The sequence below is a fragment of the Crocodylus siamensis genome, chromosome 8 (genome assembly GCF_052110815.1).
Source record: "Crocodylus siamensis isolate JL-2025a chromosome 8, ASM5211081v1, whole genome shotgun sequence".
In the NCBI taxonomy this organism is placed as follows: Eukaryota; Metazoa; Chordata; order Crocodylia; family Crocodylidae; genus Crocodylus; species Crocodylus siamensis.
Window position 1 is genome coordinate 24,749,495 of NC_143402.1, and position 144,179 is coordinate 24,893,673.

Here is a 144,179-nt window from a genome sequence, read left to right on the forward strand (position 1 = left end):
TCACACAGTCATGCAATACAACCTTCATTTTTGAAATGCAACTTGTTGCAACTTAAGGTGACATACATTTGGGGGCTGAAATCCTGGTGAAATGAAATGAAAGGTAAATTTTTCTGTGGCTTCTGTGGGGCCAAGATTTTACCTAATGGCCTTTTTAGATTTAGTAATTTAAAAAAAAAAGTATTCTTGCTTTTAAAAGATACCTGTTTAGATATAGAGATGAAGGATTGTATATGATGCATACATTCTATTAACAGCATTCTCCTTTTCTTTCTTCAGCTCCAGGCAGTACAAGCAGTTGCTAATGTGATACTTGAATAAAAGAAATATATCTTAACTAAAAATATCAGTTGAACACTTAACACAACAGAAGAAGGTATTTCCTAGATTGACCTAAATTGCATTATCTTTGTTCACCACATGAGATATATAAAAGCTAACCTAGAAAAAAACTCAAAGCTACCAGAACCATAAGCACTACTTGAAAAATTGTTCAAAAGCCATGACAATTTTCTTGAAGTGTTATAAATAAATGCATATAATAGATTATTGCCATGGAAAATGCATGTTCAAATATTAAGTGCTTGAATGACAAATAACTATTTGAATTGTAATGCCTTTTGCAAAACACTACGCAAGATTACTTAAGTACCTGGGGAAATCATGTCATGACATTTCAGGCTAATAGGCTATTAGTGTTGACAGCAAAGGATAAATGAATCCGTATTAAATTCACATATTATTTTAAATGCTTTCCTTTGGCATCTAAACCTGGCCTAGAGGGAAAAAAAGCCAAGTATACAAACATATATGCTCAGCTTATGCATAATTATTCTAATCATGTATAAGATAAATATATTATACATGAAAGGATTTCATCATAACAGATATTCCAAATGCCATCATAAATGAAAAAATATATCACTGCTGATATTATGAATCAGTATTACACAGCAACAATTCTTAATGGTATTAACCAAGTAAATTTGCTGTCCTGCCCATTTACTTCAAAATCTTTCCTGCTTCTTTGTTTCTATGCAGATAGTGCAAAGGAGCCAGATCAAGCTATAATGAGCAGATACAATTTCCCACCACAGCAGAGTCAACTGATAAAAGTGGGTTCCTTCAGCAACAGCCACCCCACTCCAGTGAAGGGCATTGTGGTGGCTTTCCAGGGGTTGAATAGAGAACAGCCCTGCCATGCCTCTCAGACCATGGACAAGCGTTCATTTCTAGTTACAAAACAGCCCGGGAGCCGAAGCGTGCTTGTGTTCCAGCACCCAGGCTGGAGAACTTCACAGGCAACTCCCCTGCCAGTGAGCACTAGAGGGCTGCTTCCTGGGCCATCCCTACCTTATCCTACCAAGCCTAGGAGATCCCATTAATTGACAACCTGTCCTCTTCCCTGCCTGGGACAGGGGCAGGCTGTCAACAGACAGTTGGCAGCTGCTGAAAAGCAGCGACTGCCACAGACAGCCCTGGGAGGCATTGTGGGGGAATGCCACTCCCCCTCCATCCCACCAATCAGAAAATAGGGAGAATAGGTTGGGGGGTGTAGATTTTCCTGCAACCCCCCATGGGCTCTGGAAGGGGTCCCACCACAGGAGAACACACCCTTTCCTGCTAATCAGCTGATTGGGGACAAGAAATTATCCAGGGTGAGGTCCCAACAGGGCACCCTGATCCCCCCTTGAGGTGAAGAGGGAGGGAAAGCAGAAAAAGCACAAATATAATGCCTGTCTATGGCTTTAGAGACCCAAGGTTGATCGAATGCCTTGGGATGGGTGCTGGAGCCACTGTGACTCGAGAACGGATGAGCTGTGAAAGTGCTCCAAGCAGATCTAAGTGCACGAAGCAGTCTAAGCCCTTAGCTTTGGACGGTTCATTGACTAAAATTCCTCAACCATGAAACTCCAACAAGCCAGCATGAAGAAATAAAGCTTTCTCTTTTTGTGACTAGACTTCCTACTTGCAATCATTCTTGAGTCATCCTCCAGGAGAGGTAACACCCTGGCTGACCCAGGTCCGATACAATTTATGAAGAGATGAACCCAGCATTCCTAACTGGTAGCAGAAGGCAGCAATGTGAAAGAAAAAGACCAGAATGGGAGGGAGATAGAGCAGCACCCTATTACCATATTGTATAATTAACATTAAAGAGTCTCCCAGGGAAGGAAATCAACAATAATGTTTTAATGCCAGAGACTATTTCTGTAAGGTACCCAGCACATTTTGCGAATGCTGCAGAGGTAAAAGATTACCAGAGCAATAGTAACATTTCGGTGCAGTTGGCGATCCATAGAAGGCAGTGCAGACACTGTAGCATCCATTGAACTGAATTATCCATGACAAGGATACTTTGCTCCCTTACAGAGAGTGACAAGAGAAAATTGTCCGGAGATGCTCCTTTGTGTCCTGACCTCTTAACATCCTGTTAAATTACATCAGCTCGGGTATGAGTTCCTTGGAATGCACGGCATGAGACAAATGGAAAAATATCTGCCCATTTTGGTTGGTTTTTTTAATAGGAACTTTTATAAAAATGACCCCACACTACTACTAACCAGCAAGTAAGTTCTGAAAAAAAACCCAATTAAATTGTAGTGAAGAAACTGGAGGCTTGGGAATGAAGTCACAGGGGAAAACATGGATAAATGAGGGCTCTGGAGTCTCAACAGCTTCAGATGTTCTGCTCTATGAGCATCAGTACTGCCTCAGATAGCAGCTGTAATGCTTTGAGTACCTGCCAGTAGGAACCAAGACAGTAACATTTACAGACATGATGACTGAGGCCATTTCAGCCTTAGACAACAAGCTTGTCACATCAAGAAGATGCAGCAGGACCAGCTTGCCAGGCGTCCTCATCTCCAACTGACAACTATGGCAGCTGAGGGAGTTCAACAGCTCTTCACAGAGACACCAATTATACCTCATGTTCCTATTTAATGTTAAATAACAGTTAAGATTTGAGGATTTATTTTTCCCTCAGTGGCCACTCAGAATTCATGCTGTACTCTTGCCATAGGAATGGAAACCATTTGGAAAACCAGAGTCTTATTTATTGCACCAAATCTGCAACACTTCAGGACTAATAAGTTAGCACTGCCCCACCCAATACATTTGAAAAGGTGAAGCCAAAGGTACATGGCCCAAAAGTAAAATGGCAATGAAAAGTATACTTATGGACACCCCTGAGGAAGTTGGTATTGAAGTGCTGAAAGAAAATTACTGTTAAGTGGTAGAAGGTGGGAGAGAGGGGGAAATGCTATTTAGAGGACAAGGCAGAAAGTCAAGCTCTGGAATAATTCCTGAGAACTTCAAATCTAGGAACATGGAAGGACGTCAGAACAGATTTTTAGAATGTTTGACATGAATGAAATGATTTTTACAAGGAAGCAGAGACCTGGTTTGGGAATATGAACTGCTTTACTTGAAGCTGTAGTCTGTTTGATCAACACATGGATGTAATGTTAGTCCGAATTACTTGGATATAAATTTGGACCTCATCCACTGAAGAAAATTGATTTATACTAGGACAAAACCAGTGTGGAAGGAGTCTCAGGCTCATATATGTGATACTCCAAGTTAGGCAGAACTTTTAATTATATCAAAAAGAAAAATGTCAATCAGCTCAAGAACCACCCCCCTCCCCCCCCCGGAAGCGTCAAGCTCTCAACTAATAGGCTTTGTAGTTCATAGGACATAGCATCTCTGTTTTGGTGTTAAAGTGAGATCTGAGGAAGGGTACTGTGATACCCAAAAGCTTGTCTAAGTCTATCCCAACCACGCAATTGGTCCAATAAAAGATATCACCCACAAAAATTCTTGCCTGTATCTTACATACTTATTAGTCTTCCATTACCATAGTTTCTGGGCATCTCACAAACCTAAATTTATTGTATTACTGGTACACATTTTACACACACACGCACAATATTTTTAAGTCAGCAATAAAGAGACTTGATATAGATTTTCTTTCTTGTCTTCCTCCATTACACTGTTCAAGCCTATATGCAAAAGACTAGGCTGGGAATCCCTGTGCATATTACTTATCTTAATGGTTTATTACAGGATCTCCCTGGAAATCCAGTGCCAGGAGAAAAGCATTCCACTTTGCCTGGGGGGACGTTCAAATTTCTGGTTCTTGTACATTATACTGTAATTGGCTCTGTCCTTGCCTTGGCTAATGTGCGTGCACACGCGGGGGACTGCATCCTTAGGGGCAACCAACACGGGTTCATCAGTGACAGGTCCTGTCAGACCAACCTGGTGGCCTTTTATGATCAGATCACCAGATCATTAGATGCAGGGGTAGCAGTGGACATAGTCTTCCTGGACTCCCAGAAGGCTTTTGACACTGTCTCTCACCCTGTTCTCATTAAGAAACTGGGGGGCTGTGGTGTAGACACCCACACAGTCAAATGGGTCGCCAACTGGCTGGAGGGCCGCACCCAGAGGGTGGTAGTGGATGGGTCCTTCTCAACCTGGAAAAACGTGGGCAGAGGGGTTCCGCAGGGCTCGGTCCTCGGGCCCGCGCTGTTCAACATCTTCATCAGCGATTTGGATGAGGGGGTAAAAAGCACCCTGTTCAAATTTGCTGATGACACTAAGATGTGGGGGGATGTGGGCACACTAGAAGGAAGCAACAGGCTGCAATCAGACCTAGACAGGTTACAGGGGTGGGCGGATGAGAATAGGATGGGATTCAACACTGACAAGTACAAGGTGATGCACCTGGGGAGGCACAACCGGCACCAGACCTACAGGTTGGGGAACCTCCCCTCTTGTCAGCACAGAGGCGGAAAAGGATCTGGGGGTCATCACTGACTCCAAGATGAACATGGGCCAGCAGTGTGGGGAGGCAGTCAGGAAGGCCAACTGCACCTTGTCATGCATCCACAGATGCATCTCGAGCAGGCCAGGGAGGTGATCCTCCCCCTCTATGTGGCACTGGTCAGGCCACAGCTGGAGTACTGCGTCCAGTTCTGGGCGCCACACTTCGAGAGGGATGTGGACAGCATGGAGAGGATCCAGAGGAGGCCACTCGCATGATCAGGGGACAGCAGGGCAGGCCCTATGAGGAAAGGCTACGGGACCTGAACCTGTTCAGCCTCCACAAGAGAAGGTTGAGGGGGGATCTAGTGGCCTGTTATAAACTAGTCAGAGGGGACCAGCAGGCACTGGGGGAGTCACTGTTCCCCCAAGCACTGCCAGGAGTGACCAGGAATAACGGTCACAAGCTGGCAGAGGGTAGGTTTAGATTAGATATCTGGAGGCGCTACTTCACGGTCAGGGTGGCTAGGATCTGGAACCAACTTCCAAGAGAAGTGGTGCAGGCTCCTACCCTGGGGGTGTTTAAGAGGAGGCTAGATGAACACCTAGCCGGGGTCGTTTGACCCCAGCATCCTTTCCTGCCATGGCGGGGGGTCGGACTAGATGATCTGCTCAGGTCCCTTCCGACCCTAGAAACTATGAAACTATGAATATTCAATGCATTGAAATGCACTGAAAAGAGTAAAAAATAAAAGAAAATATGAATGATCTAGAGAGTTGCTGTGTTTCACTCCATTCAGGGCTATATTTCAGTGGCCATTTATTTGTTTCACACAAATAATTACATATAGCCTGAAAAGCACTTCTTCATGATGGAAACTAATCCATAAGTGTAAGTCATTAGAAATAGCACTTTTGGAATGCAGAGCCTTTGTGACTAACTCTTCTTAAGTGCTGCCCTTTCTTCTCAATCCAAACAGTTAGAATTCTGGAAGTGCAACTTCTCTTAGGACCAAATGCATTCATTCAGACAGCTGCATTTAGGAAGGAAAACTTGAAAAAAACATTCTTTAAAAAGTTAAAATAATTTAAACATGGCAATAGAAATACTTTAAGCAATTCCTGTTAACAGACAGGCTATAATGAGGATTCAGTTCTCCTCTTGCTCTAGGATGCTTCCACGAGAAAGGAGAGAACAAAATTTCCAATTTTACTAATTGTGCTCCATGCCTCAAATCCTCAGCATCTTTGACATTATTTACAGCGTTGTTTCCACACTCCACCTTGACCGCAGATAGATCATTCCATGATTTTTAGTATTTTCTTGCTATATTCCCTTAACCCTTTCCACATTCTTCAAATTCATCACGTACATGCCCAGGTAGAAAACAACTCAGTGTAAAATGCACTTCCATTGGGTGGCATAAATTTAAGAAGATAAAGATTTTCTAACTTATTTCTAGAAAAATCAGCACAGCCATTATGAGTGCCAAAGCTCAAAGGGGCAATATGTTGGTCAATGGATTACCCTATTTCTGCTACAGTTCTGCCTGTAGTCAAAGCTGAGAAAAAAATACTATCATGGTAGGTGTTTAATAAGCATAAGAGACAGCTCCTCCCTCAAGTCCTTTGTCTGCTTAGACTAAGATAAGTAAAAGAAACAGTTGCTGAGAGATGAAGCGAATTGTCCAAGATCATATCCCAGGTAGTGGCATAGGATAGACAAAATCCCAGAAGACATTGCTTCTCATGACTATCAACAGCCATAATACCAGAGAGTAGAAATATTTCACTTACAATTGCATTTCCCAGAGATTAATACAATTGTATGGGTGTATGGCATCATCCAGAGATTCATATAATTGTATCCAGAGATTCATACAAACAGCCAGAAAGTGAGTCAGGTAGGCCCATAAATCTAGTTTCTTGAAGACAGAGAACAAATGATTCCCAGAACCTACATCTCCAGCATATTACACAACTTTGAATTTCTCTCAGTTACCCATATATGGGTTCCAATACCTTGTGTTTGGGTAATGCATTATTTTTCAGAAATGCACCCAGCCTTAATCTGAAGACACTAAAAGATAGATAATTCACCACTTCCCCTGGTAGCTCTACCAACAGTTAATCACCTCCCTGTTAAAAATGTTGCATCTAATTTCTAATATATTTTATCTGTCTTCAGCTTCCAGCCGCTGGTTTTCATCATGCCTTTTTCTGCTAGATTAAAGAGCCCTTTCATAACTGGCATTTTCTCCCTGTGAAGTTACTTATATACCATAATCAAGCCTCCTCTCAGTTTGCTTTTTGATTAGCTAAGCAGAGTGAGCTTTTTAAATTGCTTACTGTAAGGCACTTGACAAATGGAATTTTGTTAAATATAGTTTTGTTCCTACACAGTGGTTTTAAGACTCATTTTTGGTCAGCTGGACTTCTAATCCATGAAGTAATTTATTAAGATTAATACATTTTATTGGGGTGACACTACAGCCAGAGCAAGACTCCAGTGGGCTTGGCATGGTACTGACATATGGTAAAGGAAACTCTGACTCATACTGTGATTAAATATGTATGCAGACATATAAGATATTAGTTCTCATACTGTAGACACAAAGCACTTGCAGGTGGCTTATGGATAGCTGGCTAGTCACATGGTGCTTTCTCTTCCTTTGTTTTCCAGCAGCCAAATTGCATTAAAATATAGGTAAAATTATATTGACTGTATGAATATTATTAAACTTAATTTATGTGAATGCAGCAGCTGGCCTAGGGACTCTATATGAACAGGAATGGGAAAGGATGTAGTACAGGAGAATCCCTGTTGTGTCGTGGTCCATGATATAAAACAAATTTGAGGATATGATTGCAATGTTCGCCACTCATTGTTCACAGCTGAGGCACTTAGCCTGAATTTAAACAACAACAGCCTGTTGGTAGGGTGCACCATGAATGCCTCTTGGCTCTGAAATCACTTGTTCTCCATCTCAAGAGATTAGATTTATTATCCTCCCTAAGTCACGTCCAGGCTTGCCTGTTTTTGTTTCAGTCATTTGGGAAGTTGTCTGGTGGAGGGGCTCCATCATTGTCTGCATGAACACTGTGTGCCCCTGGCGGCTGGGGGGCATGGCAAGCTCCCATAGGTGGCGGTGGGGCTGTCAGTAGTGGGACTGTGACAGCAGCAAGTGGCGAGCTCCTGCAGGTGGCTATGGCACTGTTGGCAGCAGGAGAAGCGGGGTGGCGAGCACCAACCAGGGTTGGCAACCACCTGCAGACACTGCCAGCAGCTTCAGTGTCAGCCAATGGTGATGGGGGACCACCCGCAGATGCCATCGGTGGTGTCAGTGGCGAGGCAGGGGGGTGAGCAACGACCACCTGCAGGCACCACCGGCAGTGTTGGCGGTACCTTTTTGCAGGAGGTGCACTGCCAAGCTCAAGGGGTGTATGTGCACCCCCTATGCATCACCAATGATTGTTTGTTGGCAGGTAATTTTATTCAGACTCCCAAGGGCAGGCTGCACACTACCTCATGCCTGACTGACTGCATTGCTGAAGCTGTGACAGGATCCTAAGCCATGACCAGGACTCTCAGAGCTAGATGCTGTACACGCAGAGAACATAGAGATTGCCACTGCCCCACAGAACTCAGAGGAAGTCTCTTATTTTTTTTCCTCCTAATGTGACTTTTGACATGGAGAAGCACAGAACCTTCAGCCGGTGCAGCACTCCAGTATGTAGGAATTGGATACCCCCAAAGTATTTCTCTACATAGTATCTATATTGTTACTTAAACTGAAAGCAACAAACAAACTTCATCATCGAGTCTGGACACCAAAGGAGACACATGAGCCCACAGGCAGCACGTATGAGCCCTTGGCTGCTGTTGACCACAGCACACAAGTGGTGGATCTCCGATGAATGAAGGGGAAGTGGCATCTGGTAAGTGGGGTAAATAGCAGCGAGCAGGGGAGGGATGAAGAGCGGGACCAGCTGTAGGGGATTGGGAAGGGCTTTTCTACACTTCTGTCCCTATACAGCGGCGCTGGCATGGAGCCTTGCTTCCAAGCCACGCAAACAGGCGTGCTCTTCAGGGGTGGACTTTGTGTGGGAATTTGCACAGGAGAGGCCTGAACCCTAAGAGGTGGCAGCTTCAGCTGGAGACCTCAGGTGAGTGAAAGAGGAGTCATCTTTCAATGGGGGTTATGACAAAGAGCACAGTCAGGGACCTTGCCCCAGAATCACCTTCTACACAGGGCTCTGCTGAGGCCTCCACCCAGACAGGGACCTTGGATGGATCGGCAGCACCCTGTCCCCTGCCTGCGGGGGTTGTCTGGTAGGGCCTCTGGAGCCTGGGAGTGACAGGAGGGCCATGAGTCCCCTCACCTGTCCCATGTGTCCTGCTTGAGGCCCTGGAGGAGCAGGTAAGGGAACTCCAGGCAGAGGTTAGCAGGCTGGAAGGGAATCAGGGCTGCAGACGATGAGATTGATGGGTACTTTCATTCTCTACAAGATCAGTCATCTGGTGGAAAGCCAACACAGGAGGGACCTGATGCAACAGAATGGAAGATGGTCACTCCATGACCAGACAATGTGCTGTTGAAACATCTGTTCCCCAGTTACACTGGGGAAGCTGTGAGGCCCTGGCAGCACTGGAGGAGAGTACAGTGAAGGAAGCCCCAGCCATCACCAAGCAGGATGAAGGTCAGCTGGGCAGCTGAAGGAAGAGATACTGAGTCATTGTAGTGGGTGACTCCCTCCTAAGAGGAACAGAGGGTCCTGTCAGACCAACCTGGTGGCCTTTTATGATCAGATCACCAGATCATTAGATGCAGGGGTAGCAGTGGACATAGTCTTCCTGGACTCCCAGAAGGCTTTTGACACTGTCTCTCACCCTGTTCTCATTAAGAAACTGGGGGGCTGTGGTGTAGACACCCACACAGTCAAGTGGGTCGCCAACTGGCTGGAAGGCCACACCCAAAGAGTGGTGGTGGATGGGTCATTTTCGACCTGGAGGGATGTGGGCAGTGGGGTTCCGCAGGGCTCGGTCCTTGGGCTCGCGCTGTTCAACATCTTCATCAGTGACTTGGACTAGGGGGTAAAAAGCACCCTGTTCAAATTTGCTGATGACACTAAGATGTGGGAGGATGTGGGCATGCTAGAAGGAAGGAATAGACTACAATCAGACCTAGACAGGTTACAGGGGTGGGCAGACGAGAATAGGATGGGATTCAACACTGACAAGTGCCAGGTGATGTACCTAGGGAGGAAGAACCAGCAGCATACCTACAGGCTGGGGAACTCCCTTCTCATCAGGGCAGAGGCAGAAAAGGATCTTGGAGTTGTCATTGATGCCAAGATGAACATGGGCCAGCAGTGGGGGGATGTGGTCAGGAAGGCCAACCGTACCTTGTCATGCATCCACAGATGCATCTCAAGCAGGTCCAAGGAGGTGATCCTCCCCCTCTGTGAGACACTGGTCAGGCCGCAGCTGGAGTACTGCATCCAGTTCTGGGTGCCGCACTTCAAGAGGGATGTGGACAACATGGAGAGGGTCCAGAGGAGGCCACTCACATGATCAGGCGGCAGCAGGGCAGGCCCTACAAGAAGAGGCTGCAGGACCTGAACCTGTTCAGCCTCCACAAGAGAAGGCTGAGGGGGGATCTAGTGGCCTGTTACAAACTAGTCAGAGGGGACCAGCAGGCACTGGGGGAGTCCCTGGTCCCCCCAAGCACTACCAGGAGTGATCAGGAATAACGGTCACAAGCTGGCAGAGGGTAGATTCAGATTAGACATCAGGAGGCACTACTTCACTGTCAGGGCGGCTACGATATGGAACCAACTTCCAAGCAAAGTGGTGCTGGCCCCTACCCTGGGGGTCTTTAAGACAAGGCTAGACAATCACCTTGCTGGGGTCATTTGACCCCAGTACTCTTTCCTGCCATGGCAGGGGGTCAGACTCGATGATCTGCTCAGGTCCCTTCCAACCCTACCAACTATGAAACTATCTGTTGCCCAGATCCCATGGCACGGGAGGTGTTCTGCCTGCCTGGAGCCTGGATCTGGGTCATCACTGAAAGGATTCCCGACCTCATCTGACCCTCCAACTACTATCTCATGATCCTCATCCTTGTGGGCATGGATGATGCAACCAGGAGTAGTCCTAACTGTATCATGAGTGACTACAGAGCTCTGGGGCCCAGGCTTAGGAAGACCGGGGCACAGGTAATCTTTTCATTGATCCTCCCGGTCAGCGGTCATGGTCAGAATCACAACACCTGCATCAAAGAAGTCAATCTGTAGCTCCACAGTAGGTGTCATCACGTGGGCTTTGGCTTCTTCAAACAAGATCCTCACTTCCACAAAAGGGGCCTCCTGGGACATGATGGTCTTCATCTCTCTTTGAAAGGCAAGAGTTTGTTCTATTACAGGTTGGCTGATCTCCTATGCAGGGCTTTAAACTAGGTTTGCTGGAGGATGGGGATGCAGATGACAGACAGAACATAAGATCAACAAACCATGAACCATATGCTGGAACAGCCCATGTAAATACTAAGGGCATCAGGACTAGGGGGTACCAAGGGGTACAAATGTCTCTATACTTATTCTAGGAGTATGGGGAATAAGCAGGGGGAACTTGCACTCCTGCTTGCAAACAAGAACTTTGATTTAGCGGGGCTAACTGAAACTTGGTGGGACCCTACCCACAATTGGGCAGTGAGCATTGAGGGTTATAGGCTGTACAGACGTGATAGAGTAGGGAGAAAAGCGGGGGGGGGGTGCTCTCTTTGTGAAGGAGAAATATACATATTCCATAATCAAGATGGGACCAGAGGAGGGCAAACTGAGGTATTGTGGGTCAGATTGCAAGGGAGTCAGGGGGAAAGGGACTTGGTAGTGGGGGTCTACTACATGCAGGAGGATGAGTTGTACCTGGAATTCTCCATACAGCTCTCAGAAGCCATATGATCAAGGGACATGGCTGTCATGGGTGACTTAAACTACCCTGGCATCTGCTGGGAGGAGCAGTCAACCAGATCTAACCATTCACATAGGTTCTTTAACCTGCATACAGGACCTTCACCTAACACAGGAGGTATACAATCCTGTAACATGGGGCAAGCTCGGGGACAGACCTCATGCTGGCCCGCTCACCTGTCTCTATGGACAATCTGCCCAATCTCACCTGACACAACTTTGTTGTTTCCATAACTGTTGGTATAATGTAGGAAACTGCCCATTAATGCCTTGATGCCAGGGGGCACTATCTGTGGCTCTGACCTCCCCTACACTGCAGCTCATGCCTCGCAGATGGCATCACAGTTCTTAACAACCAAAGCCCCACAATGGGCCCCATAATCTTCCAGTCAGGACCCCAACTGGATCCTTCCAATCAGGCAGCCTACGCTGCCCAGCTCCCTGAACTCTTCCCCCACTCGAGTGTGGTCCTCCTGGGACCTTTGGCCACACAGACCCTGGGCTCACCTCCAATGCCAGTTAGAACCCCAGGCACTCAGCCCTCATGGTGGGCCCCTGGCCCTTTTAACCCTTCTGATCTTAGCCCCAGCATTGACCAGTTGAGGGTGCCTCAGGACAGGCTTCTGAGCATTGAGCCCACTCTCTCTAACACAGGTCTACCTTCTTGGCCCTACTATGGGGTTACCCACCCGGTTGTGGGAGCTAGGGTTATTAAAGTGCCTGGACCCACCTTTCACCGGGGTGGTAACTAACAGGTATTTTCTGGGGACTCCCATGCCATGAGAAGCCCCCACGAGGCCACCCATCCCCGGCAGGGTGCAGTTTTAAGTCATGCCCAGGACCAAGAGCCTCCTATCCATCCCTGTAAGCTCAATGCTAAAGAGCAACCAGCATGCATTTATAGCAGGTAGATCCTATAAACATGTTTGTTTTTTTTATGACCAGGTCACAAAATGCTTAGATGCAAGAATTGAGGTAGATGTCTTCTACTTGGATTTTAAGAAGGCCTTTGATACAATGTCTCATTTTATTCTCACACATAAACTGAGCGACTGTGACATAGATGATTACATGGTCAGGTGGGTGGCAAATTGGTATGGGGGTTGCCCCCAGACAGTGGTGGTGTATGGGTCAGTATGGGCCTGGAAAGATATGGGCAGTGGAGTCTCACAAAGCTCAGCCCTTGGACCGGTGCTGTTCAATGTCTTCATCAGTGACTTGGATGAGGGTGTGGAAAGCACTTTGTCTAAATTCACAGAGGATACCAAACTATGGGGTAAAGTTAACACACTAGAGAGTAAGGAATTAATTCAGACAGATCCTGTACAGGTTGGAAAAGCAGGTGAAACAGAATAGCATGCAGTTCAATAAGGACAAGTGCAAGGTGCTGCACCCAGGGAGAAGGAATTACCAGCATGCTTACAGGCTGAGGGAGGATCTTCTCAGCACCACAGCAGCAGAAAGGGATGTCAGAGTCATTGCTGACACCAAGATGAAAATGACCTGTCAATGTGATGAAGCGATCAGTAAAGCTAACCACACTTTATCATGCATTAGCAGGTGCATAATGAACAGGTCCAGGGAGGCAATACTTCCCCTTTATGCAGCATTGGTCAAGCCACAGTTGGAGTACTGAATCCAGTTTTGAGCACCACACTTCAGAAGGGATGTGGACAACCTCAAGAGTGTTTAGAGGAGAGCCACTTTTAAGGCTAGGGGCCTGCAGGCTAAGCCCTATGAGGAGAGATTGAGGGCCTTGGATCTCTTCAGCCTCCGCAAAAGAAGACTGAGAGGTGATCTTGTGGCTGCCTACAAATTCACCAGGGGGCAGCAAGGAATAGGAGATGCTTTGTTTACCAGGCACCCCTTGGAGTAACTAGGAACAAAGACCAAACTGACAAAGAGCAGATTTAGGGAAGACATCAAGAGGAACCTCTTTACGGTAAGGGTTGCCAGAATCTGGAATGGGCTTCCAAGAGAGGTGGTGCTCTCCCCTAACTTGGGGGTCTTTAAGAGGAGGCTAGACATGCACCTGGCTGGGGCTGTCTGACCCCAGCACTCTTTTCTGCCCAGGGCAGGGGGTCAGACTTGATGGTCTGCTAAGGTCCTTTCCAACCTAAACATCTATGAATCTATGACAACATTGTGAAACAAGAGACTAGAAAGACCCCGTCTGCAGGCAATCTTTTATCCAGAGTCCTAAATCCTTCCCTCTCCTCACAATAGCCACAGAGCACATTGCAAAACCAGACATTTCACAAAATGGTATGAAAAAAAAGCAGAGGGGAAAAGTACGTCACCCGTGTTCTACCACTGCAATGGCAGAGGAGTATTTGGTCCATGTATGTTCAAAGGATCCCAGGAAGAGGGCCTGGTCCCATACAGCAAAGGAAGACAAAGATCCTCAGAATGCTTACCAATCTGCCAATTCCCTCCTGAGACGAAACCTGGTGATCAGTTTGGCCCTGGAATAGAAGAACAAGACCCTCCAGCTAGATGCCTCAGAAGCCTTTAAGTAGCTGCAAAAGTGCCTACACTTCCCTATCAAAACTCCTTCTCTGCACCAAATTAGCAGCAGTCAATGTCCAGTACTTCAAAAGAAGGTGAAAAAAGCCCTCAAAGCTGATAAAACATTCACGAGGGAAACATTACATTATATCATGCATAAGTAAAATTTAAGCCTTCATAATGAATGACAGAAGCACATTTGATAATAATGCACCATTTTGGAAAAGAAAGTATCATGTCTCTTTAATTACTTGCTAATTCACAAAGATTTTGGCCCTGCTTAGACTGAAGTTAGTGGGAGACTCCCACTGGTTTCAAAGGTGCAGTATCAGACCGCCAAAGCTTGGGCTTTCCAATAACTGGTGTTAATTAGCAATGTGCAGCAGAATCTGTATTTAACGCATCACCTGACCTCTTCTTATGCTGTATTTTCTATTTGATTGATACCTGATACATTTTTAAGAGAGAATATTGCTGGTTTAAAGCTGTGAGGCACATCGGATATAAAATGCAAAGATGAACATGATAAAGAAAAAAAGACTGATTAATTTAGGGGTTACCAAAATACCAGCCCCTTTGCATTTCTTGCCTAGTTTAATGATTCCTCTGTGCCTTCCCTCCCCCATACGTACACATACAAACACACACACACACACACACACACGCACACCACAAGGGTTCACACAAACCATAAAAACGTTTAATTAAATGTGCCTATCAAACATTACTTTCCCCCTACTTTTATTACATCTGAAAAGTTTTACTGGGGGGGGTTGTTATTTACAGGAAAATACTTTTGATTTTGCATATTTCTGGTGTAAGTGAATTATGGAAATAAGTCAGAGTACAAACATTCATCCATTGGAAAGTAATAAGTCAGATGTGTCTGTTTGGGGATTACCTCTAATATTCTCATCAGAGGATTTGTCTAATGTTTGCTGGTAACGTTGGTACATGTTGACTCTAAAGCTGATCTGAATTTCTAATCATTAGTGGGGGGGTCAGATATTCTAAGCAGAAGCAGTTCATTTTTCTGTAAGTAGGACCAGATTTCAGAAGCTGTATCTCTCAGTGCTGCAAAACCACATCATGAATGGGAAGGTTGCAGTAAGGAGTGTGTAAAGATTTTATTGTTGTTTTGAAATAATAAAGTGCAGGGCTAAAAATAAGCTGCAAGATTCATCTTGACTAAATAGACATGGGGTGCGTCCACATGAGTGTGCACGTGCTCCTTGCCCCACCTCAAATCCCTTTGAGGCGGGCAACGGGCACATGCGAGAACAAAAAATGTGACCCCTGGATATCCAGGGATCTAAAAAAAGCAAAGTATAAAAATGTGTGGGGCTGAACCACTTGCTGGGGGGCTGAACCCTCTGTTGGGGGCCCATACCCGACACCCTGTTGGGGGTCTGTACCCCTTGTTTTGGGGTTGGGCATACCCCTCATGTGGGGGCTGAACCCTCTCTTGGGGGCCCATACCCCTTGTTTGGAGGTTGAACCCCCTGTTGGTGGGACCTAAACCCTCTGTTCAGGTTGAACCCCCTGTTGGGGGCCCATACCCCTTGTGAGAGGGCCAAACCCCTTGTTGGGGGGGGCCAAACCCTTTGTGAGGGGGTCAGCACCCTGTGGGAGTGCAGCAAAACATGTATTCATGAAACATGTATTTAGAGTTCCCGGACATCTGCTGGGAGGAACAGTCAGCCAGGACGAACCGTTCCAGGAGGTTCCTGGCCGAGATACAGGACCTCCACTTAATTCAGGAGGTGCACGGTCCCATCAGAGGAAATGCCCTGTTGGACCTGGTCCTGGCCACAGGCGATGACCTGGTAAGGGGCCTCCAGGTTCTTGACCACCTAGGCGATAACGATGATCGCTTGCTGGAATTTACCATCCAGTGCAGGGCGTCAAGTGCCTGCAGCAAGATGGTAGCCCTAGACTTTAGGAGGGCTGACCTCAACAAGTTGAGGAGACTAGTGGGGGAGGTGCTGGGGTCCTTGAGGGCAGGGGAACTCAGTGTCCAGGACGAGTGGTCATTCCTTAAGGAAATGATACTCAGGGCCCAAGGGGTGTCCATCCCAACAAGAAGCAAAGGGGGGCAAGAGTGCCCGAAAGTCCCCCTGGCTCACCAAGGGTGTCCGGAAATGCCTGATTGCCAAAAAGGTGGCGTATAACCAGTGGAAGTGGGGTGCTATCTCCAAAGAGGAGTATACCTCCTCTGCTCGGGCCTGTAGGGGGGCTGTCAGGAAAGCTAAGGTGGACATAGAGCTAGGACTAGCATCCAAAATCAAGGATAATAAAAAGTCCTTTTTCAAATATATATAGGGAGGATGAAGAAGGCACCGGGTAATGTGGGGCCCCTGTAAAATACGCTGGGCAATCTGGTGGTTGCGCCAGAGGAGAAAGCGGACCTCTTTAACCAATTCTTCACCTCCATTTTCTTGTGCAGGGACCGGGGCTGCCCTGCTGTGATGCAAGACGGACTTGAGGGGAATGCTTCCAGACCTCAGGATGGGGAGGATTGGGTTAGAGAGTTCTGGAGGGGCAGGACATGTTCAAATCAGTGGATCCAGACGCTTTCCACCCCAGGGTGTTGAGGGAGCTAGCTGGGGTTATTGCAGGGCCCTTGGCACAGCTTTATGAGTGCGAGTGGTGCTCCGGCCAGGTGCCAGATGATTGGAAGATAGTTAACATGGTCCCCATCTTCAAAAAAGGGAAGAGAGAGGACCCAGGCAACTATAGGCCCATCAGTCTTACTTCTATCCTAGGGAAACTCTTTGAGAAGATCCTCAAGGAGCACATCTGTGATGGGCCGGCTTCAGGGATGAAGCTCAAGGGCAACCAGCACGGTTTCATTAGAGGCAGGTCATGTCAGACCAACCTGATTGCCTTTTATGATCAGGTCACAAAAGCATTGGATGCAGGTGTTGCTGTGGACATAGTCTTTTTAGACTTCAGCAAGGCCTTTGACACTGTCTCCCACCCCATCCTCATTAAAAAACTAGGCGACTGTGGCATTGATGCCTACACAGTCAGATGGATTGCAGATTGGCTTGAGGGTTGTACTCAGAGGGTGGTGGTGGACGGGTCATATTCAACCTGGGGGGAAGCGGGCAGCGGAGTCCCCCAGGGCTCGGTCCTTGGGCCCACGCTGTTCAATTTCTTCATCAGCAATTTGGACGACTGGGTGAAAAGCAACCTGTTTAAATTTGCTGATGAAAATTTGGGGTGAGGTGAACACGCTAGTAGGGAGGGAAAGATTGCAGCAAGATCTGGATAGGTTACAGGAGTGGGCTAACGTAAACAGGATGCATTTCAATACTGATAAGTGCAGGGTGCTGCACTTAGGCAGTAGAAACCAGCAGCACACTTATAAGATGGGAAACTCCCTTCTTGAGAGCATGGAGGCAGAAAGGGATCTTGGAGTCATGATTGACTCCAAGATGAACATGGGCCAGCAATGTGGAGTCACGGTTGGCAGGGCTAACCGGACCTTGTCGTGCATCCACAGGTGCATCTCCAGCAGGGCCAAGGAGGTGATACTCCCCCTCTATGTGACGCTGGTCAGGCCACAGCTGGAGTACTGCATCCAGTTCTGTGCGCCCCACTTCAGGAGGGGTGTGGACAACATTGAAAGGGTCCACAGGAAGGCCACCCGCATGATCCGGGGACAACAGGGCAGAACCTATTATGAAGGGCTGCGGGACCTAAACCTGTTCAGCCTTCACAAGAGAAGGCTGAGGGGGGACCTGGTAATTGTCTATAAGCTCACTAAGGGGGACCAGAAGGGTTTGGGGGAGACCGTTTCCCCTAGCGCCCCCTGGCATAACAAGGAATAATGGACACAAGTTATTGGAGAGTAGGTTTAGATTAGACATCTGTAAGAACTACTCCAGTCGGCAAGGAAAGTGGTGCTGGCTCCTACCCTGGGGATTTTTAAGAAGAGGCTTGATGTCTACCTGGCTGGACTCATTTGAGTCCAGTTTTTCTCCTGCCCAGGCAGGGGGTCGGACTTAAAGATCTAGAAGGACCCTTCCCACCCTACTTCTATGATACTTTATTATTATGATAAGAGACTTGCTTTAACACTGTAAGATATATCAATAAAACACTGTCCAACTGATCACTGTCTCTGTCTTGCTTTCTGTCTTTACAGTGATCTTTTGTTTTACTTGTGGAGGAACATGGATCTGGGGTTATTTTACTGAGTGACTTTGGGATTTTTTTTTAAATCAGGGATTTTTCAGTTTTCCAATAGGGAACACCAGAATTCCTGCTAGGAAGGCCAGGGGCAGGACCCTGCCTGCTCAGAGCTGGCACTTTGGACCCATCTGGCTGTGGCTGACCTCCTGGACAAATGGAGCCAGGAGAACACGCTTGGACAGTTCAAAGCAGGCCACCACACCAGGAACATCTTCCGGGCAATAGCTTCCCAGATGGCCAGGCACAAATGGTAGTAGTGCCACACAAAGGCCAGCCCTGCAACTGCAGTCCACTGACAGCTGGCCCAGAGGGGTAGATGCCTCTACTGGCTCTGCAGTCCCCATCCGAGTCTGGCAGGTGCACAGCAGGTCACAGCTAGGCAACAGCCCCAACTGCCAGACTGCTGCAGTGGGTAGAGGGGGCCAGAAACTCTCAGGGCTGCTTCAGCAGTCCAGTTGGCACAAGGGGTAGTGTCCCCAGGTACCAATTGGCTGGGCCCCAGAAGCTCTTAAGAGCTAGTAGCCCTGAGCTACTTGCCAGGGCGGCTTTTTATACTCCTGGGGACAACTCAGGTGCCGTCCCTGGGCTCTAGCTCCCCCTGACTGTAGAGCCGGGAGGAGCCAGGCAGGGTTATTTTGCTTCAAGTGGCACAATTTGCTCCACAACAAAGTGCATGCCCGAGCACATGCGCTGAAGCAAAAAGCCCCAGCTCAAATTTGCACCGCTTCTATTTGAGGTGCTGCAAGCGTGCACGCTTGAATGTGTGGATGCACCCATGGAAGCCTGTGATGTCATTTCTGTTTATTCAGGCCTCAGTCTATCAAATGATTAAAAAAGAAAAAAAGAAAAAGAAAAAAAGAAAAATGGAGATTAAGAACTTCCACCCAAGATGCTCTGTGGCAAGATTGCTCCAAACATACTCTCTGGTCAAAAAACAACAAAAATCAGAACTCTTGCACAAAGGTGGCTTTTATAGTTGAAGTATCTGCTTATGTTGTACGTACACTAAAGAAACCGTGAACAAAGAAACAGTGGGTTTACTGTGCAGCAGAGTCCCAGCCTGCCCTCTTTCCAGAAAAGCAACTATGGACCAACATCTTCCAAATAGAAAAACATATTTTCCAAAAGCTGTTGGAATGAGGGAGGCTAGGAGGTTACACACCCATGACTTACACCCTGAATTCAGAAGAGTTCAAGCAAAGTTAGATTTTACAACCAATATGTCAGCTTAATTTTTAATAATCTTATCTTCCATTTTTTAACTTCATATCACACTACAAGTAAGATTTTGTAGTAAGAGGAGCTGCCTGAATCATCCTCCATAAGATACCAGATAAAATGCATCCTTCCCTACCCTTGTCTTTGCTAGCCTTGATGTTTACTGTCCCAAACGTTGGTATTTGGCCTGCATTACTCATAAGAAGTATCAGGGAACCAAGTACTAAAGCTATCCATTGCCACTAAATTACAAAGGAGATTTTTTTTTTTGCCTACTTCAGTAGGAAGACAGCAGGACAGCTGGAAAATTTAAAGTCTTAGTAAATGAGTAACCCAGGAAATACTACTTCTGATAGTGGGCGGTGACAATGCTAAAGTTACTTGCACAGAAAAAAGTAAGTGCAAGGAGATAAAGTAGAGCTGAGAAAGGCAGTTTCAAAAGAGACCCAAATGGTCTGCCATATTAAACAGATTTTATTTTTTTTAATGTAAAAATAAAGAGTTTTATATAGATAAGCCACATCCCAATCACTTTCACAGAGCTTGCCCCTTTTCTTTGTGTGTATTTCCTAGGCTATAACAATGCTTATTTGATATTGAAAGCATTTGTCTAAGAGTTACACTGTACTTACTTATTTAACCTGCTCTCTTGTTTCTCTCCGCATAGTCCAAAAGCAACAGCACCCCAGCCTCTTCTTTTATGTGGCTCTGAACACCTGGCAGCAATTTCCTGCTGAACAATTAGCCTTTAATTAGCATCAGTTCTTTTGTCACCTGCATGTCTCTGGAACTTGCAGTTTGCTCATTTAGCATGCACTGAATCCTCCCCCCCACACATGCACACAATTGGCAGAAAGCAGAAAAGCAGCCTGGGGTAGCTGGGGTGGCTCTGTGAGGCAGAGGGGCTTCATCCCACCTTTTCCCTCCAGCTCAAGCTTGGGTCCACAGGAAGGCCACCCACCTTGAGCTCTGTGCTGCTCAATTCTCCCTCCCCTCCTGGCTGACAGCCCTTAAGCCAGCATGAAAAATTAACCCTCAAGGGAACACAAGTTCCCTAGGGTGCTCTAAAGCAGAGCTCCTTAATTTAATACAGGGTTGGGCAAAGGCTGGCCCATGGGCTGGATCCAGTCAGCAGTGGACTCCATTTCCCAGCTGTTCCTGGGCATGGCTGGGGCTAGTTTCCATGGAGACCCCAGGCACAGCTGCACCTGAAAGTGCAAGGCTGGGGTTGCCATGGAGACTAGTCACACTAGCAGGGCATGTGGCAGAGGGGGTGGGGGCTGCTCTGGAGCCACTGGGATCTTGCAATGGGGGCAGCTTGCTCCAGAGCCAGGACAGAGCTGTGATCTGTAGCCTGCATGCTCTAGGCAGGGGTGCACAGGCTAGGGATTGTGGCTGTGCCCTGACTCCTTGCAGCAGTGACAGCCTGGTCTGGAGCAGGGGCATAGCCACAATCCCCTACCTACACACCCCTGCCTGGAGCATTCAGACCAGATTGTGGCTCTGCCCTGGCTCTGGAGCAAGCTACCCCCATCGCAAGATCCCAGTGGCTCTGCTGTGTGCCCTGCCAGCACGGCTGGGGCCAGTCTCCATGACAACCCCAGCCTTGTGCTATCACAGCGCAGCTGCAGCTGGGGTCTCCATAAAGACTGGCCCCAGCCATATGGGCAGGGATTGCTGGGAAATGGATTCTGGCTACTGGCTGGATCACCCATTTTGCCCACCCGGATCCAATTCCTGATTTGACAAGGGTTAACTTTTTACATGATTGGTCACTTTAAAAGCATTCTGCAGCCCTGCATGTGTGCTTGGTCATGGCTGTAGAGCACTTTTTTCAGGGGACAGATCAGGTGAAAAATGTCACTTCTGTCTGCACCCATCGGATCTGCTCCTGACTGAGACTCTTGGCTGCTATGGCAGCAAAAATAACCAATAAGTACATAGGCGTCCTCCTCACATGTATATTGTTCTGCATAGCTTTTTAAGCTATTAATTTTAGTTTTCTGATTAATTGTGTACATTAGATGTAACATGGTAGTGTTGTGGGAAGTACAAGTGCTATTTTAAGTAAACCAATGTATTAATCAGGCTGGAAATTTACTGGAGGAGAAGGAATGGGTACATGAAAGTGTTTTTAGAGACCTCTGTTTAAAATATGCACACAAGCTACAATAGCTACAAAAATTAGTGCAGGGTTAGTGAACAAACCTGCTCAGAAGACAGGTTCCCCCAAAGATTGCACAGCTGTTCTCTTGAGTTTCTATGAATAAATTAGCTGTGTATACACCAGGGTGATTAGTTAAGATACCTCATAGGATTCTTTCATGATTTCCTACATAAATATATTAGTATCGGGCCTGCAGAGCTGTGCAGATCCTGGAAGGCTACAGAAGTTCATTCTATGACCTTCCAATCTATCCAAAGTAAATCCTAGGCTTTTGCAGATATCTACTACCCACATACTCCCTCAAAATTTCCACAGCAATAAACTGCAGGGATGATGATGGAGTCCCCAGGAACCCAATTACTATTCAGAGCAGGCAGAACCAAAAATTAAACTTGTAGAAGAAAGCCAGAGAGCACCTCACTTCATGGCATAATGGGAAGTAGCTGATACGGCTGTTGAGTTAAAATATGTACAGAGCTTTGTGTGCCACTCATTGCATGGTTCATTTACTCTGGTCTGAGTCCTCAGCTTTTCAAAACCCTCTATATAAAATGAAAGCACTTTATTTCCTTAAAATGTTCTTTAAAAAGTGAAAAAAAATCTTTCCAAACATTGCATAATTCCTCTTCTCTTCATTATCTCCCAGGCACTCATGCTTGCCATTTTGGTTCTCGGTCATAAGGGAGGAAAACAATAGCTAGGAGAAAAGTCTACTAGAATTCATTCTATGCCCAAACCTGGCCACATTCATCTAGTAATCCATTGGCCCTAAAACCTAGAATTTCCTTCTGCATTCTGTCAGCTGACCAGTTTTCTCTTACTTTAAACTAAATACAGAGCACTCATTATTTGAGATAACTTGTCTCTAGTTACCTAAATTGTGGAGCATAATCAGATACTCATATCTATATAACTCTCCTTACAACCATCACATAATAATAAATGATACAAGTACTAACAACTGGTTTGGAAGCCTCTCCAATTATTTTAAAAACAAATTCATTTACTTTACAATTCTCCGATGTATAATTAATTAACATTGGGCCATTTCATACCACAAGTTTTTAAGTGAAGGTCCTTATTCCAGTCACTAGACATACCTGCTTAATGACTATTGTCACAATATGCTTACAAGAGAGACTATGACAGCTTTCTACTTTCACTTATTAGTTTAAATGTAGAGTATCTCCACTAATAACTAATAGCAGTTTTTACATTTTACATTATTTTGGACTTTGCAGTAACCATTCTTTAAAAGAAAAGACATATGAAATAGTCAACGATATGATCCAGTTCTGCTGTGATGTCCCTGAAAACCTGGCTAATTAATAATGTTAAGCACATAGTCTGATGTGCATTATGGAATGAGGCAAAACTCTAGCTCCATTGGAATCAGTTGGAATGAATATGTTGCCATCACTCCAAGAGAACTCTGATTGGGTCCCAGATTTTCAGATTTTGGTGTAAACTGGTACAAGCCACATTGCCTAGAAGACACTGCACAGTGTCACTGCATGACTAACCTGCATGGATGAATGGATGAGCTGCACGGATGAACAAGCTCATGCGTATGCTCAGAAATGTTGTAGAAAAGCCAAAGTGTTTCCGAAGTCTGCTCTCATTAAAAGGACCTTAAAATGTAGAGCCTGGGAAGTGCAGAACAATGATGCAGAAGACAAGACGAAGATATATTACCTCCTATTTGATGAATCATTCTCATACAGTAAGATAGATATGCTCTCAGCTAACGCCAAAGAAAAACACCTAATTTACAGAACATGTTTAGCTGATTAGGTAAAATGCTCCATCCATGCCAACAGTCTTTTTATCACACCTCAAAGATTTTACAAAGGAAAACCATTTCAAATATTAACAGCCAAATATCTAGAACAGTAATTCTTACAAATGACGTGTCATTTTCACCTCCACAATATTCCTGTCATCTAGTGTTTAGTCACATCCCATGCTAAGGTAAAGAGCAACATTACTGCCATGCAAATGAAGTGAACTTTCACACCAGCTTATCTATTTATTTTCATTTTTATATTACAATTTTTATTCCTCTTGCACAATCACTCTTCAGTGGTTCAGATACTTTATTAACATGCAGGAGCACAGCTCCTTTATAAGCTGTTAACGTTCATTAGCACTTTAGGCCTTAATGCAGAGTGAACCTTTCCTCTGTTCATTGTCATTCAAGGCTTGATACTTATTGCATCAAGGGATGTGGACAGAATACACCATTAACAACACTGACGTAGAATTCCTATGCTGGGATTGCTGGTGCTACGATTTGACATCAGAGCATGCATCACTGTGGTTATCTGGAGCTGTCCCTGGAGACAGGGAGAAGGCCTAGATTATAATTATTTAGATTTATTTTTTGCTATAAAGGATTCACAAAGGTTTTCATAGTTTTTTTCTGGTTTGCCCTATGCAATCATGTTGTCATGACTACCAAATATGGACGCTGGACATCAATCTTCTTCCAGTAGAAAGGGCTTGAGAAATGACATAACTAATAACTTGTGGTGGGGCCTTGCTGTATGAGAAGAGAGCAATCTTAAAGAAGGATGGTAAAAAATAACAGACCTTTTTTAATCAGAACCAAGACATTATCTTAACCACTGAGTTATTAAAAATTCAAACCACCCCTCATTATTTTGATAAAGTAATAAATTAGAGGCAAGATGCTTAATCATGGGTCATGACTGCAAAACTTCCATGCCCATTTGAGGGCTGTTGGAGAAGTTAAGTGCCAATTAAGCAAAGCATCAGTCTTTTGCTGTCCCTTTGCACAGGACATAATTTCGCCCAATGGCAAGCACTTACATTTGTAAGTAAATGTTGTCTGATAGGAACTATGGTTTGACAATATGCCCCTAAATCATAAGTTGTTCTATTTCAAAAGTATGTTTTGATGGTTATGTCTCTTGTAAATTTTCTTCAAGTACACTTCACTTGCTTTTATTAAACAATTATTCAGTGTATGAGTATACAAACATGTTTCAGACTATTCATGACTCAGAATAAGCACCACAACTAATACGTCAAGTAGTCACTATTCATATTGTATGACTGACTTTTTAAAGTCACATGGTATTGGTATCACCATCTGAGTATTGTATTTTCACTCTCTCAAAGTGTATAACCTTTTTGCCAGGAGTGCATGTTTGAATGAATATTTGTGTTGCATTCAGATTTACTTAAATATCCAGAGTCCTTTCTTATTGAACATTTTGTCATTAAGATTTTGTTCTACAAAGGTTCATGACTAATTAATAAGAAATTGCACTTTTTATTGAAATGTAAGTTCATAATGTTTTTTTCAGTAGTTGCTGATTTTTATTAATAAACAGTAATGGTTTAAGTTGCTGAGGGGCAAAGTAAATTCTGAAGTGGTTTGGAAAATACTCAGAGTAACAAGGTAAACTATTTAGTGGTATCTCCAGACCTACTTATACAGTGACTATCAGGAACACACAAATGGTTTGTAGAATGTGTTACTGTGAGTTGGATGCAATTGGAAGGGAGCCAAAGTGCACTACAGCTTAGCTTTGTTTGTAATTACAGACTCATCCTGTATCAGATGTCCAGCATTTAATGTTCATTTTTAGACTGCCACAGAAAGAATGATAGTTTGTGGTGATTGGCATGTAATAGCCTAACATTTGTTTTTAAAATTACAGTAATAACATTTTACAGTGTGCCAACTGTCAAAACAATAAGGCTTTCACATGTCAATACTTTAACTAAGCAAGCAATTGGAAATAATATATTGGCCACAGAATGACAACAATGGAAAGAATTTTGGGATCTTCTAATCAATGCAAGGTCTGGCCCATGCTGCCTCCAAGTCTTTTCCAATTTTGTCTACATATATATCACCCTTGCATGTCCATACAATTACTGGCCCCTCCAATTAATTCCAGGCACCAGTGGCTTCAGACCTATATGAATTATTTGGACACATAAGAACCCTCAATTGCTGAACACACGCTCTACATACCAGAAAACCGTCTATGATTATCAGTCCCCGTTCATGCCCCATCTTTCCCCATGACTAGTTTGCTGTGGCTAGTAAAGCACTCTAGTATTCTGACTCGCCTCCTAGCTTCCCAATCAACATAGGTAGCTGCCAACCATCACAAGATTTACAAACAGATGAATGGGGGTTGAAGGTAAGCCACTGGCACATACAGGCGGGAGGTCCAGTCATAAGTCAGGAGGGAGTGCATTTAAGCTTGCACACGGTCTTGTAAAACCCATGATATGTCTGCGTATACACATATCCTACCTCTTCATGCATCTCCCAGTCCTCTTCCAATCTTATCTCTGCACCCATTTATGTCCCCACATGCTGCTGGGGATTGATCACCAGCCTTCCTCTTCCTTATCTAAGGAGGCTCCTCAAAATCTGTCCATTTCCCTGCAGTATCTGAAAACTGTCTGCATCTTTAGTAAGTAGTGGATATGAGCATACTGCCCTTTAAAAGGCTTATCCAAAAAGGTAATCATGTTGATGAAGTAGAACTGGCTGAAGACATTGGGCTAAGAGCAGAGGCTGCAGACACTTGCATATTACAGTTCACCTCTAATTATATCCCTCTCCTTTGTTTATTTACTAATAAAATGAACCTGTTCCTGAATGATGACTATGGCTCCTTTCCTGAACCCACAACTAATACGTTCTCCATTTCCAGTTGACAACAAGTGAATATGGGTAAATCTGCATCACTGTGGCAGATTCTCATGAGGATCTCTCTTAATTACAGATAGGTTGAGATTTTCCTAACTTCCCAAGAGTGCTTAGGCATCAGGTTTCCTGTTTTGGTGGGAACTGACTGTTTAAATTCCTTTAGCTGTTTTGAAAATCTCATCTCTGGTCCACGAAGAAAGAACCATTCACTAAAAAGACTCTGATAACTATTTTGTATAAGGTACTTCCCCATACTTGGAGTCTCGAGAGACACCAACCATGTAAGCACTATGTGAGTCCACACTCAGTACCTAACCTGAACTACAAAAAATGACAGATAGAAAATGAGAAAACGCTCTTCACTGTGATTAATGGAGTCAGAATCGGGCCACAGGGCAAAAACCTATAAACACCTCCCAGCCCACTTCCACTTCTTGGTGACCTGGTCCTTATCTGTAGTTTAATACTAAGCCCCTTTGTTCTACGACTACTTTCCTGATGGAAAATTTCACTGAATTGTCTGTCAAAAAAATCCATCTCCTTTTCTGTTATACCTAATCCAGCACAAGCAAGGATGGATGACTAATTATGTTTATGTTTAAAAATGCAGCCATGCTGTCCTTACCAGTTTGTTTAAATCACACTACATCCCAGTGGCAGCTGCTTACTCAGAGGGAATCCCCCAACATAATATTAGGAAAGCAGACAGATGGCCAACAGCTAGACTCTTTCTGTAGCACTACTTGCATCCAAGTGAACATAACTTGAGTTCAGTGAAGTTCTGCTCAGATGAGCGCTGCTCTGCTTTTGAGCAAAACTGTTGAATTTATCCATTGCCCTGTATCAGGAGAGGTGTGCAATTCTACCATTCAAGCAGGAGCATGCTCTAGCAGGAGTAACATATTTCAGGCTGTTAATTCATGGGGTGTATACTTCCCACAGTATAGCAACACAGAAATGGGTACCAAGCTAAATCTCTTCTCATTTTTATACCATTTCCCATCCAGGCCAGCAAGTTGTTCTGTATTTTCCAAAAGCAGAGCTGCAACTTTGGGCTCCTTCCCCCTCTCTCTCCTTCCCTTCTCCATTGCACAAACCAGCCTTTTATGGAGACGGGGTAAATAACATTACACTTCCTACCATTACATAATTCTACAGATAGCCCTAAATGTGCTGTTTTAGAAAATGTCTTCCAGCATTCTTGGCCCTTACATATTATATTTAAAGAGCATAAAAAGAGCTGGCAAAACTATATGGCCTCACTTCAGCCCTCGCATCCTCAGCACTGGAGAGCTATTAGCTCTGCCAATGAGAAGAATCTGATTGCAGTGCTTGAAAGCCACTTTCACATGCATCAGGGAGACTTTTGTGCTAGCAGGGAGAGATTTCTCCAAGCTGCCCTTATCACCTCTTTGGGGGAAAAAAAAAGAAAAAAAAATGTCTCATAACGACAATATAGCATGTCTGGGTATTTCTCTTACGTCAGTTCAATTCATGCTGTTGAATTAGTCGAATGTAATGCTTCACTGAAATAAAGCATCAAACCAAGGACTTCAAAGGCAGGGTTTGATGAAAAATTAGTTAAATACTTTTTTCACAGATATGCTCTACAGACTGAACTGAACATTGTTGCACTTTGCTATCATTTACCAACTAGGCAACAGTATATATCAGAAAAGTAGACAATACATAGGTTCTCTTGATGACCCATACAGAGCCAGTCTTACCTCTTCTAACCCTGTTTAGAAAGTACTTTGGCATGTGCGTACTTCTAAGCAAACAAGTTATCCAACTGACATTACTAAATGGCAGTCTATATCATGTCCAGTGCTGGTGTGAAACTGAGAATATACTTATTTTTGACTCTATTATGCACTTTCCCAAGAGAATTCTAAAGTAAATGAATTGCTGGTAATTGTTGAATGGAGCACAGCTGTCTGATAACACTGGTTGTAGAAACAACCCTCTTAGCTCTTGAGCTCTGCCACTGAAATTCAGAAAATTTAAAGAGATTTTTTATCTGTACCAGACTTATTTCTTAAAACAATGTACAGACAGCCCTCAACTTATAACATTTTGAGTTACAACATTTCACACTTACAAGGTTTATAAATTGATATCCTGTTTCAACACTTGATCAAATGCCATGCCATACCATGACAGCGAACAAGTTTGCTGTGTCACACATCTCCCTGGAGAACATCTGTCCAAACTTCCTTGGATATTTTATCGACGAAAGCAGACAAGATTCCAGCAAACTCTGTAGTCAAGACTCCTGAGAAGACTCCAACTAAGAACCCTTCAAAAAGTCTAGCAAAATCACCTCAAAGAAGTCCTTCCAAATCAATATGATAGCTATTTACAATATAAATACATTCATGTAGTTATATTTCTCATCTATAATTGACTGAGTACAAAAATCTGGGTTATTTTTGGTGCAAATAAGATATTGGGCCTTGGTTCTGGAACCAATCCCCCATTTATGACATTGTTTCTATGGGAAAATTGGTTCCGAGCAATGACGTTTTGACTTAAGACGCAGTTTTTAGGAACCAGTTATGTCGTAAATTCAAGCACTGCCTGTATGCCGTTGGTCTGAAACTATAAAGCAGCTCTCTTCAAGTTATATTAAAGCAAGTTACACTCAAGAACTTCACTTATTTTAGGAAGTTCAGTCCACCTGGGAAGTAGAAAGTAGTGCCAGAAGTAAAGTATTCGAGACATCCAGCCTCCATTATATAGGTATAATGGCAAAGAAACTGTGCACGATTAGAGATAATAGTTACCTATTTACTCAGATCTCTTTGGCTGCTTATTTCATGCTACCAGTGCTATGGGCAACCAGGTCATTCAAGCTGTTAGTAATAGTTATTTGATCTTAGCTCAACTTGGACTTTAATGACTCTCACACTCTCTTTCCTTTTATCACCCAGCCTGTAATATTAAATGTCAGTAATCCAAACGTTTGGTGTGAGAGTGAGGGCATGCTTCATAAATAGGATACCACTGACCAAAAGAGATCCACTTTTGAGTTTTAATAGGATGCTGAGGGGGCAATGATGCTCCTGCTTGTTTCAATTATCCAGGTGGAAACTTCTGGGCACACACAGAGTCACCACAAAGAAATGGAAAAATCAAAAGTGCTCATGTAGTACAGAGAAGTCCTGGATTCTCAGGGTCTGCTAAAAGACGCAAGAGACACATGGACTCCACATCCATATTGTGCATGGCTCATGTTTAACAATGAATTGAAACCACTTGTGAATAGGAGCACTGGCATGTATTGTATTGAAAATATTGATATATTACAATGTTGTAGTGTATTTTTACTGTACCATTTTTACTGTAAGTTTGTCATAACAAAATTCTTAATGTAGATGGATATCTGCCCCCCCTCCCCCCAAAAAATTACCCCTTTATTTTTTTCAGTGTCATAATCCAAAGGCACTTTAAACTTTTCTTCACACTACTTATGGCCAACTTGCATAGCCAACAGGAAAACGTAGGATGAGTTTCTTTAGAAGAGCCACTTCCCCAGCTAAATGGTTTGTTAGTTATGGCTTAGTTTTGCAGTCATTATGCATAAAAAAGTTCTGTTGGTGTCAATTGCCATTTTGCTTGCATAGAGGCTACTATGTTTGGACGCTGATTATTCAAAGCATCTTGAAATGCATAAAAAGGACATGGGGAAACTGAGCTGCATCTCCACAAGCACACGTGTGGTTTGTGGCACCACAGACGCATCTGCAGTGCTGCAAACCACATACACTGCACATGCAGGTTTTCACCACACTGCTAATTTGCAGTGTGACAGAGGTTTTTTGACACTGGGAGATCCCGGTGACAAAAAAAACCTGCGCCAGAAAAAAGAGGGGTGGTGCACATGGCAGGAGTGTGCACCACCTGAAACTGGAGCCTGGCTGGCCAGAGCCATGCTCCAGCTGCCAGTCAAGCTCCACAGACTGGATTGCGGCTGCTGGAACCCTGGGAGGCCCCCAGGACCCTAGGTAAGACTGTTGGGACCAGCCCCATCCAGGGCAACTTGCTTTTCAGGGGCATTCCCCAGGGACAACTCGCAGTGGCACAAATACATGCTGCTGCCAGTTGTTCCCAGGAATGTATGTTCCTGCTCGTGGGGACATGCCCCTGGTAGCAATATCGAATTGCCACTAATTCTGAAACCAGTGTTATCCCCCTGTTGAGGACAGACTTTCAAGTTGGATTGCCAGGGATGGAAAATGAAAAAAAAACCATCAGTGACATTGGATTTTGGTATATTCTGTGTGTAAGTCATTTTATTTATACAAAAACACCAGCCATGAACAGAGGTCAAACAGCATCTAGGCACCCCCTCCTTTCAGTGATCTCAGCCCACTTCCCTGTCTGATAGCCAGGGGATGAAGCTGCTTTAAGAACCAAGTCAGATTTCAGCCTAAGGCAAAGCAGCTGCTTTCACAGCTTCCTTTGCACAGAATGCTGCATAACAAAAAGCTAACATCATGTCTCTTTGATTCCCATGCTAAGGAAAAAACATGCAAAAGTAAATAGAACAGCACCACTTAGGCTAGGGACAGAAATTACACATAAATGAGTATGAGTGATCAGAAACTGGTCTAAACCTGAAACCGAACAGAAGTTCAGTGCATGTAGGCAGGTTTCCAATCGGTGGTATCCAGTCTAAGATAGACCTGGATCAATGTAGCTTAGGAAAACTAATTTCAGTTAAACTAGTCTATTGAACTTCTGTCCCAGATCCCCTCCCAAATCAAGTTAGGTCTCAGTCCCCCAGCATCCCAGGATGCTTTGTGGGCCCCCACTAGCTCCCACCCCCCTTGCAGGGCAGGCAAGCTAGCCTCTACCTCATCTGCTCTGGCTAACCTGGGCTGGCCCTACTCCCAAGTTGTCACAGAGCTGAGGCAGCAAAGCCTCTGCTCTCCAGTGGCCTCCAGCAGCATCAGAGGTGGGTGAGATGGGGAACTGAGCCCCAGGACCGCAGCTGGGGTCTCCACAGCAGGGGCCAGGCCTGCATAACAGGTGCTTTCTCCCTTACTGCCTGGCTCAGCTGGGCTGCAGAACTGTCCCAATCCTGCAAGCCCTCATCTCTCAGCTGTGGGGGAAGCGGGGAGTCGGGGGAAGGAGGAAGAACAGAGCCCCTGGGTCCTTCCCAGTTGGGTATATTCCCACCGCACAAACACACTTGGTAACACAGTGGGGCCCAGGGCTGTGGCCACATGGCAGAGCTTCTCTTGCCCACCCCACCGGCCACTGCCCAGCACCACTGACAGGCTCTTGCTTGGGCCTGTCATCAGCAGGGGTCAGGCAGTAGCAGCGGCTCCCTCCCACCAGTGCGGGCTGGCTCATGTGGGCAAATGGGAACAGGGCTCGGCCCCTGCAGTGGGGGCATCTGATATTCATAGATTTCATAGACATTAGGGCTGGAAGGGACCTCGGGAGATCATCAAATCCAGCCCCCTGCCCAAAGGGCAGGAAGTCAGCTGGGTTCATAGGATCTCAGCAAGATAAGCATCCAATTTACTCCTGAAGGTGTTCAATGTAGGTGCTTGAACCACCTCCGCTGGCAGACTGTTCCAGACCTTGGGGGCTCGTAAAGAAATTCTTCCTTATGTCCAGCCTGAAACGGTCTTGCAGGAGTTTGTGACCGTTCGACCTCGTCATCCCTAGGGGCGCTCTGGTGAACAGACGTTCCCCCAGATCCTGGTGGTCACCCCTGATAAACTTATAGCTGGCCATCAGATCACCCCGAGCCTGCGCTTTTCCAGGCTAAAGAGTCCCGTGGCTCTCAGCCTGTCATTGTAAGGTCTGTTTTCCTGACCTCTGATCATGCGCGTGGCTCTCCTCTGGACTCTCTCAAGCTTCTCCACATCCTTTTTGAATTGTGGAGCCCAAAACTGGACGCAGTACTCCAGCTGCGGCCTCACCAAGGCCGAGTACGAGGGGAGAATGACGTCCCGGGATTTGCTCGAGAAGCATCTATGGATGCACGCCAGCGTTTTGGTCGCTTTACTAGCCGCAGCATCGCATTGGAGGCTCATGTTCATCTTGTGGTCAATGATGACTCCCAAGTCTTTTTCTTCTGTAGTGCTAGCCAGTGTAGCACTGCCGAGCCTATAAGGGTGCTGCAGGTTTTTCCTCCCAAGGTGGAGAACCTTGCATTTTTCGGTGTTAAACACCATGAGGTTCTCGTCTGCCCATTTGCTGAGCTTGTCCAGGTCACCCTGGATCACCCGCCTATCTTCTGGCATGGATGCTTTGCCCCAAAGTTTGGTGTCATCGGCGAACTTGGCCAGTCCACTCCTAACTCCAATGTCCACATCATTAATGAAGATGTTGAACAGTATGGGTCCCAGGACAGAGCCTTGAGGGACCCCACTGGTTACAGGGCACCATGATGATTGACTGCCATCAATCACAACCCTCTGGGTCCGACCACGAAGCCAATTTCCCAGCCAGCGGATCGTGGTGGAGCCAAGGCCACAGCTGGCCAGTTTGGCCAAGAGGTGATCATGGGATACCAGATCAAAAGCTTTTTTGAAGTCAAGATATATGACATCAATCTCTTCTCCCTTGTCCAGGTGATAGGTCACCTGGTCATAGAAGGAAATGAGATTGGTCAAACAAGACCTACCCGCAACAAACCCATGCTGGCTGTCCCTTAGAATGTTAGCCTGGGCCAGTCCATCAAGGATGGCCTCCTTAATAAACTTTTCTAAGATCTTCCCCAGGATAGAAGTCAGGCTAATGGGCCTTTAGTTAGCCGGATCCATTCTCCTCCCTTTCTTGAAGATCGGCACCACATTGGCCTTCTTCCAGTCTTCAGGCATTACACCAGAGCGCCAGGAGATTCACCAGTACACAATGCCCCTGAGCCTTAGGGATTGCAGCAGTCACAATGTCCTTAGGATTTGGGGTAAGGGGTTCACACACCCCTAAGCCCTACAGATCAGATCAGCCATATTCCTTGGAGTCCAGGGGTGTCATACACCCTCAAGCCCTAGGGATAGCAGAAACCACAGTACCCATAGTCCAGAGGTTTCACCCACCCCAGACGCTGGGAATCATGGTAGCCATGATCCCTAGAGCTTAGGAGTGTGTGAAACCCCCTGGACCTTGAGGCTACTATGATCCCAAGGGCTTGGGGGTTTCCAGCAGGTATGGGGCACTGGTGGGGGAGCAGATGCTCCTGCTGTGTGGTCTTAGCCCCAACCCCAACCCCCTACCCCAAAAGCCAGCCAACACTAGTGGGGGGGAACACCTGGCTGCCACTGAGAGCTGTCTGCTTGTGGGGGACAGGGGGGACACAGGGATAGGTAGAGAGGCAGGCTGGCCAGTCAGAGGTGGCCTGCCTGCTGGGAGGCGTGCTTGAGAACCCCCAGCTTGCTGGCCTCAGCCAGTGCAGGCACCCGGCTTCCACCACCCATTAAAGAGGAAAAGTCTGTTTTGTTCCCTCCAAACCTAACCTAGGGCCCCTAGAGTAAAATGCAAAACTTAAGAGCATTTCTGCCTCAGGCTTTTTGAAACTCTGTACTTAGCCTTAACATTATAAACAAGAGAAAAAAGAAACAGATCTGGCAAAAATAAAACACTGAGAATGAATACTGAAAATGCAAGGTCCAGACTTAAAAACAATAAAGTTTTGCTTAGTAGCTTCATGGAATCAAGCCAAGACTGACCCTATTCACGGTTTTTTAAATTACATTTAATTAAATTGGACAGCAAGTTTTGAACTGGTTTTCTAAATACCTAGCAACATTAGAATATAATTCCATGAAAAAAAAGCCAAATAGGAATTTGCAAGCAAGGAAGAAAATGTTCAGACTTCCAGGAATCAAGGACTTGTTGCCAATATTTTGCCCCTCTCTTCTCCAACATCCTAATTCTAGCAACATGCACAAAAAAAATCCTTCTGCTGCACCTGAATTTTTTTATATTGCATCTGAAAAGTGAAAGCATAACTTAATGGGATTCCCAATTCCAGCATGACATGGGAACACAGGTATTAGATTTCATAGGCATTAGGGCTGGAAGGGACCTCGGGAGATCATCAAGTCCAGCCCCCTGCCCAAAGGGCAGGAAGTCAGCTGGGGTCATAGGATCCCAGCAAGATAAGCATCCAATTTACTCCTGAAGGTGTTCAATGTAGGTGCTTGAACCACCTCCGATGGTAGGCTGTTCCAGACCTTGGGGGCTCGGACAGTAAAGAAATTTTTCCTTATGTCCAGCCTGAAATGGTCTCGCAGGAGTTTATGACCGTTCAACCTCATCATCCCTTGGGGCGCTCTGGTGAACAAACATTCCCCCAGATCCTGGTGGTCACCCCTGATAAACTTATAGGTGGCCATCAGATCACCCCGAGCCTGCGCTTTTCCAGGCTAAAGAGCCCCATGGCTCTCAGCCTGTCATCGTAAGGTCCGTTTTCCTGACCTCTGATCATGTGCATGGCTCTCCTCTGGACTCTCTCAAGCTTCTCCACATCCTTTTTGAATTGTGGAGCCCAAAACTGAATGCAGTACTCCAGCTGCGGCCTCACCAAGGCCGAGTACAAGGGGAGAATGACGTCCCGGGATTTGCTTGAGAAGCATCTATGGATGCAAGCCAGTGTTTTGGTCGCTTTAGTAGCCACAGCATCCCATTGGAGGCTCATGTTCATCTTGTGGTCAATGATGACCCCCAAGTCTATTTCTTCTGTAGTGCTAGCCAGTGTAGCACTGTCGAGCCTATAAGGATGCTGCAGGTTTTTCTTCCCAAGGTGGAGAACCTTGCATTTTTCGATGTTAAACACCATGAGGTTCTCATCTGCCCATTTGCTGAGCCTGTCCAGGTCAGCCTGGATCACCCGCCTATCTTCTGGCATGGATGCTGTGCCCCAGAGTTTGGTGTCATCAGCGAACTTGGCCAGTCCACTCCTGACTCTGATGTCCACATCATTAATGAAGATGTTGAACAATATGGGTCCACCAACAGAGCCTTGAGGGACCCCACTGGTCACAGGACACCATGATGAGTGACTGCCATCAATTACAACCCTCTGGGTCTGACCATGGAGCCAATTTTCCAGCCAGTGTATTGTGGTGGACCCAAGGCCACAATTGGCCAGTTTCGCCAAGAGGTGATCATGGGATACCAGATCGAAGACTTTTTTTGAAGTCAAGATATATGACATCAATCTCATCTCCCTTGTCCAGGTGAAAGGTCACCTGTTTGTAGAAGGAAATGAGATTGGTCAAACAAGACCTACCTGCAACAAACCCATGCTGGCTGTCCCTTAGAATGTTAGCCTGGGCCAGTCCCTCAAGGATGGCCTCCTTAATAAACTTTTCTAAGATCTTCCCCAGGATAGAAGTCAGGCTAATGGGTCTATAGTTAACCGGATCCATTTTCCTCCCTTTCTTGAAGATAGGCACCACATTGGCCTTCTTCCAGTCTTCGGGCACTACACCAGAGCGCCAGGAGTTTTTAAAGATCCGTGCCAGGGGCTGGGCTATGATGCTTGCCAGCTCCTTGAGTACCCTGGGGTGCAGATTGTCAGGGTCGGCTGACTTGAAGGTATCCAGCTTCTCAAGATGTTCCTTCACGAACTCAGCAGTTATGGAGGGCAGGGGATGTCCCTCACCCAGACCTCCCTGTCCCGTAGCAGGTATGGGCATCCCATGGGACTGATGAAAGACCGACACAAAGTACCCATTTAATAGGTTGGCTTTTTCCTGGGTGTCAGTTGTCAGTTTCCCCATCTGGTTCAGCAGGGGTCCAACCTTGCCCTTGCTTTTCCTCTGGCTCCCCACATATCTGAAAAGGACTTTTTATTATCCTTGATGCTCAAACTATTTATATTCACTAGCCAAGAACCACTGCATTGTGTGTATCCATTTACTGATTTTCTAATTGGGTCTTCTAAGCAATGTTTATCAGTTTAGGTTAATCACAATCAGTGTCACCTTAGGGTCATTTTGCTTCCAAAAAGTACATCCTGCATATTCAGAAAGCAATGTTGCTCTTCAGTGACTGGCATTAACTGCAATGTGCCCAAGGATGGAGCATCTAAAAGGTCACTTCTGAACCAATGCCTTTTGCATGGCAGCCTCTATAGCATTGCACTGTGACACAGTTGCTTTAAAAATGATCCTGAGGCATGCAAATGTGGATTTATAGCTCGTTTCTTTTTTGGGGGGGTTTCTTCATACTTCTGGGATTTCTACTATGGAGTTTGCACTAAATGATTTCCTCTGCCAAGAACCTGAACTTTCATAGGTTGCCATTTTCAAAGGACAGTAAGGGTTTAAGTACCCATATTCTGCTGGCTTTCAAGCCTGAGGAGCTTTAGAAAATCCTTCCAAAACCTCACTATAATATTTATATGTAATATTTGTTATCCTGTGGTGGCTTTATTACATGAACAACATGTACAATTATAGTAATCAATTTGGGTGATATTATATAGTTCTGAGATAGATCTTTAAATTTTTTAAGCCATCAAAAGGTATTTGCAGAGATAAAGCATATTTTATTACACTTTATACTACCATATAGAAGAGGTTAATTCTTTATTTATAGTTATGTGAGCCCAGTAATTCCGTTTACAATACTTGATTTTGCCTGAGTTGGCTCACCAAGTATAATAAGTAACTCCTCATAAGATGAATTAAATATATATATGATCTGTATAAAGTAATCCCCCACAGGAGATTCCTAACTACATATTTGAATAAAAAGATGCACTATTTGCATATGTCCCCCAAAGGTAGCATTGTTCTCAAGAAATATTCTATTCTGCAAACCAGATTAGCAGTGACTTTAGCATAGTCACTTTCTCTTGATAACACACTAATGTAACATGAAAAGTTTCATTTTCTTTGAAAATATTTGAGCTTAATAAGGCACAGAATGGGAGATTGACTGCAGAGACGCACATTGTCTTGGATAATAGATTTCACCAACCATTCAAATAAATAATGCTTTATCTGGGGAAAAACAGAGTCACAATCAGGCAACTATAACTTGATGTTCAATGTAAGAATCACTAAGGATTAAACTAAAGTTTGCAGCAAGCATCATACAGTCCAACACACACATGCATTTAGAATTAATTAACAGCACTCACTGCGGCAATAAACATTTTCAACATACCCAAGATAGCTAAAGCACATAAGTTGAAATCCCATGTATCATTTAATAAAACAACATAAAAACTATCCAGAGTATTTTATGCTCTACTGAACAGACCAGCCGAAAAGCATTAGTGTGGTCAAGCAGATAGAGAAAAATGCTTTCACAGATCTGACATATCGCGGGGGCTGCAGGTGACTCACCTAGCCCTTGAGGAGATGGCACTCAGATGTTTACAATTAATCAGATGTCTGTGCAGGTGATTCCCTTCTTTTTATGAAGAATGTTGTTGGTGGTTAAATAGTCTGTCAAGTTCACTTCAGACTAAAAGAAGAGGTTGGGGCCAGGTCTCCCATCCTTGAGGAGAGGTGTCCTTTTCAGCACAAAAAACAATGGGATAGCTGGGGGTTGACTGCATAACCAGTGCTGTTCACTATGAATAGCATCAAGCCCTTCAAGTCAATGAGCAGAAAGATGTATTGAGTCTGTCCAGAACAGCATGGAGTCTATCACCCTCATCAAGTAACAACTATTTATCTTCTAAAGAGAAGAATCTGAATTGTTTTTTCATCTACCTAAGACTGGGTGCAGTTTCAACCAACAAAAAAGTTCTATGCACTCTGGTGGCCTTTATTTATTGAATGCTTTCCTGTTTTATTTGTTGAACATGTGTTCACTTACACTGACTGCTGTTATGTGTTTGGCTACAGGATGTAGCTATTGCAAGAACTACAGCACCACCAAAATTAACATTTTAAGAGACAAGATAATAGCAATATTTCTGCATCTATCATCAAACAAATCCACAGCCACAACAGATCTTTGGGTTTGGAACTGGTTAGCAGCCTCAGACTCCATCTGAATCTCTAAAAAAAAAATTACAGGCTATTTATTTTTCGGAAGTATGATTTGTAAATTAGTCAAAATGGATTCTGCCATTGTTTGCATTCTAATGAGAACACTGTGCTTAATACAACAGAATGAAAGCACTTTACACAATACAAGAACCCACTAATTGATGGCAGGCCTGAAACAATGTGGGAATATTACACAAGTCAAACCAAGTCCCTCATGTTAGTGTTGCACCTAAGACCAGAACTGAAATGATGGGCATGGCCAAACAGCAGCAGTCTCTCTGATGTTGTATCAATATCTGGTTTAAGACCAGCCTTTCTACAAGACAGTGGTCTTCACCACAATGCGAAGTAGTGTAAAATAGCATTAAATCAGAGAGCCACAACACATATTCTACCTCGAGACTTTTAAACAACCTTTGTAGGAATATATCCCTCCTCGTGAGAGCCCCTGGGCATGCCCTCTGACAAGAATGAGCTCTAGGATTCTGAAATGCTGAAAATGGTTCACTTTAGTGCCTCTACCAGTGTGGCTTCTTCAGAAGGCTGAAAGGAGTCCCAGATGGAAAATTACTTTCTTGGGAGCTCAGTGTGACACAGGACAAAGTTTCAACGGATTATTCATTAGGCAAGAAGAACACTGTTTAGGTAGATTTGTTTAGAAAGGTAAAGCAGAGCACAAAGGCATGACTGTCACCTACCCTGCCAGTTTGTCCTTGCTTACTTTAGTGGCTCCCCTTTTTCCTGACCTAGAAGGCAGACACTTTGTAGCCCACCTCTCCTTGCTTCTGTTCTCCACATGGGTAACACTGTCTGCAGATAACCCATTCTCCCAAAGTTGCTCATGACCAACATTCTCAAGTTTTCTTTTGATCCTGGGGAAGAGCAACACATTCTAGACCAGATTTAGATTAATAGAAGTTTTCCCTCCACAGATTTTCTACTTTTCCTTTGTGATTATTTAGATCTTACCTTTCTTCTTTAATAGTGGGTAGAAAAAATGGAGGCCATGCCATCAGGCAAGAAGTTCCAAGAGGACCTTTAGTCCCTTAGGTTGTTAGTCAAGCCCTTTCTAGAATGATGTTGTCCACTGTTAACCCCCTCCCCTGCCCCCAGCAAACAGTCTATTCTATTGGGACTTCATGTCAGTAGAGAAGACTGAGAAAATAATATAATATTTTTATTATTGTTATATAAACAAGCAGCTGTAGGCATCTATGGGTGCATCTACTGATCTGGGACCAGTTTACTTGTGAGTAAATTACTTGCGAGTAAACCCACCTCCCCCACAGCATGCCCTTAGCTGGCCTCCATCCTTAACACAGAAGCAAAAAGTTTTGGTCAGGGAAGGACTTGTTTCAGCTGCTTCTAGTTGCCCACCTGGGGAGATAACCTCCCCAAACCAACCCATTCCTGGCTTTATGCCACTTTTGTTGCAACGTGGTTCAGCTTCCCATGGCCTCCATTATCTGCTGCGATGAATAACCCAGGAGAGGGTTGCTGAAGTAATTGGACTCTTCACCTCATCTTTGCAAAACCCTCCTGCCTCTAACTGCTGTGCCACTGCACAGCTCCACTTGCCTTTAGCTTTGCTTCTCCCCTTCTTGTCTCTGATTTATTGTGGGTTTGAATCGTCTCAGGATAAAGCCACCCAGTACAGGTTCCTAGGCAGCAGGACAATTTCATTGGGTATGCTTTTATTGGACAGAGGGGTGAGTAGAAAAATGTTACTAGGAGTAGATAACAGACAGATAGTTGTAGAATTCCCAATCTGTGGTACATGTACCACCACTGGTACCCAGACAACCTGTCAGTGGTACATGGCATCAGCAGGCAGGGGTGCTCAAGGCACTCATGCCTGGTGAAGGTACCCACTGTGATGTGGCTCTGGCCAGCAATGCACATTGATAGACTGGATCATATTTCTTTAACAGACTTGATCAGGGTTTTCTGCCAGGCCATCAATATTGCCAGCACACCCCACATGCACATGCAGCTTTTGTACTCACTTAGAGGGAAGCCCTGTGTGCTGAAGCCAGCTGCCTTCCCCATCAAGGCTTCATGGTGCAGGAAGGAAACCACAGCCATCTTCTCCTGGGGCAGGAGGGCAGCCCCAGTATGCCTGGTGAGAGCAGGGAGCACTGGTGATAAAGACTGCCCAGTAGAGGACATGCCCCTGCCTGCAATGTGCAGTGCTGGCTGAAGCTACATCCTGCCAGGCAGCCTGAGCACCTCCACTTGCTGCTGCACCATGGGGGGAGTGCAGGGACTCTCCACACTCCCCCTTACACCCCACAAACCCCACACCCTACCTCCACAAATACACAACCCCCTAACATACCCTATTCTCCCATACACACACAGTCACCTGCCCCCACCCTACCATACACATGCATGCCCATCCACCCCCTCCCCCACACCCCAACTGGTGGTACTTAAGGTTGTATTGTTTTTAATTGGTGGCATGCAATGTGTCAGAGTTTTGTAATCTTTGTTGCAGAAGAAAGGAGAGCTCAATTAGCAGAAGATCAGAGGCTATTAACACCCATGAAGTGAAGAGATTAAATCAGGAATCAAGTAGATTATAGTGACCCATGAAGTCAACTAACTCCCTCACCTCCTGAATTGAAATGCAGATGTTTGTATCAGGCAGCTTGTTTTAAATTTGGAGTGGAGCAGGAATCAAAAGGTAGATGGGACTGCAACACCCCTCCCAGATCTGCCCTACCCCCAAACCTGAAACCTGGGGAAAATAACCTTTATTGGGGATGCTAAAAGAACAACTTCCCTGCTCACAAGAAATTTGTTATCAAACAGAAAATAGAAGTTTATAAAAGGAAAATGAGAACAACAAAACCTTTTCAAACACCACAACTGTCAAATAGCCCCAATTATTAAACACCCCGAATGTCAGACACCTTTGTATTAAATATCCCAAGTTTATTAACATCCTCAGTTGCAATCTTTATCTGAAATTCCCTTTCCCTTAGTGGTTGCTACCTTGTCCAATTCAGGAGGGAGGGGCATCTTCCTCAGGATTGCTGGTGGAGATTGCATCACTGGCTATGACACTCCCAGACTGCCACAATCCTAGATTGCCAGCACTCTGTCATCAAAGAGCAGGATACAGCTACACTGCCTGCTACCTCTCCTTTCAGGGTTGTGCCACCTGCTACTGCTTGGGGTCTTCAGGATCCCTGCTGCTGCTCATGAAATGCAACTCTGAGATCACACCACCCATGCAGTTTGGGAGTCTTTACTGCCATTCTTCATTGAGTTGCTGAGTTGCCTTTTCCCACATCAGACCACTGGGATCTGGAAGGGTTGAAGTGTTTGATAGCTGCTTATGGATTTCAGCTCTTGGCCTTGCTAATTGTATGGTTTCAGCTGTATTTTACTACAGAAGGTTTTACCAGCCCTTACATGTTCTCAAATAAAAACTCCAATCTGGGGTCTCTTTGGGCTCTGTGGATCCTCCTTCCACTTTTTTTTTCTTTAAAAAAAAAAACAAAAACCACCTAAAGAAAATCTCTAGGCTATCTCACTGCAGACCTTGGTCAACATCACAGTGAGCTCCAACTTACCAGCCACTCTTTCACAACTGCCTCCTGCAGGCCATATGTACTTTCCAAATGTAAAAATCTGTGAGGGAGGTCTAGTGCTAAACAGACTGGAAAAATAAACACACAGATTTTGCCCTCCTCAACCCCTTACGTTTAGTCTTAGAATAGAAATCAGGGAATAGGCATAAACATGCCCCTAAACTTTTGAATCTGCACACCAACTGTGCTGCATATGTTCTGAAAGTTGTATAGTCTCGACAGACTTCTATTATCAGAACACATGACCCAAAGTATATAAAGCTGGGTTACATTTATAAATGTTTACAGTGCCAACCTCTTATGAATGACTGGTGAAGCCCAGACTGAGGATGAAGTTGCACGTTACACTTAGACCATATTAAGCCTACTTAAAATGCAAGTATCCACATCTTAAAACTCATTAACTTATGCTAATTGCCCTCTGAATGTCTCACAGTTAAAACGCCATTTCATGCAAGGGTTTCTCTGGGCCATGTTACCTAGCTCATGTTAGGGTAACTTCAGTCTGCTCCATAGAGGAAAATTAGCAATCTGCAGTCCTTCAGCATCCCTGCATTGCTCCCAGCCCCCTTCCCACCCCACCCCAAAGCAGGGATAGAACCCAGAAGTCCTGGGTCTTAGCCAGGTCCCTCCTTGCCAGCTTTCTAGTGGCAAGTCAGAGCTGTGCAAGCAAGAAATTGTATTAAACCTTAACTGCTCATAGCACATGCTAAATTTAACACCACTTAGCATTCTACAGATTTAGTATGGTCTAAGTGTAACATGCAACTTCATCAACACACATAAGCAGCCTTTACATTAGAATGGTCTCATAAACCAATGGGACCACTTAAAATATTTAATGGCAACTAGGGGAACTTATTGAATGCAAACCATTAGCTGCAGAATGCTCTGTCCAAAAGGAAGGCATTTTAATGGAGTGGGTACCTCTAGATTTTCTAGGCAACAGCTTTCATAACTGTCACTCCATCTGTCTCACCATCTAGATGAAGCTTCCCCTGTAGAGACTGGAATAGCACCAGACAACAAAGGGGATTGGATATTATCCAAAATAATGTTTGTTCTTTGTAATTGTGCCTGCTGCTCTTATCTTTTATGAGTACAGCATCAAGCTAAGTCATATTGCCCTCTGAAAAGCTGTCCTGTCAAGATGCTAGAAACAAAAACAAAGAGCGAGGTGGGTTTTTTTTACCCCATTTAAATCAAGTCAATTCTTAGGTCAGACAGCATTTTGATAGTCTGCGCTCATGCTCCCAGTGGGCAAGAGACCTCTTTCTTTAGGGAAAACTTCCTTGGATTCATGAATAGCTAGGCATTCATACAATGTCAAAAACTGACAGCCTTACATTGTGCAAGAACTCTTTAAGGCCAAGTTTCTTTTGGTTCACCAGTAACCTTAGATTGGAAGATAACATCGTCACACATTCGCTACAGCCTTGTCCATGTTATCTTGGTATGCATTTTCTCTTCCTTCCATATACCTAAAATAACCTCTTGGTTCTGGTGTATCAAAAGGAAACCAGAGCCCAAACACTAAGGCATTATGGCATCGTCTGACTGTAAATAAGTAGTTATTTTAGTTGTAAAGCTATATTTCCTGTTTCCCCTAGAGCTATCAGCACACCCTTCAAATCACAGACCCCAGAAAGTAATAAATTCAAGCTCGTTTGACCCTTTGCTACAATTTCGAGTGATCTGTTTATAACTGGATATGGGGAAATCAGTCCACGTTGGTCTAATGTTGTCTTCATTGCACCTCTTTCACATCCTTCATTTCTACGAATAATATGAAACATGCAATAAAACGCCAAATAGATCAATTACATAAACCAGATTCCAAATGAAATAGTATTTTTCATAGTTTCATAGTTTCTAGGGTCGGAAGGGACCTGAGCAGATCATCTAGTCCGACCCCCTGCCATGGCAGGAACGAATACTGGGGTCAAACGACCCCAGCAAGATGTGCATCTAACCTCCTCTTAAACACCCCCAGGGTAGGGGCCTGCACCACTTCTCTTGGAAGTTGGTTCCAGACCCTAGCCGCCCTGACCGTGAAGTAGCGCCTCCTGATATCTAACCTAAACCTACCCTCTGCCAGCTTGTGACTGTTATTCCTGGTCACTCCTGGCGGTGCTCAGGGGAACAGTGACTCCCCCAATGCCTGCTGATCCCCCCTGACTAGTTTATAACACGCCACTAGATTCCCCCCTCAGCCTTCTCTTGTGGAGGCTGAACAGGTTCAGGTCCCGTAGCCTCTCCTCATAGGGCCTGCCCTGCTGCCCCCGATCATGAGAGTGGCCTCCTCTGAACCCTCTCCATGTCGTCCACGTCCCTCTTGAAGTGCGGTGCCCAGAACTGGACACAGTCCTCCAGCTGCGGCCTGACCAGCGCCGCATAGAGGGGGAGGATCACCTCTTTGGACCTGCTCGAGATGCATCTGTGGATGCATGACAAGGTACGGTTGGCCTTCCTAACTGCCTCTCCACACTGCCGGCCCATGTTCATCTTGAAGTCAATGATGACCCCCAGATCCTTTTCCGCCTCCGTGCTGACAAGAGGAGAGTTCCCTAACCTGTAGGTATGGTGCTGGTTGTTCCTCCCGAGGTGCATCACCTTGCACTTGTCTATGTTGAAACCCATCCTATTCTTGTCCACCCACCCTTGTAACCTGTCTAGGTCTGATTGTAGCCTGTTGCATCCTTCCAGTGTGCCCACGTCCCCCCACATCTTAGTGTCATCAGCAAATTTGAACAGGGTGCTTTTTACCCCCTCGTCCAAGTCGCTGATGAAGATGTTGAACAGTGCGGGCCCGAGGACCGAGCCCTGCGGAACCCCTCTGCCCACGTTTTTCCAGGTTGAGAAGGACCCATCCACTACCACCCTCTGGGTGCGGCCCTCCAGCCAGTTGGCGACCCATTTGACTGTGTGGGTGTCTACACCACAGCCCCCCAGTTTCTTAATGAGAACAAGGTGAGAGACAGTGTCGAAAGCCTTCCGGAAGTCCAGGAAGACTGTATCCACTGCTACCCCTGCATCTAATGATCTGGTGATCTGATCATAAAAGGCCACCAGGTTGGTCTGACAGGACCTTCCACTGATGAACCCATGTTGGTTGCCCCTAAGCATGCAGTCCTCTGCTGGCCCCTCCTGGATGTGTGCCAGCATAATTTTCTCAAACAGCTTGCCTAGGATCGAGGTAAGACGAACCAGCCTATAGTTTCCCGGGTCCTCCTTCCTGCCTTTTTTGAAGATGGAGACCACGTTGGCCCTCTTCCAGTCCTCCGGTACCTCACCAGAGCACCACGAGCGCTCATAAAGTTATGCCAGGGGAACTTGCAATGACCTCGGCCAGTTCCTTTAGAACTCTAGGGTGGAGATCATCCGGACCAGCTGACTTGAATACGTCCAACCCCTCCAGAAGCTCTCTAACTAAATCCTTGCTAACCCGTGGCCCAGGTGTGCCTCCCCCAGGGCCCGAGGGGGGCCCAGCAGGAAGGGGGCTGTTCTGGTCCCTGCCCAGGAAGATGGAGGCAAAGAAATTGTTAAACATGTTAGCTTTGCCGTCTGGTGTGACAACCAAGTTTCCCATCACATCCTGCAAGGGCCCCACATTACCCGGGATTTTATTTTCATTGTTCATATATGCACTTCCTATTGTTTTATAACCATGGAGTTACAAAATCTGAAGAGTGCCATGTATCAGCTGAACACAAGTAACTTTAAATGGATGCTGACATTCCTGCTAATGAAGTCAATGCTCTAACTACAAGCAATAGAGTTATTTTCATTCTCTTCCTCCTTTCTCTGGTACAATTGATCTTTACTTGCTTTACCCAAAGTGGAACAGTCTTAGCAGGATGGATAAGATAGATCTCCCCAAGAACACCCAATAGACTGGTGGGCAGGGGACTCCCAAGAGAGACGTTCCTTCTGAATCAATTGGAAAGAAGTCCCCTGGTGAATCTCTCACAAAAACAAACCAAAAAACTTTTTATTTATAGAAACATTGTTACAAACTTTTCTAATGCTTTCTTTCATTTTTTAAGTTGTGAACATTTTCAGGTCAATAGAAATTGTGCTGGAACCCATGATTCAATCCAAAGGCAACTGAAAGTCAGTGCAAGTCCTTTCATTGATTTCAGTAGATTTTGGGGGCTCTTGTACCCATAACAGAGTTTAATAGTCATTAGAATTAGAAAGGTTTATAAAATTTAAAAATTGTTTATTTTAAAACATCGTGTCAGTGTTTGCATGTGCTAGATTTTACAATGAATTAAGCCTGGTGTGCAATTCTCAGTAGATTTCAACAGGGGGAGCCACATACCAATCCACCCCACTGCTGTCTTTGGCATTTAAACCACTAATCCCTTGACTCCTGAAAGGTCCCTTCACTCCAGCCTGGGATCTTTACTCATTCACTTACTCACCCACCACACTGTGGAAATCCCTGGTCTATGACATCAGGGATAATAGTCAGGATGTGCAGGCCTGTGCCATGGACATGTGCAATTTTTGGGTGGCTACAGCCCCCGCTTATCTAGCAGCAGCCAGGCCTGCTGTCAGAGCATGTGGCAGCTGCACGGTATGTTGCATAGCAGTACCACAGCTTCCCTGGCACTTTATGGTGCTCACTCGAAGGTATACGTGATCACAGTCTGATTCGGATCAATACTTGTCTTTATCTTTTGTCACTCTGTACAACTTTCCTTTACATTCAGGCAGAAGCTGTCTTTTTGTATCTTTCTTTCCTTTTAACCTCATCCATAATCTCAACTTTGGAACTCTACTTATATAAATGACCTTATACTCTAGCTACTAACTTGAATCAACAGAACCTAGTATTCATAAAAAAAGAGTCTCTTTATTTTGTTAACTTGCTTTTCTTTTCCCGTTATGCTCTCAAAATAAAGAGAGATAGAAGACCACATGTCTACCTTTTATCCTATGTATGACTGATGCCCTGAATCCTCTTGAAGGGTAATCTGACACCATCTCCAAGTCTGGGAGCACAAGTCAAATCCACTCTCTTCTTTTCTTTGTTTCCTTTCTAGGTCCATGGCAGAAGATGCATCCCACAGGGTTTTTCCCCCTCTCAATCGGGGATCCACCCCTCGCTCTCGGAGCTCCGTTCTCTACTCGGCCTTACAAGACACTCTCAGGACCCCCTGGGGATCCTCTTTCCCCCTTCTTTTCTCCTCCAGTCCCCACTTTTTCCATTGCTACAACTCGCATCCTGCCACCTCACTTTGATCTTGCAGCTTCTGTCCTAATAAAGGTAATGTCTTGGGAAGCAGTATTCTCTGCATCTTTATTCCATGTCTACCCTTGCTCCTTCACACACTCATATTTACAATAATATATATATATATATATATATATATACACACACACACACTTTTTTGTACTATATTTATGTATACTATAATGTAATGTAAATATGCACTTATTTATAATTTCTAGACCAATTGTTCCGTCTACAGTTATATGATCTACACTTATTTATACTACCTACAGTCACTATTTCTACTCTATACAAGTCTTCTTGCATATCTATCTTTATCTACTGTACTCTGCTATTCTCTTATGTCACTTTTCTTTGACCTCTTCAATTTCTGATCTTCTCAGTCTTCTGCAGGAGAAGAAAGAAGCAGAAGTTTGTTTTTTGACCCATAGTCCCAAAAAGTACGTTATTCACCACCCCCCTCCCCTACACAATCCCAAGTCAGTGAGATATTTCTGCTATTACCTATATATAACCCAGGATTTGTTGCATCCTGGGGGGGGCATGGAGGGGGCGGGGAGGTGGGCCTGGCAGGATGTGTCTGTCCTCTGTACCACTTGCGTTTCTGGAATGCAATCATAAGACATATGAAAGTTACTTTGAAATACCAGAAGTATTAAGAGGTGCCACCCCCTCACAGTTGCCAACTTACCATTTCCTGGTTGTACTCCTGTGCTGCTTCTCATTCTCCATCTCTACTCTCCCAGTGGGCACAGCAGGAGTGCGGGGGACAACATAACAAGTTTGAGGCAATGGTGGTGGTGGTGGTGTGCATATCAGCCGGGTAGTAGAAGCAGCCTCGCATCGGGGGGAGGGGGGAGTAGGTTTGCCCATCCATTTTATTTTATCTCTTTACAGACTATGTTTTCCAGCATGCCCCACAGTTGGGTCTTGGGCCGTTTCCTTGGGGACCCCTGCAGTATCCTACGTTATACCATGAATACCTGCCCAGATGCAAGTGGCTGTGGTACGCAGCATAGCTTTGTGACATTTTGGGATAGCTATAGGCCCCCCCACTTCCCAACTTGCTACTGGACCTGATGGCATGGCATATAGATGCATTGCAGCACATCAAGAAACAAACCCTTTACTTTAGTTGAAAAAACCTTTTTTGCACTTTACTTGGATATAGCATTAAAAAGGTGGAGAGAAAGCTGGCTGCATATAGCACTAAAACCTGCACACATCTTTAGGCTCATAATCTGACCCCACCCTCCCTTTCCACCTGTGCCAAAGACCAGTTTTATTAACCCTTAAGAGGCCATTGTCTACCTAACCCCCTTCCCCAAACCCAGGCAGCTGCTTCCTCCCTCCCATTCCCTGCCACAGTACACACCGGCAGCTGTCTACTAACCTTTCCTGCTGCTACTCCTGTTTCATGGGGGAGTTCTAGGATGGGTGCTACGAATGGGTGTGGGTGAGGTTTGGGGACCCACATGACCAGAGGTTTGTTGCCCTATCTGTCCTGCTGGGTGGGAGTGTGTTTTACAAGCAAACCGGATGCTACCCAAGGAACTTTTCTGTTGAGGGCATAACTTCCCCCAGGGGTGGCTGATCCATGTCTTACCCAGCTGGCTCATACTAAGCCCTTGCTTCTTTCTAAAATAGGTTTTGCAAGACATCTCCCCAGGAAGCAAGCTTATCCTGCAATAGCCCAGGTTTTACCTCTGAACTGTCTTTACTCTACTCTTGATTACTGTCCTCCCAACTGTTAGAAATGCACAGTAAATGGAGTATTGTTATAATATTGTTAGAAATGGAGCGTTGTTAGAACTGCACAGTTTGCATCTTGTACCTGATAAGAAGAAAACACTGCCAAGGACTTTTCTTTCTTAGCTAGCTTTGCTACAGTTTTTTCTTATGCTAAATCACTCCCTCCCCCACACTCCTTCAGCCTCCCCCTGGTTTTCACATGCAGATTACAGAAGCTGGAATTCAACTGACTGTGTCCTTGAAAAGGGGGGGGGGGGAGATTTCAACTCTTGGTGACCTAAAGAACTTTCTGAGCATGCGCGATTAGCTGATGCATATTCACCTATCCACCTTGCATACTTAAGTAGTTAATTATAATATACATGCAATGGATGAAGTGACATGGTCACATACATATTTGTATGAACCGGAAGTGAGCGGTAAGAGTTCCTGTTTCTGCACACGTGCCCAGGAGGGAAGGGATAAAAGCCAGCTGAGAATTTCCTCAGGGGTGTGGAGTAATCTGAGTCCTTTGGCTCTGCTCTGACCCTATTTGCAAATACACCTTTTGTGCTGCTAATAAGTGTGTGTCTGAGATTTCTTTGCATGCATGCCTCCCGAGAAACGAACCGCAATATTTTGCAACACAACAACCAAGCCAATCCCCCACCCTGCAAAAGCCATGGCAACCACTTTTCACAGACTTGCCTATGAACTGCACTTCTGCCTCCTAGGTAGTAGGTACAGAAAGTCATAGACTCTGTCATGGGGCGGGGTCCCTCTAGCACCCCCTTACCATGCCAAGTTTGCTTCCAAGCACCCTCAAATCTTACCTACCATGTCTTGATCTTATAAATAAGAAAAGGAGGCTGCCTTCCGTCCCCTTGGTCACAGCTCTCCCTGCTACCCCAAGTCTTGTTCTGATAGTGGGGTTCCAGGCACCCCAGCCTTATGGCCTATGTGTGTCTCCAACCACTCCAGTACCATGCCCCAAGCCTTGCAGATGTACCAGATGTTGTTTGGTCTGTCTTGCTCTCGCCACACCCCACAGGTGCTGTGGCTTTCTACCACCTTGCCTCACAACCGAACCATCACAGGTGCTCATCAATTGCCACCCCATTTTCTCTGGGGCTTCTCACACCAGGAGGGGAGGAGGGCTCAGGTGGCTGTAGCCATGCCTAGCCCCAACTCTCCTCCTCGGGGTCTCAAGCCCCCCACAGGGCTCAGGCGGCCTCAGCCTTACCTGGCCTCCAACTCCCTGCTTCCCTTCTCAGGGCTGGTTCAGTGCACCACAAAATGCTGCTCTTTGGCACCTTTCTCACTGTCCCCCCTCTCTGGGGCTGGGGTTCCTATGCCACCATGGGTCCCCTATGAGGCCTCCTCCAACCCCTAATAGCCTCACCCAAACCACCAGCTGTAAACCATCAACACAAACTCAAACCCTTTGGCTATAACATAAACCTAAGCCATCTGGCCAAAATCACATTCAAGCCTGTCACAGGGTTTCTCCATCTCTCACCCATAACAACTGCCTATGCAGTCTGGCCTCATCCATTTCCTCACACCAGCAGAATTCCTACCCCTATAACTGCTGGCAAAAAACTGCCTGCAGGGTCTCAGCCTGGGAGTTATATAGGCCAGGCCCTGCCCCCTTCCGGTCAGCTGACTCCCAATGGTTGCCCTAGCAACCTGCACCTGTGCTTCTTCATTACTCTTCTGGCTGCCCTGGTAACCAGCAGCTGAGCTCCCCACTCACTGCTAGGGCTCTCTCTCTCTGGCTGTTTCCACTCTCAGGAGCAGGACACCTGCGTGCTGTATGACAGATTCAATACATGACAGTGGAATTCTGACACACTACATACAACCTGCTGGACATCTGACTCCCCAGGTACCTCTCCACTTTTACCTGTGCTGCCCTTCCCCCCCTCACCCCAGCCTGTCCCTCACTCCTAATGCATCCATTTCCATTTTCACTGACTGCCTTTCTTGCCTGCATTGCATGCCAGCCTCTAGCTTCTTTACTATTCCTTCCATCCAGGAACAGCACACACACCAACTGCAGGTGCTTCCTCAGCCTGATGAAGGGTTTTTCAACCCAAAACCTTGCTAAGATATATTTCTCTAACTATTCCGTTGGCCTACTAAAATATACTATATTAGATTGACCCGAAGAATTTTGTCTGTCAGCGCCATGTCCTTAGAGCAACACCCCTATCACCTGTCCCCGGTCAGCTGACCAGAAGGACACAGAGCCCTAGGCACATCTAAGGCCCAGGGCTGGGGCTGGCAGAGAGTTTTCTCTAGCAGCTGCTGGAGAAGAATCTCCTGCAGGAAAGGAAAAAAAGGCTCAGTGACAGTCTGGCTGCCTGAGATGCTGCTAACTAAGTTATTACCTTATGTTATTTAAAGTGGTGGACTGAACCACTGAGGCTGTAGGGGAGAAGGAGACCTCATTGGGGCTCACTACCATGTTGTGTAGAAGCCCCAGCACCAGTGAGGGCGTACTTTAACACACACAGAGTTACACATTACAAGTTTTGCTTGTCAGCAGCTTGAGGTGCAGTTTCCCAGAAATCCCTGCACCTATCTCCTTGAAACTTGGCAGTCTTCATGCCCTCAGAAGGGGCTACCATTTCTGCTGTTTTAATCTACATCTGCCCAAAATGACATAATTATAGGCAGTTTCATGCTTCCCATTATAGTCTATGGGCAAAACATCAAAACAGTTTCAACTAAATGAAATGGAACCGTGCTTCTAAACTAAACTAGGCTCAAAAAGAAACACTGTCCCATTGAAACAGTGAAACGGAATTCAAAATGAAACAGAGCTGTTTTGCAGCCCTATTACCCTGCTCAGGTGTCTGTGCGCTGAGCATTGGCACAGACGAGCCATTGCCCTTTACTGTGGTGGGTGAGTGTGGGGAAGGTGATGTACCACCCGTCCACTTGGAACTGAAATATGGAGTTCAGGATGACCTCTGGAACCTGTTCATGAGCCCTGGGGGCAAGATGCTGTCTTTCACTGGATCAATGAATATGCACACCCAAGAAACATTTGTAAGGAAAAAAGCCCTACCCTGCAATAACCCCTTTTTGGAAAAAACCACCTCCACCATAAAGAGGCCAGCTCTGCGATTCCACAGGTTTGAAGGATGCATCTCTCCAGAAAACAGGCCTGCCCATAAGCACCCAGGTTTAGAAAGAAGCATCTTCCCAAGAAAACAGGCCATGCCCTGCAAGAACCCCAGGTTGAAAAATAATCTCCCCAGAAAACAGCCCGGCCCTGCAACAACCCAGGTTTGAAAGAAACCTCCTCAGAAAAGAGCTCTGCCCTGCAGTAGCTCTGATTTGAAACACGGCTGTGTGCTGGACAATGCTATGTCTCAATAGCTACCATCAACTACTTGAGGCAGGCATCGAAGTGCCAGAACCAATCGAGTCCTGTCCCAACAAATGTCTGTACTTGACCCCCACCCAGTTTTGGAATAGGGCTTCATTAAAACCCATGTTATGTTTGTACTGCTGCCTGAGCATTGGAGCCTCTGGCTCCCTGCTCTCCTCCTCTAACCTGCTAGATTGCGTTCTGGACCCCATCCCTGCCCCAATCCCCCAGATATTATTCAATTGTTTATTGTGAATGAAGTTGGGGTTCTGGAAGTCAATGACCTATGATCATAGGCAGAGAGAGAAAAAATTATTTGGGGGGGCTGAGCGCACACGTGCATGTGTGTGCACGGCCCCCCTCCCTTGCCCCCAGCAGTTAAGTCTGTGGGGAAGGGGCAGGGGGAGAGGAAAGGGCTGGGGGTGCAGATCAATGCCCCATCAGTGAAGGAGGGAGCAGAGCACAAGCAGGGGGCTGGGGTGAGTGGAGCCCCAGCCAGGCTGGGTGGTGGGATGAGCAGAGGGCCAGGGAGCACGTGCCCCCTCTGATCTGGGCACAGCGCTGTGCTTTGAGCCCCACTGGCCTGACAGCCACGTGATGCCATATGTATCCTGCTGCCAGGTGGGCAGAGGGCAGGAGGCAGCTGCAGCAGGGAGCAAATCACAGTGCACAGTGGCAGCCATCTTCACCCCACACAGATCGGGGGGGCACGTGCCCCCCGGCTCTCTGCTTATCCCACCACCCAGCTTGGCTGGGGCCTACTCACCCCAGCACTTGCTCCTGCCTGTGCCCCACTCCCCCCCAGACACCACTGAAATCAAGTATTTTAAGAGAGGTTTCAATAGCAGCAAGATCACAGCACTAACCAATGTAAACACCCCTATACCAGCCTCTGCATCTTATAAACCACTGTTTTTGTTCTCATCTTTAATTATTTCAATATATGGCACATTGATTAATTTTACCTTGTGTATGCTTCTGGTAGGTTTACAGTGAAATCGAAATTAACACATTTCAGTTGTATACTTAGACATGATATAGTTTTTGTTCAATGTTTCAGAGGAATTATAAAAATAGAAAATTTCATTAAAAATTAAATAATTATTAAAAAAATCAGTTTTGCTTTCCACTTCTCATCATTTTGCAATTATTTTTATATTGCTTTCTTTAAGACATTGCTATAAAACCCTTTAACAACTATACAAAAACCTTAGAAAAGACTTTATTATGATTGAATTAAGATGTTCATGAAAATAAATGGGCTAGTAAAACACAAACAATACCTCTCAGTTTGTTGTAGTTTTATGAGAAATAGAAGATACAGATTCAGCCATTGCTGAAATATGTTTTTGACAAAAAATTCTATCATCAGAGGATCAGTCATGTGAAAAGAAAATGAAGTAAAATGATTTCATTTTAGGACATTCAGCAAATATGATTAATTGAGAAACAATACAAAATAATCTAACTCCTATTAAATTTATAGTTATCAATATCAACAGCAACTTGTCATTTTAATTGTACATTCTGACATTTTTTAAGTTGTACAGCTCACTAAAAAGAGTAAATACTTTCATAGCACTATTGTCAGTATCCATAAAGAGTATAGAGAGTTAAGGTTTTATAATTCATGCTTGAGAAACTGCAAGGCCATTTAAGGCATTTCCACTGGCAAATCATTAATAAATTATCTTGTGGCCTTCAGATGCATCTTTAACTGGCATAAAAATGGCAATGCAGCTAACAACTTATTTCTAAGCAGCTATCTCACTCTATTTCTCTTGTAGACAATCTCTCGTGATATTACATTACTTTTACAATAAAAAAGATAATTTTAATGAACTCCCCCCTGCGCTTTCTTCAGAAGGATACTGTCCTCGGCAAATAGTCTGTAAACACACATTGTATAACAATGTTCTGTAATAAATATAAAATAGACTGAAGTTACCTGAATCCAGTACATAGCTTTTCTGGCAGCCATCACTAACAACAGAAAGAACCAAGTGCGATTATGTTGGAGTTCCTATTGAAAAAAAGGCAAATGGCACTGGCTCAAACCCCCACCCAGAAACCTGTTGAATCACAGAATCATAGACAATTACAGTTGGAAGCGACCTCTGGAAGTCATCTAGTCCAAACTCCTGCTCAAAGCAGGACCAGCCCCAGCTAGATCATCCCACCCAGGGTTCTGTCTACCCAGGTCTTAAAAACCTCCAAAGATGAAGAATCTGCAACCCCTTTGGGTAACCTGTGTCGGTGTCATTAATTAGTCCACCGACATTAAGTAGTCTAGGTGCTCATAACAAGCAATATTTAAAACAAAAGTAACTTTGTAGAGATGTGGGAGGTGGGGGGGCAAAGACCATATAAATATGGAGAAGCCAGACTAATAAATTAACAATTACATGAGACTCCTACCTTAGGGGTATCCTTGGCAATAATTTTAACCCTCTCTCTATTGTGAATGGCTAATTAGGCTCTTTCATTCTTCTCAACTTGCTCTTTGAGTCCATCTCACCCTTACAGTATATACAACTTCAGGGCCTCTGCCACCTTCTCCAGCTGCAGTGATCACAGCACCAGTACTGGGTAGGGAAAAAGCTATCACCAGAACACTTCAGTTAAGCTGTTGGTCTTCAGGCTAAGCTCTTGCAACTGCTGCTGTCAGCCCTACTACTGTCAGTCTTCAGAGAAGTCTCGCTGGCATACAGGATGTTAGAAAAAATTGTTGTCACTTTTAGAGAACCCCTTCTCTTCTCTTTCATTTTCCTGCTTAGGGCTCTTTTTACACTACCCCTTGAGGCTGTTGTTTGTCTTCAGTGACCCTTTACCTCATGCATATTTGGAGCAGATGTCTGATCTATTCATTGACAAACAAGAACACTAACACTGTATTATGCCCAACTCCAAAACTTAACTTTTATTAAACAAAAATGCCTTAAGCTGTCACATGACTGAACTGCAAATGAAGTATGATCCATTCAGTTATTTATCCTTGTTCACCAATAGATGCTGGCAGAGAACTGCCTTCCTTTGTTCGTGAGTATTTTGTCCATCAGTGTTTTCAAGCCACTTTCCTCCCTGTTCACCAACAAGTATCTACAGTGAGTTCCCTACTTTTCTACGGTTTTGGCCACTGGACTTAGAAACTGTTTCAACCGTCTAATCATTTAATACTGTTTGGATTGCACAGCATGGTATTTCAGTTACTAAAGGCTAATCAAATCTGACCATGGTAACAAGGCAAACTGCAGTTTGGATATCTTTAGCTCTTGACTGCACCTCATATGTAACAGACTCGGCTTCCTGTACATCACTCTGGGTAGACCCATGAGATCAATCTATTTTGGATGAGAATTTTGGGTATAAGCCACTCTGCCAGCAATTTTGGTTCTCACACCTCAGAAAGTATATAGAAGAACTAGAAAAGGTACAAAAAAAGTGGGCAACAAGGATGATCAGGGGTATGGAGGGACTTCCATATGAGGAAGAATGAAAAGGAGAGAAAAGGGAATGCTTGAGAGGAGATATAGTAGAGGTTTATAACATAAAAAATGGTGCAGAGAAAGTAAATACTGGAAAAATCCATCAAGGAGTCGATATGTGATAGATTTGCATAAGGTAGGATTCTGAACAATAGCCAGCATGGCTTCATTGTGGGCAGGTCTTGTCTTATCAACCTCATCTCCTTTTATGATCAGGTAACCTGCAACTTGAATAAGAGAGAAGAGATTGACATTGTATACCCTGACTTCCAAAAGCTTTTGATTTGGTATCCCACAATGTTCTCATGAGAAAATTGGAAGATTGTGGGGTAAGCTAGGAGACAGATGGGTAGGAAGCTGGCTATGGGGTAGGACCCAGGGAGTTCTACTGAACAGATCTGTGTCAACACCAGTGGCCAAGAAGTAGCCACTCGTGTCCCTCAGGGATTGGTGCTTGGTCCAGTGCTTTTTAACATCTTCATCAATGATTTGGATGTGGCGGTAAAGAGCTCAATGGCCAAGTTTGCGGATGACACCAAATTATGGGGAAGCATAATCACACTTGAAGATAGGCTGACCAGCACTATGAAGGAAAGAGACCTGTGGGTAATAATTGGCCACAGTATAAATACAAGCCAGCAGTGCGATGCCGTAGCCAGCAGGGCAAATAATACTCTGGCATTTATCAATCAATGTATCTCCAGCAAAACCAAGGAAGTGATTCTTCCACTCTACTTGGCATTGGTGAGACAGCAGCTGGAGTACTGCATCCAGTTCTGGGTGCCGTACTTCAACAAGGATGTGGAAAAGCTCGAGAGAGTCCAGAGAAGGGCCACCCGTATTATCAGAGACTTGCACAGCAAGCCATATGAGGAAAGGCTGAAGGACCTAGGACTATTCAACCTAAAGAAGAGAAGGCTGAGAGGGGACTTGGTAGCAGCTTACCACTACATCAGTGGCATACATCAAGGGCTCAGTGAATAACTGTTCACCAGGGCATCCTTGGGGAAAACCAGGAGCGATGGTCACAAACGCCTGGAAGGTGTCCAGACTATGGAATTAGCTCCCTGCAGAGGTGGTGCAGTCGCCTACCCTGGAGATCTTCAAGAGGAGACTGGATGGTCACCTTGCTGGTCTCACTTGACCCCAGTTGTCTTTCCTCTCTGGTGCAGGGGCCTGGACCTGATGATCTTCTGAGGCCCCTTCCAGCCTTACAATCTATGAATCTATGAATAAATAGGGATTTATCATTTACTATTCCTCACAGTACTATAACTAGGGGAAATAAAATGAAACCATTGGGTAGTGGGCTTAAAACTAATAAAAGGTAGTTCTTTTTCCACACAGCAAATAATTAAATTGTGGAATTTACTGGCACAAGAAGTTGTGGAGCCTGGTACCTTAACCTAGCTGAAAAGAGGATTGATCCTATTTGTGGAAGAAAGGTCCACCGCTAGGTATTGAATACAGTAGATAAGGGTGTAGCTTCTGAATCAGAACTCCCTAAACTACTGAACAATGGAAGTTGCAGTGGCAAAGGAACTGGGAATGGAAAATTTTGGATATGCCCTGTTCACTCTCCCCATCATCCTCTCTCTATCAGTGTGTGTGACAGAATGCTGGGCTTGATGGACCTATGGTCTGACCCAGTAAATAGCATTTCTTACATTCTTGTTTCATGCTTGGTTCCTTTAACAACTCTTTTTGATGCTCTCTTCTTTAGCTATCCCTCAATAAAAGGATGATGTCTGTTGGGGTGGGCAGGGGAATTATTGGTGAGTTTTAAGATGGCTGAGGAGTCCAATCTTAACTCCAAAAGTTTTTTCCACAAATATGGTGCCTTGTGGCCAGGGGGCAGGGGGGGGAGGGAGGCGGTGCACAGCTGCTGGCCATGCTGGTTATGCACTTTCCTTCCTTTTCTGCAATTTGTTGGCTTTCTGAGTAAGACAGTTCCCTTCGAAGCCATCTGTAGCTTGATGTATGGTGCAGCGCCATTGAGACCTGTTACCAGGCAGCATTTCCCAATTCATAAGGTTGATGCCACCCTTCTCAATGTATGCCTTCAAGTTGTTTCTATAGTGCTTCCTCTGTCTTCTGTGGGTCCTCTTATTATGGATCAGTGGAGAGAAGAGGACTTGCTTCAGGAGACAAGTGCCAGCCATCTGTACCCAGTGGCCAGCCCACCAGAGTTGATGTATCATGATCTTTGCCTCAGTGCTGGTTATGTTATCTGCAGAGAGGATGTTGGCATTGGTGCAGTGGTCATCCCATCTAACATGAAGGATCTTCCTGAGGCAACACTGATGGAACTATTCCAGGTGCTTAGTTCAATATGTCACCCACATTTCACACCTGTAGAGCAGCATGGGAATAACCACTGCATTGTAGATCAGGATCTTAATTTCCATCTGCAGATCTCAGTCAGTAAAGACACAGTCTTTCTGAAGAATATGCTGGTGTAGTGAATCCTATGTTCAATTTCTACATCAAGACCAGCTGACTGAAAAGGTGACTACCAAGGGAAATGCTCAATGTTTTCCAAGGGTTTTCCACCAATGGTAATTTGTTAGGAGAGGTGGACAGCTTGTGCTGGGGCAAGCTGATGGACCACTTTGTTCTTCCCAATATTAAGGGAGGGTCTCAGGCTATAATAGGCACCTGAAAAAAGGTCAAGGGCGGACTGTAGATTAGTCTCAGGGTTCATGAGGATAACAATCATCAGCATACTGAAGGTTGGTGATGCCAGTCTTAGTAACTTCTGTCTTGCTGTGAAGGTGACACAAGTTGAAAATTTAACCATTAATTTGATACTTAATCCCAGTTCCAGGAGGAAGGTGGTCATGGATGAGAATGAAAGTCACAGCAAGATAGATGGAGAAAAAGGTTGGAGCAATGACACAGCCCTGCTAGACAGCAGTATGGATGGTAATGGATCTGTCTGTGATCCATTGCAAAGGACTGTGGTGGTCATCCCATCATAGAGTAGCTTGAGGATGCTGATGAACTTCAGTGGACAACCAAACCTAGCCAGCACCTTCCATAAGGCTTCATGATTGATGGAGTAGAAGGCCTTGGTTAGGTTGATAAATGCCATAAACAGCTCCTGGTTTTGGTCTCTACACTTCTGGATCTGTTGTGCAACAAAAATCAAGTTGATGGTACCCTGTGCTGGTCTAAAGACACACTGGGATTCTGGAAGGACAACTTTGGCAAGGGGGAGAAGGCAATTCAGAAGGATGAGAGTAATAATTTTCTCAGCAATGAAGAGGAGGATATGTCTTGGTAGTTCCCTGTGGAAGGGCCAGCGTGAACATCCCTGCTTACGGCACCGTCTCCTCTCGCCTCAATGCCCCTCCCTCCTGTTGGTAAAGGGACTGGTCTCCGAGCAGCATACACCGGAACCGCCTGCCACGACTTTGATGATTAATAGGTTCAGTGAATTCCTCCGGTGTTCGCTCGGCTAAGAACGAGACGGCCAATTTTTTCCCACTACCCCTTCGGCGGGGGGGTGGTCCGAGAGGGCTCCTTCCTCCCCTACACCCTCGCCCGAGCCTCCGGGACAGTTGATACCCAGTCTGTCCACACCCACACTCCTTCAACCGAATAGGGTGTGGGCCAATGTCCAAGCTCCGTGAGCCCTGAAGCCTCCCCGTCCAGGGATGTCCTCAAGAATGTCCTAGCGAGTACCAGATCTCGGTGGCCCCTGGTCCGCCTGTCCGCTTGAGCCCCTACCAGTCTCTGCCACCGGGCTCTTCCTACGTCTACCCGGGAGGCTTCCTCTCTCCTGTAGGAGGTACCTTCCGAGCCAGGATGGGCTGGGTCTCACCCACTGCCTTAATGGGTCTGCGGGCTATCACTCTAGCCCGCCAAGTCGGGTCCCCCGACTCCCCCCCCCACAGTTTCTCTGCTACTCGGGGCTAGAGCCCCCGTCGCCTTGCCCCTTCCAGGGCCTTACCCCTGCCCCAGAACGTTCGGGGCCGTCGTGGACCAGACAGCCTCCCTCCTGTGGAATCCCAGCCGGCCGTCCTCTCCAGCACCAGCGCTTCCGGTCCGCCTCTCCTGGAGTCCGGGTCGGTTTTTAAATCTGCCGGCTTTTCTTCCCACCTGCAAGGAGTGAGTGAATGCTCCGCCTCCCAGGGCTTCCGCCGGGCAGCTGCCACCACTCCTTCCGCCCCTCAGGTCTCCGCGTTCCCCTGCCGCGGTTCCCGGAGTTGCGGGCGCATGGCAGCCACAGAACCCTCCGCCCCGCAGGTCTCAGATCTCCCCGGCCACTTCTCCCGGGGGGGTGAGCGTGCGATCGGCGCTGGGCTTTCCGGTCCTGGGGTGTGCCGGCCCCTTGGCCCTCGCACACTCCCACACACTGACTTGTCCCCTTTCTTAAAGATGGTCACAATGTTGGCATTCTTTAAATCAGGTGGAGCTTCCTCATTAATCCATATTTTAATGAGAAGTTGGTGAAGTTTTTGCACTAGGGCTGTTCCACCAGCTTTGAAGACCTCTGTGGGAATGCCATTTGGTTCTGGCACCTTGTTGTTCTTGGTCTTGAAGGATGGGGGAAATCAGAAAGAGTTTCTATTACTGGGTGTTGAGGGATGGACTCGATGGTGGCAGCTGAGACCTCAGATTTACAGCTGAATAGACTTCTGAAGTGCTCCTGCAAGCATTGTTTGATGGATACACTATATGCGAGAAGGGTGGAGCTGTCCTGGAATTGCTAGGGGATTGAGCCATTGGAACATGGTCCATGGATGGCTTTTATTGCTTGAAATAAACTTCTCATATCATGTTGATCAGTAAAACTCTGGATCTCCATGGCCTTCGCTTGTCACCACTGGTTCTTGATGTCCCGTAGCCTCCTCTGAGCTACAGCTTTGAGCCAGTGGTAAGCCTCTCATTTTTGGTGGTTGGAGGGTTCATTTTGCCAACTGAAAAACATGTTTTTTTTCTGATGGATAAGTGCTAAGATTTCCTCATTATTCTCATCAAACCAATCTGGGTCACAGTAATTGGAGTATCCAATTGATTCAGTGCATGCCTTCTGAACAGTGTTCTTAAGTTTCTCCCAGTGTGCCTGGACGTCCTTGATACAAGGTACATCAGAAAGCCTCTCAGCAAGGCATTGGTAAAGATCCTCATGTCTAGCTTGGTCTTGGAGTGCCTTAATGTTAATCTCTTTTGCATTCCTTCCAGTTGTTTACAGTGTTGTGTTGCAAGCTGCATGTCCATGATTGATCTGACTAAATGGTGGTCCATGGAACAGTCATCTGCACCTCCCAAGACACAGGTGATAAGGACATCAGTACAATCATAGGCTCTGACAATAATATAGTTAAGAAGGTGCCAGTGATTGGAGTATGGATGTTTCCAAGTGGTCTTATATTTGTCACTATCTGAAGATAGTATTCATGATGACCAAATCATGCTCTGTGCATTTGCTGAGGAGGAAGATACCACTGGAATTGACTTTCCCCACCTCCTCGTTCCCAACAGTGCCACTCCAGAGTGTCTCCCAACTCTTGTGTTGAAGACACCCATGAGGATGAGCTTGTCTTTCTTGGCAGTGGCAGTCAGGACTGTGTCAAGAGCACAGTAGAACTATTCCTTGTTGATTTCTTCATTGTCAAGTGAACAAGCATATGTACCGATGACTGTAGCATACTGGTTGTTACTGAGGTTCAGGCAGAGAGTCATAAGGTGTTCATTAATGCCCACAGGGAGTTCTAAAAGCAGATTAACAGTCTTGTTCTTGATGGCAAAGCGAACCCCATGAATGTACCTCTCTTCATGTGACTCTCCTTTCCAAAAAAAAGGTGTAGCCACCTCCTTCTTCTTTCTGCTGGCCTTCATTTGTGGGTCTCACTTAGGGCAGCAATATCAATGTCATGTCTTGTAAATTCTCTAGCTACTGTGACAGTTCTTCTGCATCTTTTTGATGCAATTCCATAGCAAATGACTCCATATGAAGATGCACAAGCCATATTCCTATCAAGTAATGTAAACTTATTCGAGTTCATTACAAAAGTGCAATGAGATGTTTGCAAGTGCATATATTCAACTGGTATCCAAAAACTTGATAAATAAGTGGACATGCTCACAGTTTTATAACTCTGTTCCTTACAGCAGATTTAAATCATCTTGGCAATAAAATCCTTTCATTGCAGCTCATATTGCTATTATCTATTTTAAAGGTATTGCTACAATACAATGCTTTTTAATGGTGTTATTCTGTAATATAGACTGATTGAAAAAGACAAGGAATGACACAGAGACAAAACAGAATGATAGCATAATAATACAGAAAGTGAAGATGGGCATGATTAGACTAGAGAATATACGTTTTTGGAATGCATAAATAATACAATGATCGCTTTTCATGCTTTAGCAAGTATATTCTGAGCTTATAAAAGAAATGTATTCCTAATACAGTAAAATAAGAGAAGTCAACCTTCTGAAGTCTTAGGGGAGATGCTGGTGAGAATAATGGATCCATACATATTACTTGTATGAGGTAAACTGGTTAAGACAGCATTGCAGCAAAAGAAGTGCCTTTGATGAACTGCCTTTGCATTATCTCCATGAGATAGTTACAGGGTGTGTCTACATATTTATTAATGCACTCTAGTTACTTCACATTTAATTTATTACTTGCTTAATGAAGTATTAACTAAATGAGCAGTAACGCTGGTCATTGCCTTTTGGTGATGCTACGGTGTAGTAGCCTAATAATACTGCACAGTAGCATATTAGCACAGTCAATCCTGTGATACACTACTGTGCAGTAGGGGTGTGTGAAGCAGGTCCTATTCAACTTGGATTTGGATTCGGCCCAAATCAGGGACAGTGATTCAATTTGTTGATTCAGATCACTGCCCCTGATTTGAATCCGAATTGGAAGATTTGATGCTGATTCAGAGAATCAGTGATTTGGACATAGACACAGCTTTTAAAGTTTGTTCTACATACCTCAATGTACCAGCACAGCTAGTGAACGCTGCAATGGTAGGGCAGAGGGAGCATCCCACAGGAGTGTGTGGGGACCCTCTATGTGCACAGTGGCAAACCCAGAAGTGATCCAAAAGTACTTCTGGTTGAATTCCGGATCTGCCAGGGAGCATGCTGGGCTCCCCCCCCATGCTCCCCCGGCTCAGCGATTGGCCATGGGGGGACTCCAAGTGTCCCCTCCAACCCAGGGGCACCAGTTGCTGAGCCAGAGGAGCATGGGAGGGCCCCCCATCACACTCCCCAGTGGATCCAGTAGTGAACCGGAAGTGCTTCTGGTCCACTTCCAGGTCTGCTGCCCAGTGTGCTAGGGAGCCCCCCACACTCCTGTGGGATGCTCCATCCAACCCAGCATCACATCATTCAACAGCCACCTGCTGCCTAGAGGTATGTAGAAAAAATATTTATGTGTATGTGTCGATGTCTGAATTGCCAAATCTTTCCAAATCGATTTGGAGGGTTCCGATTTGATTTGGAGAGATTAAAGGGTGGTCTGATTCAATTCAGATTTGGAGATTCGGCCACCTAATTGGGCTGAATCTCCACTGAATTAAATCATGGACTAAAGCTTCGCACAGCCCTACTGTGCAGTGTTATTAGGCTACTGCACATCAAGCATCTTGTGTAGATTCACCCACACTGTATTTACCTTCCATCATTATACAAGCAAAAGTAATCTAAACTTTTATGTTATACCTCACAAATTATGCTTCCTTAAGACAATCACAGCTGGATTTTATCAAATACTCTCTCAGTCACCTAGTTACATGCACTATTTCCCTCTTAGTTTTTATGGGTAAAATAACTTCCTATACTTAACTGTTCTTAATTTAAAAATGAAGTAGATGCTGCAGATCAAAATATGCTATTGTCTACTGTCTGACTTACATTGAAAAGAATAAAATATAAACCCCTAGGGAGAGTATGGATGCATAAGAAGGTTTATCTTATTTACTCATTTTAAAGTGTTAGGCTACAGCTGTTTCCTATCTCAGATATTCCTATATGGGAACATGCACTTTAAGTACTGCATATGCAGCAGCTATAGTCATAAATCCTCCGAGTCATAGATTTCATAGATTTCATAGACATTAGGGCTGGAAGGGACCTCGGGAGATCATCGAGTCCAGCCCCCTGCCCAAAGGGCAGGAAGTCAGCTGGGGTCATAGGATCCCAGCAAGATAAGCATCCAATTTACTCTTGAAGGTGTTCAATGTAGGTGCTTGAACCACCTCCAATGGCAGACTGTTCCAGACCTTGGGGGCTCGGACAGTAAAGAAATTCTTCCTTATGTCCAGCCTGAAACGGTCTTGCAGGAGTTTGTGACCGTTCGACCTCGTCATCCCTTGAGGCGCTCTGGTGAACAGATGTTCCCCCAGATCCTGGTGGTCACCCCTGATAAACTTATAGGTGGCCATCAGATCACCCCTGAGCCTGCGCTTTTCCAGGCTAAAGAGTCCCGTGGCTCTCAGCCTGTCATCGTAAGATCTGTTTTCCTGACCTCTGATCATGCGCGTGGCTCTCCTCTGGACTCTCTCAAGCTTCTCCACATCCTTTTTGAATTGTGGAGCCCAAAACTGGACGCAGTACTCCAGCTGCGGCCTCACCAAGGCCGAGTACAAGGGGAGAATGACGTCCCGGGATTTGCTCGAGAAGCATCTATGGATGCATGCCAGCATTTTGGTCGCTTTACTAGCCGCAGCATCGCATTGCAGGCTCATGTTCATCTTGTGGTCAATGATGACGCCCAAGTCTTTTTCTTCTGTAGTGCTAACCAACGTAGCACTGCCGAGCCTATAAGGGTGCTGCAGGTTTTTCCTCCCAAGGTGGAGAACCTTGCATTTTTCGGTGTTAAACACCATGAGGTTCTCGTCTGCCCATTTGCTGAGCTTGTCCAGGTCACCCTGGATCACCCGCCTATCTTCTGGCGTGGATGCTTTGCCCCAAAGTTTGGTGTCATCGGCGAACTTGGCCAGTCCACTCCTAACTCCAATGTCCACATCATTAATGAAGATGTTGAACAGTATGGGTCCCAGGACAGAGCCTTGAGGGACCCCACTGGTTACAGGGCACCATGATGATTGACTGCCATCAATCACAACCCTCTGGGTCCGACCACGAAGCCAATTTCCCAGCCAGCGGATCGTGGTGGAGCCAAGGCCACAACCGGGCAGTTTGGCCAAGAGGTGATCATGGGATACCAGATCAAAAGCTTTTTTGAAGCCAAGATATATGACATCAATCTCTTCTCCCTTGTCCAGGTGATAGGTCACCTGGTCATAGAAGGAAATGAGATTGGTCAAACAAGACCTACCCGCAAGAAACCCGTGCTGGCTGTCCCTTAGAATGTTAGCCTGGGCCAGTCCATCAAGGATGGCCTCCTTAATAAACTTTTCTAAGATCTTCCCCAGGATAGAAGTCAGGCTAATGGGCCTGTAGTTAGCCGGATCCACTCTCCTCCCTTTCTTGAAGATCGGCACCACACTGGCCTTCTTCCAGTCTTCAGGCACTACACCAGAGCGCCAGGAGTTTTCAAAGACCCATGCCAGGGGCTGGGCTATGACGCTCGCCAGCTCCTTGAGTACCGTGGGGTGCAGGTTGTCAGGGCCAGCTGACTTGAAGGTATCCAGCTTCTCAAGGTGTTCCTTCACGAGGTCAGCATTGATGGAGGGTAGGGGATCCCCCTCACCCAGATTTCCCTGTCCCATAGCAGGCATGGGCATCCCATGTGACTGATGAAAGACTGACGCAAAGTACCTATTTAATAGGTTGGCTTTTTCCTGGGCGTCAGTTGTCAGTTGCCCCATCTGGTTTAGCAGGGGTCCAACATTGCCCTTGCTTTTCCTCCGGCTCCCCACATATCTGAAAAAGGACTTTTTGTTGTCCTTGATGCCTGAAGCTAGTTGGAGTTCAGTTGCAGCCTTGGCTTTCCTGGTTTGCTCCCTGCAGGACCGGACCAGCACGGAGTAATCCTCCTTGGAGGTGAATCCCGTCCTCCATCCTTTGTAGGCTTTCCTTTTTAGCCACAGTAGGTCCAGCAATAACATTTCTTGTAGACCAGAATATAGACACAATGTTTGAGAATATTTGTTTTTAGGAACCGGGACTTGATGTCTTTTGTGAGATTTCAACCACTGTTAACTCTTATTGACTTCAATGAGAGTTGAGGCTACTCAGCATGGTGCAGGATGAGGCTCCAGGCGTTTATCTAATTGCGCACTAACTGTTGCCTCATAAAACAGCATGTTTGTATAATTGGAACTTTAATGTATTATTTATCATAAAATACATAAACATTAGGGAATGAGATACCACATTGGGGCCATACCTCCCTCTTGGTTTTATTATGAAGATTTAGCTGGCTCAAGATATAGTATTTTATATTTTTGTAGTATCTTTTATCCTAAATTATCCCAAACTTGAGCTGAATCTTGCTCTAATTAGGAACCCATGGAGTTCAATGTGAGATTTCCCTGAGTCTTATTTTCAGGGAAGATGGTAGCTCACAGCACTCTGAATTGTACTGAAGGGAAAGATGCATATGTAGATAAGGCTATTAGTTATTAAGGTCACTTTCACAAAGCTTCTACTTTGTAAGCCATAGGGAAAACTCAATTTAAATACTTTACAAGAAAGAAAAACAGCCATGCCGAGGTTTCAGCCTCCATTACTTAAAACTAAGTATCAGAAAACAAACCATCCCTGTATACACTGTAACAGGGGGCCTACTGGGGCCAATCTCTGCGTGGCCTGCCCCACCTATTCTTGGGCTAATGCCTGCCTTCTCACCCACTATGCCTTGGTCTTAATTGATTAATTAATAGATGTAATTAGGCAGGAGGCTGCCCATTTACTGCCACATACACTTTAAAAATAAATGTGCTTATTGAATAAGATATATTAATATGAAAGGAATAGGTTCATTTCCCAACATGTATCTCTTAATATAAGGGGAGATCTGACTAATCCTTGAGACTTGATGAATATCAGTGATAATGTAAATTTTCAGTGCTCCACAAATGGGGTGGGGATGTGTGTGCATGTGTGTGTGTGCACGCATGCAGCTATCCTTTATTATTATTGGTTTTAAAATCATGGACCAGAATCCCACTCTGAAAGTCAATAGCCTTACACAAAACAAAAATGGGCTGTTCTCACCTAAAGAGTTCAATAGAAATAGAGGAAAATTCAGTCCCAAATCTCTTCTTCAAATTAAGTGCTTTAAGCATATGAATAATGATGCTGAGCAAAATGTGGATTTTCTATCTTGCAGGAATCCTTGTTAAATACAGATGTTTAAAAAGCCCCTGGCAGAAGCACTCTAACTTATTGCACTTTACTTAAAGTGTGACAAGTTAGAGTGGGAGCCAACTGAACAGACCTTTACTATTCAGTGATGGGGACTCACAGCCTGCCCACACTGGCTACTGGGGGTGCTCCTGCATGCCTCCCAGGAGGCTGCCAGAGCAACCCCTCTCCCCAGTCCCACCTTCTTCTCCATCAGCTGGTGACTGTCAACAGCAGCTGGGAGAAGAGGGGGAAAAGAAGGCCCCTGCCCCAAGGGACTCTCACAACGTGCTGGCTGGAGTCTTGGGAGGGCTGGCCCAATCGGGACTGCTGCAAGGGCACAGACCCCAGAGCCCATAACCCCCAGCAGCCCTTGCCAAGCAGTGGCACAGCACTACCTGGCTGGGGCTTCTGCAGGGACACAGACCACACAGCATTTCACCCACACCCGTCCCCTGGCCAAGCAGTGGTGTGCTGCAGCTCAGCCCGAGCAGCTGCCAAGAGAGAACCCAGACTTTTGCCTTCCCTCCCCTCCCCCACAGGACCCCCTTGCCAGCCAAGATATGAAGCACCACAGGGCCCGCGTGTCTGAGGGGAAAGAAACCCTCCTTCCCTCACCAGGCTGCCCATGGGGCTGGGATCAGAGGCTGTCACCAACCTGAGAGGCAGAGCCAAGAAGGCAGAGCTACCTTGGTGCTTGGGCAAAGCAAACTAGTTCTGCCAGAGCCTAGGGTGCAGCCCTGGATAATGCCACCTGGGATGGCGGCGATCATGTTCTAAGTTAACCCTCGAAGGGACCTGGCACAGATATTCAATAAAGTGCGCTAAGAAAAAGTGCTTTTGGTTAGTACACATTCATCCAAGGTTAACTTAGAGCAGGAACCACCATTTTTAAAGTACTTTATATGCCATGAACATATGTTCTGTTACAGTTGTAAAGCACTTTCTGTGTGCTTAAAGTGCCTTAAGTGTAATGTCTGTACCTAGCCCCAACTCTATTTCTTTTTGTCCCAAATTGGGTGAAAAGTCAAATGGCAATGTTTTCTATTAAATGAAAATTCTGAAAAAAAATCAACTTGGAAATATTGAAACATTTTCAGCTGAAACAATTCAACTGTCCCTAAAATTACAAGGTTTCATTTTTATTGTTTGATCTGCTCCAAAATGCTTTGCTTTGTGTCAGGTTAAAATTAAACTGCATTTTCTCATAATATCACAAAACCTTCTGACATCGGTAGTTCAGGACTCACATGGGGCAACTCCCATGATGCACTGGGAAGCTGAGGGAAAGGGATATCTGTATTGCCTTGGGGATGTAATAGTTTGCTAGAAAGCCAGTTCCATAACAGAGAATCTGTACCCAAACTGCATCCCCTCTAAAGCAGTGCACCATTAAGGAAATGATTTCTTCAACTGACTTGAAAGAAAATATTTCAGTGCGATTCTAAAAGGTATTCTGATTATGTTGGTCCAACCTGTGACAAATTTTTTCATTCCCATTTTCCCCATGGAAGATTGCAATTATGCAAAAACTGCAATTGCTTTTGGATAACCATTCCAGTGTAAAATGTCCTACAAACTTTACTGTTTAAGGCCCTCATTTCTCTTCTAACTGTTGCCGCTCTATGTGAACAACTGGTGCCTCCCAATAGTAGGTGGGGGCACCATGGTGGTAAGCAGACATTGTCCACAGCCACCGGCATTGGTGTCGGTGGTGGCAAGTGGTGAGCAGGGACTTCCCGCAGTTGCCAGCATTGGTGTTGGCAGCTGGGGGAGGGGGTGGTGAGCAGCGAGCAGGGACCACCCTCAGGCACTGCCAGCCATGTCAGCAGTGGGGAGGGGGGAGGGGAGAGGGCAGGTGGCAAGCAGCGACCGCCTGCAAAAGCCAGCAGCAACTTTGGCATTGGCCAAACTCAGAAGGGGGAGGTATGTGCCCCCCCCATGCCTCCCTCTACTTGTTGCTTATGCCTCTCTACTTGGAATTCATTCTGAGTTTTTCCTCAAGCATTGCCAAATAAGAAGTCATATGTTTCTAAATATGATAAAATCTTGGCTTATTTTAATGTCTAGTGGGACAAAACTTCATTTGTCTTGGTGCCAGTCGCTACTGTCTTATGGCCTTCATGAAAAGAGTAATAAACACTTTGAATGAGAAGAGGCAGGATTAAGCATTGTGGTCTGGTTAACAGAGAAAAAATACTGATAACAACCTTGATTTCAGGGCAAAAGGAATGAGTGAAACAATCTTGTTTACTCCTATTACTTCTGAATCTGCAGAAGCTACAACTATTCCTCCCTCGCCCTCCCAGTAAAAATGATTCATTGCCAATTTTCTGCCTGACATATTCTGTTGTTTAATGTGTTAAATAGGGCTTTCTTCATGTTATTAGCCTATAATACATCAAAGAGTGACAAAGTCTGATAGCTTAATGTGTGTAGCAGAAAATTTAACAGGACAAGATAAGAACAAAATCTTTTAAAAGTTAGGTCCTTGCCATACAGTAAGACGAATATCTTTAACTCAAAGGCAGTATCTTTCATGGATCATAGTTACTGCACAATGAAAGTGGAGAGTGGGCAGGCAGAGAATTCCTAAGCTGATTCGTATTACCATGACATTTTTACCACTGTGAGAACAAAAACCTCCAGACACTAAGTATCAGGGCCAAATTAGACAAGATTTTGAATACCTACAATGCATGTTGACTTTAATGAGGCTCCTGGCTGTTATACTGGAGGTCAGCATCTCACAGGAAGATTATATTGTTCATGAAGTGCAACTTTGATACAAATCAGTGTAATTTGTATTTCTCTATATGACACTAGCAAACTCAAATTATACAAGAAAATACAACATAGAAATCTATCTTGCAAATAACTGTAATCTTTTGCTACATGCCAGTCAATGAAGTTGAAGCTATTTTTGTGATCCTGAAAGTGTTCTGTGTTTCTACAGTCATGTATGTTTTTTTGGGATAGTGCTAGCTGCCTCTCTGAAAGGATAATGGTGCCACTCTCATCCTCTGCCTTTAGACCCTTATTTTCATTAGACTTATTTATATGACAGATAAAATTCAAATGCTTTGTGCTAGCGTGCTCCAAAAGGTCAGAATAGCAAAAGCCTGACGAATGAGATACTGAAAGAAGAACAGTTTCAAGTATGAATTCAGCCCAATTTTCTACCACTTCAGCTTTCACAAGAATGTTCTCCCCTTGCCTACAAAAGCTTCAGGTTCTGAAGTCCACTGGGGATTTTGACTTTTCTATGATAGGCATTTGGATTCTACAATGATGGGTTTGTGGCAGAGCTTGGGGGGAGGAGGAAGGAGCAAGGGAGAGAAAAACCTTGCTTGCACCCCACCCTGACCAGCTGAACACACAGGATTTACCAAATAGATGGTCCCAGTGTGGGGCTGGGAGAACAGTGGTGGCATCTCTGATCATCCCCAGTGGAGCAGGGATGATCCGCAGGGCCAGAAGCCGGTGCCAGGGGTGACAGCTGGCTCAAGGCAGCTGTTTTCTTGGGGCCAGAGCCACTGCTCCTCAGCTGCCTCCCACATGAGGCAAGAGCCAACTGATCAGAAACCATTCACTCTTGTGTCAGAGAAGATCAGCCCTGGCTGCATGATGGAGACAGCAGGGGATTGGTGCTGGGAGCTGGCCAGAATTTGTCCAAGATTCAGTGCAAATATGGCAAAACCAGTAATTTTTATAGTATAAGCAATGAAGCCAGTACCCTAAATCCTTTCCTGTCTGGCCAGATATAATTCTTAGGTTTTTCTCCTTCTTTCTTTTATATAATTCAAAACTTGGGGGCAGGCCTTATATGCTTAGTAGGGCTGTGCAAAACAGCATTGTTCCGCTCCAACTTCCATTTCGACGTTTCAACAGAACAGTGTTTCGTTTCAAGTTTTGTTTCATTTCGAAAGCACTGTTCCATTTCATTTTGTCAAAACTTTTTGGCTGTTTTGATGCTGTTTTGACATTTCGCCCATAGCCAGCGCCAGGAAAGTCAGTGCTGCCACTGACCTCAGCTGGCAGCACCAGCCTCCTGTGATCTGGAAGGCAGATTGGAGGCCTGCGACCCCAGGAGCAGTCCAGCACAGCACCCACAGGCCTTGCAGGGGTGTGGGTGAGCCCTTGATCTGCCTGCCGGATGACAGGAGGCTGGTGCTGCCAGTTGGGGCCAGCGGCAGCACTGATGTTCTGGGCACAGGCTGCGGGATTGGGGTGGTGGTGGGTCCATGCACAAGCTGATTTGCCCTGGGCCCTGCACTTTCCTCTGATTGGCTCTGGTGTGGGGCCTGAGGCAAATCAGCTCATGCAGAAACCTGCCATCACACTGGGATCGGGGTGGCGGTGGGTCCCTGCATGAACTGATTTTCCCCAGGTCCTGCACCGGAACCAGTCTGAGGAGGGCATGGGGCCCGGGGCAAATCAGCTTGTGCGTGGACCCACTGCCACCATGATCCTGAGGCAGCGGCAGGTCCCCTCATTAGCTGATTTTCCCCGGGCCCTGCACCAGAGCCAAGTGGAGGAGGGTGCAAGACCTGGGGCAAATCAGCTCATGCAGGGACCCACTGCCACCTTCCCTGCACAAGCTGATTTTCCCCGGGCCCTACACCAAAACTGATCTGAGGAGGAAGGAAAATGGGGCTGTGGATCCATTTGAAGTGCAGTCCTGGCTCTCCCCCACATCTCACCACCAGGCTACTTCAAAATTTGAAACATTTCAAAACTTTTGAAACATTTTGGCTGGATTCATGTTGTTTTGAGGCTGTTTCAAAGCCCTTCATTTCATTTTGATTTCACTGTTTCAAGCCTGAAACGAGTCGAAACAGCGTCAAAATGAAACAGCTGGCGAAGCTTTGCACAGCCCTAATACTTAGCTTATATAAATTGTTATAGTTCTCATTGATTTTCAGAATCCCAATGTCGAATTCCTGGCTCTTGTAAATTCAATGGACTCCTTGTATTTAACCTCAGTGGGCATGTCCAAATGAGCACAAATGTGCAGTTTTCAGTGCTGCAGACCATCTGTGGTGCCATAAACTGCATGCACTGCAGAAGCAGGTGTTTGCCATGCTGCTATTTTGCAGCATGGTGGGTTTTTTTGACACTGGGAGATCCCGGTGTCAAAAAAACTGATGCCAGAGAAAAGTGGGGTGGTGCACATGGCAGCAGTGTGTCACCTGAAAAGAGAGTCTAGTTGGCCAGAGCCATGTTCAGGCTGCCAACTAGGCTCCACATGCCTAGATCACCACCACTAGAGCACCAGGGCCTCAGGGAAGGTTTCTGGGGCTAACCCAGGTGCTGGCCCCAGTCTCCCCTACCCCACCCAGAGCATTGTTCCCTGCACTAACCCCATGTGCAGGGGCATGCACTGGGGCAAAAAGCAGTGGCATGAATTTGTACCACTGCTTTTTTTGGTGTGGCAACAACACATCCCTACTCATGGGGATGTGGCCAATGGGTCAAGAATCTCCCTACCTCCCTTGTAAGCAGTTACTAAACAAAGATAATTCATCTGTAATTGTCACTTGTTCCATCTGGAAATCCCTGGAACTTGTAGCTTGTTTATGTTTTATCCCAGCCATCCAGACATGAAAGTAATCCCTCATCAGACAAACATTTTCTGGTATCTGTTACAGTAATGCTACCATGCCATCATTCAGGAATGATGGCTAGACAGAGGATAACCCTGGGTTCTGGATGTTTGATATTTAAATGGATGAATACTGATAGGTGTAGGAAAAGCATCAGGGCTTTTAGTAGCAAAAGGAAGCATTTGTACATTTTGAGCCTGACTCTAATCACATTTGCAGTGCTGCAAATCAAGAGTAATTCCATTGGATCCAATAGAGTTACACTGTTATTAAACAGACTAGTAGTTTTTTACCCCTCAAAAACAGCAATTGACAGGTATTCAAATGAAGGACATATAAAATACAAAATAATGTGGAGTGGTGTGTGTGTGTACGTGTGTGTGTGTTTGGGATCTCCTTCTTTGATGATAAAATACAAAATAATGTGGAGTGGTGTGTGCGTATATGTGTGTGTGTGTTTGGGATCTCCTTCTTTGATGATATTAAGGAATGAATGTGGCATTTCTGAAAAGGAGCTCCATCTGTTCTATAATTACAAATTTCATGAAGCTTTAACATAAAATAATTGTATTGAAATTGGTATACCATTCTGGTCAGATAGATTTCTAGGCTAGGGACAGAAGTTGCACATAAACCAGCTCAAGTGATCAGAAACTGGTATAAACCTGTAACAGAACAGAAGTTCAGTGCACATAAACCAGTTTTAAAATAGCTGAAACTGCTTTAAGATAAACTTGGTTGAAAGTAGTATCAGACTTAAGTGATTTGGGTCAAACTGGTGTATGAAACTTCTGTCCCAGACCCCTTCCTGGTTCAAGTTAACCCCCTGGTTCAAGTTGACCCCCCTGGAAAACCCCAGCTGGGGTCTGGGGCCAGGCAGAGAGTGGGGCTAAACACCCCTTCTGCCACTCAAATTTACTGGTTGCAACTGTGGATTACAAATCCCATTGGTACCTGGAAGCAGGAAGAGGAAGTAATGATGAACAACCCTGTAGAGTCCTACTGCTGTAATTCTGGACTGCAAATCCCAGAGACCTCAGGGGCAGCAGGAAGAGGAAGTAAACACACAACAAGGGAGCCATGCTCTAGTGCCCCCCAGCTTCTGGCCTGAGCCACTGCAGGCATGTGGCTTCATTTCCCGAATCAAAGGAAAATGTCTCTTCACTTCTGTTTCAATTTAATCCATGTATCTTAGACTAACCTGCAAAGACTGAATCAATTCAGCCTCAGGCTTTATGACTGTGCGTACCTAGCCCTAATGTCTATAGGTTGCCTTCTGAATCAAACCAAGCTTTTATAGTGTTTTTACTGAATCCTATGAACTAGCTTTTTGTTATAAGAGACAACACAAATTGTCTTTAGCTCTTGTATTGAATTGCCTCATTACTAGCGAGCCAAATGAAGGGGAGTGTTTTCCACCATGAAAGATACTCGTAGCTTTATTGATAGCCTCATTCTACTGCACTGCATTACACTGTATTGTGCTATATTGTTAGGGACATCTTAAAAAAGCATGCTAGCTCCAGTTCTTCTATTTTCTTTTTTCTACACTAGCATCAGCACCCCCTGTGGTTTAAATTCAGAGCAGTCCCTGAACTAGGTGTACTTGTTTAAATGTTCACAAATAGAGTGTTTAGAATGTATAGGTACACTTTTGATTAGACTGTCTCTGCCAGGGCTGACTGGTGCTGTCCCACTCCCACTCATAAAACAGTCTTGAGGTTCACCTCCAGAGCATTGTTCTCATCTGCCCTTTTCCCTGCTCTTTGCTCTGTCTATGTTAGAGCGCAAATTCTTCATAGCAGTAAGTATCCATTACAGCTGGAACTTTCTTTTGGAAATCCCAAAACAGGAAGTTCACCTTACACTAAAGCAGAATGGCAAATGCATTAGTGACCTCCTAATCTGAAGCTATTTTTAAGTAACCAAGAAGTACTAGTTAATATCATCCAAACTAAATAGCAAAGATGAGATGGTTTACAAATGTAAGAAAAAGACACCCAACATGTGCGTGTGTGCATTTCACTCATACACATCCCTTTTTTTTCTCCCCTTCCCATCCCAGAACCCAAGAACTTCTAAATAAATTTAAAACCAAATTCTGGAGGAAAAATATAGATCCCAAGTGAAGTACTAGAAAATCACAATTTTGTCCAGAGTGAATTTTTATGGTTGGGTTATAAACTGCAGGTAAGGGACTGTCAGCATTTCCAATCCATTAACTACAATGGTCGTAGCTGGCCCCACTGATAATAAATCACATGGAACTAAAATGAAGTGTAAATAGAACTACTCAAGTCAAGAGGATTATGTGCACCAGACTGGCAAAAAACAAGTTTGTTTTTAGGCATGGTTTCATTTGTTTTACCCTTAGCTTGTTTAGACTCAAAAAGCCAGAACATTTTCAAGTTATTATGCAGTGTGTTAATGTTTTGTTGGTGAATATTTCAATATATTTGAATCTTTAATATACAGTTATTCAGCACAGCCAAGAAAGTTTGAAAATTAGTCTGCTTATTGACTATTGAACTTTCATAACTGCTGTTATATGATATACAACACAATAGCAGCCTTAAATTTGTCACAGTGCTGACTGCATGCTTGAAATGAATTTAGCTTTATAAAGATGCAAAAATGTTCCCTGTGGAAATACATTTCTTACAAAACCAGATATTTATAGTGTGAGAACCGTGATCTAAAACAACATACCTATTTTTACAGTGTGGGCTCTCCACTTTTTAAAGTCTCACTAAATATTCCAAAATTAAAATGCTCCTGGCCAGACAAGTGATAATACTTCAGTCCCATCAGTACAAACCAGAAAAAACCCTCAACAATACAATGGGAAAGGGCTTCATAGAGTTTTAAGGCTGGAGACAGAATTTACAAATAAACAGTATAAGCGATGGAAAAACTGGTTCAAATCTGCAACACAACAGAAGTTCAATGCACATAAACCACTTTCAAAATGGCTGAAACTTGGATGGATAATTTAAACCTGAAAGGATGTAGCATCAGACTGAACCAATTTAGGTTAAATCAGTTTACTGAACTTCTGTCCCAGATCCCCTCCACATTCAAGTCAACTCATCTCAGGATGCTTTGCTCCTCTCCCACAACTCCCCCCAGGGTGGGTAAGCTAGCCTTGGCCCAAGCTGCCTGCTCCAGCTGAGCAGGGAGGCATGATCTTATGTTCCCCAGCCTCTGGCCTGGGTCACTTCAGGCATGTGGCTGCATTTCCACAATCATAAGTGAATGTCTGTTCAATCTATGTAGTCTAGACTAACCTGCAAAGACTGAATTGATTCAGCCTCAGGCTTTTTGACTGTCTGTACTTAGCCTAAGAGTTAGTTTTGAATAAGCTGTAGAGAGCTCAAGAGTCCTTGTTTGTTTAGATGCACTTCTTGTGCTCCTTACCTTTCCATCACTGTAGTAGTATGAATTTCATTAACCAGGACTTGAATGGCTAAAAATCCTGCACAGAGGTTTGAAATCGTAGGTCCAGCTAAAGACTTCAGAGATATAAAGTCTTGTATTCTAGATGAGGATCTTCTTTTATCAGCCTATTGAAAATTGTTCTTTCCTCTCTCAGGAAATAGCTTCTGCTGCTCCTGCTTCCTTTTTCACTGAATTTCTCAGTGTCCTGTCCCTATAAACTTTTTCTTTCAAGCACAATAGACAAAATTAACAAACCAGGAATATTCTACTGACCTGTTCTGGTGAGTGTAGTAAAAAATCTTTTCTATAACTGTGTAAAGTGGTTTTTTTGCCTGCTAGTCCCAGAGCCAGAAGCAGGTCAACTTTGTGCAGTATTTCTAGAAATATGTGCATTTGTGTATGCAAAGCCTGTTCTGTAGCACTCCTTGCTATAGTCTGAGCACCTTGCCATCACCATTTTTCATGTTACGCCATGAAGTAGTTCCACATTTCCAAAATGCATAGCAGTGAACCTGGCCTTCCTTCTATAGCAGGGATTCATTTTCTGAACAGGAGGTTCTTCTCAACATTTTTTTTGGCAGGGTAGGAGGAACAGGCAGGTGGCATGGAGGGGAGGCAGAACGAAGGGCAGACTGCCATGAAGAAAAAGACAGGGGACAAAAAGGGGATTTTATTGGGCATTAAGGGTTGGGTCAAACTTAACTTCCAAGTTTGAGTGAACTCAGCAACTAGGAAGAGGATGGAGAGAAGTAACAATGGGCAAGTCAAACAAAAATAAGAATCATGAAACATAAAGACTGGGAATCATAAAAGGAAACTTCAGAAGAACAAAGTGGTAGCTTTATTCATCATGAAGTTACTGAGGACGCCATAGCTCCATGACAGATCAGATGAGTCATCCTTCTCCCAGATTTTCCTCTTGCCTAGGGCTGATCAAAGGGCTGACCTTCACACATGCTACTTTGCTCTGTTTATCACAGGCATATTTATACTATCTTCTTTCTCCAGGCTCTACTGAAACCAGCTGAATCATTTCTAATTCAATGCTGCATGGTGCTGAGGCATGCTGGCTCCAATCAAAGTGTTTAGCTGTGTACTTAAGCTTAATGATTAGGGGGTCTACTTAATTTGTGGTTTCCATGGAAACTGCAGAAAACAGCATTGTCTGTGATCACCTGGAAATATTGTATTGGCTATAATCTTCCATGAAATCAACCTAAAAGACCCCCCCAGCATATTATTCAGATAATATGCTGTGTTAGAATGTCCCAATGCTTACCACAATACAAAGACAACATGACAATCACTGCAGTCATAGAGCATGTGATTCTGAGTGTCTGCTAGTGATGTAGACTAAGTGAAGGCAACAGCCAGTGAAGTGAAAATGTTTCAGCACCATCTTTTAAGAAGTTAAATGTAATGCTGCAGTTGAAGATAAATGAAAAGAAATAAAAAAAGCTAAATATATTTCAGGTCAGGATTGTGTAACAGTTCCCTGTAGGAACCTTACATTCAGATGGTGGCCAATTCTTTTGTTCATCTTGCATTGGGACTCTGGATATATCAAGGAAGAATAGCATTGATCACCATTTAGAGTACAAATCAAATATAAAGTCCAAGGCTCCTGCAGAGGCTGAGGGTCAGAAAAAACCCCCCAAATGACAATGTCCTCAATGTTTAAAGAACCACTGAAAGCAGTTTAACAAGAAAAGAAGCTACATTCAAGATAGTGGAGCCGTTCACTGCTGCCAACATGCCTTTGGAAAAAAATGATAACTTTAAACTAAGGGAGTACTTCAACAAGCACATACCAAATTCTGGTGTGCCAAAGAATTCCAGATGCCTCTGAATGTAATTTAGTTTGGGGATTCTGTTTCTGATCAGTTTCCACATCTCTGCAACTTGGCAAAACGCTGCCTTACAATTCCAACCAATTCAGTGGACAGAGAATAGGCAGCCTTAATATATAGACAAGTGTTCAATCTGCAGATACAGAGGATGGCAGCTGCAACTGCTGGTGGATGCTGCATGCTAGCATTTAATGACAAAAAAGAATCATTTCTACTAAGTTAGCATTGATTAGTATTTTTAAACTTTTTGTAGAACACTACATAAAATTATATGTTACAATTCATAGCATATACACATTTATATTTACATTTCAATTTCAATTTAGCTTTAAATTTAATATTTAATTTTACAATACTATGCTAAATTATATGATATAATTTACTTTCTGTGGAATTTGCTATTAAATTATACTGTATATGCCTCTCCACCAATCAGCAGTGAGGGGCGGGGCTGCCAGGAAATACACACAAAATAGGCTCTTTGTGCCATGAACAAGCTGCAAAAATTGCTTTGTTTTGCCACTAATTAAGTAGACCCCTAGTAATGATTCCAATTGGACTGTTTACCTATTTAAAGTTAAGGTTTTATGTGAGTGTTTTTGCCTCACTGAGGTCATTAGAAGGCTCAGTCTTCGTTTTCTCATTGAAATTTAGCCATTACCAGCTAAACAGAAGAGAGCTTGAGAATTCATACATTATTAAATGCACTGCAGTTGTTGGGGATTTCTCAGTATTCTAATTATTGGAAAATATTTAACACCCACTTCTAGCTTTCTTTGAGTGGCTTCTATTACCAGATTTTTTCATTCATGTTTCGTAGGTTCATAGATGTTAGGGTCAGAAGAGACCTCAATAGATCATTGAGTCCGACCCCCTGCATAGGCAGGAAAGTGTGCTGGGTTCAGATGACCCCAGCCAGATGCCCATCCAATCTCCTCTTGAAGACCCCCAGGGTAGGGGAGAGCACCACCTCCCTTGGGAGCCCATTCCAGATTTTGGCCACTCTAACTGTGAAGAAGTTCCTCCTAATATCCAGTCTAAATCTACTCTCTGCTAGCTTATGGCCATCATTTCTTGTGACCCCCGGGTGCCTTGTTGAGTAGGGCCTCACCAATTCCCTTCTGCACCCTCATGATGAATTTATAGGCAGCCACAAGGTCACCTCTCAACCTTCTCTTGAGGGTGAAGAGGTCCAGGTGCCCTAGTCTCTCCTTGTAGGGCTTGGCCTGCAAGCCCTTAACCATATGAGTGGCCCTTCTCTGGACCCTCTCCAAGTTATCCACATCCCTCTTGAAGTGTGGCACCCAAAACTGCACGCAGTACTCCAACTGCGGTCTGACCAGTGCCCGATAGAGAGGAAGTATCACCTCCTTGGTTCTGTTTGTCATGCACCTGCTGATGCATGATAAAGTGCACTTAGTTTTTCTGATGACTTTTGTCACACCGATGACTCATGTTCATCTTGGAGTCTTTCTGCTTCTGTGCTACTGAGCAGGTCATTTCCTAGGCAGTAGGTGTGCTGGACATTTTTTCTCCCTAGGTGCAGCACTTTGCATTTATTCTTGTTAAATTGCATTCTATTGTTTTCTGCCCATTTGTCCAACCTGCCCAGGTCTGCCTGTAGCTATTCCCTGCCCTCCAGTGTGTCCACTTCTCCCCACAATTTTGTATCATCTGCAAACTTGGACAGAATAAACTTCACTCCCTTGTCCAAGTCACCGATGAAGGCATTGAAGGGTATCAGTCCAAGGACTGAGCCCTGCGGGACCCCACTGCCCAGTCTCTTCCAGTCGATACTGACCCATCCACTACCACTCTCTGGGTACAACCCTCTAGCCAATTTGCCACCCACCGGACTGTGTAATCATCCAAGTCACAGCCTCTTAACTTGTTCACCAGTATGAGGTGGGATACCGTATCGAAGGCCTTCCTGAAGTTTAAGTAAACGATGTCAACCCCTACTCCTGTGTCCAGGTGTTTTGTAACCTGGTCATAAAAACAGACCAGATTAGTCAGGCATGATCTACCTGCTATGAACCCATGCTGGTTTCCCCTCAGCATAATTTTTCCTTCTGGGCTCTCACACATATGAGCCTTAATAATCTTTTCAAAGACTTTCCCAAGGATGGAGGTGAGACTGACTGGCCTATAGTTGCCCGGATCCTCCGTCCTCCCCTTCTTGAAAATAGGGACCACCTTGGCCCTTTTCCAGTCCTCTGGGACCTGGCCTGTGTGCCATGAGTGCTCAAATATTCTTGCCAGTGGCTGTGCAATGACATTAAGCAGTGCCTTCAGTACCCTCGGCTGGAGCTCATCCAGACCTGCCAACTTAAACACATCCAGTGCTTCCAAGTGACTCTGCAACATCTCAGGGTCAACGCTTGGTAGTCTGGCACCCAGCTGCTGCTTCTCTACAATCCCATTGACTTGTCTTGCCCCTTGTTTAGGAACACTGAGGCAAAGAACTCATTGAGGAGTTCAGCCTTGTCCTCCCTGTCTGTCACCAATTGCTTTTGCCCATTCAGTAGTGGTCCTATTCCACCCTGGGCCTTCCTTTTACTCCCTATGTATCTGAAAAATAATTTTTTGTTATCCTTAACTTGGGATGCCATCCTCAGCTCCATGGAAGCTTTGGCCTTTCTAACTGCCCCTCTACAACTGCGAGCTGAGGAGGTATACTTCCCTTTAGTAATCTCTCCCTGTTTCCACTGCTTATATGCCCCCCTTTTTGTCCTTAGGCTGCTCTGGATTTCTCTGGTCAGCCAAGGAAGCCTTTTGGCCCCTTTCTCCCTTTTCCTCTGCATCAGGATTGTAGCTCAAATAAGTACTCCCTCCTCAAGTAAGTACTTTTTTTGGAGAAACTGAAACCAAGGGTCTCTTCTTCTGGTATTGTACAAACATATAGGAAGACATTTCTAGTCTGAAAGGCCTGACAGGCAAACACAGGTATAACTAGGCCAAGGGTGGAATGGGAAAGAGACATAAAGGGTGTGACTACACGAGAATCTTAACAACAAACTAACATAGTTTATTGTGAAGTAAACACATGGGACTACATATGCACATTAGAGCTGTGTGTAATTTTGGGAGCTGTTTCATTTTGGAGGTGTTTTGGGTCTTTTCAGCACCTGAAACACCAAATCTGAACCAAAACAGAAGGCTCAGAAACATCTCTGAAACAAAACAAGGCATCCAAAACATTTCGGAGATGTTTTGGAAAATTTCAACATTTTGGAGCCAGGCTTGCAGGAAAACAGCTGTACGCTGCTGCCCTGCCACCCAACTTGGCTCTACGGGGAGCAGAGATCTGCGCTGGGGTCTCCTTGCCACTGCTGCCTGCCCCTCACTGCCCCAGAGACGTGGGGCTGCACGGGGTGGGCAGCAGTAGTGAGGAGACCACAGCACGGATCTCTGTTCCCTGCAGACCCAGGTCACATGGCAGGGCAGTGCTGGTTCCTGGCAGGTGACCTGGCTCTGCATGAAGCAGAGATTTGGTGCAGCATGGGGTGGACAGTAGCAGTGAGGAAATCCTTGGCACTGCTCTCTGCTCTCTGTGGAGACAGGTTGCACAGCAGGGCAGTGCTGGTCCCTGCCATGTGACCTGGCTCCACAGAGAGCAGAGATCTGGGGCAGTGTGGTGTGGGCAGCAGCGGGGAGGAGATCCCCAATGCAGGTCTCTGCTCTCTGCAGAGCCAGGTCATGCAGCAGGGCAGTGCTGGTCCCCGCCTCACAACCTGACTTCATAGGGATCAGATCTGTGCAGGAGTCTCCTTGCCTGCATAGAGAGCAGTGGCCCTCCCTCTCTCCTGGAAAAGCCACCCATGGCTCTGTCCTGCTCCCTGCTGGGCCATACAGCCCCTGGCCCCAAGACGCACCCAGCTGGGCTTCAAAACAGATTTGGAGAAGATCTGCCGAAGCCTAATCTCTGAAACAGATTCCGCCAAAATGAAATAGGACAGTGATCTGAAACACCAAAACAAATCACTGTCCTCTGAAACAGCCGAATCCAAAACCAAATTGAAACACAGCCATTTCACACAGCCCTAGTGCACATCCTTCCTTCAGTGTAAATCTCCCTAATACCGAGTAAATTTGCTACCTGCAAATCCAAATAGCAAATTTATTTGGCATTAGCAATGGTGCTGTCGTGCTCAAGTAGATGCCTGGCCTGGAGTCAAATGCCCCAGTCAGCTGTCCACAACTAAGTGTGAAATAGCTCCTTTCCCCTGGAAGTTGCCTGCTGCTGTGGTGAGCTTCACCACAGGAGCCCAAACAGGCACTATGCCCCTCTTCCTCAGCATCAGGGAGCTGTAATCACAGAGATCCTTATCTCCCAACTCCTGTTCTGCCATCATGATCAGAGAATATGGGGCTGGGAGACCCTCATCTCTCAGCAGGGAACAAGCTCCTCAGCCCCCACTCTGTAATCATAATTGCTATCATGGAGCAGGGGCTGGGAGCTACCTGCATAGGGGCAGTTCCCTGCCCAGCACCTGACCAGGATAGCTCCCAGCCAGCCCTAGGCTGGGTGAGGAAGCACATGCAGCCTGGAGGTGGCTGGGGATTGTTCTGTTTCAGGCAGTCCCCAGCCGGCCCCAGGCTGCACATGCAGACTTCCCCACCCACCGTTTCGACAGAACAACGTTTTCTTTCAGATTTCATTTTGACCTGAAACTGCTGTTCCATTTCGTTTTATCGAAACAGTTTCGCTGTTTCAACATTTCACTCATAGGTTATAATGGGGAAGCTCAAAATAGCCTATAGCTTTGTCATTTCTAGTCTGATTTGGATGAAACTTTCAGGAATGGTAGAGCCTTATGAGAGCATGGAAGCTGCCAGGATTCAAGGAGATAGGTACAGGGTTCTCAGCAAAACTGCACTTCAAATCTTGAAAGCAAAACTCATGTCACGTATACGTGTTAAGCCACAGCACGGTCAAAACTGCAGGCATGCTAGCCCCTGCTGAGATCACAAAGCCTGCCAAGTTTCAAGGAGATAGGTGGAGGGGTTTGGGAGAAACCGTACCTCAAGCTGCAGACAAGCAAAACTCATAACATGGGTGACACTGTGTGTGTTCAAGGCCTGCTAGCCCCTGCTGAGGCCACAAAGCCTGCCAGCTGTTAAGGAGATAAGTGCTGGGGGAGTCTGGATTATGGGGTCCTACACCTCTAGCTGCTGACATGCAAAACTCATGTCATGGGTGGTTGTGCAACTGTGTCTGTCTTGGGGGAACTACTGCAGGCCTGGCTGCTAGGCCCTGCTGCAGCCACAAAGCCTGCCAGCTGTTAAGGAGATAGGTGCAGGGGGGTTCTGGGGCCCTGCACCTCTGGCTGCAGGTAGGCAAAACTTGTGACATGAGTGGGTGACACTGTGTGTGTGTGTGTTGAGGTGTGCACTTCCTGGCACTGTTGCCTCTGCACAACATGGCAGTGTGCCCCACTGAGGCCTCCTCCTCTACAGCTTTAATCTAGTCCACCACTGTAAATGGCAGCAGGTAAAACTAAAGTAGGTGGCTCAGCAGTCAGCACCAGCAGCATCTCAGGTAGCCAAACTGAACTGTCACAGAGCATTTCTTTTTATAAAGGAACTGATAGCAAGAAATAAAGATGTTGTGTTGGATATATGTTACTTGTGGTGTGTGATGGCTTATCTTGTGTCTTTATGTTTACATGTTTATTAGAGGAAAAAAATGGAATAGTTAGAGAAATATATCTTAGGAAGCTTTTAGGTTGAAAAACCTTTTGTCAGGCTGAGGAAGTACCTGCAGTTGATGTGTCTCCTGGTCCTGGATGGAAGGAATAGTAGTAAAGAACCAGAGGCTGGCCTGGCATGCAATGCAGGCAAGAAAGCCAGTCAATGAAAATGGAAATGGAGGCATCCCTGTGGTGCTCATGTGTTTTGTTCCCTTGCTCTGGGTGATTTTGGCTTGGTAATTCAGGCTGATTAGCATATATGGGGTCATCTGGTAGCTCAAAATGATGCCAGACCATACTACCCACTTCCTTCTGGGGTGCAGATGTATCTATAGATGCTGCTGCACTTCCTCTTCCTCAGCAGACAGAGGCACTGCAATAGGAGGAGTGGACTCAGCTGAGCCTTTTGCCTCCACCTGTACATCAACCTCCTCCTAAACACCTTCTGGGGAAGGAGACCTGGCTCTAGGGGAAACTTGAGGGGTGTCAAGCACAAACTCAGCTGATTTTCCCCCTTCTTCCCCACAATTTCTCTTGCTAGGGCACGGAAATCCAGATCCAGCACCAGCTCTTCCTCTGGCACTGGAAGGTTCAGCCTGGGAAGTAAAATAAGGGTGTAGTAAGCTGCTGTGCTGGTGCTGGTGCTGGTGCTGGTGCTTGTTATTACCATCATGGTGGGTGGGCATGGTTATGGCTAATACATATGGAGGAGATGCAGTTTCAGGCACAGGCAGTGGCAGTGTTCCCCACTCCTTGCTTCTTGTAGCAGCCTCATCCCCTTTAGCTGGAGGAAAGAGGCTTCGTCTCAGTTTGGTGGGAGCAGAACTTCCAGCTTTTTCTCTACCTCCTCTTCCACCCCTCCTTGAAGGCTGGCCAGTGTGGCCGCCTGCCTTTCCACCATGCTTCATGGTGTGTTTCATGTCTGATGCAAATAAGAAATGTTAAATGGCCAGTATATGGCTTAGCTTCTGTATAAATTCAAAAGTGTGGCTGCAAGAGCATTGGTGGTACTAGTAGGGGTGTGTGTGATGCAAATAAGAAATATGAAATGAAACAGCAAGTATATGGCTTAATCCCTGTATAAATAAAAGTGACTTGAAGAGCATTGGTAGGTATGTAGTGCAAATAAGAAATGTATAAGAAGCAATAGGGACAAAGCCATATTCCTATATAAATTCTATAATGTATGCTGCAAAGCTTTAAATGTATGGAGATAAAATACAAATGTATTTTCCTCCTATATAAATTATATCCAACAGTAATCCTACCCAATATAATACAAAAGAATGAATCAATGAATATAATAAAATAAAAGAGCCTCAAAGGAAAAGGTATTCTGAATCCGAAATCCCTCTTGCTAGCAAGTAGAGAATCCCTTAGAAGATCAGCGCTGCTAGCAGTAGTTGTCTGACACTGAGCTGCTGGAACATATGGCTCACTAATTGACACCAAGGCAGAAAGCAGGGCCGTTCAAGCAATGCTGTCTTTTATGCAGTTTTTCCATCCCTCTCCCAGAGCACTGGGATCGGAAGGCCCTCAAGGAAAGATCAGTCACTGGCCAGCTACACAACCAATAATGAAAGCACTCCTTCCCACTCCCCTGCTTTCCCCCCCTTCCCCCCCTCCCTCTCCTTACTTTAGTTTCTGTTTCTCTAGTGCAGGCAAGCCCATCTTGAGCTTTGAAACTCTAAATGTTTTGAAAATTTCAAAAGGTTTCAACCTGCCTCGTCTCATTTCGAGGCTGTTTCGAAGCTCTGTGTTTTGTTTCAGTTTCGCTGTTTTGAGCTCGAAATGAGTTGAAACAGCATTGAAACAAAACTGGAGGTGAAATTTCACACAAGCAGGCATAGCCCCTACTAAGCCATGCCCAGCAATGTGTCTGTGGGGGCAAGTAGAGTGGTCCTCCCCCATCCCCAGCGGTCTTGGCCATAGCAGATGTGGTCCCCAAAAATAAATATTGGGGGGGGGCAAATGAGACGCCGGTTGTAGTTTCCAGGGAGCCTGTACCATGGCACTGCTTCCATCCATGTGAGCATTGCTTCAGCAGCAGCAGTGGTCTTTACTGCATGAAGACAGATAAGACTTTGGTCTCCCTCCCTCAGTCTCCAGTGGTGAACATACTTCCTCTCTTGCCCCACCCTGGATGCTGAAGATGCTTGCTATCCTTCTGCATGGAAGTTTGAGCTTCATTTTTCATCTCCATTCAAAGCAGGAACATTTCTGGAGACATGAATGAAATTAAACATTTTTTATAAGATGAGATCCATTTTTTTCCCCCCAGCTCTAAATAATGTCACCAAGGAGAACAACTGTGCACATGCAAGCAATAACGGACATTAATTATAAACAAAAGTGAGAAACACCTTGGAGAAACACCTGAATGAGCATTCAGAAATCTATCAAGGTCTTGCAACCAAATCACTCTGAAATCAATCCGAAGGAAAAGCCTGAAATCCAACCTAGCTGCGCCTACAACATTGATTTCAGATAAGGAAATGCAATCAGTTTCCTGTGCAGATTTGTATAATCCTAACTGATTCTTAATGTCAGTCATAAAGGGCACCAAAAGCAGGCATTTATCAAAGAAGGAGGTCATGCCACAGATTAAAGGTCAGAGGTCATAGAATTAACTCTACACAATCCTACTGAGTTGGTCTGGCAGGCTTGTCAAGCACAGGGGAAAGCTGAGCAGTTTGCAGTCATCACTTTTCCTCTCAGTTTCATTATATCGCTTCTCAAGCAATTCTTAAACATGCCACAGCTACAAGCCTGTCACCACCCATCCTTCCTCTTCATCCTCCTCCTCAAAACGACTTCTTTTCTCATTTTTCATCAACCACAAGATGAGAGCACATTCCCCCCCACCTCCCCGTTCTTCTACAAACAAAGTGGTGATTTATCACTGCTACCCTCAGTTATGTCTCTGCTCAGGCTTTTTCCTATTCTGTATCTGGTGGTGTGAGAACTAACTACCTGCTTTCCTCATCTGACCTATCCATGACCAAGCCTCCTGCTATCTACTCTTCCATTCTTGTCCCACACAGCATAAAACAAAATTCACAGAGCATATTTGCTATAATCCTTCATCTTTCCCAGTTATCACTATTTGCTGTATTTGTTTGGTTAGGATAATAAAACCTCAGTAAGAGAACTGTGACTTCTTTTATTTCTCAAAGCAACATGGACATCTGTAGAATTATCAAGGAAGATACCAGTAATTAATAATATCAGTAATTACATCCATGTTCCAAGACACTCCTCTTGGAATACGGATGTAGAAAACAAATATTAATTTTGCTTTTATGACATTGTGAGTTGAATTCCGCCTTCCTTTATGGATTTGTGTTTATTGTATTAGCTGCTGTTGCTCAGCTTAACATATCATTCGGGTGCTTGCAGCCATTCATTCAAAGATAGTCTATGCCAAGGCAAGCCTATCCAGGGGTCCCAAGAAGAATAAACATGACACAAGTCAAGTTATCCTGGTTGAAGGAACTGCATCAGTAGGCCCACTCTGTCTCGGGAGATGCTGAAGTGAAGAGATTATAGTTTTTCTGAGCTCTCCACCTGTTGCAGCTATTCTAGAAAGAGTGTGTGTGAATTCATACATAAACAATGCCTCTCTGCTTGTGTAATCATAAGTCAAGAAATTAGTTCCTGGTTCTGCATATGGCAGATGGCCTGAAGGAGTCTTAGCCATTTGGCAACAGTAGTGCTCCTGATAAGTGTCTGCCTGCGTTGTAACTACCTAGCAGTGTAATTCCGGTACAACTGCATGTCATGGACTGACAGAGCAATGAAGCAACAAAGTTGGACTGAAATTCCAGCTGGCATTTTATCTCTTCCCTGATGAACTCACACAGGATGTATACTTCCTGGACATGTCATTGCACAAAACTAGCATATCGGGTTTTTCTTTGCTGTTAAGTCAATGTTTATGTAATCTCCACAAAACTAACATGGAACAAGTGCTCTCGCTTGCAAGGGACGAAGGGCACTTTAAAAATAAGAAGCTTGGTTCAGCATATTAACTGTGCCCTGGTCCATATAATATTGCCTTGGGAATTAAAAAAAAAATTGGTAAAGAATGTTGATTAATTTCAACTAAAGCTTTTCATGGGAAAAGGGCAGTTGGGACAAATCTCTTAATTTGAAAAAAAACAAAAGGAAAATGTTCCGAAATGGTCAAAGCACTATTTTCTATATAAAGATTTCTGTTTTTCTAGTTCGAAGTGACAGTTTTGAAGTTTAAACTAAATATAACCAAACAAATTAAATATTGGAAACATAAATTAAACATCTTGGTTGGCTCAGACTGCATATTTTTATTTTTAGATTTTAAAAAAGCCTTTTGAGATTTTGACTAAGCATCCTGTTTTGGAGCAGGCAAATTTCAAAACCTTAAATTTTTGTAGGGCAGGAAAATGTTTCCCTCCCGGCTCTCAGCAATGTATACTGGGTATAGTCTTTCAGAACTCACAGGCAAAGCTTCCATCAACATGTTCATGCTCAAGTTCATGGGACAGCCAGAGGGTGTCCTCACTGTGCTCTCTTTCACATACCCAGTTATATAAAAGTTCTTATATGCTTATGTAGCAGGCTTGCCTCTTGGAGCTTGGGTTGAGTCCAACAACTATGTACAAGACCTCCTAGGTTTCCAGTGTGTGGGCTCTGGGGAGGGGAAGTTACTTATTTGACATCATTACTGCATAGCCATTGATTTGGAAAGTTTTGGCCTTCAGTTTATGTTTCTCCTGATGCTCGCACATCATGCAGAGTAATTTCATAAAACCCACTGCATACATGAGAATAGAGATATTGTGGGGAAACTGCTTGCAAGTTACAGTACTGTTATCCATCTGCTTATCTGGTTTCTGTGTAGCGTGAACAATAATGTTCTCAATACCATATTGGTGGTAGAATTTCAGTTTTAAAATTCTTTTCTGCACTTTTTATTAAATAGCAAGAGGATAAAGGAAGAACAACATGTTAAATCTGAAGCATTTCAAGTAATTTTAAATTTGCAGAATACTTAAATGCCAGACACGCACAAAGGGTCAGGGTGCCACATGTCTACACTATCATCTACCCTTAAAGCTCATGGTATTTCTCTTCCCTATGCCTTTTGGAAATTTGAAATCTTGTGTATAAAATTCCTCATTAATTCAGCTTCTCGCCTGTGTCTGTGCTAGCTGTAAGGCTGGATTTACAGGTAAGTACTAACAGGATGTTTTAAAGTTCTTAATCAAAACTCTCTCTATAAATCTGAGTTTCTAGATTTGGGAAAATTTGGCTGTGAAGTAATATTTTTCCCAACCTTAGTATGCCTTTTATCCAAGGTCTAATCAAGTGTTAAGGGAAATCAATGGGAGAGTACTTATTGACCAACGTGGGAGCTGCCTTGGACATCATAGAATAACCCCATGCTATATTCAAATAAAACACTATCGATAGTTTTTATCAAATGCCCAATTTCTGCCATGCATATTAGTTTCTCTCTATCAGAATCTGCCCTTAATGTAAGAAGCATATGTCACTTGAATCAAAATTCACCCAGGATACTTTGGAAAAACTCATTTAGTTGACAAGTTAATGGCAAATTCAATGGATGATAAAAAAATTCTAAATTGCAATATATGGAAAAATCACTAAACCAGCCATCTGCAATCTGTGTCATTAGTTAATTACCAGAGTATTACAAGAACATTAAAATAAGCTACACAGGGGTGATCATAAAACAAATTAGTATTTCTGCACATTTGAAATCTCTTTAGTTTGTTCTGGAGGAGGTTTTCTTGGTGAAAGTTTGTGCTTCTACCTTCATACATCCAAAACTATTCAAGACCTAATTTAGTATCATTCTATTGATGCTTTATAGACTAGAAACATATTGTTCTCCCTGTTGGTAGCATCTGCCATACAAACAAAAAGAAAGTATTTTGCACCTGGGATTGCTTCCCAACCCACTGAAATGAAATTTGGATTCAACAATCACTAACCAAACTGAAAGTGATGACTCAGTATGGAAGTAAGATGCATTTCTTTTTTGGGTCTATTATACAATAGCATAAGAAAGCCTGTATTATGCCTTCTCACATCACAGCATTATATAATATCTAAAAGAATGGTGCATCTATTTTAAAGTCATCCTCAGCAGTTTTACCAGTATTGCTAAAACAAAAATCAAGTGAAAACATAGGTACTTTTATAATGTTAACACCCATGATGGATATGCAAATCTACTCCATTATCTTCTTTCTTTTAAAGAAAATACTAACTTCAAATTATTACAACATGGAAGTGGAATAAAAAGAATGAGGAGAGCATATTTCGATTCACCACTTTGTCACAGAATAAATAATACTTTTAATAAACATCACCTCATAGACCACTTCTACTATTCACAGTCACATAGCATCTCTTAATTACAGTAATTTCTCATCTGGAAAAATAGTGTGAGGAAAGTATAAAGTGTACTTTTGTCACTTAAAGTACTTTAGCAACTGGAAATGGGAAAAGTAGTCTGGCTTATTTCTGTAGCCTACCACCTTTGCTCAATTGTCCACTGTCTGTTCTTTAGATGACATGAAGATGAAGGAGTACACTCCCAGGGTGAAAGTCATAGGTAGTCTACTCAACCCTCTAAATCTATGCTTCAGTGAAATGGTCCTGTATGGTTGGCATCTTGCCCCAGATGTTCTAGCTCAGTGAGTGATAAAGCACCTGTCCTCAGAAGAAGACGACTTGTCATCTGGGTTTCTAGGTCATACAGACTGAATTTTGGCCATGAGGAGCTACGAGGTTTCCTTGTTCCCCTGGCTGTGGACAAAAGGGCCATCAGTTTGTTTCCCATTTTGCTGTAAGTCATACAGGCATTACTGTGAGGGCGATGTTAAAAAAAAAAAAAAATCTAACCATCTTTAAAAATAGCCCTTTTTCATGGGCTGGGGTTGCTTTTGCTGCCTTATCCTCCAAACAGTTTTTCTCTAATTTATTGATGATCTTTAACTATATAAGTGTTTCTGGTTATCCACATGTTAGGGCTTTGTTACACATTGCACTTAGCATGTGCTAATTTTTATTGTTGTTAAAATTTGCTTGTGCTTAGAGACCTGGTGAGCAGGGTCCTGGTTAGGAATCAAGCTGGTTCTGTGCCTGCCTGCATTGCCAGCTCTCAGAGGCAAGGTAGGTGGCCTATATCACAGGCAGCTGGGGGCTGGTAGGCCCTACCAGTCTGCAAAAGGGGTCCCCATGCTTCCCGCTTCCTAGTTGAGCCCACCACCACCTCCCCCCATCAGCTTGTATGGGGCCTACCGCTGTCCCCACCCATCCCTCCCCACCCCCAGGGATCCCTCCCTGCTGCTCAGAACTCCTTGTCCTCCCTGCCCTCATGGCTCACCCCTATACCCAGCATCCCCTGCCACTGCCACTACTGCTGAGCTATGGCTGCAGATATGCCAGGAGCTGACAGGGCCAGCTGACAATTTTTTGGGGGCCCCGTGTAGAAATTTTACTAACAAGATCGTAAATAATAGTGTAGCAGTTAAACTCCTACAGCAGACTCAGCCTCCAAGGACAGGCTGATAAGACTCTGCAATGACCGAATCCTATTCACTTTGAAGTCTGAAGTAAGTTTCCTCCCTATTAGTTACCATTTCAAAACAAACATGTAGCCAAAAACCAGCTTTGAAATAATTAAGAGTTTTCCCACACTGACCTGATATTCACAATGGAAAATTCCCACCTGCGCACGCATCTTGTCTGTAAACTATAAATCGTCTCTAACAGTTTTATTCAGGGCCTCTGAGTTCGCTCAGGGTGCCCAGCATGCTAAATAAATTTTGAGACAGACAGCGACTCTGTGTCTTTGGGAACAGCTCCGCAAGGGGTCACAAACTCCTCAACACCTGCAAGAAATCGTTTTGGGGCCCCCTGCTGTGAAGAAGCTGGCAGTATCGGGGTGTGGCGAGTGGCCAAAGAACCCAGCAGCAGTGGCGGGGGGTGGGGGTGATGAGCAGCTGAATGCAGGGGGCCTCTTGGCTGTGGGGCCCCCTGCGGCTTCACGTTTCTCCGGATAGGATGTGCTGGCCCTTAGAGCTGAGAGAAGGGAGGTCAGTGAGCAGGGGTGTTGGGGGGGGCAATCCAAGGGTGGAAGGAGGGTACAGCCGACTCAATGCAGGTGAGCAGGGGGATGCCACCTCCCCCACACCCCCCGCCAGCCTGTATCGGGGCCAGACCACCACCTACCACACCATGCATTAGGTCTACCCCTACACCCTAGATCTCTGCTTATTGCTGCACCCCCACAGATCCCAGCACTGTCTGGCGGGGAGCAAGCAGGGAAGGGAAACCACCACTCTGGACTAGGCCTAGGCCAGAGAGTGGCTGTGGCTTGGTGCGGGAAGCAGTGGCAGACAGGTTCCCTTTCCCTGCATGCTGCCCTTGGAGAGTTGTGGCAGCCATAGGTGAGCCATGAGGGATGGGAGGCACAGAGGGCAGGCTAAGGTTGCGGGGGGGATGGGAATAGTCCTGAGGGACAAGAAGGGAGCAGAGGAGGAGTCCTGAGGGGCACAGTGGAGCCCTGGGGGCAGGAAGTGCCCAGAATGGGATGGGAGGGGAGGGGAGGAGAGGAATGATTTTTACCTTTAGGAGCTCCTCCATTTCCCCCTGCTGTCACTGTGGGGGACGAAACAGTGGCTGGAAGAGGTGCCTCCCTGGATGTCGGAGGCATCCCAACTGGTTTTGGGCCCATGGAGCAGTCCCATGCAATTACAACATGAGTTGCCCAAAACCAGTTAGATCTAATCCTCAATGGAAGAGGATCATCTCTAAGCAGCTAGAGCGCCCTTAACATGCATTCCTCTGCCCTAGTGTGTGGATGCTCCTCGTTTAAGGGCCCTTAACATGTATTTAAGTTAACTGCATACCTCAAAACATCTGTATTCCTTAGCTGTTAATATTACCACCCTATTTACTCAAGCCATTAGGATCTGATGGGGAAGCCAAATTACAAGCCTGTATACTGTGCACTGCATCCACTGAGTTTTCCTCATCTCATTTGCTTTGTTTTTCTCTCTCTTACCCAACTTGCCTTTCCCAGTAGTCTCCCTCTCCTTTTTCCTTCCCCTTCCCTACTCTTCATATTCTAATCATATTGTGGTGGACTTACCAATACAACCCTGTATGCCCGGGCTCGGAGGAGCTTCATTATGATTGGTGGAACACATCTGCCAATCAGATAATTGCTGGGCAGGGCTGGCAAGAATAAAAAGAGTGGTGTGCCCAGCATGCAGCAGACACATTGAGGGACAGAGAAGAAAGTGGGGCTAAGAAGAGCTGGGGAAGAGCAGCCTAGCAGGCGGATGCTGTTGCCCTGAAGAGCCCCTGAAGACACCTCTTGCCAGACAGGAGTGGCAGATGGCTTCAGCCTCAGTTGGTGCATAGTGTGGCATACACGGCAACACCCTGGGAGCTGTGTGAGGCAACTCGGGTCTCCAGATACTCAGTTCACACAGTGGTGCATAAAGCCTCAGGCCCTGGGACCTGCACAAGGCAGCTCAGGTCTGCAACCCTTGGTGTGAGGCCAGGAACCGAGCTGGCAGCGTGATGTGGCATGGTCCAACAGGACCCTGACCCTGGGAGTTGCTTGAGGCAGCTTGGGTCCGCCATTCCAGCTCAGCAAATGGGCGGATGAGAACCTGATGGTGTTTAACACCGAAAAATGCAAGGTTCTCCACCTTGGGAGGAAAAACCTGCAGCATACTTATAGACTCGGCAGTGCTATGCTGGCTAGCACTATGGAAGAAAGAGACTTGGGGGTCATCATTGACCACAAGATGAACATGAGCCTGCTATGGGATGCTGTGGCTACTAAAGCGACCAAAACGCTGGCTTGCATCCATAGATGCTTCTCAAACAATTCCCGGGACGTCATTCTCCCCTTGTACTCGGCCTTGGTGAGGCTGCAGCTGGAGTACTGCGTCCAGTTTTGGGTGATGTGGAGAAGCTTGAGAGAGTCCAGAGAAGAGCCATGCGCATGATCAGAGGTCAGGAAAACAGACCTTATGATGACAGGCTGAGAGCCATGGGACTCTTTAGCCTGGAAAAGCGTAGGCTCAGGGGTGATTTGATGGCCACCTATAAGTTTATCAGGGGTGAGCACCAGTACCTGGGGGAATGTTTGTTCACCAGAGCGCCCCAAGGGATGATGAGGTCGAACGGTCACAAACTCCTGCAAGACCGTTTCAGGCTGGACATAAGGAAGAATTTCTTTACTGTCCGAGCCCCCAAGGCCTGCCATTGGAAGTGGTTCAAGTACCTACATTGAACACCTTCAAGAGTAAATTGGATGCTTATCTTGCTGGGATCCTATGACCCCAGCTGACTTCCTGCCCTTTGGGCGGGGGGCTGGACTCAATGATCCTCCGAGGTCCTCCAAGGGCCCTAATGTCTATGTCTATGAAATTTCCTGGCACGCAGCCAGGACTCAAGTGCATGCTCTGTGCGTGGCTGGTCCCAGGCGGAGGCCTGGGCCTCAGAGCCACAGAGGACAGCCTGCACCCCCAACTGTGAAGAGCAGGCAGAGCCCTCGGTGCCCAAAGTGGGGCACAGGGCTGCAAGGGGATCAGAGCCCCTGTACGAACCAGAGGCCTGTGCCTGCATTAGCTGAAAGAAACCCTGGCTGTGGTGACAAGGGCCTTGCATCATCCATTGGAGCTGTGAGTTACCAGGGAAAGGGTTCCCACAGGGGAGGAAGCCCTTGGAGTTGATCCTAGCAGAGGGCCCTGTGGGGAAAGGGTCTCCGGTAAACCCATGAGGGGCTGAAAGGTACTGGGACCCCTTCCTTCTCCCCTTTTGAAGCTGTGACAAGGCTCCTAGCATCAAAGGGGAGTCTCCAGTACTCACAGTGATGTTGATACCCTGAAGGGTGTGCAGGCGCCTCATATTTTATAGGTAGTATTTTATATTTTGTTATTTCTAATGTGAATTATTATTTAACTGATGTGTGTGTGTGTGTGTGTATATACACCCCGTCTTGTTAAATCCCTTGTTGATACCCACCTGTGGTTTGCCAATATTTATTTGATGTTCACCTATATTTATTTGTTGGTTATTTGGACTTACCTGTGTTTACCTGTTTCAGATCATTTACTTACCTGTGCTGGGTTTGAGGCCATTGGTAGTGGTATAATTTCCTAGTCACCAATTATAGAATATAGCCTTATATGGAAAGTATATGTTGTATTTATTTATATCACTTTTTGGAATATATAAATATTTTTTAAGCTATTTTTGTCCTGGATTGACTCTATAGAGAACAGAGGGAATGGGCCTGTATTGCAGATCCCTCTTGCAGCGCTCCTGCCTGGCCACCCATCCCTCCTATTTGGAGAGGGGAGCACATGCATGGGTGCACCCGGGTTACAATTGTTTCATATTTAGCAGCTCTGCTTCCTTTCACAGCACCCAGTGAAGTAAGCCTTCTGCTTACCAAAGCTTATGCTATACATCTCTGATTTACTTAGTGTATAAAGGTGCAAATCTACCCTACCTTTTGCCTGACTTCAGACTAACACAGCCAACTCCCTCTCTCTGCTGAAGGGTATTTATAGCCAATTCATTATTCATGTAGTGAAGTTATATGCAGCACTCTCCGATTCTGGAAACATTCTCGAGACTTCAGTTTTTCCGGAGTGAAACACAGGGCAAGGTTTAAGGAAACCTTCATCTTGGTCCCACACAGCTTAAGATCTTTTTTTTATGACCACTCTCAACTGGGAACTTTTGATGTAAAGTTCAGTAAATGACTTCACCCGGCAAATCTCATAAAGACTTTCTGCCCTCTTCTGCCAGAAGCTTTCTTAATTGCTAACTGCCAGGCTCAGGCTACTGTCCTATCAGCAAGTTGCTATAAAAGCACCAAAATGCAGCAGTGGGGAAGATGCATAATCTTACAAGATGTTGGGTGCTTCCAAAGTACTGGTCATTGACTGTAACAGAGAATGCTCAACACCTCTCAAATGTCACAAAGGGCTTTAGGTATCCAGGTTGTAATAGGCTTTAACATTTTCTGACCCAGGTAACTGAATCTCAGAAGTCTAACTGGACACCCAAGGAGGGCAGTTCTATATGGCACAGCCTGAATACCTGTGCTGCTTGAGGTGTGGTGGTAGATGGGCCAGCAGTGCAGCAGCTACTATGTTTCCTATCCCCCTTGCCCTGCATTTCCCTCAGGACCAGGGCTCGTGGCCTGGTTCTCTCCTCCCCACACTGCCTCTGTTACAGTATTATGGAATCTGCCCTGACCAAGGCACCCAGGCTTCTTATGCAGTGCCTGAGCAAAGAGGGATGCTTCAGACTGACCTTCATAACAGCCAGCACTGCATGCAAAATGGGGATTAGCCAATGTAAGTACACAAGAGGGAATGACATGTTCTTCATATCAAAATAGGCTATAACTTTGATTCAGACATTCCAGTGGAAATTGGATATGGTGGTTTAAATATCTTTAAACAGATAAGGGAATCAAAGCCAGGTCTCCCACAATCCTGGAGATCTTCAAAAGGAGACTGGATGTGCACCTTGCTGGGGTTATTTGACCTCAGCAGTCTTTCCTGCCCAGAGCAGGGGGGGCTGGACCCAATGATCTCACAAGGTCTGTCCAGTCCTAAATTTCTGTGAATCTGTCAATCCTGAATGAGGGCTCTAACCACTGAGCTACTGGAAAAAAGGGAAGGGGGACTTCTTTCATCACTTGTGTTTTGTGCAAATGCAAGTGTTAGATTTCTGTTAGGTTTGTTCAGTCAAGTCCTTCAGGCAACACAGGAAGACAAACATCAACTACACAGAGCCTAAAATGTAAAGCAGACCCAAACTACTGTGATAGTTCAGGGCATGCCCAGAAGCTTTTAAAGTTCCCTGTGAATTCTAATATTATAAAAGCCTTTATCTGTCTGTCTGTGATGCTTTATTTGCACTCTGATTGCCTGACTGAAACAACCAATCAGAGTGCTCCAAGAGTGTTTGGACAGGAGAGTGTGCTGCCATGACAGCAGGGACACAGGGGATGGAGCAGAGTGGGGGGCCTGCTCCCTGCAGGCAGTGGTGAGGGAGTGGGAAGGAGTGGGGGAGGGGGGAGCAGGCTTGTTCCCCTCCCCCCCCCCCAACTGGATGAGAAGCAAGGGCAGGGCTGGGCACAAGCTGGACAACAGCCCCAAAGAGGGGGAGGAAATGGGCGCAGCCCCAAAGCGGTGGGGGTGAGGGTCCATTCACCCCCTCCCTTGACCAGATGAGAAGTGGGGGCAGGGCAGGACACAGGACTCCATCCCCACCTGCCATGACAGGTGCATTGATGCCACCCCACCACCGGGCCCCAACAAAAGCCAGAAGGGAGGGGAAGAGAGGGAGGGGCGTGGGAGGGGGCATGATGATAGCACCCTGTCACCACTGGGCCCTGCCAACAGCTAGGAGGGAGGGGAGCAGGGAAAGGAGGCGGGTGGACGTGGGCCAGATGGACCTGGAGCACAGGGGTTGGGAGGGAGCAGTGTCAGACCCGAAGCAGGGGGAGGGAGGAAATAGGCCTGGACTTGGGGGGGTGGGAGAGGTCAGGGGAGCAGGGCCAGGCCCGAAGCATGGGGGAGGCAAGGACAGACATGCGCCTCTGTCCCTGTCCCTCACCCCAGTCATTCTTGACAGGCAATTGGCTACTTTTAGTATAAAACCCTTAAATACTTAGGAATTGTTAGTGCCTCCAGAATTAGGAAACAGCTCAGCAGGCCAGGGATCTGGGTTTTCCATTTCCCATGGAAAAACAGAGAAAACCATGGATTTCCCATTTTTGTCATAGAAAATTTGGATTTTCCCTTTTAGAAGAGATACCCACGGATTTCCCACTTTTGCAAAGAGTTCTGCAGGCTGGCTGAATTCTAGCCTCCAAGAGCTGTTTGCAAAAGGGGTGGGGAAACCCTCAACCCTGCCCCCAAAGGAATGGAGAGGGGGAAGGGCAGGGCCCAATACTTGTACTTACTGGAGGCTGCTTCAAGCTCACTCTTCTTCCTGGGGGTAAGTGGAGCTTGGGAGTTGCAAGGCAGGGCTGGGCAGGGGGGATGCTGGCTAGGGGCTGAGGGAGCAGGGAAGGGATTTTTCTTTTTCCCTGCTCCCAGCCAGAGTGCTAGGTGAGCTGCAAACCCCTGCCATTACTAGCCAGAGTGCCTGGCCAGAGAGTACTCAAGCTGGCTGAGGGAATGGGAAGGTGTACAGCTGGACACACACTCCAGCCAGGAGCAGGGAGATTGCAAACCCCCCCCCGCACCCTCCCAGCTCCCAGGAGTGCCTGGCCAGCTGCAAACCCTGGCTTGCAAACGCTGTGTTCCCCACGCTACTGCCCTCCCACAGGCCTCCAGAGCACAGCGTGTGTGACTGGCGCAGCAGGGCACAGCGGGGCCATGCATGAAAGCTGCCTGCTGCTGCAAGCTCCACACTCCCCTAGCCATGCTTCCTCTGTGTGCATGGGGGCAGCACAGGGTTCTGCCCCTCACTGCTCCCCCCGCCTGCAGAGGAAGCATGGCCAGGGCAGCATGGAGATCACAGTGGTAGGCAGTTGTCATGCACATCCCCCCATGTGCTGCCACACTGTGCTGTGGAGAGCCTGAGGGAGGGCAGCAGGGTGCAGAGAACAAGCCCATAGTGCACACCCACCCTTCCCACCTTCCTCCCCCAGATCTGGGGGGTGCGGGTCCCCTGTACCCCCTGGGAGTGCACACTGCCACTGGGAGACGGCCCTGCCCAAGCCTGCAGCAGGCAGGCAGCAGGGGGGAGCTGGCTCAGGCTCCTGCTGTAGCAGCCACTGCCTTCCTTTGGGGGAAGGGGGCTATGGGCCTCAGTCCCTGGCCCCATAGCCCTGGCAGCTGTGAGGCCCCTTCAACAGGGCTGGGGTCAGGGGCTGTGGGTAGAGGGCAAGAGGCACAAGGAGGGATGGGGGGAGTGAGGGACACCAGCGGGGCTGTGGGGAGCATTTGATTTTAACCATGGATTTGAGGGGGATTATACAAGAATTTGCAATTTTTTTATCAGAGAATTTGTGATTTTTTTTATCATGGAAAACCAGGATCCCTTTATTTAAAAGGTTTGGATTATGTATGTGATTGGACAAAATTAGACTCAGTTTATAAGTACAATAAGATTCATCCCACAAATACAGGAGTTTAAATACTAAGATATTAGGTTTTGGCTGGGTCATGTACTGTACATGCTATTTCTGAAATAAGAATCAATCTGTTTTCCAGGCTTTCCAGTTGGGGAGCATTAACAGCTTCAAAATCTCTTTGGATCTTTTCTGCATTTTTAAATAAATTCTTCAAAGCCTCCTGGTTAAGTAAATAACTTTCACATTTTCCTATTTGGTTTTTTTAGGGTAATTTTTGGTTCTTCACAGGCATGGACAGATAATATATTCTGCCGAAAGACCATAATTCAGTAGGTATTTATCTTATCACGTAACTGGCGTGCATGCTCAAACAAAAAAGCTACCTCAGTTAGTATACTCTTATTCTTTACAATAGGGAATGAAACTCCAGAAAGTTGAAAAGATGGCAGGCAGGAGATTTTTCAAAGCTAGCTGTACATAAAAGCAAGAAGTACTAAAAAAGAAGAAATCAATTCCTACATTTTGAGATCAAATTCCCTTTTACATTAAGGGTCTCTGGCCCAATTTAGAAGGGCTAATGGACCTTAATATGAATAAGAACTAGAATTTTTACATTTAAAAGTCCTGGGTCATTTTTCTGTGTATATTGTATTTGATCCAACAACACTCCAATGAGTTATGAAAAAGAAATCACTGACACCTGGCATTTACATAATTTTTGTTATACTATTACCATATATTCAGGAGCATAGGGATGAGTGGGTGAACTGGACACAAGCCCCAGATGCTGCCTAAGGGGGTGGGGGCTGGGACAGAAAGTAACTGGAAGGTGACTTCCTGCACTTATTCCAGGGAGGGAAGAAAAATCAGTTTGCTGCTGTCAGAACAGATATACATAGCAAAAACAAAAAAAAGGTGATATGTATTGATGTGAAAACCAAAATAATCACTGGTTTTCAATGGCAAGAACAAGAAGTGACATCTCCCCTACCACCAGAGAAGGTGCAGGGTGCAGTACTGCCTAGGGAGCAGTACTAGCCAGTTACCCCTCTGCATTTGTTAGCTTATCTTTTTTTGTTTTTTTTTATTCAAATCTATAGACACTAGGGATGCATCCACACATGCAAGCACGTACGCTTACAGCAGCTCAAATAGAAGTGGTGCAAATTTGAGCTGGGGCTTTTTGCCTCAGCGCATGTGTTCGGACATGCACTTTGTTGTGGAGCAAATTGTGCCACTTGGGGCAAAATAACCCTGCCTGGCTCCTCCCGGATCTTCAGCCAGTGGGAGCTAGAGCCCGGGGCCAGCACCTGTGCTGTCCCCAGAAGTATAAAAAGCTGCCCTGTCCTGGCCCCAGCAGTATAAAAACTGCCCTGGCAAGTAGCTCAGGGCTACGAGCTCTTAGGAGCTTCTGGGGTCCAGCCAATTGGTACCTGGGGACACTACCCCTTGTGCCAGCTGGACTGCTGAAGCAGCCCTGAGAGTTTCCAGCAGTCTGGCAGTAGGGGCTGCTGCCTGACAGTGACCTGCTGTGCACCTGCCAGACACGGATGGGGACTGCAGAGCCAGTAGAGGCATCTGCCCCTCTGGGCCAGCTGCCAGTGGACTGTGGTTGCAGGCTTGGCCTTTGTGCAACACTACTGCCATTTGTGCCCCCTGCCCAGCCATCTGGGCAGCTATCACCCAGAGGATGTTCCTGATGTGGTGGCCTGCTTTGAACTGTCAAAGCATGTTCTCCTGGCCCCATTTGTCCAGGAGGTCAGCCACAGCCAGATGGGTCCAAGGTGCCAGCTCTGAGCAGGCAGGGTCAGGTCCCTTAGCCTCTCCTCATAGGGTCTGCCCTGCTGCCCCCTGATCATACGAGTGGCCTCCTCTGGACCCTCTCCATGTTGTCCACATCCCTCCTGAAGTGCGGTGTCCAGAACTGGATGCAGTACTCCAACTGCAGCCTGACCAGTGTCGCATAGAGGTGGAGGATCACCTCCTTGGACCTGCTTGAGATGCATCGTGGATGCATGACAAGGTACAATTGGCCTTCCTGACCACGTCCCCACACTGCCGGCCCATGTTCATTTTGGCATCAATGATGACTCCAAGATCCTTTTCTGCCTGGGTGCTGACAGGAAGGGAGTTCCCCAGCCTGTAGGTATGGTGCTGGTTCTTCCTCCCCAGGTGCAGCACCTTGCACTTGTCAGTGTTGAAACCCATCCTATTCTCATCCGCCCACCCCTGTAACCTGTCTAGGTCCGATTGCAGCCGATTCCTCCCTTCTAGTGTGCCCACTTCTCCCCACATGTTAATGTCATCTGCGGATTTGAACAGGGTGCTTTTTACACCCTCATCCAAGTCACTGATGAAGATGTTGAACAGTGCAGGCCCAAGGACCGAGCCCTGCGGAACCCCCTTACCCACATCCCTCCAGGTCGAATAGTATCTGTCCACCACCACTCTCTGGGTGAGGCCCTCCAGCCAGTTAGTGACCCATTTGACTGTGTAGGTGTTGACACTACAGTCCCCTAGTTTTTTGATGAGAATGGGTGAGACACAGTATCAAAGGCCTTCCTAAAGTCCAGAAAGACTACGTCTACTTCTACACCTGTGTCTAAGGATTTTGTGACCTGGTCATAGAAGGCCACCAGGTTGGTCTGACAGGACCTACCTCTAATGAACCCATGTTGGCTGACCCTAAGCATAATTTCCCCTGCTGGCCCCTCGCAGACATGCACCAGGATAATTCTCTCAAAAAGCTTACCCAGGACTGAGGTAAGACTGGCTAGCCTATAGTTTCCTGGGTCCCCCTTCCTCCCTTTTTTTGAAAATGGGAACCACACTGGCCCTTTTCCAGTCCTCTGGCACCATGCCAGAGCACCATGAGTGCTCGTAGAGCCGTGCCAGGGGTCCCGCAATGACCTCTGCTAATTCCCTCAGCACTCTGGGGTGGAGATTGCCAGGACCTGCTAATTTAAATACATCCAGTCCCTCCAGAAGTTCCCTGTCTAGGTCCTAACTGACCCTAGGCCTGGGTGCACCTCCCCTGGGGCCTACAGGTGTCCCAGTGGGGAGGGGAGAGGTGACCCGGTCTCTGCTCAGGAAAATGGAGGCAAAGAAGTTGTTAAATAGGTTAGCTTTGCTGTCTGGTGCAATGACCAGATTTCCTAGCGTGTCCTGCAGAAGCCCCACATTACCCAGTACCTTCTTTTTACCCCCTATGTGTTTTACAAAGGACTTCTTGTTGTCCTTGATCCAGGTAGCTAGTCCCAGTTCCATCTCCGCCTTGGCCTTCCTGACCGCCCCCCTACAGCCCGAAGCAACCGAGCTATAGTCTTCCCTGGTGACGGCCCCTCCCTTTCATTGGGTCTACACCTCCTTTTTAGCTAGGAGACATTCCCATATGCTTTTGGTGAGCCACGGGGGCCTTTGGGCCCCCTTGCCCCCTTTGATCCATGTTGGGATTACCTCCCTTTGGATGTGGAGGATCATCTTCTCAAGGAATGATTACTCTTCTTGGACACCAAACTCCCCTCCCCTCCAGGATGTCAGTGCCTCCCCAACTATTCTTCTTACCTCATTGAAATCTACCCTCCTGAAGTCCAGGGCTCCTGCCTTGCTGCAGGCCTCTGCCACCTTGCGCTGGATGGTGAATTCCAGCAGGTGATGATCACTGTCACCCACGTGGTCCAGCACCTGCAGACCCCTCACCAAGTCATTGCCCGTGACCAGGACCAGATCCAACAAGGTGTCTCCCCTGGTGAGGCTGTGCACCCCCTGCGTTAGATTGAGGTCCTGTATCTCAGCTAGGAACGTACATGAGTGGTCAGACCTGGCTGACTGCTCTTCCCAGCAGATGTCTAGAAAGTTCAGGTCACCCATGATGATCACATCCTTTGACCTAACTACCTCTGTGAGCTGACTTAAGAATTCCTGGTTTAGCTCTTCCCCTTGGTTGGGTGGTCTTTAGTAGACCCCCACTGTTAAGTCCCTTTCCCCTCGACTTCCTTGCATTCTATACCAGAGCACTCAGTGTGCTTCTCTAACCCACTGCTACTCACTGAGGATGTGTATTTCTCCTTGATGTTCAGCCCCGCACACAAGGAGCTTAGCCCCCACACAAGGGGCTCTTCTCCCCCAACAGAGGTTGCAGCCCCCACACAAGGGCTATACTCCCCACAACAGGGGATTCAGCCCCCCAACAGACAGTTCATCCCCCACACAAAGGGTTCATCCCCCCAACAGGGGGTTCAGCCCCCACACAAGGAGTATGTCCCCCCAATGGGGACCAAATGGCCCCCACAGGAGCTTCCACCCCCCCGCAAGGCTCACATGCACTACCCCAGCCCCCCAATTCCTGCCCACCTGGCACCATCCCCCACCAGCTGCTGCAGCCCCCCAATGGCTGCCCCACCCCCCCACTCTCCCAGACCCTCCCAATGGCTTCCCCACCCAGTCTCAGCCCCCAACTTGCACCCCCAGGCCCCCAGGCTATCCCCACAACCCTAGGCACTATCACTTAAAAAAAAACCCAGAAAAAGAACAGAAAAAAATGGGAAAAAAAGCCTCTGCTTACCTTTGAAGGGGAGGGGGCTCTGGGGCCTCCTGGCAGAGCCCCCTGAACAGCACAGGGCAACGGAGGGACAGGAGGGCCTGGGCTGGGGCCGCTGGGGCTGTCAGCCTGCCCCGCACTGTGTGGGCAGGGACCCACTCAGCCAGATGGCAGCTTCAACTGCTAATAAGTGCCAGGGTTTTTTTTTAAAGTATGGGGGGGGCAGGGATGGGGGGGTCCAGAGCAGGGTTCGGGGGCCTTGGGGGGATTGGCAGAGGGAGGGAGGGCTGGGGGAGTTGGCGGGGCTGTTGGGGGTCCCCTCCACAGTCCCTTCCCCCCTCCTCCAGCCCCCCGACCCCTTACTCACTGGCATCCAGAGCATCTCTATGGAGGACCCAGCCTCTGGTTGCCTCGGGGCATGATCAGGGACTGTGCCCTGCCCAGCTTTTTTATACTTTGCTTTTTTTAGACCCCTAGATATCCAGGGATTTCATTTTCTTCCCACCCTGCAAACTTGCAGCTCAGGGAACATTATTTTGTTCCCACACATGCCTGTTGCCCTGCCTCAAAGGGGTTTGAGATGGGGCAAGAGGCACATGCGCGCTCATGTGGACACGCCTTAGAAACCCAGCAAAATTTTTTTTTTGTCCTCTCATCTCCTCCACGGAATAAACATCCATTTTGTTAAAGTAAGGATATTAAATATGTTTCTCACTGCATTAAACAATTAATTTTTGTACTGCATAACACACATATGTATATATATAATTGCCTATTTTGTAAGTATGTAAATGTTCCCATTTGAGCACAGAACAGGTAGCATATGAACAGAGCTCTCAGGAATGCTCATCTTTTATGCCCCTCATTTCTTAGGGCCCTCCATTTCTGTTACTCTGCCTGAGAGGCTCCATGTACAAAATTGGTTAAATGGTTTAAAAGGTGGCCTTTTTAGAGCTGAGCCAAAAGTAAATTAAAAGCAAAGTCATTTTTTGTCTATACAACTACTCCAAAAAGTTACTGAAAGCCTTCAAATTTTTTCTTATATTCACTGGTGGAGTGTTTGGTCTATTTCTGTCAGTCTAAGCATATGAGTTTTCATCCTCAACAGCAGGAGACATGTCTGACACTATACTATTCCTCTCTCTCTCTCTCTTGCATCAGGCAAGAGTTGGATACAGAAATATTCATCTTCCAAAAATACATGCTTCAGAGCTGAAATGGATCTAGTGTGTTAAGAACTAGATGCAAAACTGCAAGTCTAGGTACAGACATTCAAAAAGCCTGAAGCAGAATCGATCTAATTTACGTGATTTTGTGTAAGCAGCATAGTTTATATTGGTGGTGAACAGAACAAACATTCATCCTTTATTGGGGGGAGGGGCAAATGTTAAGGCATAGACAGAAGTGATAATTTTTGCCTGATCTGGCCCTTGAAAGTGCCCAACAGCCACGACCAAACAGGAGTGCACAGCTACAAAGCACTTTAAAAGGGCCCGATCCCATGAAAATCCGAACTCTCATGGCATGGGGGTTCAGATGAAGACAGTTCTAAACAGAGCATTTTCAGTAACATGTGTCTGCCTGCCTCCCAGCCTTGGAGCTGTTTTCCAATGGGAAGGGGGAAATGGAAAAGAGAGAGCTCATTTTAGGGATTCCTTAGCTGGTGCTGGATAGTGGAGACTCCACTCCAGAGGTCCTCTAATCAACCACCCCACTGTTCAGCACTGGCTGGGGAGCCCCTAGATTGAGCTCTCTCTGCTCCCTTTCCCCCCTCCCATTTTGAAAACGGTGCCCAGGCTGGAAGGGAGTTGGGGCTGTTGCTAGGGGAAAACCAGCCATAGGCTGGCATGTAGCAGCTGGATTTCCTAACTGCCCCTCCCCCTGAGACCCAACAGTGAACTTTGTTTGGTCTGGGGGATAGTTGTAATTCAGGATGCTCCCTGCAAAGCGGTGTGAGTTACAGCAGGGAACTGCTCTTCTGAGCCCTTAGACTAGGTTGTACCATTTTTAAACCAGTCTGTATGCCAAACTTCTATTCTGTTATAGGTATAGACCAGTTTTGTGTGCCAAATGTGTTTTGTTAAGGGTATAGACCAATTTCCAATTACTTAAACCAGTAAAAGTATGTCTGTATCTGGCCCATGAGCCAGTCCTCTTTCTCCTGCATCAAGACCAACATGCTTGGTAGTCCTTGAAGGCTGAAGAGATGTGAATCCAACTAGGTAGCAACGGGATCTCTATAAAGCCTGTGTTCTCTACAGGGAACCTTCTAGAGTCAGATGGTAGTGTGCAGACGTCGTGTGTAGGATCCCTAAATCCTGCCTTCCAACTGTGTGGCAGAACTGATCTGGTTCTACTGCATCTGGAAACACACACAACAGTAGAGGGGGCATACTTTGCGCTGGAAGTAATTTGTTTTATGAAAAAACCTATTTTTGAAGCTATCAAAGATGGAAGTCCTGCTACAAGAGTGTTATGCTGATGACTAAAGGATTTGAGTTCTGGTGCACATCTTCCTCAGGTGCCTAAAAGCAATGCACTAATGAAGAATTCTATATTAATGAGTCATTACAACATTCCTGTTTAACAACAGACTTCCCTCTGCATCATAATTCCACATTAGAAATATTGTTGTGAAGACTGAGCTGCGGTTTCTATTCTGGACTTTAATTTTTAGCTAGCAACCTTTGCACAGAACAGAAGTACTATTATGCAGAATTTTAATACCACAACTCCACCAAGACTTTTTAAATCAGCTCAGCTGAGTAGTTTATTTTTAAACTGAACCTCTGTCTGCAACTTAAGAATGCAAACAGGATTCTGAGTCACAGGATACATGCAGTATGATCACAGAACTGAAGTCCACAATGAAGCCATCACACTACTGATATTTAATCAAGATTTCGTCTCAGTATCAATAAGACCGCTGCTTAAGTCAACGGCATGATAGCCCAAAAACTTAGATGTTAGAACAGAATCAAGCAGATGATCAATTCAAAACAGATCTTTGAATTTTCTAACTTAAACATGATTAATATCTTAGACTTTGAATCCCATGTAAAAAAAAAAACAAAAATTAATTATGTGCATTATGACTCTCAAAATAAGTAATTGAATAGCAACACTTTAGTAAATTGCTGGTGCTTTTTGTGCATCATTCTACCCATTGTTTCATCTTAAAGCCAGATACATAAATTCAGCTGCCAATCTTGTGTGTACAATAGTTCTGGAGTTTACTATTATTTGTACATTGAGCAGGGCAATCCGAGAAGCTTTGCTGCTGCCCTGAATCTTTGGAGAGAAGATTCTATACCCCGGTCTCCAAAGACAACCTTTGTAATCAGCCCTCTTGCCTGAATTGTTTGTGGAGTAAAACTATTGGGGTCTAGAGAGAGAATGCAGTACAGTAAGACCTGATGTTGCATTCTACAGTACACAGGTGGAGATGTTATGGCTTTCAGGGGTCCAACCTGGATTCAACTCTGAAGGCAAGTGAAATTACCAGAACAACCCTAGTTTATGTAATTGCAACATGAGAGGTCCCATTCATTTTTTAATTTGGTAGTAATTAGGGCTGTGCGAAGCTTCAGGTACTGATTCGATTTGAAGATTTAGGCAGATTCGGTGGCCAATCTCCATATCCAAATCGAATCAGCAGACCAATAAAAATGTCTGAATCAATTCAAAGCCTCCAAATCAATTTGGAAAAAATGTAGAGAAAGATTCAGAGATTCAGGCAGTCCCCACTTGCCACTTCAGGGAGCTGGCACTGGGCTCTGTGCAAGAAAGTTGAGGAAGATCCTGACAGGTAGGGAGGGTGATGCCCACTGCCCCCCTCTGCCCCATGCTGCGTGGGGGGCTCTGTCATGAGCCCCCATCCCCCACTTGCTCTCCAAGTCCTGTCAATGGCTGCCCCGCATGGCCCCAGTGTCCTGGCACTTTAAAAAACAAAAAAAGCCCTGCACTCACTAGATGCTGCAGCAGCCATTGGAGTCTCTGGGGACTTGTGGCAGAGCCCTCCCCCATGCAGCGTGGGGCAGTGGGGATCACTCCTCCCCCCCACATCTTGCTGGAGCCGGTGAGTGCGGGGCTGTTCTTTTGTTGTTGTTTTTTAAGACCCGGGACACTGGGGTCAGGTGAGGCAGCCATTGATGGGGCTGGGAGAGCAGGCAGGAGATGGGGCCTGTTTGATTTGGAGATTCAGCCAATTCGGCAGTGGACGAATCTCCAAATCAGATTTGGCTGAATCAGTTTGGGACAGGGATTTGAATCACTGAATCAAATCACTGTCCCCTGAATCAGCCAAATCTGTATCCAAAGAGAATACTAGCCGCTTGACACAGGTCTAGTAGTCATAGCATTCAGGTGTCTATTCTGCCCATGGAAAGAATATAGATTAAAAGGGATATGGAAGAAAGAAAAGAAACTCAGGATTTTCAGGAGAAAGGATAAATGAACAGAGTTAAGCAGGCTTGAGTACGTGAAACGTTGATGCTAGGTGACTGACAAACCAAATATTCCAGCTGAGAAGTTAATCCAGTTTAGGAATGTCTTGGGCAAAGTAACAAGGGGAAATGCTTCAAAACCAAAAATGGGCCATAATAATAGAAATCAAAAAAGGCCTCTCATTAGTGGTGCAAATCAGGAGGAGCTCTGTAGGTAACACAGTTAATCCCATGTAGGAACCAGACAAGTGATGGGAATTGGTCTCTAAAATGACCTTGCAGTCAGAAAAAGAAGACAGTGAACTTTGAGAGCTAGATAACCAATGATCTATCACTTAGAACTACAGTGCGGCTCACATGGCCATATCTGCTTTTGGGGACAGGTTTATCAGACTGGATGTTCCAACTTAAAGACAGTAGCATCCCTTTTTTCAAGAATAGCTAGTTACTTTTAAAGGATAGGGCTGAATGGCAAAATTCTTATAGTAACACCTAGGAACCCCAGTCGTGGATCCAGACCTCATTGTGTGCCAACAGGAAAAAGGGGGCCCTTATCCTAAAGGCTTCTGATTTCTGCATGGACTCCCTTGACCAACTGTGCAGGGATGCTCAGTGTTCTCACATTTACAGTGAAATCTACTTGCAGTATTCCTCCTGTCAGCCAGGAGACCCTCTTAACTATTTCCAGAATTTACTGTCAAGTGAATTTCTCTTTACTCTTTTAAGAAAAGCAGTAAAACCTCAAGTAGCTCTGACAGTCATCCCTCAAAGTATTAACAGCACAAAAATGTGTTCTAGCCTCTTTTTGGTGTTCTCTTCTGAAGACTTTTAAAAAATGAAAATACTAAATAAATGCTGCTTAGCTTTAGTTCCCACACTGAACTCAACTGAGTGACTCCAGGGATGAATTTGGTCCATTATGCTTAATTCAAAAGGCAGGGGTTGTACCTACATGAAGAAAGTACATGTTGCCTCAGTCAACGAGTGTGAATGTATCACATTACCCTTCACAAACAGGACATGCAGGTATTGAGCAGGGAGATGAGTCAGAATGAATCAAGTTTTCCTGGCAGTAAAAGACAGTTTGCGCTGATTATAAATGCACCAGCTGCTGGCCTAATAAAAATCAAGTTTAATACACACATACACACACACGGCACAAATGTTTGCATTATTAATTGCAAGTGTAGTCCCATTGTCATCATCCCTGACCACTTCCTGTAGAATAGCTTTGCAAAATCAAAGGAAAATTATTGCTGTAGAAACTGCATTTCTAGAAATCCAGATTTTTATAAAAAGTTTTTATATCATTAAAAGGTTCCAGAAATGAATGTTTCTTATGAACATACCCTCATCCTTTATTGATTTGTGCTGGGAAATAATTAAAATAAACATCATTCCAGTCATACGGGGCATGGTTTTTAAAAACAAATGCTGTAAGTCAGGCTCTTAAGTTTATATTGATGTGACTAGATTTCAACTCCCAATATGTTCCAGTTTGAAAAATCAGACCACATAAGTCAGACTAAATAATATGAGTATAACTAGTAATATAGGAACCTACATTTAGACATCTGGCTAGTTCTGAAAATGTTGGTCCTAGGACATAATAAGATTAATGAAGTATGAAATGTGTTTTTGAGACATACACTAGTAAACTTCTCTCTAGTCCTAATGCTGAAGTTTCTCTTGTACTTTAATATTATTAACTCCTTGGTACTTTTCCTTTTAGGAAGGTATTTTCAATAGAGAGCTGTGCTCAGCTCTGCATCCCCTAAAGTCAATAGGAGTTTCTCCACTGATTTCAGTGGGAACAACATTTGCTGTCCTTTGGGTTTTTCTTAAACTCCAACCCATTAGTGATTCTCCATGTCAGTGCAAGGCTACTCCCTACAGTAACTTCCCAGGGCTTTGTTCAATGAAGTCTCTACCGCTTCCCCTTTGGGAGTCCATTTCACAGGTAGATCCACCTCACTGAAAGCAGGTTTGTCTGATAAATAGCCAACATGTCCCTTTATTACCTGCCTTCAGCCTCTTATTCCTAGTTATTCCTCTTATGCCACCCTTGTTTCCAGCTTGGGTAATAATCAATATTGGAAAATCTAAGCATCCAAGTGCTATAAGAGGCGTAATGCTGTGTGTGATCATGGAAATAGGTAGGGTGGCATACTTTCAAAAGCCTGCACTCCAGCCCTCCAGCACAGATCATACAACTCTTCCCATGCAAAGAGGGCAGGGTCTGGGCAGGCCCTGGCCAAGCTTAGACATCTCTCCTGGGGAAGCATGATCCCAGAGAGCAACACGGTGCCTGTCCTTCAGTAGGGAGCTCTGAGAGAAATAGGCAAAAAGGCTCTTTAGGTTTTCCCTCAGTAGTGCAGTCAGACACCCATAATTTACACCTCACTCACTCCTTTCCCTTGGGCTCCCTTGTATTTCTCTTTTCTGAAATCTTCCTAGCTTTTTGATGCTTTTCTGCTCCTCAGGGGTCCAGAACCCAAAGTAGGTGCTCTTCTTTTCTGGGAGCTATAGATTAGACCCATCTGCCTATGAAGCCTCAAGCAACATTAGCCTTCTTTCCTGCTGCATCATATTGCAAAACTTTATTCCACCCCTCCTCCCACCCACTCTACATTATCTTTTCTGAGTTTCAGTAATTTCCAGGCTCCAAAAAGGTACCATTATCAGCATTAGCCTTCAAAAGGCGGGCTGCCTATGATGGCATGAGGCTTATGGTATGGCTCACTGAGTGACATTTCAAATAAACGATTTCCCTGAGAAAGGCTATTTCACCTTCTCTCTAATGTTCAGCACTTGCTACTACAAGAGGGGTTTAAATCTAAGGCCAGCATTTCATGGCCATGACATTTATTTCAGTTAGTTTTCTGAGTAAATAAGGGTCCAAATTAAAAACACAACACACAAGAAAGTGGTATTGCTGTAAGGGGCAGGGTTACAGATAGCAGGTCCTACTTAATATTGCTTATCTGCCAGTTTTGTTAGATATGAGGGCTGTGATGCGTGCCACCATTCCCACTCTGTCAGGCTTTTACAGTATGCTGTGTGGATTTCTTTTCTTAAAACAATTTCATGAGAGGAATCTTTCAAAAGACCTAAGTATGAAATTAGGGTCAGAAAAGAAGCTGGGGAAACCACTAAGCCTGACCCGGCATGTTTTTAAATGTTACCATCCCTTCATAGATACCCAAGTGCTGTATAGTATAGCAAAGCTACACACTTCTACTGCTGCCAGAAATAGCCTCTGCATTTACTATATACAATTATCTACCTCATCACTAAAAGTATTTCAAAGGAAATGTATTATCCTTACAAATACTGGTTGCTCACCATTACAGGCCAGGACCACTATGGTTATGTTGAGAGAATCAATGCACATTACTGTATGTCTACTTTATCACCTCCTAAGACTGTGAGAGTAATATAAGTGGCAATAAACACAGCCTATCAGAAATTATATTTCAGTACCAATAAACTACTCTTTCCATCTTTATCAGGACAGAAAACTATTACAAGCCCTAAGGTATCTCCAGTCTATACCTATAGATCAGGGCTGCACTGAATTAATGATCACTTCCCCAGTTTATGGAATAAAAAAAACCAAATAGGGCCAAATGTATCTGTGTTGTAATGTTGTTAAAGCTAGCGTTTCATCTGGCTAGGGATTTGGTTCATAAAGAACAAAGGCAAAAATTAATTTTGAGTGCCAGCAGCTATGCAGGCTGCTTTTTTTGCCAAAAGATACTTCTCACAGCGGGTAATCCTGATAAATCGACTTAGACCATTCACTGAGCAGTAAATGCTTTTGCTTTCATAAGAAGTCACAGGTTCTTCCTGGTGTAATGCCATGACAATAGGGCATAAGGGAGTGACATGGGGGCTGAGCGCTAACATCTTATTGTAGACGCTGTGCATATTCTGAGCACTAACACCTCATTGTAGAAAATGGGTTCTTATTTGGCCATAAATATGGATAAAAGAACTGCAGATTCCTAAGACAGTTTTCTTGCCAGCACCTCTGTTCTAGAGACCAGAGTCTGTGAAACTTAAACTAGACTCCTGGTAGCCCACCTAGCCCAGGTACCTCCACACTATACTGTAACATGAAGTCTAGACTTAACTTAAAGTATCTACAGATTTTTGGAGATCCCAGGGATTAAAAAGCTGTGGGCATTTTGTCTTAGACTGAGCCCAAATGTCTTCTGAAATCCTAGCATTAGCCTCATATTATGCTACATCATTGCTGGCTGTAAGTTAGTGATTCTCAACTAAGGTGCTGTGAGATCCTTTTAAGCATGCCAGAGAGCGCTGCACCATATTAGTTAGCACTGTTACGTGTGCAAATACCTACACAATTCACAAGATAAGCCCAGAGATTTCAAATAGGAATCCATAGTGTTAAAAACATTTTGACCTATTGTGGTCTTTTTGAGTTCTTTGAAACAGAAGAATTGCTCTATTATTTTTCCAAAGTCAAAGAAACAAGTGAAAGTTAGAAGCTGGCATTTTTTTGAGTGGTGCCTTGAGTACACAAAGGTTGAGAACCACTCAATGTAGCTGCTACCGTAACTCTGATGTTTTCATCACTATATCATATAAACCTGTACCTACACCGCTGCTACCACTATGCAGCTGTCAGTGAAAGCTATGATACAAATACATTTCTCTTATATACTAGATGTAGAACCTTGGAAGATTAAGTTAACACTGGAGTTCATTCAAAAAAAAAAAAGAGCCTGTGCCCTTCCGACACTTTTGCTTTGGACATGCTCACTGAGAAACAGCAACTTTGTATTGAACTCTGCTAAGATTTGCATAATTTTATTTTACCAATTTACCAAAATCAACGTAGAGAGTGGAAAAAAGGAGAGCCAAGGGCTGCAAGAACCAGAGAGTTCTGTCTACAGTTGCATTCTGACAACAGGTGTTAACCTGAGTATGTGAAAAGCACCTTGTGCTTATATAATGCCAATATTAAAGACAGGCCAAAGTGATTTTGTAGGGTGCCCCATGTAAATATTTGCATATGTTGGTCATTCTATATAACATACATAGCCTTTATATAAGATTAATTGGTAAATAATAATTTTGAATACCATCCATTTTGGTAAAGTAGCATGGTGGTGTCATTCTATTTTTCTAAAGCTGATTTGGGTCATCCTATCCCTTTATTGTACTACTTAACATCAAGACTGAATAGTTTGTCAGTGTTTGGTATAATTATGTTACCTGTGGTTTAGGCTGAAAATTATATGAAAATATTGTACAGATGCTAATATTCATGTTCAATGCTCTGTATTCACCAAGTCATTAAATGATACCATTTGGCAAACAATGAACCAGCTGCTGCCTGCTATACATCTAGTATAATTTTATGTAGGCAATGAGAAGGAAGAGTAGCATAACTGTCATACAATAATATATGATCCATGACAATTAATTATCCCAGATCCTTCCAAAGTGACATTGTTTTACCTAGAATTAACTTTTTTTGCACTTCTGTCAGAATATTGTATTTAGTAAGCAATTACATTTTTCTACAGTGGTTTTGCTGTGTTGTTTTTTTAAATACATTTGAATATGAATCTTCAAATGCAGAGGCAAATCTATTCTATTATGCTACTTAGGTTCTCATGCTGCACCCTTCAATATGGAACTAGAGTGCTTAAATGGCACCAGTAAAAGGATAGTCTTTACTCAGAAATGTCTATGCTAGTACAAATTTAACTTTTAATCTGTCACACTCAGCATGTGTTTACTTTACTTAAAATGGTAGTGTCTGAGTGTTAAAGCAGGATAACATATGCAAAGTGCTCTTGTATCATAGCAAAGTGATGCCTTTTTGAGCAAGGAATATCTCCCCACCATATGGAGTAATGTGGGACTGCTCCATGGAAATAATACAATCAAATTGAATTCCCAATCCACTGATTGTGGGTCCTAGCCCTAGGATCGTACAGAAGTCTCCAACTGGCTTTGGTGGGTCCCTGGGATGAGACCCCAAAAGTCAGCTGATTTTTCAGGTTTCAGTCCTGTGATGGCAAGGGAGCCATTCAGAGGAGCTAGTTTAAGATTTTGGTGCAATACTATAATCTATATTTAGAATATCTGGAATACAAGATAACTATATGTGATATACAGGTCTAAATCTGTGTAATTAGAGCTTGGTCACACAATATATTTAGCATGTTATACGTAGATCACAGTAGGCATTAATATGACCTCAGTGCACATCCTGAAGCAGATATATATTATATTCCCTCTTCTGGAGACTGTCTGTTCCTGTTTTGTTGTTATTTTTAAAGTCAATACTAAAATTAATGCCGAGTCTTTGGCTGCTCTTCATATGTGGAAAATCATAATATTGCACTTAACATTCTGCTTGTATTACCCTTATTTCCTGTAAGGTACACTATTATATTTACATTTTCCCAGAAGACATTAAGATGGTTTATAAAATGGTTAGATTATAGATTATGAAACAGTATAGCAAAATATTAAATTAAATTCTTTTAAAGATTTGTATTTATTTGATTGCAAACCATTGATGGAACATCTTTCCATTTGAACTTTATTCAAAAGTGCAGCAATTTCAATCCTTAATGTCCCACTCTCACACACCACACAGAGCCTCTGAAACAAGGTTTTTGCCTTGACACCCAGTATCTTTTTCTCTAACCACTCCAGTAAACAGTAACTACTGCATATACCTAACACAGAACAGCCTTCTTGCTGTCAGCTGGTTAAATTAACTTCAGTATGTTGTGAATAAATAGTAATTGCATTCTGTAGCTCAAACACTGGAATGAATACAGCTCTAAGATTGCTAAGTGCCAGCTGCCAAGTCATTCAGAGCTCATCTAACTGCTGCAGCAGTCCTTAAGAACAGAATCCCTAAATTAAGCCAGACCTAGAAGAACCTAAAGGCAAATTTGCTTTGGTAGGATGGCTGTTTGCTGTGCTGATCAAAAGATTTGGGATTTTTTTTTCTTCCAAGAGCATTTTGCAATGAATTATAATGGCAAATCACTAGGGATTTAGCTAAGAATCACACCATTACTCTTCTTTGTCTGTTCTTGATTTGTATGCATCAATGCTAAAACTGGGGTTGTATACAAATAGTGACAGGCAAACTTTAGAAAGGTTTAAAGTAGAGCTGGACCTAAACTGGAGCATTGAACCTAAAACTCCCTCAGCTTGCAGCGGGGGAGAGAGGCACAGGACAGAGTTAACCTGAAGCCAGAATTTTACAACTGAGTCCCAGTTCCAAACCGAAATCCATTGGATGTAAGTGCCTGTCTGCCATTTATGCATGTATCTCTTGCTGCGGGACTCGTTGCCAGTTCAGCAGTTGCATTCTTTTCCGCCCAGTAGCCCAGCTTCCCCAGGAAGACAGAGGGGTGGGCAGGTGGGGCATGAGCCCCAGGCACCAAATTAAGGGGGGGCACCAGAATCGTCCCCACCCTAACGTAGTCTGCACCCTGACAGCAAAAGCAGCCCCATGGTGTTGCTTTTTCAGCGGCCATGTAAGCAGACACCATACTGCCGGTGCTGGAGAAACAGCTGGGTGGGCAGACTGCAGCAGGGGACTGTTTCTGAGTCCCCAGAATATGTAAGATTCTTACTTCCCCTCTCCCATGCTCTCAGAACCCCGATGCTTGCACTCAGTGGCACCTCCCTCCCACCCCAGCTCTCCTTCAGGGTTTGCCCAGGGCAAAAAGGTAGTATCATGCAAGGTAATATTAAGTGTTTGAGGAAATATAACACCATGAAATGCAAATACCAGCTAAAGCATCTTCATGCTCAGATGTGAATGGGTACTGTTTTACACACACACACACACACACACACACACCCCCCGAGTATTCTTCCAATCTAACATTTAAATATGCGTGCTTGCATACTCACACATGCACCCACACATATTCACAAATTCAGAGAGAATTCACAGCCAGCTCTACAGCAGCAGATGATCTAAATTGATTATTGTCATATAATATACTAACACAAAATAATTTTCATGGTACAAATAAATAATCAAAATGAAAAATTAAGAGCGCATGAGTTTAGTTGCTATTTGAACAAGTTCTAATGAATAAGAGCTGTGTCATAACTGCACAAGACGTTCTAAATTTGGTTTTGGTTTAACAGGCTAACATTGCACCAAAACTTTGATTTAAAAGACATCTGAAGGCTTGCTTCACATTGCAAGCCCACTCTACAGTCAACAGAGGAAGTACCACATTCCCTTTCAAAGAAAGGCTGTGGGGAAGTCATTTGTCTTTATGTCATGCTATCTCTACTATCCAGCCTGCATTGATGAGTCACTCTCTAGTCAAACAGAGTTTTAATAATGCAGATTGTTGGGGACAATATCAAACTGTCCTCTAGAATTGTCTTGAAGTTTTAGAAATAGAACTTAAAAAGCAAATCAGCCCTGGAGAAGCTATTATCTGCTCTGCTCATAATCTGATGGTAATATGAGATTCTGTCAGACTGCAAAGCAGATCAATTATTTTCATTCAGAACTTTAAATGGTAGAACAGTTGTTCATGTAATGAACAGTCCTGTAATGGATTCAGTTTCTGTACCTGTCCCTTTCCCCACTATTAGAGCTTGCTTTAGCCATCACCACTGCAGGCAGTATAGAGCAGAAGTCTGCTCCAGCCTGCATAATCTTAATTTTTCTTCTTGTGTTTATAACCATTAAGAAAAATATGCCTCATATGAAGCCCGGTGGGGAGTGGTTTCTTAAAGCAAAGTAATAGCCCCCAGTATTACTATAATTATAGTAATTATAGTAATTAAAAGGGTTCAGAGGAGGGCTACTCATATGGTTGAGGGCCTGCAGGGAAGATCCTGTGAAGAGAGACTGAGGAACCTGAATCTCCTCAGCCTCCACAAGGGAAGGCTGACAGGTGAACTTGTAGCTGTCTACAAATTCATCGGGGGGTCAGCAGGGAATAGGGGATGCTCTATTTACCAGGGTGCCCCTTGGAGTTACTAGAAACAGTAGTCATAAACTGAAGTAGAGTAGATTTAGATTGGACATCAGGAAGAAATTCTTTATGCTGAGGATTGCCAAAATATGGAATGGGCTTCCAAGGGAGGTGGTGCTTACCCCTACTTTGGAAGTGTTCAAAAGGAGATTAGACAAGCACCTGCCTGGGGTTACTTGACCCTAGTGCTCTTTCCTGCCCAGAGCTGGGGGTTGGACTCGATGATCTAATAGGTCCAATCCAACCCTAGAAATCTATTAAATCTATAGGTAATGCATGGGGGAGTATGGGGGGGCACATGTCCCTCATCCAAGATTGGCCCTTGCCAGCTGGGGAGTGTGGGCACTGAGAGAAATGCTGGTGGCACTTCTGGTTTTGCCACTGGCCCTTCCGGTTTTGGGTTGGTGGTTGGCCCGTGGCAGACTGCCACCCCCAGTCAGTGAACAGCCACTGGGGGAACCCCCCTCAGTTGGCAATCAGCTGCTGGTGCCCCCCCAGACTCAGGAGGCACCAGATGCCCATGCTCTTTATGATTCTATGAATGATTCTATTTTAATAATAATTTGATCCTTTATAATCCTAGTAGAAGGCTGCAAAATTACATATTACAAATTTTTTAATAGTGCAGAGGCCCATGTAGCAGGTAGAAGCTAAACTTACTCTTTTCTGGGGTTTACTTCTACTAACAGAATAATGATACAATATAATGTTCTGATTAAACCTTTCCCAGATTCAAGTGTTCTGATCATTCCCCTCTCAACGCTAGTTAGTCCATGCACGAACAGCTTCCATCAGTCAAACTGAATTATAGTTCTTGCAACCAAAAGCCCAGAGCACAGTGGGCACAGACAGAAGTGACAAGTTTCACCTGATCTGGCCCCAGAAAGTGGTCTACATCCGTGACCAAACAGAATCGCACAGCTGCAGACCACTTAAAAGGGCCTGATCCCTTGAAAATATGAACCCTCATTTCAGGAGGGTGCAGATGAACATACTCCAAAACAGAGCATGTTCTGTAACTTGTATCTGCACTAACTTCCAGCCACAAACTGATTTTAGAATGAGGTGGGGGGAAAGGGAGCAGAGGAAGTTGGTCTGGGGTTTTTCTGCTGGTGCTGGAGGGTGGGGCGGATGGATTGGAGTGCCTTCCCCAAGGTGGGGGCACTCCAATCTACCTGCCCCACCCTTCAGTTCCCCTTCAGGGAACCCCAAGAATGAGCTCCCTCTGCTCCTTTTTCTCCTCTCCCATTCTGAAAACAGTGTCCTGGCTGGGAGGGAGAGTGGCATTGCTGTAGAAACTGGGATGCAGGCTCAAAAGCAGCAAGCAGCTGGAATTCCCAACTCCTAGGCCCAACAGTGAACTTATGTTTGGTCTGGGGGATCATTGCAACTCATAGCGCTTCCTGCAAAGTGCTATGAGTTGCAATGGAAAACTGTTCTGTTTGCACCCAGTGTCAAGAAATTAAGAAACTTGCCACTATGTATATGTGCAACTGGGTAAAAAATTTTTGGGATCAACAACAGCTTACAGTTTGACTTAGCAAATCAGTAATGTATTTGACAACACAGAGTTTGACATCCTATACAAAGGAATGGAAAGGAAAGCTAAAGTTCTGAAAAGGAAGACTTGTGGCTTCAGTAGTTGTTAAAGTAAGGTAACTTCCATAGAACATAATGTACTAGGAAAACCTGAGAACTGTGATGAAAAAGGAAAGAAAGAAAACTTCCCATAAAGAATTATAAAGCCTGTTGTATATTCACAAGAATATATGAAATGGTATTCCAGTATTAATTATAATAAAAGTTGAGCAAAGTTCACTGAAACGTCTGTGGAAATTCCCACCTCCACCCCACAATTTTGTCCCCTTCTCCCCCCACACACCTCAACACCATGGGCAATTGGTGCCTCCCAAGTCTTGTGGGGGCACTAGATCGCCAACGGGGGGGGGGGTCCCCCAGTCACCAATCACGGTGTCCCCCCATGATCAATTGCTGACTTGGTGGGGGTGGTCCCCCAGTGGCTGATTGCTGAGCCAGCAGTGAAACTGGAAGTGCACTTCCACCAGTGCTTCCGGTTTCATGGCTGGTGCTTCCAGGGGGTGCAGGGCATCAGCAATGTCCAACACTTTTTTTCTTTTTGAGCTGGGAAAGTATACCTTATACATGTGTACGTGCTGAAAAACAGTGATTTAGCTTCTACTGCTGTCAGTATTAAAACTCATGGACTTCAGTGGAAGCAGGATTTTTCTTTAATGATTAGCTGGTGCCCTTGGAAATGCATAACCAAAATACAGTTTCTCAGAAAAGGCTACATGTAGCTCTACACAACTAGCTTACTTATAAATTTAGCTTTTGTTTGGCATCAAAGGTCCGTTAAAAATCATGCTGTTCAGTTATTAAAACATATTTATTGAAACAACCCTGCAAAAATATTGCAGCATAGTTAAACGTTAGTAATTCCAGTATGGTTTCGGTAATCTATTGACATTTAATCATGTAATACTTAGTGCAGCTAGATATAGTTTTTACATTTAATCACACAACTGCTGTAAGTGAATGTTATTCTATGACCAAATACAACTAAAACTTGATAATTAAGGCCCATGACAGGATGTCATTTGCTTGCCTAGCCATTAAGAAGAAATACAGTTCTCTTACTTATCAAGTTGTAATTTAACAGCTAATATATCTACTACAGTCTGAAATAAATGGTATATATGGTACGCATATGCAGGGCATGAAAGGGACAAAGTCTACACTTTGGGTAGACTTTGGGTACACAGGTAAGTGTAATTCCTATGCAACTATATGGGAGTTGCATTCACATTATTTGAAGTGGAATCTGGAATTTAAAGTGGAATCTGAAGTCAGAGTGTTCCTGAGCCACAGGCTTCCCAAATGCTGCTAGCTGCTCTCTGTTTTAGGCTGATATACTTGCAGTTCTAAACATGGGTGACTAGTGCCTCCTGAGTCAGGGGTCACTTTTCCCCCCAGTGGCCAGTCAGTGACTGGGGGGGGGGGGGGTCCCCCTGCAGCTGATTGCACTGACTGGGAGGTGGGGTTCTCCTGTGGCTGATCAAGCCAACCAGGGTAGGTTCCCCAGTGGCCAATCATGCTGACCAGGGGGGTTCCCCAGAGACCGATCACAATGACGGGGGGGGGCAGAGATTCCCCCGTGGCTGACTGTGATTGTGCTGACCAGGGGGGAGAGAGGGGGGGTGTTCCCCTGAGGCCTATCACACCTGGAAGTTCTAAACTTGTTCTAAACTAGAGAACTGCAGTATCACCTAGTGACAGATGAACAGGAAAACACTGAAGTACTCAATGCCTTTTCTACCTTGGTCTTCACAGGCAAGGTCAGCTCCCAGATTACTGCAAAGGGCAGTACAGTTTGGAGAGTAAGTGAACAGCCCTCAGTGATGAAAGAACAGGTGAGGGTCTATTTAGAAAAACTGGACATGTACAAGTCCATGGGGCTAGATACAATGCATCCAAGGGTGCTGAGGAAGTTGGCTGATATGATTGCAGAGCCTCTGGCCATTATCTTGAAAACTCATGGCAATTGTGGAGGTCCTGGACAATTGGAAAAAGGCCCAGATTTAAGAAAGGGAAGAAGGAGGATCCAGGGGAATACATACCAGTCAGCCTCACCTCAGTCCCCAGAAAAATCATGCAATAGGTCCTCAAGGAGTCTATTTCTAAGCATTTGGAGGAAAAGAAAGTGATTAGGAACAGTCAGCATGGATTCATCAAGGGCAAGTCATGCCTGAACAACCTGATTGCCTATGATGAGATGACTGGCTCTGTGGATATGGGGAAAGCAGTGGTCATGATATACCTAAACTTTAGCAAGGTTTTGATATGGTCTTCCACAGCATTCTTGCAAGCTAGCTAAGGAAGTATGGGTTGGATGAATGGATTGCAAGGTGGACAGAAATCTGGTTGGATCATTGGGCTCAGTGGGTAGTGATCAATGGCTCAATGTTTAGCTGGCAGCTGGTATCAAGTGGACTGCCCCAGAGGTCCATCCTGAGGCCAGTTTTGTTCTATACCTTCATTAACGATTGGGAAGATGGGATGGAGTGCACCCTCAGCAAATTTGCAGATGACACAAGGTGCAGGAGTAGTAGATATGCTGGAGGTTAGGATTCAGAGAGACCTAGACAAATTGGAAGATTGGGCCAAAAGAAATCTCATGAGGTTCAACAAGGACAAGCGCAGAGTCCTACACTTAGGAAAGAAGAATCCTATGCACCACTTGGGATACACTATACAGGCTTGGGACCAGCTGGCTAACTATTAGCTCTGCACAAAAGGACTTGGGGGTTACAGTGGACAATAAGCTGGATATGAGTCAACAATATTACGTTGTTGCAAGGAAGGCTAACAGCATACTGGGTTACATTAGTAGGAGTGTTGCCAGTAGATTGAGGGAAGTAATTATTCCCCTCTATTCTGCACTGGTGAGGCCACATCTCAAGCATTGTGCCCAGTTTTGTGTCCCTCAGTACAGAAAAAGTGGATAAATTGAAGAAAGTCCATTGGAGGGCAACAAAAATGGTGAGGGGACTGAGGCACACGACTTCTAAGGAGAGGCTTAGGGAACTGGGCTTATTTAGTCTGCAGAAGAGAAGACTGAGAGGGGATTTAATAGCAGTCGTCTTCTACCTGAAAGGTGGTTTCAGAGAGGATGGAACTAGACTGTCTTCAGTGGTGGCAGATGACCGAACAAGGAGCAATGGTTTCAAGGTGCACCATGGGAAGTTTAGGGTGGATATTAGGAAAACCTCTCTCACTATGAGGGTGGTGGACCAGTGGAACAGGTTACCTAGAGAGGTGGTAGAATCTCTGTTCTTGGAGGTTTTTAAAACCTGGCTAGACAAAGCCCTGGCTGGAATGATCTAATTGGGCCTGGTCCTGCTTTGAACAGGTGGTTGGACTAGATCACCTCCCGATATCCCTTCCAACCCTCATTTTCTATGATACTATGATTCTAAATCTCTGGAACACACAGACTCCCTGGCTAGGTACAGACATTAAAAAAGGCTGAGGCAGAATCAAACTAATTTACATGCTTTCTGTAAGTGGTATAGTTTAGATTCGTAGAGAACAGAACACACATTCACCCTTTGTGCATGTGGGGGGGTGTAAATCTTAGCCTGGGTTCTGTATTTTTAAACAAGTCTGTGTGTGCTAAACTTCTCTTCTGTTATGGGAATAGTCTAGTTTAGTGTGCCAAATTTCTGTTCTGTTCTGTTACAGGTATAGACAGGTTTCTAATGTAATGTCTCTACTTGGCCCTTAGGGCTAGTGGTTTTTTTAGGCCTTATGAATCCTACATACAGGGGAAAGCCTTCTGTGAAGCTTTTAAGTATCTAGCTAACAAAACCTAAATTTAACCATTGGATTTTTTTTGTATTTGACATAGCCATTGTAATATTTGTGGGTAAGCATTTAAGCATCATTCACATGCATGTGTTAATAACCTAATATGTCTGGTAATCAAAGAGAAAGATCAACCTAATTTTAAAAGGATGTTTCTGTAAGTGTTGCCTGTTACTCAATGACTGTTTTATTAAAAGACCAAAATCATAAATATTTCTCTGATCTTAACTCTTCATGAGCTCTGAGAAGTTGCATTGACCCCCTTGCCTTTAAGTATGTGGAAATATATTATTCAGACATAAGAGAATTGGATCTAACTACAGTAGATGAGTTATTTTCTCAGGCTCAGGACAAAGTCTGCCTTAATACCCATTGGATTAGTGAATAATAGATGCGAATCAATTCATTTTCTGACAAAACGGTGAAGAAATGACTTGGGTATGCTAAACTTGATTCTCTGTTCCCATGGAAAAATGAGCAGAGAGAGTGGTTAGGTCTGCTGGAAAAGCCATATAGCTTTTTGCATTCCCCCTTCCTACAGGAGAGGTTCCAGAACTTACTGGGAGGAAGGGCAGAAAGACTGGTGTGGAAACAAGGTAAGGTTCAAAGCTTTACCAAAACCAAAAAAAGTCCCTAATTTAGGTCTATTTCTGCTAATGGAGGGCCTTTCCTCCCTTGGTGCGAGTGCTCTCCAAGGAACTGAACTGCCATTGTCCACTCTCATCACATGCACTTGATTCCATTCCATTCCTTCAGGGTTACAGGAATCACAAAAGAGGAATTAATGATTCTTGAAGAACTCATTCCAGAACAGGCTTCTACAGTAAAATATGCCTGGCCTGCCAAATAAGTATGTGGGGAGCAATGCCCAGGTCTGGCCTTTCCATTCAAGGAGTTTCAGCCATGCTTCAGGGTACCAGGAAGGGAGAAGCACATGTAATAGCCCAACACATACACACACAAAATTCACTATGTTTTGCCTCAGAAAGGAAGCAGTAAGTATGGATAATAAAAATAACTTTGGATGAGATGGTAGAATTCCAGATCAGATACTGATCATAAATTAAGTCAAATCATCTCATGCAAGAGGCTTTTTCCCCTGCATTCACTGTTGCAATTTTATATTTTATTATTATACCAAGTAATTAAATCACTCTATGTTAATGGCATTTATTACTCTACCAGAACTGAGCCTCCACAATGAACTTTAACCAGCTATTTCTCTGCCTTGTATGAATATAGTATTGATACTCCATCAATTTCTCTTCTCTGCGGTTTTTATCTATTTGAAAATTACTTGCAAGGAGAAAACGGAAGTCATTAATTTAAATCCTAGTCCATTTCTTATCTATACAACCCCCTAAAAGAACTACAAAGCCAGTCTGTCATGAAAGCATGCTGTGTGCTGCTGTTATGCTAGACATTATAACTCACCAGCAGCTGACTGCAAATTCCAGAAGACAAGAAGTGTTTAATGAGGGATAAATGTTGCTGGGTACTACTGATTAGCTCCTGCCTCAAAACAAGCTACAAACTAGTAAGGTTTGCAGCAAGATGCTTGGACAGAAGATCTTCTAAACTGAGTTATCCTGATGTTCCAGGGAGACAACTAGTAAACGGGGCTTACCTGCAGAACCCGAGGAGGAGCACGCGATGCAGCAGGGAAGACCCGCGTGGCACGTCAGCCACCTGTTTATACAGGTGCGGCCAGCCGGTGACGTCACGGGAGGATGCCCAGCTAGGGAAGTTAAAAGCGGCAGCTGCGGCCACAGAAGGGGCGGATATCCCTAGGACAGAGCAATTATCGGCTCCGCTGGTGGAGGAGCGGAGAACCCCAGGAAGGAGCAACTGCCAGCTCCATTGGAGAGGAAGGTGGCAGCGTCGGACGATGGCGTGGCTCCGAAGGAGCGGAGGTGGGCAGCGTGGCTGGAGGCTGCTTCAAATAGAGGAGGAGCGGGAAGTGAGGCCGCGGCTGACGCGAAGGAACACAAGCCCGAAGACAGTGGAACCCATAGGTGGGGTGCCGGGATGACGGTGCAGAGACTCGGCTACACAAAGGGGGCGAAGACCCAGGAGAGCCCTGAGGGGGTGTAGTCAGGGCGGGGAACGCCGTCAAGCCACAGTGCCATGGAGCCGTAGTGGCACTAGGGATACTAGGGGCCAAGAACAGCCCAGAGGGGCCAGGGAGGCCCAGATAGGATGCCCAGCATGGGTAGCGGGTCTTTATGTCCATATTGTTTGGTGTTGTGATGTTGGATGCCCAGCTGGGATAGCTAAGGTAGCATCTGCATAGAAAGAGGGTCGTTGGTGCTTTGGTGAGGCCGAACCTGTGCTGCGACCTTCTACAGGGTCAAACAGGGAGAAGTCAAGAAGGACTGGGGATTAAGCTGGTCGGCGGGCATGACGACAGGGGTAGGACAGGTGGAGAGGTAATAGTACTCCACCATCGAGGAGCCAGATCCGCAGAGGCAAAATGCATTAGAGGCGGCATGAGGCTGGGGTGCAGGGGTGGCGGAGCCCCATGATGTGACCGCCGAGGGCCACGGAGTGTACCATGAACCAATCTTAACAGTGTAGAACATCAAGTCAAGGTGGGAGAGAACAAGGTCGGGGACTGAGGTGAGAGAGAGCTGCTCTGATACCGAAGCGGTCCCAAGAGAGTAGTGTCATCTACCTACAGGACTAGAACCCCCCCGAGAACGGGGAATCGCAGCTCGGCGGTCACACCTGAATAGACCTACATTTATCCACTTTCTCTCATTTCACTTGCACCATTAACTGAAGGAAACCTGAGCATAATTTCTACCTCAGAAGTTCTTGAAAGCAAAACTAATTTGACAAGCATGGAGAAAAAAATTAAAAGAGCCACGTTTTTAACATCTGATCACACAAAGTGAACAAAACTGGCATCCACTGACAGCTATCTGTCATAGTAACAGCTTTTACTTAAAAAAAACCCCTACATAAGCAGATTGTTTTTAATGGTGGCTTCAAAAATATTTTTATAATCTTCTTATGCTAATGTATTTCTGCTGCTGCGATGCATCATAGATCATTCTATTAGTCACTTCAGTTTACAGTGCATTTCATTACCAATGAGTTTTAAAAAGTTTCTTAATACATTTTATCCTCTAGCATGTAATAAAAGTGATATTAGGTATAAGTGACAGAATTTTTATATGTAAAAGAAAGAGTTCAGAAAATGCGGGGTACCTTTTCAAAATCAGTTTCCAGGAACTAAAAAAATACATTAAGAACAAAAATTGCATGCAAAAAAATAATCCAATGTACAACTAAGGTTTCTAAATCAACTACCAGATGTCCCAAAATACTGGGCTGAGGTTGAAAACTTTTGTCTTAAACCATAGTCTTCACACTATTAACATGTACTTTCAATTTAAAATTCAGAAGAATGTGAAGGTGCATGCCTTAATAACATTTATACAAATGTAGGTTAGAAAACAGTACACATACAACCCTGAGAGTGGAACTGATTTTTAGTACAGTCAGATACTACAGTAATCAATTGTGCATAAGCACCTAAATGGCAAGTGAGAAATTTCAGTGAAGACTATAATACTATCTATGCTACATTTCAGTTTTATAGTTTCAAAGCTAGAAAATTCTATACAATCTCTTGGGCATTTTGTTGCAGTTGTTGTTTTATGAAAGAAATAGGAAAAAAATGAATATTTAAAATAGAGCTTGTGACCGGGGGCAAAGCAAGGTAGCAAGGCATCCTGGACAGCAGTGATACACAGAGTCAGCAGTGACTCACAGCTGCCACCAGCATTATCAGATGGCTGTGGTGGCAGCTATTATTTTTTTGCCAGCATGCCCCTGGCCCAAAGTCCATGGCCTGGTAGCTACCCCAGGCTCCAAGCCTTGATCACCCTACTGCTTATGATTGTCATGATCTGGAACTCCTTAGCTTGCTGATCCTGACATGTGACATTTTGATCACTGACCACTTTATATCCAGGAAAGTAGAAGGTGAAGTAGTTTCTCTACTAAAAGCAGTTGGCAACAGCTTCACTGACTTTAGTTGGATGCAACTGCACTAGTGGTGCAGTAGAGATAATCTCTGAATGGAGGCCAGAACCATGGGTTCCATATGGGTGGAGGCCTCAAAAGTACAAGAGAGGAGGGATCCAGCCGCAGGGGGGAATCTCGGAGTGTGACTCATTCCACCCATCATTGCACCAGTAGTAGTTTGGCTACTACTCTGACAACTGCCCCCATGAGACTCACTGCCTAGGGCCTTGTGCCCCTCCTACCCACCCTCCTGCATAAACTCCTGCACTAACCCACATGCCAGGCCTAGAAGCATGCCTGTTTGAGCATTCTGTTCACAAGGCTCTGGTCATTTGGGTCCCTGGGGGGCTGGGAGAAGTAGGACCTTGCCTAAAATTTTCTGGTCCTCTCATAGTACAATTTCAGATGAATGAGAAGCTTCATTACTAATGCAAATGTTGAGATGCTACTTCATGCAATAGAAAGCCAAAAAATATGTATATAGTCTTATGGCAGACAAAGTTCTTTGGGTAAATCCTATGTCCTTAAATCAACACAGCTACAACATGTACCCCTATATAGTTTTATTGAACTTGTGCCAATTTGTTACAACAGGGGTGAAAAGCACACTGTACTTGATATGTACTCAGCTTCCCACCATTATGTTAGTATTCACATTATTTTAGCTAACAATTTCATGAACCTACTGCTGACTTCTATGCAATTAAGGTACAAGGTCTGCTCAGCCTGGAGATTGAATATTATGTTATGAATGAACCAGTATATTAGGAAAAAGATGACCCCGGCCAGGTCATGAGGCGCTACAGGGAGTTGGGAGTGGGGCTTAGGGGTCTGGGAGCTCAGGTGGTGTTTTCGTTGATCCTCCCAGTCTCGGGCTATGGGCTGAGGAGGGAGAGGAGGATCCACGCGGTGAACCAAAGACTGCGGCGCTGGTGTTATCAGGAAGGCTTTGGCTTCCATGACCACAGCCCGCTCTTTGGAGAGAGAGGCAGCGAGCTGCTGGGAAGAGATGGCCTCCACCTCTCTCCCCTGGGGAGGAGGCTCTTCTCAGCCAGGCTGGCTGACCTGCTCCACCGGGCTTTAAACTAAGCCTGCTGGGGGATGGGGAGACTACTGCCCCTGCTGGCCTGCTGAACGGCCCTTGCAAAGCCAGCAGACCAAGGCACTTAAGGGGGCACTTAAGGGAGCCCACCCCTGCCCCAGCCCTGGCACAATCTGTGGGCAAGGCAAGAGCCCCCAAGGGCACACTTGCCTGCCTGTACACAAATGCCAGGAGCCTGGGCAACAAGCAGGACGAGCTCGTCCTCCTGCTCAGTGCAAAGAAATATGATGTCACTGGGATAACGGAGACCTGGTGGGACTCCACCCATGACTGGACCACGGGTATAGAGGGCTATACCCTATACAGGAGGGATCATGTTGACAAAAGGGGTGGGGGTGTAGCTCTCTATGTGAAGGAAAGCTACATGTCCCTGCAAGCTGATGTTGGCGACCGGCATGGACAGCTAGAGACCCACTGGGTAAAAATTCGTGGGGAATTTGGCACAGGGGACACAATGGTGGGAGTCTACTACAGACCTCCCACTCAAAGTCCTGAGCTTGACCAGGAGTTTGCCCGGGAACTGACTGAGGCCGCTTGCTCCAGGACCTTGGTTGTCATGGGTGACTTCAATTACCCGGACATCTCGTGGGAAGATCACTCAGCTAAATCTGAGCAGGCGCAAAGCTTTCTCTCGTGTGTGGATGACCTCTACCTGACTCAAGAAGTCTATGGGCCAACGAGAGGCAAAGTGCTGCTTGACCTGGTACTGGCTATGGGGGACGACCTAATCGGCGACCTAGTGATTGATGGGAAGTTGGGTGACAGCGACCATGAGCTGATCACCTTCACCATCCGCCGTAAAGCTGGCAAGTCAGTCAGCAACACAGAAGTCCTTGACTTCAGAAAAGCCGACTTTGATAAGCTCAAGAGGCTAGTCGGTCAGGCCCTCAGGGACCATGACCCCAGGGAGATGGGAGTTCAAGAAGAGTGGTTGCTTCTCAAGGAAGTGATCCTCAGTGCACAAGCTAAATCTATTCCAACACGGAGGAAAGGCAGCAAGAAGGCACAGCAGCCCCACTGGCTCTCCAGAGACCTAGTGGACCTACTGTGGCTAAAAAGGAAAGCCTACAAAGGATGGAGGACGGGATTCACCTCCAAGGAGGATTACTCTGCGCTGGTCCGGTCCTGCAGGGAGCAAGCCAGGAAAGCCAAGGCTGCAACTGAACTCCAACTAGCTTCAGGCATCAAGGACAACAAAAAATCCTTTTTCAGATATGTGGGGAGCCGGAGGAAAAGCAAGGGCAATGTTGGACCCCTGCTGAACCAGATGGGGCAACTGACAACTGACGCCCAGGAAAAAGCCAACTTATTAAATAGGTACTTTGCGTCAGTCTTTCATCAGTCACACGGGATGCCCATGCCTGCTATGGGACAGGGAAATCTGGGTGAGGGCGATCCCCTACCCTCCATCAATGCTGACCTCGTGAAGGAACACCTTGAGAAGCTGGATACCTTCAAGTCAGCTGACCCTGACAATCTGCACCCCAGGGTACTCAAGGAGTTGGCGAGCATCATAGCCCAGCCCCTGGCATGGATCTTTGAAAACTCCTGGCACTCTGGTGTAGTGCCCGAAGACTGGAAGAAGGCCAATGTGGTGCCGATCTTCAAGAAAGGGAGGAGAGTGGAAGTCAATCGTCATGGTGTCCTGTGACCAGTGGGGTCCCCCAAAGCTCTGTCCTGGGACCCATACTGTTCAACATCTTCATTAACGATGTGGACATTGGAGTCAGGAGTGGACTGGCCAAGTTCACCGATGACACCAAACTTTGGGGCAAAGCATCCACGCCAGAAGATAGGCGGGTGATCCAAGCTGACCTGGACAAGCTCAGCAAATGGGCAGACGAGAACCTCATGGTGTTTAACACCGAAAAATGCAAGGTTCTCCACCTTGGGAGGAAAAACCTGCAGTACCCTTATAGGCTCGGCAGTGCTACGTTGGTTAGCCCTACAGAAGAAAGAGACTTGGGGGTCATCATTGACCACAAGATGAACATGAGCCTGCAATGCGATGCTGCGGCTAGTAAAGTGACCAAAATGCTGGCGTGCATCCATAGATGCTTCTCGAGCAAATCCCGGGACGTCATTCTCCCCTTGTACTCGGCCTTGGTGAGGACGAAGCTGGAGTACTGCGTCCAGTTTTGGGCTCCACAATTCAAAAAGGATGTGGAGAAGCTTGAGAGAGTCCAGAGGAGAGCCACGCGCATGATCAGAGGTCAGGAAAACAGATCTTACAATGACAGGCTGAGAGCCATGGGACTCTTTAGCCTGGAAAAGCGCAGCTCAGGGGTGATCTGATGGCCACCTATAAGTTTATCAGGGGTGACCACCAGGATCTGGGGGAACGTCTGTTCACCAGAGCGCCCCAAGGGATGACGAGGTCGAACGGTCACAAACTCCTGCAAGACCGTTTCAGGCTCGACATAAGGAAGAATTTCTTTACTGTCCGAGCCCCCAAGGTCTGGAACAGTCCGCCATCGGAGGTGGTTCAAGCACCTACATTGAACACCTTCAGGAGTAAATTGGATGCTTATCTTGCTGGGATCCTATGACCCCAGCTGACTTCCTGCCCTTTGGGCAGGGGGCTGGACTCGATGATCTCCCGAGGTCCCTTCCAGCCCTAATGTCTATGAAATCTATGAAATATATGGAACTAATTGATTCCATATAAAGTCAAGGAAGTTCTGTGGCCTACATTACGCAGGAGGCCAGACTGGATAATCGCTATTGATCCCATTTCATTTGACAAATAATCAGTGGGAATGGTATAAACCAGAGTGATCTATTAGAGTTCTCCCTTATGCAAAATGATTCTAATTGCTGAGTTAGATAGAAAAAAGTTTAAATCTATCTACACTGAGGACTTGGGAAGGTCTTGAGAAGTTTTAAAGAACGTCTGGTGTTGAACACAAGATCCAATGATGCATTCTATAGAATGCCATCTAACTAGCTGGCTGCTCTGTAAAGGTAAAAACCTTTTCATGTGGACTGAATAAGGATGTAAACAGAAATATGCATTATTTTGACATAAGAAGGGGTGATCGTGTTATTCAATCACTGTGTAGCTCTTTGATTATAGCAATAACGTTCTTTCTTTGCCTGACAGCTGTCATCCTTTGGATTGCCTAAGGTGAATGATAGCCACATTTGGAAAAAAGGTAGAATACAGACTGTTTAGCAGACTGCTAATGACTATGCTATTTCATATTCTCAGTATCATACACATTTCTAAGATTCATCCTAAAACCCTGGTTTGACTCAGTTCTGAATGAGATATTGACTAGATCTGCCTGTCACCGTCTTCTCCAGCAAAAAAAGTATTTAACCCTTGATACTGCTAACATTTATACTTAAACTTAACTTAGTGCCTGAGATGTCTCACTGGCTTCCAGTGTACATTAAGAGCCTGACTTTTAAAAATTATTTAGATACCTAACAATGCAACTAGACCTCTGGAGGGGCTTTTCAGAAGCACTTACATACCCAGATCCCATTGAAATCAACTGACTTACCTGTACAAATCAATAAACTCTGATAAGGAGACCCAGTCAGAAGATCTTCTACATAAAAAGTGAGTCTCATAAATTACTGATAGAAATAATATCTAAACCATGTTGGGCAACATATGGCCCATGGGGCAGATCTGGCCTGCCAGCTGATTCGATCTGTCCCATGAGGGGTACCGTCCAATTGATTGGATCTGGCTTATGGCTGCCCCCATGGTGCCCTGCATGGGGCTAAGCCTGGCCTGGGGCAGCCAGCATGATGCTCCAGCCCACACACATCAGCCCAGCCCCAACCACTGTGCACAGCTTCTGGCAAAGCTACTCCCAGTGAAGCTGCTCCCCTTGCCTCCAGTGTAGCTCCTCCTCTCTCTCCTGTATCTGCTGTGCTGCTCCAGGCTGGGGAGAAGGTGGAGCTGGCTGGGGATGAGGGTGACGCATGGAGCAGAACTTGCCCAGGTGATGCAGTCTGTGCCTGTGCCTGCAGCACTCCTTATAGGGCCAAGCCCTGCTCAGGACAGCCTGCACCATGTTCCAGTGCATGCCTGATGGCTCAGCCCCAGCCAGCATGAACAGCTTAGCAGCTTATCAGCAGATGCATGACAAAAAGAACCAAGGAGATGATACTTCCCCTCTATGCGGCATTGGTAAGACTGCAGTTGTAGTACTGTGTCCAGTTTTGGGCAACATACTTCAAGAACGATGTTAATAGACTCAAGAGGGTCCAGAGGAGGGCCACTCATATGGTTAGGGGCTTACAGAACAGGCCCTATGAGGAGAGACTGAGGAATCTGGACCTCTTCAGCCTTCACAAGAGAAGGCTGAGAAGTGATCTTGTGGCCGCCTACAAATTCATTAGGGGGATGCAGCAAGGGATCGGGGATGCTCTGTTCACTAGGGCACCTCTTGGGGTAACAGGGAACAATGGTCACAAACTGACAGAGAGCAGATTTAGGCTAGATATCAGGAAAAACTTCATGGTAAGGGTGGCCAAAATTTGCAATGGGCTTCCAAGGGAGGTGGAGCTCTCCCCTACCTTGGGGTCTTTAAGAGAAGGCTGAATTGGCATCTGGCTGGGGTCATCTAACCCCAGCACTCTTTCCTGCCTAGGCAGGGGGTTGGACTCGATGATCCACTGAGGTCCCTTCCAACCCTAACATGTATGAATCTCCTTCTCCTCGTCCCCCAGCCAGCTCCTAGGACCTAGTGCCTAGGCACCCCCCACACGCAAATGCGTGCATGCTCCCACCTCTCCACCCACACATCCCTCATGAGGGAGGGGCATGCAGGGAGTGGATCACCTGTCCTGCTCCTGAACACCACTACCCACCCACTGCATCATGGTCCTACCCCACATAAGGAGTTTTGATGAGTGCTTGTTTGGGGGGGATGGGGTGCTGACCCCGCCCACAACAGCTCATCAAAACTCCTTATGTGGCCTGTGGGCTGAAATAATTGCCCGTCCCTGATCTAAACCTAAATAACCCGAAGCAAATATTTTCCTGTTTTCCCCCCGAGACATAACTGATAGGAAGGTGGCACAACAATGAAGTAGTAGTAATGCAGCATGCTGCCACAGGGGAAGTCCATTTTAGATTGTAGGCCAATCCCTTTTTCTTAGGCTGGTAGAAGTTAGGAAAACTAATCCCCAGGGATGAAGACAGCACAACTCACTCTACTGCCTCCCCAGCCAACCGACTGAATTGATGTAATCCAGAGGGAATGATGGCCTAGATCAAGACTGAAGGTGGTAATATGGGGAAAGAGGCAATATGATAGGAAAAGGAATGCCCTAAAGCAGAGATGGGCATTTAAGTACATGGGACCAACATGAAATGAAGGCAACTGAAGAGCAGAAGTAAAAAATGAGTTAAAATGAGCTGAAATAACTAAAAAGTTTGAGTTATTCTCTGCAATAGAAAGATGTCAGGGAAGTTGAACATAATGTTCTACTTGACAGTGGTGAGGCTGATGTTATTATATGAAGTGGAAAAGTGGTCAATGAGAAGGAAAGACAAAAAAAAAAATCACTCAAGTGAACTAAGGTAAGAATGCTAAGGTTGATATTGGGGGATTTATTGAAAAATAGATCACAAAAAGATAACATCAGAACAATCTGGTGCAAGGAAGTTTTCTGAGAGAACCAGGGAGGCCAGACTTAGATGCCTAGGGCATATCCTGTCAGTAGTGGTGATCCCTCACAGTTGAGGATAATTACTCCCATGGGTCAAGTAAAGGACTGTAGATGAGTTCGTTGATGGCTAAGGTGGCCAATCCTAGAGCCACAGACTCTCTGGAAAATGACACAGGTGGTGGTTAAAGGGAAGGTTGGACCACAGATTTCTCGGTCTTATTACCTTTACTTTTCCTGCCTCCAGGGTAAGACAGCTTTCCACAACATATGATGTGCCTTCTCTCACAAGGGATTTACATGTAGCCTTGTCCCATGCTAGTTTTTTCCCACTTTGTGGTATCATTGCCATACTTCTTAATATTCACCTTAATGGTGTCCTTGAAGAATTTTCTCTGGCCCCTGTGTGCCCTTTGTCTTTGGCTGAGTTGAGAGTATAGCATTTTTGGTATACATACATCAGACATGCACACAAAATGCCCTGTCCAGCACAGCTGATGTTGAATAAGCAGTGCTTCCAACCAGTGGTGGTTGTGATGTGAGGACACTGGCATCTGTGTGAGGATCCTCCCACTTTATGCCAAGGATCTGGTCATGGTGTTCCAGGCTTTTTAGGTGGTCCCTGGAGGTCACCCAAACTTCACAGGTGTAGAGAAGAGTTGGGATTACCACAGTCTTATATAGTAGGAGCTTTGTTCAAGTCCTGATGTCGTGATCTTTAAACACACAATGATTCAGGCTTTCTTTGAGAGATGGCTGCTGAGATATGCAGTGTTCAACATTCTCCAGCTCCTGTCCATCAGTGAGGCTCTTTGCTGGGAGAGTTGATTGGACCAGAGCAGGCTGGTGAAGCACCTTTGTTTTTCCAGTGTTAAAGGTCTCAGGGTTGTTGGTTGCAGCCATGTTGGTCTCAGAACATAGGCAAGGTTCTTTGGGTAAATGTGATATCTTTTATTAGACCAACTAAATAGTTGCAAAAATTATTCTTTGCAAGCTTTTGGGCACAAACACCCTTCTTCAGTTATAGTTACTATAGGTACAGCATAGTTATAGCTACTCCACTGGAGCTCAAAACATCAGTCTGCTGGTGTTTTGTGTGCTCTCCTGGGTGGAATAGAAGCCAAAATACAAAATGTAGGTCTGTGAAAATGCAAATACATGGCAGTAAGAATCAGAAGGAATGGGAGACGATAGGTGTCAGACAACTAGGTGCGGGGGGAGCGGGGAATGTTGACTCAGTGATAGAATGTAGCTGGTAAAATGCAGATGGGTTACCTGGGGATATCAGATGGCAGACAGGTTATAAATGTGCCATAAATCAAATGTCTATATTTAGTCTATGTTTTTTTGTATCCATTAGATTTATGAAGTGAAGTTCACAGGCTTGTCTATGAAAGGTATTTGGTAAATTCCCTTTGAGGATTAGAATTGGAGAGAGCAGTTGTCTTGAGAGAAGCATGCACCCACAGGTAATTGGGTATTTTTTTCTTTGATAGATTTTCAGTGTGTGTTCATCCTGGTACACAGTTATTATTTGGTTTGTCCTACATATTTTCCATCAGGGCATTTAGTACACTGGATGAGATATATTACATTTCTGGAGGTGCAGGTGTAAGATCCAGGAATGGAGATGTGTTGGCAGGTTTTACATTTCTTGTCCTGGCATAGCCTGGATTCATTTGGTGTGCTTTGGGCCATAGGAAGTTTGCTTCTGGTGATGAGGTTGGCGAGGTTTGGTGCTTGTTTAGAGGCTAGTATGACTAGTTCTGGAAAGATCTCTTTAAGAATTGGGTCTTCTTCTAGTATGGGTTGCAATTATTTGAGGATTTTCTGTATAGGTCCCAGGGAAGGAGCATATGTCTTAAATAATTCATAAGGATTTCTCCCCCCAACCCCATCTACCTTTCTCACACTTATTGCCTCCCATTCCCTCTGATCCTCATTGCAACGCATTTGCATTTTCATACACACCAGAAAACTCCCTGTGACTGAAGAAGGGTGTCTTGCAAAGAACAATTTCTGACACATTCATCTAAGTTGTAATATTGACAGAAACAGAAACCCCAGAGGATGTCAAAGGATGACAAGGTTGACATGGAAGGATAGAGCTAAAAGAGACATGAATGAACTGAAGGTAAAGATGATACCATGGATTAGAACAAGAAAGGAAGAAAGAGCCAAGCAGCTAACCCTACCATTGACTCGATTGAAAGGCCGAAACAAAAAAAGAGAGATATGGGAAACAGTAAGAAGGGATAAAGCAAAAGGGACTCTGAGAGACCTTCTCCCTATGGAGAAAACGAGTGAACTCTGGGTCTGGTGTTACACTCTTAATTGGGGAGGCTACCACTGGTGTTTTTGAGAAGAGAACCTTAATGAGAATAGCAAACACTCACGTATGATCCCATTTCATAAGCATTCATCCAGGGCTTAAGGGAAGATAGTAGACCTGAGTACCATTACAGCAACCATTAATCCAAATATGAGCCTTGTTAAACTTGACTCAACAGGCCCAAAGAGTAAAAATGAGTTAAACTTGGAACCTACACTGCAGTTCAATTTTATTTTACATTTATTAAATACCTACTGTGTATTATAATCATGGCACTATGGATATGCTTTTCCCTGTAGTACTTGTTTGTAGGTGGCCTTTCATTTCTGTATCTTTATTTTTCATCCTTTCTGACACATTCACTTAAGTTGTAAAGTTCAAAACGTTTGGGTGCTGAGTTGGAGAATCAGTTTGTGTATAAATTTATACATTTTGATCTGAATTATGAAGTTGTTGTAATGGAATTGTTGTATCACAGCTCACTTCAGTAGATCTGGAGCCATCCATTTTCTATGAGAGCTGTCTGAGACAAGGGACAATAGCTGACCAGTAGATCTTAATGGCCACCAAGTCCAGTGGAAGTGAGATGGTTAACTGGGAAAAACAAGCTCTTCCAAACCTCTCTGCAGGAAGTGGAGAATGGAGAATCCCCAAACAATAGGAAAAAGGAACCAAGATGTTGATACTGGCCTTTAAAAATTAAAATCACAAAGTGTGGGTGGTTCACAGGACACTCAGTAAGACACAAGGCTGAGAGGAGAAGGGGGCCATGCTTCCCTAGTAGCAGCTTTAACAGTAAGACCAAGCAAAGTGGAAGGCAGCAAACTGCTCAGATGCAGGAAAACAGACTTCATTATATAATTGGGGACGGTCTGCTTTGAGCACGGGGTTGGACTAGATGACCTCTTGAGGCCCCTACCAATCCTAATTTTCTATGGATCTATGAGTCTAAAGGGAAGCTGTGTGCAGGGTAAGGAAGGATGAACTCCTGAGAGGACTTTGCTCAAACTCTTCAGGGAAAAGGGTTATTTATTTTATATGACCCTGTCCATCTCTAAGATTAAGGATTCCTTGTACAGTTAAACTGTGAACCTAGAGCAACCATGCAATCTGAATTCTAGTGAGGTCTGAAAGATCATCCTTAGTTTGAGACACAAGGTGGTTAGATTGTGACAATTTGCTTCTCAGAAGGGGGTATGTGACAGATGGATTACTATAAACCCTGCCAAAAGCAATGCCTGGCTCTGTTTAGACTCAGGACAGTTAAAAGTCACAGGATGCAGAGGCGTGGGCTGTAAAAAAATAGTATAATGGCCAATCACGGTGAGCTCTGTCAGGGCTGCATAGATGTTGCCTAAGTTGAAGTGTGAAGGGGCTTATATAATCTTGCAATTAAAGAGCTGATGACTCAACATATTCAATGATGCAAGAACAAGCCTGTCAAAACCATGTTAGGAGTAAGTGGCAGTTACATGGTATTTGATGAATGCTTTGATTGAAATTCCCAGCCTTCCTTGAATGTGACCTGAAGGTTCTTTGATCTTTTTAAAACCTGAGGCAACATTGCCTCCTTAGAGACAAAAGAAAGGTTTTTTTCCTGTCATCTCCTTTGTCTCCCCAACTTCTCCAATATAAAAAGTACATTCATGTAACAGAAATATGCACCATGCTGTTATTAATTTTTTAGAACAGAAACAGGTTTTTTACCCACAAAGTAAAAGCAAGAACAAACAATACTTTAATGAAAGAACAAACTTAGCAGGATGCAAACTTACTACCTCTTAATTAAAGGCTGACGATCCCCTAGGCTCTGCAATCATTCATTAAAACTTACAGAATAGTGTTAGAACATTTCCCTTATCCTCGTTGAGTGCCGGAAATGCTATCATTTCATTTGTAATGTTACTCTGCCCTACAAACATCAGACAAGACGTGTTTCCTGTCCCTAGTTTCTACTCAGATCCATGTCCAAACAAAGCGACTGTCATATAACATGTAATTTATCGTGACATTTATTTTTCAGAAAAAAGTGAGGTCAGGGCAAAACTGCTGTCTTATGTATTTCTGCTTTAAATCTGTCCATAAATAAGGCCCTTGTTCACATGGAGTTTTGGACACATTGTAGCTGGCTTTGTATACAGAAAAAACAAGAGGGAGAGGCCAGCATAAGCTGTCCTCATGCTTGTCAACATCCTTCTGGACCAGCCGCACCATTGATACAGCAGTGTTGATGCCGAGTTAGACAGTTTGGAGATGGTGACACAAAATTGGGTTATCCATGAAACCCAGTCAGCAGTAAAAGGAAGCATACACTGCAGTTCTTTCAAAGGTTGGCAGAGCTCCCATTTCCATATGCATCTCTTCCAACGCCCTCTAGGAAAACTCAGGCTGAGCTAGCAAGAATTATCTATCACAAAGCCAACCCACACCTCACCTGCCATCAGCAAAATTTTTTAGCTTAAATGTGATATTTGTGCTTAAAATTTCACATTTAGCTTAAAATGTGAATTTTTTAGCTCTTTAATATGATATTAATGAGAACTATTCTATATCAAATCCAGCCCAAATAAAGCTTCAGTGCTTAGCATTTTCATAACAATATCCCAAATTCTTCTTCTAGTTTTGGTTCCTATGCACACATGGCAGCAACAGCACTCTCTCTCAAAGTGAGCTTTTAGTTCTCCTATGTGGCTCAAATATACAACATGGTATTTCTTGCTGAAAGTCATATGCCGCAGCATTCTCAGTTCCTGGCTCAGTAAACTTTACATTGAGACTAACAGTCTATGTGCACTCATAAATATCATTTTAAAAATTTACGCTCCAGACTTCACAATAGTCCCAAACACCTATGTATGATAGTTATTTATTTTATTTAGTTGAAATATTAAGATTGTCCCAATTTTTCCAGTATCACCATCAAACTTTAATTGGATAGATTTGTAACACCTGTTAATTTCTCTTCAGCCCTGTCACTAATCATTGCAGAGAGATGGTTTTTGCAGACACTTTCAAGAAACATAACAGGCTTTTTCAGAAATTGATAAATTCCCCAAAGCACACAGATTCAGATTCTGGAGAGTCTAGTGCAAAAGACTGGTTTTCTTTCTCCTCTCTCCAAAGATGACCTGATGACAGTTGTATGAAGATTCACTAGAAGCCAGTAGAGAAGAAAATTTCACTATACATGGCTTATTCAGAAATCCCCAAATAATAAGACAAAATAAAGAATTTAAGATCAAGAACCGAATAATAAACCCAATTGCTTATCCTAATAATTTTGTAGCACTAGTTATTATAATGCAGAGGGAAGCCATTTAAGACCAGCAGAGATGTCTAATAAGGATATTGACAGACAAAGGAAAATGTACTGTCTTTGCCCCATTAGGCTAACAACCTTAGAATGCACCCACAAATGAGATTTGAATATGAACAGGGTGATAAAACTGACAAGTAGCTAGATGTTAGAGAATCCCACAGAGCAGAACAACACTAACAAGACTTCTTGTTCCAGATGCAATGTGCTTCTTTTCCTCTTATCATGCGTCACTTTCTTGTGTTCGTTTGCTGAGGTAAACACTAAACGCAGCTTCTCATGTTGCTACGGCAGCTTTCATTCTTCTCGTACTGAGCTGGAGGAATTCTAAGCTGGAAAGTGGTGTGGAATAGTCAGTTCAATCACATAGGACAAAACATACGCTTTCTTATATTTGTGATTAAATTTCCTGTTTCCTGATGTTCCTATTATAATTTATATTGATTGTGGATGAAGATTTCATTATGCCCAATGACCGCTTAGTATATTTATTTGTGAAAGGGAATATATCTATGTATCTATCCATACATAGATACATGCATACTAATATAAGTGCTGATTATATACGTGGGATATGTGTGATATTGGTAGGAGGGAACTAATTCAAGGAAATAAAGCATTCTACTACTTAGCTTTTGGAATATCAATCATTAGTTATAAATAAGAATCAATCTGAAAAGTCTCTAGTAGTTCATATTAATTTATTTTGTGCAAGTGTAATGGAAGCAATGAAAGGTGTTTGAGAAAGTGAAGTACAAGACAGATAATCAGATGGAGAATACAAGGGCACAAATATATTTATTACACAGAAATAGGATAGTGTGTTTTTAATAAATTCTAGCAACAGTAAATGCACATGATTTATAGGAAGTTTGGGGCATGTTATATTGTATTGTAGGTTATATTATACTGAGCCATTTATGGACTCCTATGTTAGAATTTCCTAAAGACATCTACTGCTAATTAATGGTTTACATTTCTGAGGTATGGCTACACACTAAGTTAGCTGATCTTTCACACAAATCAATTATTCTTAAAAATCGTATTTTCTGTTGTTGAAAAAAATAAATTTAGCAGTTACTTAGGGCCAGAACCTACTCTACATACTAGATACTTACATGCAATCCTCTTCCTCTTCCACCCTGTTTAAGACCTTGAAATCTATTAACACATTTGCTTTTGTAACAGGCTGTCAGATTAGGTTTAAAACTGAGACAGAACAGGATCACACTGGCAATTAACAGGTAGAGTAGGATCTGACTCTAACAGTTTGGGGTATTCAATTTTTTCCCCATCTTGAGATAATAATGAGTGCCTGGCTCTTTACAAAGTGATTGCCACCTCACCTCCAGATCCCTTAAGCTAAGTACAGACAGTCAAAAAGCCTGAGGCTGAATCAATTCAATCATCACAGCTTAGTCTATAATGCAGAGATTGAACTGATAAGCAAGTGAACAGACATTCACTTTTGATTTCAGAAATGCAACCACGTGCCTGCAGTGGCCCAGGCCAGAAGCTAGGGTGGAGGAAAGAGTGTGGAGAGAAGGTACAGAGCTAGAGCATGGCTCCCTGCTTGGCTGGAGCAGACAATTTGGATCAAGGCTAGCTCACCCATCTTGCAAGGAGAGAGGTTGTGAGAGAGGTGAGGTGCAAAGCATCCTGGGACTGTGGGACTGTGAGTTAACTTGAATCTCGAGGGGATCTGGGACAGAAGTTCAATAAACCAATTTAACCTATATCAGTTAAGTTTGATACAGCATCCATCCCGGTTTATCTTAAATTGGTTTTGGCCGTTTTGAAACCAGTTTATGTGCACTGAACTTCTGCTGTGTTACAGATTTGAACCAGTTTCCAATCACTTATACCAGTGTATGTGTAATTTCTATCCCTAGCCTTAAAATGCTTCAGGCTGGATGCTCAGGCACTGCAAATGACTCCATAGTCCTGGGCATTTCGAAAGACTGGTTGAAAAGTAAAGATATTTTTCCATTTGTGAAAAACAATACCTACAAGACAAGATGTTCAGCAAAACATGGGACACACATGGAGCTCAAAACAATATCTAATCTTCCTTTCTGGGGGCCATTTATTCTTTTTTTGTACGTAAATGTTTCTACTTCTCCATTTCTCAAGCTCCACACAAATATTCAAAGCAAGTCTGATTTTGCCATTTATTCTAGTTACATAAAGCACCCAGCTGAATTACATTTATGTCAAGGGTATGAGTCAAAGCCCAAAGAAGTAAATAGGGTTAGTCAACAGAAGAAAGTCTTTGACTTGAGTTCAATTTGGATCAAGTTTTAAATGTATTTTTAGTCATCCTAGATATTATAAAAGAAAAAGAAAATGGGAAAAAATCATTTATGCTTCACAAAGCTTTAAGGCAATGATGCTTAGCACAAAGAACTAAAGAATTATTGCAATTCATATGGCAGTGAATACTAATGCAGTAAACATGTAGATTTTTTCCTGTTGTCTCTACCCTGCATTATGGATTCCAGAAGATGTGCTTGTTCAATGCAGCTTCATCTAGTCTGAAAAAGAATACATTTTCTCCAAAAAATAAGTGCTAGCCTGTTAAACTGTCCCTCCATAGCTGTTAGCATCAGCACCCTTGTGTAATACCCCTCTACCCTTGTTTAAGTACTTAGTTTTAAGTATTACTTTCCCCTTTATCCTTGAGTTTTTCTTTCCAGTGCCCATAGCAACATCTGCTGGTAGCACAATTTGATTGCTTCCTTTGTAACAATCCAGTGAACATGACACCCAGTGATCCATTATGCACATTGGTTTTATGTTTTCTATAAATTACTTATTATCTTTAGAAGTATTTCTCTCCCATAATTAATCATTATGGGGATTTTTTCTGATTAAATGCCCATAATTCAGTTTGCATATTACAAGCATATTTCTTTGGATGTGGAAGATTTTTTTCTTTTAGACTTTAGATATTAATTTTCAAGGTACACAGGGAATTCTCATGCTCATGTAATTTAAAAAAGTGCCAGCACTGTCTGGAGATTGGCATTGTACATGCAAGGGACGTGCAGCTTACCCAACGTGGCTTGGCCAACACCTTTCTGTCCAGACCAGCAGCACCTTCTGTTTCATATCTGGGTTTCTTCAGAACACTTTTTTTAGCCATGATTATTTTTGCTAGATGATTTTCACATGCTGACAAATTTGCAGGGGGACTATGAGGAACACTGTATAATTGCAGAAAGCACTAGAAAAATATTTGAAATATTTGAAATTAGCCTGGATTTAGTCTGAAGTGTCCTTGCAAGCAGAGCTGGAGAATTTTCACAGTGGTATAAGAAATATGGACTTCTCTAAATTTTTGGAAAGTCACTATTTAACCTTTGGAGAAGGGAATGGGGCCAGGTCACCAATCCTTTTAAAGACAACTAAAGTAGGAGGTCCTTGGCAGAACTGCATGTACAACTTTGCATTTGGTTCACTAGCAATTCTTAAACAAAGTGAAGAAAAAACATTCATTTTGGTCAATAAGGACCAATTTTTTTTCTTTTAAGTTCTAGCATTTAACAGATCCTGTTCAGAAGAAAAACCACTTAAGCACATACTGAGTGAACTAAACTTGCATTACCATAGTGGCAGATTGACAATGTTCAACACTTTATTCCTTGAAGGAAGGCAAGAGTGTAATACTTCCCCCAAAAAACAGGCATTATCAACTGTAAGAAAACTTTATAAATTGCAACTTCTTCACAGTGCTCAAGAGAATTTAAAGAAATACACCTTATAAAATGTGTACAATAGATTATCAATGCAGTCCAGGGACTATTTTAGAGTCCGAAAGAACAGTATAGAAAGGATAAATGTAGTATTTAAATTAGGTTATAAAAATCTCCATGAAGCCTCTGAAGGGAAACTATATAAACTGTTTGACTGCAGTAAGTGATTTAGATGATTTTTTACCCTCATGAAAAAGTCTTATAGGTTGATTATATTGCACTGGAATTGTTTGCTTCTTTAAAATGTCAAGAAAAGAGTTTATAATCTTGGAAAAATGTATTCCCTCTGACATTTCTTCAGCTGAAAGCCATGTAAATGAAATATAGTTCATGCTGCTAGCACAGATATAAATTCTATGTGCTGTTTAGTTAAATCCTTTTAATATTTTTTTCTAAAGCGCTCTTTCTTTGGCAGAATTTTCATGTGTGCGTCCATTTTGTAAATAGGTTCATTTATATATAGAAGCATTTTCACAACAGTAAGCTGCTAACAGCAGTATTAGTTATCATTTTCCCTTTGGTAATAAAGAATGCAGTATCATGTATATTTTATTTATGACAGTGAGCTGTACCAGAACAAGATGTAAAATTAGGTTTATTTGTAAAATTGTTCATTTTCTTATCAGAAAAAGACCAAGTAAAAAGCCCAATATGTATTTTTTTTAAAAGAAGTCTTATATGGCATATGCTTATGTTTGAAGGGTTTGAGTTCCCACCATTTTTCTTTTTCAGGAATGCAGCTGGTACGTATTCTTTTTGACATTGGTAGAGAATATAATTAACCTAAATAATACATTCCCTCCTCTAGAAATATTTGTCAGGCCTTACTTTGACCAAGTACTGGCACTCAATAGGAGCAGTTACTGCTTTCTCTTTCTAAAGCAGGAGTTTTAAACCTTTTTTAATAAGTGTACCCCAGTGGCTGGATGCAGAGTGGGGGGGAGGTGGGGAGTGGCACGTGGCTGGCTGCGGAGAGGCGGCAGCACAGGGTGGTGGGTAGCCCACAGAGGGGCACTGCTGCCCTCTTCCCCCGGCCCTGCTCCTGGTTTCTGGGAGATGGCTGCACGGGGTGGTGGGTGGCAGCGCTCCATTCCCACCCACCCGCATGTAGCCCCTAGGGCCTTCCTAAGTACCCCTAGGGGTACGCATACCCCGTGTTGACAACCCCTGTTCTAAACCATGACATGAGCTCAATGTTTTAGTATTGTACCACATACTAAAAGTCATAAAGAGGCAAAGAACCTCCCAGTACTTCAGAAACCTAATTGGGGTCATGGCATCCAAATTGTTTCTCAAAAAACATCCATAAATGCAACCTAGAAAGTCCCTTAGTGAATGTGCAAAGCATTTATATTGGGGGGAAGGGTTTAACTTTAGGTATCTTTGTCCTGCTCCCACCGGCTTGCTCCAGAGCAGACTTGGGCACCAGAGGGTTAAGCAAGCTCTCAGCATCAAAGTCAACCAAATGACAAGACTGTAAGAACCTAGTTTTTGCTGGCTTGTGCCAAACACATGGAGTAGTGATGCTTTAACTCTTGTCAGCTTATTAACTGATTTTGCCAAACCAAGGCCTCATATAAGCAGCTTGCATTGCTCCTGGATATGTGTTACATGGCTAGGATGTCCCCTGGTGGATACCAAGCAGAGAG

At 44.9% G+C, this 144,179-nt stretch overlaps 1 long non-coding RNA gene across 1 annotated transcript in view; it reads right to left on the reverse strand.

The window, feature by feature from the left end:
* Positions 1-137,163: 137,163 nt before the first annotated feature.
* The window catches only part of LOC149858223 (uncharacterized), a 7,912-nt gene continuing 896 nt past the window's right edge, over positions 137,164-144,179 (reverse strand). Inside the window, exons 2-3 of the long non-coding RNA XR_016443897.1 lie at positions 141,831-142,001; positions 137,164-139,107 (exon numbers count right to left, since the gene is read on the reverse strand). This is a non-coding gene — a long non-coding RNA (uncharacterized LOC149858223). The remainder of the gene's footprint in view (positions 139,108-141,830; positions 142,002-144,179) is intronic.